This window comes from Semicossyphus pulcher, unplaced genomic scaffold (genome assembly GCF_022749685.1).
Source record: "Semicossyphus pulcher isolate SPU_LCO1_2020_fin unplaced genomic scaffold, fSemPul1.0.p SCAF_5, whole genome shotgun sequence".
Lineage (NCBI taxonomy): Eukaryota > Metazoa > Chordata > Actinopteri > Labriformes > Labridae > Semicossyphus > Semicossyphus pulcher.
This window is the reverse complement of record NW_027211726.1, coordinates 8,094,467-8,238,155: the sequence shown is the minus strand read 5'-3', so window position 1 is coordinate 8,238,155 and position 143,689 is coordinate 8,094,467. Positions and strand designations below refer to the sequence as shown.

General features: G+C 43.3%; 3 protein-coding genes across 4 annotated transcripts; all 3 read left to right on the top strand.

Annotated features, from left to right (window-relative positions):
* The first annotated feature begins 25,843 nt into the window (after window positions 1-25,843).
* Window positions 25,844-42,787, top strand: tmem170b (transmembrane protein 170B). Its single transcript, XM_069682179.1, has 3 exons — window positions 25,844-26,238; window positions 36,300-36,470; window positions 38,482-42,787. The coding sequence occupies exons 1-3, from the start codon at window positions 26,064-26,066 to the stop codon at window positions 38,610-38,612; spliced, it is 477 nt and encodes a 158-aa protein (XP_069538280.1). The 5' UTR covers window positions 25,844-26,063; the 3' UTR covers window positions 38,613-42,787.
* Window positions 42,788-76,036: 33,249 nt separating this feature from the next.
* Window positions 76,037-133,003, top strand: hivep1 (HIVEP zinc finger 1). Of its 2 annotated transcripts, none has more exons than XM_069680999.1 (8): window positions 76,037-76,126; window positions 120,300-120,353; window positions 122,848-128,633; window positions 128,744-128,877; window positions 128,995-129,170; window positions 129,668-129,769; window positions 130,491-131,023; window positions 131,295-133,003. In XM_069680999.1, exons 1-8 carry the CDS (start codon window positions 76,087-76,089, stop codon window positions 132,402-132,404), a joined length of 7,935 nt encoding a protein of 2,644 aa, XP_069537100.1. In that variant the 5' UTR covers window positions 76,037-76,086; the 3' UTR covers window positions 132,405-133,003. The 2 variants fall into 2 exon arrangements, with proteins under 2 accessions (XP_069537100.1, XP_069537099.1); XM_069680998.1 differs by having other exon boundaries at window positions 128,741-128,877.
* Window positions 133,004-135,579: 2,576 nt separating this feature from the next.
* edn1 (endothelin 1) lies at window positions 135,580-138,639 on the top strand. The gene is made up of 5 exons (XM_069681703.1): window positions 135,580-135,790; window positions 136,066-136,216; window positions 136,609-136,758; window positions 137,006-137,110; window positions 137,713-138,639. Exons 1-5 carry the CDS (start codon window positions 135,730-135,732, stop codon window positions 137,849-137,851), a joined length of 606 nt encoding a protein of 201 aa, XP_069537804.1. The 5' UTR covers window positions 135,580-135,729; the 3' UTR covers window positions 137,852-138,639.
* The last annotated feature ends 5,050 nt before the right edge of the window (window positions 138,640-143,689 follow it).

Genomic DNA, 143,689 nt, shown 5'->3' with positions numbered 1-143,689 from the left:
GTTCCTACTGTCGAAAAGCACCCAAAATGACAACAATACGATCACAAATGGCTACAATGAGATGCAAAATGGCAACTTAGAGATGCAAAACAGCTATAAAGTGACACAACATGACCTAAGAGATGTACAATAAAGACAAAGACATCCCAAACAAATACAGTACAGACGCCAAATGACCACAAGGAGATTATAAATCAAACAAGAAGACACACAATGCAACAAGGATACTAGAGGAAAACCAAAGGAGAGACGCTAAACAGCCTAGACAAGATGCAAGACGTGTACCTCAAAGAGAGACTCTCTTATTGCCTTTTTTTTAATCTTGTTCTATTTCAGTCTTTTACTTATTTTTATTCTAGTTCTGTGTTAATTGTTCTGCACCAAAACACCAAATTAAATTCTTTGTATGGCAATAAACCCCTCTGATTCTGAAGAGACACAAAATAATACAACCACAAAGAAAGTGAGTGACAGTTAGATGCAAAACTAATGTGCATCACAGCCACAAAAGATGCTAAATAGAGCAATAAACCACAGAGAGACCAGGAACAGGATACAACCACATAGAGAGGCAATAAGAGAGATGCAAAAGAATAAGAGAGACACAGAACTTTTCAAAGTGACTACAAAGACATGCAAAAAGATACAGATAAAGATAGAAAACAAATGTGAAGAGATGCAAAATGACTGAAACAAGATGCAAAATGTTGAGCAGTGTGACCACAAAAAGAAACAAAACGAGCACCACAGATCCAAAACTACCAAAGCAACAGTGAGAAATAACATGAGCACGAAACAACACAAAAAAAAAGAGAGAGAGACGCCAAATGAATGCATAGAAACGAGCACAACAACACGTTAAACTTCACAACTACTACAAAGTGTTGTTGTTGTTTCGTGTCTCTTTCAGTCTGAGTGTCTTGCTGCTGTGTGAGAGGGGTGGGCAGCCTTTAACATGTGGGAGCGGGTTGTCTAATAATCCGTCCATAATCGTGACACACAAAGATTTCTGGGTCCTTCATTGTGTGTGGATTAAACAGTCTGACCTTTAAACACGTTTACGTGTTGCTCTGCAGGTTTGCATGACTGCCTCTGAGGCGTCTTTGAGACTCGTGCACAGAGTGCGTAGTTAAAGTTTTAGTTCATCCCCGCAGAGCCCCTGACCTTTGACCTTTGCACTCATCACCCATTTCACACTGTTCTCGTCTTCCGGATGGTTCCCCGGGGATCCGTCCACAGACAGACAGATAGCAGAACGTGTTCTCAGAGCCGCTGAGGGAGCGAGAGCTGACAGCGCTGCACCAGGAGAACGTTTTCTTCAGAGGATCGCTGCTGTTAAAGAAAAACCTCCACATTTGTTCTTTTTGTGCCTCAGGAGAGTCGAGTCGATACGTGTGAACGTGCGGCAGACTGAGGGAGAGATACTCGACAGCTAACCTTTGCTGCAGCGTCACTCAGATGTAAAATCTGGCACGGCCGTGTTGATGATGAATGGAGTTTGTTTGCTCCTGAGGTTTTTGTTTTTGCAGCTTTTGCACCCAAATGAGGTTTAAATCTTAGTTCTTATGTTTCCTACTGGGAAGTTCAGCAGGACGGTACAACAGTAGTAAGAGAAACTGATTGATGGACCTGGTTTCTTAAGGCATCAGCTGCTCTTTTGCTACATGAATTGTTTCGTTTTTAATCTTGGTTCTTATCCAAATAGCACAAAATAAATGCTTGAGAAATCAAACTTAATTCCTACAAATCCTCAAACTCACGACACGGTTACCAAGTCGGCCATGTTGCACATTTAATCTTTGGAAGTACCTGCTTCTATAGAAATAGTTGTGGTGAAACACACTTAGTTGCTTTCTATTCAAGAGCTAGTTGAGACACTGATCTGTGCTAAGTATGAGTTTGAACAAGGAGATGATTAGCCTAGCTTAGCATAAAGACTGGTAATTGCTAGTCTTACTCTGTCTAAAAATCTTGCTATAAACAACTTTTAAGCCAACTATTGCACACATATTTTCTGGTTTGTAATTGTTTCTATGATATGATATAACCTCCTTCGTCTTGTGTTGCGAAAAGTATGTTGTTGTGCCTTTACTGGATTGCAGAATGAGAGAGATTATCATGTTATTGTTTCAACAAAAAGAAAGAACCAAATTGCAGAAATAAAGATCCTGCGTCCTATATACCAGTGCGACCAATATACCTGTATAAAATGCAGAGAGAGGTATTTGACTGTGTTACGACGGCGATCTCCGGTTAAGTGGTGACGTCACATCTCCACGTGAAACTGTTTCCGGGTCCAAGCTGCTACAACGTCTCCTGTGTACAACATGCCGCAGTGCTGTTTTCCTCACTGTTTTAAGCGAGGAAAAATAACTTGATTGTTGCTAACACTTTGTCATGATCGCCATTGCAGCTGCCGCCCTTACATCATTCAACGTTACCGTAGGCTGCCAGCTAGCTACTGCACCGGTAGCTAGCAGGATTAATGATGCGTTCCATTTGTACTCAGAAGTTGGAAATTGTGCATTATCCATTGGTATTGCTAACAATGGCTAACCTGGCTAGAGCTATCCGCGCATATAGCTACTGTTTATTAGCCCTTCTGTCTTATTTGTGTCTCACTGACTCAGTCGTACACACAGTACTGTCCAATTCCTATCCGTGGACATGTAGTGGACCTCGTATTTGTTCTGTAGTTGTCTGTATTCCAAGAGAGCAAGCACAACAACTGTTTTACTGGAGGCGTCCAACTTGGTTTTCCGACTTGTTGTACTGGAACACGGTCAACTCGGGTGTGACGTCATTCCCAGTTCTGACCTCCGACTTCCGAGGCGAATAGAATGCACAATAAAAGTTGACATGGCGAAAACAGATGGTAGGCTGTAATTTGTGTGTGTTTTTAAATGAAAATAAATAGATATTGTTGAAATAACTATACACGTTTTTTTAAAGCGATAGAAAACCTTTCTCCCTCTGGGATACCCCCTAAAACAGACTGCATCTTATATTCAAGTGCGACTTATATTCTGGATTTTACAGTAATCAACAGCAACACAAGACAAAACAAAAAGGTTTACTGACGTCGTCCCTCTGAAGCAGGCAAGCACAAAATCCCAACAATGTCCAGAAAAGACAAAACACTAGAGAGAACACTGGGAATAACACAAGTAATCCTCGTCACTGGAAACAAGGTTAGAAGATGAAATATACGAGCACAGAAGCAGGGGAACACAGAGAGTAAATACACTGTGAAGGTGAGGGTAATCAGGCCCAGGTGGGACTAACGAGGCACAGGTGGAAACAATAAGGGCGGGAAACCACACAAAGGCAGGAAGTAGAGCGACACACACAAGAAGGAAGTGTGAATGACAAAATAAAACAGGAAATTTAAACCTAATATTAACATCAAAACGAAACAGATGACACATGAAACATTGTGTTGTGTTGTGATCAGAGGAAGGCAACCGTGACTCCCCATATTTACCTTGTTGAAATGGGATCTTCTGGAGGAATAAGTTTGGCGTTTGCGTGGGATGACTCGGCTCTGATCTCCTCCTTCGTGGCTTGACTTTTTTATCCACCATTGACAAAGAGAGAGAGAGAGCCGACAAGTATGCCAACAATGCAGCTCACGTTACGGCTGTTTATGAAGTTTAATCCAAAAGACTATTTTGTTTGTCGTCTTTGTATTATTTTCTTTCTGCGGAGGACCAAAACCCAAACCAGGACTTAATCTGAGCTGGATGAATTCACTAAACATATCAGGGTTTTTAGAGAGTAGTACATGACTGTAGTAGTCAGGGGTTAAAGTCCCTCATCATATGGTTCTGGTTCTTAAAATAACTTTGCAGACATCATCTTCATCCTCTGCCTCAGCGCTCTCAGACTGACACTTACTCCAGCAGACGTTACATGTGTTCAGTTTATCACTCGATGAGAGGCTCGCCAAAGCTCCACATGGAGATTTACTGAGTCTAGGGTTTGAGTCATCGGGGACTCGACATGGAAACAGGCTGAGAGAAAGCAGCGAGCCCTGTGGGGTCACTGTGGAGGAGGGTCAGGAGATGAAGAGAAAAATGATCATGGAGAGGCTCGTGACTTTTTTCCATTTTTTTTGTGCTCCATCCAACAAAAACCTGAACTGGATCCAGGGCACTTAGATGGGGTTGCATCAGCTATATTTACATCCGTTACTTAGTTTGTTTGCAATGATTATAAAGATGGAGGACTCCCCGGAGCGGGTGCTGCCATCTTGAACATATGGATCTAGAGTCTGCGCAGTAGAGATCAGCTGGCGGAGCCGCGGTATTGACCTCCTGCCCCCTCCACTAACCAAAACACACATTTAACTTTACTGCCATTAGTCCCTTATTCATAAGCTGATGGTGGGAAGAGGAAGCAGAAGAGAGAAGCGTCCGGTTGATTCACACTTTGTTGATTCCGTTGTGGTTTCTTTGGTTTGTGAAACAGAGACGTTGTTGACCATCAAGACCACCCACAGGCTCGCGTCATCACTGTGGCTCTGCGAGGATTAACTCAGAGCTGTTGTGTTGGTGAGAAAGAAACTCAGACAGAGTGACAATACAAAGAGAGAGATGACTGGTGGGAGAGACAGAAACATGTGAGTTCAGGTGTCAGGCTTCTGGATGGCTGTGTATAACTAAACTGCTTTCTTAATAGTAACATTGTGAAGGAAACACTGCATCTAGGTTGCGCGCTGAAGTAAAAAATGCAGGACTTTCACAACCGAGTGTCTTTGATTAGGTTTACAACAAAATATTAAGAATAAACCTCAATGAAGAATGAGAATAGGGCCACGCTGTGAGGCCGATATCTGACTTAATTTGAAAGCTGAGCATGAGAAGATGTATCGATAATGTTAATCCCCGTTGGGACGGCGGAGGCGGGACAGGAAGTCGGTGCAGGAGGAAGCCGTCTCCGTCTGACCCTCTGCGACTGTCTGCGGCTCCACCTGAAAAAGCAAAAAGCAGCCGTCAGCCTGTCCAAACACTGACGGAGGTTCATCTCTGTCATCAGCTGTGTGTGTGTGTGTGTGTGTGTCGCACAAACACTGACGCACATGTTGACTCTGTTAGTTTAAGTGAAAGTCGAGACTGAAGTGACATCTGTGATAAACAACTACAGGAACATCTTTAAATGTAACTCCGTCAAGATCCTTTCTCTGTTTCTCTACAAGCCAGTTTGCAGCACATTTGTTTTGGACTGCTTGACTTACTTTTTAAAGTATGTGCTTTTATTGAGTTTTTTCATTGTAAATATGTTCTAACTGCACTCTCCCTGCTTCTAACCACAATACTTTTGGTCAGGGTTGTTAATTTGTATCATTAAGTGCAAAATCTAAAACAAAACTTATCAATCTGTTACGTTTAAATACAAGATAATTGATTGCAGGTTGAAAGAAAAACATTTAAAATTCTACAAGTGTTCATACCCTTAAATATAATGATGTAGTTTATAAGAAAAGTAGGATTTTTTTATATGCAAATCTTATACTCACAGATTATTGTAAGACACACAAGGAATAGTTCCAGCAGTGCCTACAGGTACCAGGATGCATTCCGCCTGAGCAGCCACAGCCTCGGCCTTGCTCTGCTGCATTTCTTCAGCCTCAAACTCTGGCTCGAGTAAATACGGCTGAATATCTGAGTCAACCAAAGCGCCTTTAAATATACCCTCCCTATAAAATCCTCTGCAATCATATTTTGAAATGCTAATTATGCTAGTCGTAGCGTTTTTTTTGTAGCGAGTTTGCAAAACAAGCAAAGGCTGAGAAGAGAAACTGAAGCTGGAAATAATAATGCAATACCTGCAGGTGTCTTTCACACTACATGCCTGACTTGAAAAGAAGGAGATCAGGTTGAAAATTGGCAAACGTCACTTTAAAATGAGTCACTTCCAGTTTCATTTTTATGTGCAGAAGTTTCTAATATCCACCGCTGACAGCCTGACACACAACAATGTGATTACAGTTTGTTCGTGGTGCTCAGAGAAATAGCGTGGATCATTCCCTGCTTCTCCAGAGGCTACATAACATTGGCTTTGATAATAATGCATATAGGTGGTTCAAGAGTAATGGTAATGCTTTTTATGCACCCTCAGCCAGTGTAGTTCTGAATCATGGGACATTCCCCGAGTAGGTGAAGAAAAAGTCCCTTCGGAGGTGCAACATTTCCTATAGTCAGCGTTGTCCCTGAGCTTGATCAAAAGCAATCTGCTCTCATTAAAGTTATTCATAAGTCTGCTGATGAGGCGTGAAGCGAACGTGATGGAGCTTGTTCACACATTAGCACTTTAATGCTTCGTTGTGTGGGATGATTTACTTTTGTTTTTGTTTTCTTTAATCTTTTTTCTACTATTTTTTTTTTACTATCACAACATTTTTTTTAATCTCAATTCAAAGATTCTTAACAAGATTAAATAAATACAATTTAAAGCCTTTTTCTTCTGGTTCCTTAAATCTCAATTAGTGTGATCAAAATTTTCTAGACTTTTTGGAATATTTTGCTGAATTACAGCATTACAAGAATTCTTTGATTTTGCTCAGATTTATGCCAATTTATTATAAAAATTTGTCGTGAAAAAATGTATCCAAAATGTGGTCCAGTTTCTTATGTTTTAGAGCTCAGTGGATGAAGTTTGTCTTTGTGTGATCCTTTAATTTCATAGAGAGAATCATATCTTTTTATCATTTTTCAAATCAGTAAACTTCCTTCCAGCCTCTTCCAGGTCTTCAATATTTGTGTTTTCAAACTTTAAACCACTAAAATGCCACCATGATTTAATTGGAGATTACAGTGGCATCTGTTCTGGCTTGAGAGGAGTAAGTCTGCAGGAAAAGTCTGCGAGGAATCTGAATTAATCCTCACACCAATCTGTCAGAAAACACTCGTGTGACTCACAGTTAGCAGAGGTTTACTTTGACAAAGGCCGGCTAATGACGAGTTAATGAACCTTCCTCTCCGGGTAAACAGTTAATCTCTGAGAGCAGAAAAAAGTTGAGAGAGAAAGAGAAAAATTGTGATAATAAATAATGAAAAATATGAATAAATAAAAAAGCTCCCTCCTGTTTGTTCTGGATGATGTCATTAATGCAAACTGAATTGTTGCTGAGCAGCCAAGTAGTAATTATTTCTACGATTTGCATTTCAAATTAAATTCCCTGTCGTGGATAACGCAGAGATAATAACATGCAAATGAGTTCATCAGAGTGAGAGAAGAAGAAAAAACATGATGAGGAACAGATAGCAGACATTTCCTTCTTGGCATCCGGATCATTTTGGAGCCTGATGAGTTTATTTTACCACAAAGGGTTTAGACAAAGGAAGAGTTCCAACCGACAGAGTTTTATATCCAGTCTGGGATTAAGTTGGTAAATCATTAAATAAATACACAATTTCATCAGCATTTTACACTGAATTTGTCAAAATATGTCTGTTGGTTGAGATAAGGTCTAAAGCTGAATGTTTAACTTAAAAAGCAAACAGTGATGTTTTACTTCCAAAATGTAAAAAGGCTTTATAATATTCTTCTGTATCATCTATAACGGAGTTAGTTAGTTACCCGAGCTCCCCAACACCTAACCCCCTGCAAACACCTTACTAACATGTTGTTTATTTCTGAATGCTGCTGAGATTGTGTTAGTTTCATTTTTGTTTTTATGCGACTCGGTCGGCTGAGAAACTGAATTGCCCTCTGGGTAGATAAAGTTGTCTGAAACCGAAACCTAACACCCAACCCTGACCCGAAATCCCCCACCCAAAACCCTATCCCCCCCAACCCGAAACCCTAATCCCTTCCCCTGTCTCACCCTACCCCTAAACCCGAAACCCTCACTCCCCGACCCCAAACTCCCTAACCTGAAATCCTTACCCTGCCCCACCCTACCCCCAACCCCTCAAATCCTGACCCCACACCCTAACCTGAAACCCTAACTCCCCGACCCCTAACTCCCTAACACCGCCCCACCCTACCCCTAACCCCTCAAACCCTAACCCCACACCCTAACTCCCCAACCCCTAAACTTAACCCCAAACCCTGACCCCTGAACCCCTAACTCCCTAATCCCAAACCCAAACCCCTCACCCAAAACACAGACCCCAACCCCAAACCCTGCACCCCCACCCTGCCCTACCTCCTAACCCCCCAAACCCTAAACCCCCACCCGACACCCTAACTCCCCTAACCCTAACCCCAACTCCCAATTTGTGAATTAAGCAGCTTGATGGAATTGCAAAAATGAATGTTTGGCTGAGGTGGAAGAGTTGGTGTATTGATTAAAGCCACATGTAACCAGATGCAATTGACACCTACTTTCCAAATAAGTCATGACATATGAAGTATGTGACTTTAATGTCCACTGACAAGAGTGGGGGCAGCTATTGTGGCTGGTTTTAGTATGCTCAAACTACACACACACACACACACATACACAGAACCTTGATGATCTCATGAACACAGCTGGTTACAGATTCAAACAGGAAGTAACTCACTGATAATTAGCTGTAATTGATGAATTACAGGGTGATTTTTATAGCGTTTGCGCGCTCAGGTTAGAAGGTGGATGACGAACAAACAGTCGACCCAGTTTGCTGTAACTCGAGTCACCTGCTCGCTGCAGACTGAAATAGCTCCGGCAGGCGGAGTGGGCCGGATAATGAGGCCTGTTTTTAATAAACAGTGACGGAGGATGTCACTGCAGCCTCCTTTACATGGATAGATGTCCTCTTACAGCGTGTGCTCAGACTCTGACCCAGCAGGAACAGTATGTGCCCTGCAGATCCAAACCTCCTCCTCCTCCGACCTCACCGCCTGCCTCTCGTCACATCACCACCGGGCACCGACTGAACCGGTTTGAGGCTTTGCTGTGTGTTTATCCAATCATATTCCCTCGCCATGACCACAGAGCCGGGCTGCCTTTGGTGTCCAGTTTAATTTTTCCATGGGGCCTCGCTGGTGAAAGCTCTGCGGTTTGGGGTTCAGGAGAGTCACGGAGTTAAGATGTGCTGCCCGGCTGGTGAGCCATGAGGGTGGATCCTGTTCTGATGGGAGATTTATGATGGGAACCCTGTTATTATGGAAATCTGGGTAGATAGTTAGTGTACTGCTGCTGTATTAAACATGCTGTAAAACCTGGTAACTCCAAGAGTCAGGTTCTGTGAGTATTTTCTTGTTGTTTCACTTAATAATTTATTGTTTTTTTGTTCTTTTATTCAGTGGGTTATGATTATGAAGAATGTTTTGGTCAGTGATTTTCATATTTTAACTTTGGGAATAGCTTGTCCAGGAAGTTGGGGGCTTAACATGCAGTTCCTCCAATGGTTTATGCTTCAAAACAAATCTAACTATAATAAATGGAGGAAAAAAGCCAAACATAGCGAACTTTACACAAACTTAACTTGAAGCTGTTTTCTCATCACATGGTCTGCCGTCTTCTCTGCCAACAACAATCCTGCCTCTCATGAAGGGGCAGCCAGAAAACATCAATGTATGAGAAACATTACATAACCTAACAAGCCAGGTACAGTGAGCACTCACAGCAAGACCTGCTAATTAGTGCTAACTTAAAATAATATTCAAAAGCTTGAGCACTGACTTCTGGGACAATAAACCGCACAGCAAGCCGTGTAATTAGTCTGATATTTCTGTGACAAAATCCCCAAAAGGCCCCTATACCGACTCAAACACTCACTCAAAGCAACCACACCCCTAATTATGTTTAACTCTAAGCTTTAATAAAACTAAATAGTAGAGTTATATCAAAATTCAGCCTCCGTACAGTTGTCGCAAATTAAGAAGTTAGCTATAGAGGCCAAAAATGTTCTTTGAACAGGGCTGTGAACGTGTAGTTCTGCTTGGGCATTTTAATATGGGGCTTAATGGGGGTTGGCTCGCTTTTGGACCCAGCCTCAAGTGGACTTCCAAGTTGGCTTCATTTTTGTAGGCCCGGAGGTTTACTGCCGCATTTAACCTTCAAGAAAGGAGGACTTATTGGTTTTTCAGATGGTGTTTGTTGGCAATAGGTCCTTCTTGCTCACCAAAGCATCTTTATCTCCATAACAGTTGACATTTTACCTTTACCTATTAATGGGCCTGTATTTCCGAATCTGGCAAAGAGGACAGTTCTGTAACTGTGCAGGAAGGGATGAGGGTCATAGCTGTTTCCTTGTGGATTGTCTCCCACCAGCTGATGTCTCCATTTCTGTGCACACATACAACCAAATACCTGATGCTCTGCTTTAAAATGAGGCAATCATAAAGCACGAGGACAAACAAGAAGACACACAAACACGCGTGCAGATGAGCTCTCTGAGTCACAGTCTCTCTCTGCGGTAGCGTCTTCTCTCGCCTGGCTGCTGTCCACATCTGCTTTTAAGCGTGGTGACCCTGGGATCAGACCCGCATGCCTTCCCCTTTAGCTCAGCCCAGATCAAGAAAATACTCTGCATTCTGGGGGCTTTCAGATGGGGCAACTCTGCTAAACATATCAAATTTTAAAGTGGGACGCTTTATGCCGAGGAATTTCTCAATTCTCGCACACATATAAACACAATAAAACCATTTTCCAACCCGGTTTTATCCCCTGGTATGCTGCCTCTGGATCAGAAAGCCAGCGTGTTTTTAATACTCTCTAAGGGAGATTGTAAAAGCCCAGCATGCCTTGTCCTTTGTGTGTGATCCCATTATTACTGCGAGTTCAGGTTGAGGTACTCACGGGCACTTTGAAGGTCTGTAAGTGAGAGAGCAGCCACAAGAGACGCAGGTAACGCAGATGGAAGGAGCAGCCAAGCTTGCCAGGCCTCCCTTCCTCCTCATTTGAAGCTCCACCGCTGAACTGTGACCCATCAAGACGCATAATGACCCCCCAGCCTGGCCACCACCACCTGCATACAAATAAAGGGCAAAGTGAGAAGGGGGCATCTGTTGTGCTCGAACCCTTGTTAAATATTTGAAGAGAAAATGACAAAAAGGAGGCCAAGACCGAAAGATCTTTTTTCTCCTGGAGGAAATTATTTCACTGACGGTAGATGTGCGATAGCTGTTCTGCAGCTTCTGATAGCAGATGTTTTGTAAACACTGGATTAAATTGTTTTATCCTCAAGTTTAAAAAAAAGTTAAGCTTCATATCCTCTCGAATATTTCTAAATATAGGCTGTAAAGAGAATCGGAGAAATCTGATGTCTTTGTTTTTACTAGTTTGTATCCGTACCAAAGTGTTCTGAGTCCGTCTCACTAATGCCAAATATATATCTGCAGTGTGTTGCAGTGTGTCGCAGCGTTCCCAGCTTCCACCTGTGTTTTTCTTTGAAATTTGGAAGGGTTGGTGGCACGATAGTACAGTGGTTAACACTGTCGCCTCACAGCAAGAAATTTCCTGGTTTGAATCCCGGTTTCTGCATCAGTTCTTTCCAAAGACATTAAGATCCGTCCAGGGTGTACCCCGCCTCTCGCCCAAATACAGCTGTAATACCCCCTGGAAAAAGCCACTGTCAGTAAAAGGTGGTGTTCTCTGTAATAAATAGAAGCAATAATATTTGAAATTGGCGCCATAGCTGTGGAGGAAGTTGTACAAACAGCTTGTGGTTTCGCCCATTCTACATTACTACAACACCCAGCGTGCATTGCGCCCCTCCCTCTGAAAGGAACGGCCCAGCCAGAGACGCTGGAGTGAAATACTACCGCTTTCCAGTCAAGGACATTGATCACTACAGGCAATGGCTCAGAGCGGTACAGAATCCCAACTACGATGAGAATAAACCAGTGGATCGTCTAAAAAACACTTTGGGACTTCAGTCTAAATTTCAAACCTGACGATTTTGAACGAGACGGGATTCAGTTATAAATGTGGAATGTCTGGGAGGGAAAACAGGAGAGCAGGCAGCGTTTCAAGGCACCTCACAGAACAAATGATTCGATTTTTATAGTATGTGTTCTTTTTTATTCGACTAAACACTGCTGACATCGGAGACGGGCGTCTATTGAGGAAGTGTAGCGTAGCGAGCTCCCTGGCCTCCACCAGATGACGCGTTTTACGTAGTCTGGCGGAGGTTTTTCCAGGGCCCATTGGAGAAGCGGATAGCGTCCTCCAAAGGCACAGAGCCAAATAACATTTTATTTCTACCATAATGGCATAATAGCATAACAGAACTGAGATTGAAAACCGGCGAACTGGCCCTTTAAATTTCATCTGTAAATTTACCCTGGAGAGCTGGCCAAAACAGCTGCACAAAAAGTAACAGACAAAACAACAGATATTAGTATTAAAATAAGGTTATATATATAATTAATACCATTTGAGAAAATGAAAACTAAAACCAGATGTTTGGATTGAAAATAAACCCTGTAGTGGCTCAGAGCTGCTGTTTACACACTGAAGGACTCTGACACACACCACCGTCATCTCATGAACACTCAACAACAACTGTTTGTTAGTTTCCATGTGTTATGAAATACACAGGCTGTTATTTATAGCACCATCGGGTCATTACAGCTAAAAATAGGCTCCTCGAACGTCTGAAACATGAAAATAATCTTTATTAAAGTTTGGGTACGGAAAGTTTTGAGACAGAAAATCCCATGTCAACAACCTGTAATGCATCTTAAGTCATCGTAGTTTGTTGTTTGTGCGTTCTGCGTCTCCATGTTAGCGGGTGTTGTTGGTGATGCCCTGTAATTTTCAGCTGCTACAGACTGGCACAGCTCAGCATCCGATGACATCATCTCCCCAAAGACGCTGCGTGTTTAACCGGCAGCCATACAGCACAAAGACCAGTGTACAAAATGTGTTCTTCTGTCCTGACTGTTTGTGCATGTATATTGGGCAACTCTGGGGTGAACTGTGTTATGCAATGCAGCCTGTATAGCAGCCTTATATGGAGGTGACTCTCTGGTGGTGTTTGTCCAGTTAGGACACGTCTCTCAGGGCTGCTGAAGTGAGGTTTCTGTAACAAAGGATCCTACTGTAGCTGGATGTTAAGCTTTAAATATACATTGAAGTCTCATAAAAAGCAGGTAAAGGTGTAATTTAACCTCAGACGTAGACAACTTACTCTGTAACAGCTCCACAATAGCATCCTTTTATTCGACACTGGTGATCTCAGGTTTCTTCTTCTTTTGTGGGTCGTTTTTAACGTGATTTTCAGATAAAAGGCAGCATGACTAAGCCTTTGTTCTTTAATCTGATGTTATCACACATTTCTTCATCAATTTATCATAAATCACCACCCGACTACACACCTTTCTGCATCTCTCAGCTCTCTTACGTCGTCTTTAATGATTAATAGAAGTTTCCCCGTTCGTGCTCGAGCAAATCCTTCTCTCACCTGGAATGAGACGCTGCACCTGCCCCCACGCTGCCCTTCTGATTAAACTGGCCGAGCATGAAACAAAAGCAGAGCCGAGGTTTGAAAAGGAAATTCAGTCATTCAGAGGGTTATTTACCTGCCAGCACATCTGTTTCGATATGACTTGTAAAGTAAATAGTCGTCCGTTTCGGTGGAATAGATGTTTTCATCCCGAGGAATTTTCTGCTGAAATTCTTTGTAACTTTGGGTTTTTGTTTAACGCAGAGGTAGCTGAAAGTTTATCTCTTGATGCCAGCTGGTCTTTAGCAGATGTAGCTAGCTAACTTAAGCTAATGCTAATGGAAAACTTCGGTGAGTTGGGTGATCAACACCAACGCTTGTACTTTACTTTTGAGAAGGAAATGCAACAATCTGAAAAACAAGCAGGGTTCACCACCTGGCTAAAGCTATTCACCCTACTCCATAACAAACATAATATTACAAGTATAATATTAAGTATAAATCATTTAATAAAACTCGCCATTCTCGAGGAGATTGTTACGCTTTAACTTCTAAGTTTAAGTTCTTAGTTTGGAAGCAAAAGGCCTCATTGGCTGTATTTCCAAGCCAGTATCTTATGTCTGATGCAGGTAGCAGAGATGCAGCAGCAGTAACGTCACCTGGGACGACTCCACATAGCCAATAGTAAGCAGTGTTGTGACTTAATTGGACGTGCTCATATTTTTGGTTACAGTTAACTGAACGAATCAATTTGCAACTCATGAGCGAGTTAGCATAGTTCACTCTGGAGACGCTGAACGACCGCTCACGTGCTGAGAGGTACCAAGAGTTGTCGAGCAATGCAGCTGCAGTTGGGGTTGCGGCACCTGGCATGCGTCCGGCATGGCTAATGCTGCTAGCAATTTAGACAATGCTGCCACCATTACTGCCGAAGCCAGTTCTTATGAACATTTGAGAAAGTTTCTGTACAGATTCAGAGCAGGCAAAATCTCACATCTTTATGCAAATTGTGTCCGCAAGGTCTGAAAAAACAGGCCCGAACGTCACGTCAGAACATCAGCAACGAATTTGTAACGGCACATCGAGTTGAAACAACCGGCCAGTCTTAAAAAACTGCGAGTGAATGATGACTACAGGAAACCATTACTACTACTACTGAAGAAGAGCAGCTCAGTGCAGCTAACAACAAAAACCAGTGAACATGAACTAGTTCATTTTAATCTGTGTGAACTGAACTTTGAGCTAGCTCCTTTTTAAGTGTGAACTTGTGCTACACTGCTAGTTAGCTTGCTAGCAACATATGCTAGCTATAGTTAAAGTAACCTTTTATCTTTTATGTATCCCTTTTTTTTAGTTAACTTCACCCTTTATTCTGAAAGACCCTTTGTATCTGAACATGTGTACCCTTAATTATTGAGGTATATGCAAGCTAACATGTAAGCTAACATCTGGGTTAGAACTTACCTGTTGAATGATTTTCAAAGCACCCAAAATATGTACTGTCAACTGTGTTTGTGTGTTTATTCACATATCTAGTCTCAAATATCACTGCACTGAGGGTAAACAGTTACAATGCCATATATCATTAAGACAGCATGAAGTATATAAGCTAACGTTAATGCTAAACAGTTCTTGATGCTCCTTGCCTCCTGCCTGTGTTTAAAGAGTACTAGTTGTCTCAGCCTCCACAACAACAGTACACAGTAGAATATTTGACAATAATAAAGCCAGTTAAAAGTAATGCTCACTACATCATCGCTGAGCAAACAGTCCAGGTATGTTTTCACTGTGGTTCAGCTGCATTTCACAGGAATAAAGAGAACACATAGTTTGGTCAGTGTGTTAATTGCATCCATGTGTTTTGGGAATGAATGGAGCAGATTATGGGAATAGTGACACAAGAATAGCTCCAGAGGATTCAGGCCTCAACCGATGACATCACAGCTTTAAATAACACAAGTTCTGTTTAGTCTGACTACCGCCGACTTTAAGGATGACTCATTACACGTTTCATGCCCCTAATGAATTCAGAGGAAAACTTACTGTGCGGCTAAGTATAAATATTTGTGTGGAGTCATACATTTTACTCTGACTAGATAAGATACACGCCCACAGCATGCATCACACAGAGTCAGTGCGACAGAGAGCACACATCTTGTTAGAAAAGGCAGACAGGAAGTTGCGTGATGGACTTTTTCTCCCTGTGAGGAGCTCCTCTGAAAGGTTTATCAGGTAAGATAGCATCTCTGAGACTGTAAGAGCGAGAGAAAGAAAGTTACTCACTCTCTGACATCTCTAAATCTGTTACATAAGCAAGATAAACAAAGGCCCGACTTGAGTGCTGAGAGGACTTTTCCGGAAATAAACATTGAATTAAAAAAGATAAAACATAACACATAAGAGTAGTACTTTATCTTCTCAATCCAGGACTAAATCCATCTGTTTATCTGTACATACAATATACAGTATAAGCAAAAACATTGACAGTTTCTACTAGGGATGCACGATATTATCGGCAACTTATCAATATTGGCCGATATTTGCTTAAAAATGAACTATCGGATATCGGCCAACACGCTGATATCCGCCGATATAATTAACCGATAAAATAATGGGCTGCTGCATACTTGATTAAATGCCCGACCTCGGCGCAATGTCCCCGGCGCGAAGAAGACCTGCGCGGCGCAGCGTGATGACGTCACGTGTGTCTACCTGCAGCATGAGAGAGTTAGAAGCCAAAATGTCCGTGGTGTGGAAGTTTTTCAAAGTGTCCGAAATAGATAGCAAAACTGCTATTTGCAATGACTGCTCAGCTTCGGTGATGCGAGGAGGAGCCAAGGCAAAGTCTTTCAACACTACAAACTTGATTAACCATCTCAAGACCCGTCACCCCGACCGCTGTAACAAATGTGATAAGAGTATCACCATTATACTGTACGCTAATTCCAATACAGAAGAGAGTTGATGATCCCTGCAATTAGGTGTGCGGGAAAAAAATATCGGTATCTGTAATCGGCTAAATGAGTTGTAAAATATCGGCATATCGGATATCAGCAAAAAATCCAATATCGTGCATCCCTAGTTTCTACTGTTTGACTATATGTTAGCTCTCTTTTGTTTATTACAGTGATTTAGAAATGGCGGTACTAGTACTGCTAGGGACACTTTGGAGAATTGCAGGGCGTACCTGAGACTCTTTTTATAGTAAATGTAAAAATGTGAGCCATGCATCATTCTTAAAATAATCAGATGTTCAATTAAAAATGTAAATCCAAGTTTGATAAACCACATTTTATAGTTAACATTCCAGGTTATCGCAATCGTAACTGTCGTCGCAATCACGTTTAAGTTTGTTAGTTTGATATTGATTGAAAACAGGCAGAAAGAGAAAATGGATTTCATGGTTGAAATGTGGCAGAATCGCAGCTTTAAACAAGTAGAAAGAAGTGAAGAACAACAAAATCAGAGCCTACAAAATACGGTCAGTATTAGGAAGAATATGTTTTGTTGCTCCCTCTAATCCCCGGGCTTTGTGCTTGTGCTCGGGGACAATTCAGCCAACAGTTTCATAAAACCACAGAAACTTGAGAAGATTTTTTGTTTCGTAAATCATGCTGTATCGTACCTCCTAATATAGCTTTTTTTTTTCTCCCAAAAGTATTTTGCACCGGTCATGAAGGATTGACTGAAAAAACTACCTCAGTGTACAGTTATAAAATGTATTGTTCGGTTGGAGAAGTGATGAAATTCTGAAAATACAGAGAATACTAGTCATCTTGTCTGGAGCTTGTGGACAAAGAGGGGACAGAACAACATGACACTGCTCTCAATGCACCTTTGTTTATCCAGTGTCCACTGAGTCTATCCAGGTGATAAGACTCTGACACATTCTTAGCCGCTGATATGGAAGCCGCTGAGGTATTTATCGTCTAAATCATCCTCATCCTCACTCCTAGACCCATACAATGAAAACATACGGGCTCTTATCTCCGTTTTCGGTCTTTGCTGCTAATTCAGGAGCTTTTTGTCCCAAACCGTAGACGTCTTATCAGCGGGAACCATAAATGCCTCGTGGTCATTTGTTGAGCATTGAGTCCCGACACAGTCCGACGCTTTTCACAGCTTACCTGGACTTTTAAAAGAGCCCAGCCGCCGTATAGTCTGAGTGTAATCTACACAGCAGCTTTACATGGGTCATTGTGTATAATCCTATAAGGATCCGTAAGGCCAGATCCCAGACGATGATAGGCCTGCTGGGACTGGATGGTTTTGGCTGCTCGTCTGACTCAAAACGTGCCGGGAACATTTGTGCTTCTGGAAAGTTTGGTGTTAAGCTTGTCTGCATCACCCACATACCGCTGGCATCCATCCCTTTCCTTCATTCCCTTCTTCTTTCCAGACAAGTTATAGAGACCCTGGGAGGGATGCAGGCCTCTGGGGGAGAGTTAAGTTGGAATAAGTGAAGTTTCAGATTTTGGCTGCTTCTTGTATGAATACACTGACTGCACTGCCTGCCCTCTTACAGGCAGGAGAAGACCAGGCTGCCTTTGTTGTAAACATCTGTGAGTGTACTTTTCTTACTTACCAGTTATCAGTCCCCGACTTTTGTTCAGATCAGTCTGACTCACATGATGTGAACTGTGTGTGTAAGCCTGCCATTGGTCGCCTATTCCAGGTCAAGTTTTACTACTACATGCTACTTGAAGCTACAACAGCCTATAAGCTAACAACCTACACAATAAAAATTGGACCACTTGTAAGGGTTTAGCCGTGTTAATGCCCAAGTGTTCCTCCCAACACTATTTTGCAAGGGCACTGTCCCTCGAAAACTTTTAAAGATGTACAAACAAGCCAGAGCTCCTTTTTCAGACTTTCTATCTGAGATTAGATTTAGACTGAAGTTTAGACCACGCTTCATATTTAACTCTGTCATACCTGTGGAGTAGCTTAGCATAATTTACAGTTAAACACTGGTGGTCTGTGCAGGCCCTCCTACAGCCTCTGCCTGAAATGACTCAGTCAGCTCTGTCCCTTTAAGAACCCCCCTCCCTGCAAGTCTTCTGATTGGCCAGCTCTCCGAAGCCCGCTGAGGCTGCACTTTGTGATGTCACAAAGTGCAGCATGTAGAAAAACACAGCCTGGCGTTCACAGCAGACTGAGCTTAGAAGCCTTGGGGATTACTCCAACATACTTTAACCTACAGATTTGAAACTTCACCCACGTTTAGTCTGGACATTCATTATGGTTCCCAGACGATATATAGCCTACTTTCCCCTACTTTTTCTGTAGTGAAACAATGAGGTTGACATGTTGGTGTTTGGTAAAATATCTCATCGACTTTTAGATGGATAGTCTTGAAATTGTACACGTTCATGTCTCACACAGATTGACATGGAACTGAAATAACTTTAGAGATCCCTTGACTTTGTATCCAGCGCCATTATTGGAACAAATTCAGGAGTACTTTTCTCTGCTGTACTTTATTTTTGTTGTTCGTTAGCAAATAATAGCATGCTGAGATCATGAACAAATATTGTACCTGCTAAATACGATTTTTGTGGCGGCTGTGGCTCAGTGGTTGGAATGTTGGGGGTTCAATCCCTGACTGCTACAGTCACTTGTTGAAGTGTCCTTGGGCAAGACACTGAGCTCCAAATTGCACTTGTTTGAATGGGCACAGATCCTGAGTGGAGATTGGCACTTCGACCTTTGCCAACAGTGTGTGAAAGGGTGAATGTGACCTGTAGTGTAAGGAAAGTTAGGAAAGCTCTATATAAGCATAGTCCACTTACCATTAGCATGGTCTCATTGTTAGCGATACTGACATTAGCATTTAGCTCTGAGCTTTAGGCTACTAGTGCCTTGTTCAGCCTCACAGAGCGTGTTTGGAGTCTCTCAGGCTTATTTAAGGCTAAAACATCTGTTACTTACAACTTAAACCCTTGGTGTTGTTCCTCTATAACAACAAATCATTAAAGTAAGAAGGTATTAATGATGACATGTAAAATGGCACTACTCCAGTTATGATTAAGTCCTTGTTTTGACCAAAACATAAAATGTGTGCCCCGAGGACAAGTTTGTCTCAATGAAAGAGCACATCCTCCCACGTGCAGGAACAAGAAGCGGCTCGTCCTCCCTGCGATGACTCACCCACGCTGCTCCAGCCCTGAGCCGTAGCTAAACGTTTCTAGCTAGTAGTAAAGGTTGTCTTTCTTGGGAATTACACCGCCCGGAGCAATATGGATCTCAGTCTGTGTTTCCCACAGTTCAGCAGCAGCTTCAGTGGTCACTCAACACTTTTTTGATGTAACCCTTCAAAGAGACAAGATCCCTCTAATCACATAAACCCTGAGTTCTACCACTCGCTGCGATAAATTACAGCTAATACGTAGCCGTAAATCATTTGTGTCATTCTGTTGTTTTTTCCCAGGACACAAAGGGAAGTGAAACAAAAAATATCTCCATGGGGGGCATTTTGTTCACAGAAAAAGGGTCCCAAAGCAGCGCCAAATATATGAGATTGGGAGTTTTTATAGGAAGGTAAAGGAGGATTAAATTTGCAGATCAAGACGTGTCGGGGGAGTTTCTGTCAGATGCAGGTGTTGTCGTTGGTTGGGGTCAAGCACCGGGTCGCTCAGGTGCAGCTATTTTCATGTGAAGCCAAAAAGAGAGATCAAACCCTGAGTCGCTCCCTCGGTTTAACTCGTGCCACTTCAAACAGAGTCGTTGTTTAAACTGTGATTGTGAACACCTGCCTGCTGAGAGCCATCAAAGGTGAGCCTCAATAACCCCGCTGCTGAGCCTCTAGGAGCTCCTTGTTCTCGCTACAAAAGGGATCAGAGCGCCTGCCCCCCCGAACTCTGTTTGACTGTAGATTTGTGTACCCGTCCTTCTCCTAACAAAAGAGCTTTAGTGTTTATATTTTACTTTGTTAGGCGTACAGTTGGTGCTGATAGAGGCGGTGTTGTTATGTCTCTTCTCTGTCAGTCAGATCAATCAAAACATCATATAATGCAAGCTTCTGTGGGCTGGCGAGGCAGATCCAAAATGAATGGATCATTTCCCTGAAAACACGTCCATCTATCTTTCAACAGGTTTTTATAGCGGAAGTGTTGAAATCCTCGAGGCGTACTTATTCTGGGGAATTGTGCTGGATGACAGGCTGATGACTTAATATACAGGTGTTACTGTACTCTGCATTCATTTCCTTTGAACATGAGGAAATACTTACAACATTTAATATCTGATTCATAGGAAATATTTTTACTTTTACTTTCATATTTACCATCTAAAGATGCTTTCATAAAGCCTTCCCAGGAAAATAAGGAGGAAAAAATCAAGACTCCTTGTTCTTGGCCAAGCAGTTAGCTTAGCTTAGCATGAAGACTCGGCCAGCTTGGGTCCAATTAAAATCAACAAAATCCTTCGACCAAGCCCTCTAAAGCTCATTAATTAACATGATATATCTCGTTTGTCCAATCCGGACGTTTTAACACTTTGTTTTTAAGTGTAAAATTGACACCTGTTCTCAGGTGGTTACTTACAGGACTAAATATTTGCCAGGTGTGTTACCTTCTTTGCAAATACATATGTATATATATATATATATATTAATATATATAATATTTTCTCCTAAAAGAGATCTGCCAAATCCCGCCCCCTGTGTGCTGTGATTGGCTACATGTTGCCTTAAAGTGAGGTAGAGATCATGGTTTGGGTTGACATATTAAGTCCACATTTGGTTTCACGTGGGACTAAAACAGCAGTCTTGAGGGTGATAGTCCTGTGTTTGACCTATTGTCTTTTCTAGCCAATCAAAGCAAAGGAGGGCGGGACTAAGAAAACTTCTACTGGTTAAAAAAATAACAGCGTTGTTGTAAACCTTTATTTTCCTAAATATTAAAATAAGTACAAAGAGAGCGTTAGAGGCGTTGATAGCTGGACTTTCTCCATCTCCCCTTTTACTATTCCCCAGTTTGGGTTAATGCTAAGCTAACAGATAGTTTGTTGACTACTGTTTACAAACCAAATCGACCCTCGGGGAGTTTTAAGACTATCCAATAAATCAAATCCAAATTACCAAGTGTTCCTTCAAACAAACGCAATCAGGAGTGATTTTTGGATTGTCTTAATATAAACAAACACTCGACACTGTTTATAAGCTACAGAGGAACCACTGACATGAACCCTTGTGTATCTCAACTTTTCTGAGCATTTTGTTGTATTTTAAGATTGTTTTTCTGCATGTGAGCGGATTGTTTGTGTGTTTAAATCTGTTTGTTTTGTATTTTGAATTTAAAAGAGGTTTGACCAAATTTATTTCTTTGAATGGAAAAAAAGGTCACCACAGAGAGACGGGGAGTAGTAAACAGAAAACTGCTGGAAGACGACTGCATGTCTGTGTGGGATAGTAAAGCAGCGGTGCTTTGAGTCACCACACAGCCGGTTGGTTCCTGTTAGTTTGCTGGCTGTGACAGGGACGTTATCCAGAGGAGGGGGCTCTGCTGGTGACTCACCTGAGTCAAGGCCATCGATCTACCTGAGGGGCGCCGAGACAAAACAACACGGTGAGAGGCCGAATGACAGCGAGACCACGGCACCCGCTGATGAATGGGTATCTCACCTTGCAGATTTGGTTACATCAAGGTAAAAATGAACACAATAGGCTCAATATACCTGAGATCAAATAAAAAACCCTTCAGATAATAGGTCCAAAATGCTGCAGGTCCAAGCAGAACCTCGGGCTGAGTCTGTGGGCGAGCACAATGGATCTGTCCGGGGCTCAGTGACGGCTCAGGTTCCCCCCAAAAATCCCCATTCGAGACAAAAACATTTGTCATGGGAAAGCAGACTCACACGGCCTTCATAGATTCAAAAGAAGGGACTGACAGTTCAAAAGTTTGCAATGACAGATGTGGTGAGGTCTCTGCTCGGTGACACGCACGCAGAGATAATGACAGTGAGTCAGGAGTCAGATACCAGAGAATGTGTCATAAAGCTGAAAGAGCTCATACGTTGTAATTTAAATCTCCCTCTAACACACTAACATCTTGTTGTTTTCTTTTGTAGATATCTAAAAATGGACATGATGGCTTGAAAAGTAAACCCAGCTCTGGTGTGGAAAACTACAGGAGAGGAGAGGGGAGAAAAATGGGAGCAGTGCTCCACCTGCTGGCCGACTGCAGGAATCATCCAAAGCTTTTTCAGTCTGTAATAATTCAAAGACATTTTACGTGACATTTTAATCAATTCAGCAAGCATCATTAATTATGTCTTGACCTAGTTCTTGTTGACCTTTATTTTAGCATTCAGTGGATCATTAAATCTACATGACCCAGACTTCATTTAAAATGTTAATAACTTGTTTGTTTTCATGTGCGTCTTCAGTAAACAAAGCTGGACTCTCTTGGGAATAAATAAAAAGCTAATTTAGCTTTCACAGCTTTTTTTCCTGTTCTTATTATCTGACACAAAAATAAAAGAAAGCAAAGTAAATACATGTTTTGTTCTCAGATTCATGCGCGGAGACGGATCAGATCGATTCAAAGATGCAGCAAAGCTGCGAGGGAGTCAAAGGACTCTTTCATCCCACTGCCATGACCATTGATGTGTCTGCTCCTTCATCTCGTCCACCCACGTAGATCCACCTCTGCGTGACCCTGCAGACCTTCAATATCAGTTGACAGGAAGAACCCAAGAAGAACATCTCCCGACTGAAAAACATGGAGAATTCATTTCCCCCGTCTGGTGAGAATTCATTATGTGAATTAAGGAGGTGCAACTGTCAAAAAGAAGACGTTTCTTCTTAAGAGCGTCAAAACAAGACGCTTAGTAATGTTAAATTAGTATTAGTCCACTGGATAATATGGTATGTGTTCTCCATAAACAGGATTACTTTGTGAACATGTAGCGTACTGTAGTTTTTGGGATGGACAAAGATGGACTTTGAGTGATGGAGATTTAATTACAGTGTTTGGGGACATAAAGGTTGAATGGTCTGCACTTTTATAGCACCTTTCCAGTCTCCAATCAATCATGCATCTAATCTCACCAACGCGTCAACAAGAGAGCAATTTGGGTTCAGTATCCCCGACGAAGGACACGCAGAAATTCAGACTGGAAGAGCCAGACATCAGACTGCCGCTCTTCCCTTTAGTGGACAACCCCTTCTATCTCCTCAGCCGAGGCTTCAAGCGCTATTATTCCACTGGTACGACACTCTACTATAAGTAGACCGTACACTGTACATGTAAATCTGATATTTAATATGTAAAGTAGCTAGTGTCTAAGGCTGTAAAATAGTACAGTGGAGTAAAAATAGAGAGTGGCTTGAAAACTAAACACTACTCAAATATAGTACGTTAGGTACCTTACTCAGCTACATATGTACGTAGCTATGTACTAAGATAATAATAAGAACACTAAAATGCTCAATGTTACGTCTTCATTCTATGAAAAGATACTTTTTCACATTTATAGTTACATTTTTGTTTGCAAGGGAAGATGCATGATGTCCATTGCTAGACAGCCTAGCAGGCTTCACTAATTACCACATGGAGACATGCTTTGAAATAACACAATGTGTCTTTTAAAAATACCATTACTGCTTTAAAGTGAACAGGAGCAAAGCTGTGTTTTTTCTTCTTTCTCCACCAAACCCTCAGGGCGGAGGAAGCTGCTGGAGGATGTTGTGATGTTGTGATGAAACAAGATGTCTACAGGGTAAGATGGAAAATAAGGATTTCACCAGTTTGGGAAAAACTTTTTTTGTGGTTTTATGCCAGTGTCTTAACCTGCACACTCACAGGGGAAACATCAAAACATTGAACACTTCACAGTAATCTCCTTACAAGAGTTTGCACAGGATTGTTTTGTGCTTAAAGGATTATACCGCTGGTTTTTGCCCATTTACAACAAATCTGACATAATCACAGTCTCACGATTTGTGTTTAATGCATTTTACTTCCCTGTATTTTCAACCTTTTCTGCAAACTTAAAGTAAGCTTGATGTCAGCTTTATCGGAATATACAACTTGAAGTAGTTTGCAAAAGTCTGCTAAAAGATTTTCATTAAAAAAGCAATAAAGGGAAGATAATGACTGTCTTGTATGTAGAAGTAAAACATTAAAAAGTACAGAATTTGTCATTAAAGACCAATAACCCACTGCTATCTCCCATTGTACTATTAATGTTTCTCTGCATATCTTATTGCCTCTCTGAAAACAATATTAGCTGAGATAATGAGATGTTAGTGTGTGTGAATTCCCGCATGATCCAGCAGCCATTTAAAGCCTGCTCTGTTAACCTTTGCATTAAGAGACGCAAAAGATGTCAAATGTCAGACAATTCCTCACCCTCATACCTCTGAACTGGGACACTTCTTAAAATACTGCACTCCTCAGAGGAATGTACCAGAACATTTAGTGTCTACATAACTCTCAGGTTCCCTCCCTGCATTAACACATCTGACTTTTCTTTGTCTTTTTGGTGCCTAACCGTGTGAGAATAATGTGTCAGACAAGTGTTGAGCTTCACACCATTTAAAATAGCTTTTCATCTGTTCTCAGATTCTGTCGTAATCCTACTGGGGCTGACAGAGCAGTTCAACTGTTTGTCTTGAGGTAGGTGCTCTGCTCTGTGAAAAAAGAGGGCTGCTGTGTATTCAAGTCCATCTCAGCTTAAAAGTCTGGCTTTATTTTAACATTTAGACATAATATACTTAAATATAAACCTTTAGTAAGTCATATTATGTGTTATTTTTTTTCCTAATGCAGCCACAAAGTCTCCAACACACCTTTATTACCTGCTCATATGTGTCCTATCCAATTATTTATTATTATATCAGGCGTTTTGGGTGACGTGGCCTGATCCAATCAGCACCACGGAGAGCTCCTGCATCCATCCTTCGTCATAGGCAACACCCCTGTAGTAGCTGGTACTTAGCGTCATTTGACTGTATTGCTGATTTTTTTTTTATTAAATAAAAAACTAAACGTTAAAACACATCACAACCATATTTGTTAAAGGTTTGTTGAGATATAAATATGTATAGCAAACAGCTGTCATGTTCAGCTGTAATCTGCTGCTTCAAATTCCATAACATTGGAAAAGCACCTGTGCTAATAAGCTAGCAGCTACACATAACGGTTTCAACGGTTCTCGGTCCGTTGCCTAGCAACCATATTGTTTGGCTGCGTATCAGCAGAAAATAAATTGACACACCTTTTACATTAGCTGAAACATTTTAGTTTTAACTAGCCACAAACGAATGTACAACGATACAACAAAGATACTTAATTTATAGCCTATTACCGATCACATCGTTTCATAATTACGTTGCACGTAAAACGCTCCATTTAACTACGCATATTTTCTGCGCACACGCCACTGTTCTCTCTTTTGTTCCCCATTCATGAGGGGACGTCAGTATCCCGGGGATGCGTCAACGTAAACTGTAAACCCCCCCTTCACTAAGCAGGCGACTGGCCCTTTAAGGGTTATGTAGCCGGGCTAGCCGATGTAGGACGAGCCGACCGTGCGTCTGCCTGCCTGCGCTCGCCCTGCCATCCCCATCATGGCCTCCACAGAGCCGCCACCGACGCCACCGAGGATGAACCGACCAGCCAGCGGCCCTTCCCTTCCCGCAGCGGAGACGGACGTCAAGCCGAAGCAGAGGCACCGGTAGAGGCGAGCCGCGCCGGGGAGAGCCGCCTCACATCCCATGCCACCCCGGTCTCCTCCATGCCTTCGTCTAAAGCCAAGTACAGCTATTCGATAAAGAGGGGTGCGAACCCGGGCGGCGGCGGCAGCAGCGGCGGCAGAAACATGACAACGAACAGGGATTATTCTGTTAATCTGTCGGTGCAGCAAGTGCTGAGCCTTTGGGTGCAAGGCACGACGCTGCAGCACTTCACAGGTATGCGGAATGAATGCTGTTTTCATGTTCACACACAAGTCATCACCATCAGCAGCGTGTACTGGAGAGTTGTGTTGCCTGTAACGGTCGCTGCTGGCGTTTTAGCGCGTCCATTTTAAAGCAGAATACATGTGTGATATTTCATCTCACATGCTTACTGAGCAGAACGGGCAGAGCTGGTCCCATGAAAAGGGGGTACCACCTCAGCCCCCCCGCCCCCAGCTGGTGAATTCCGGCTACGATAAAAATGCCACTCCTCTGTCCACGCCTGAGGAGTCAGTGGCTGACTTGAAAATAATCACAACATGCGGCTAATTAATCTTTCTGCTGCGTGAATGCGCCTTGACTGTGTAGTAAAATTAAGTGTATCCTCCTCCTCCTCCACCTCCCTTTGTGTTGCAGTCCAGTGATGAAGGGGCAATTAGAGATCCTGCCCAGAGTTGAGGATGCTGCCTCTGTCTAGGATGGTCTAGACTCCAGTGTTAGTGAGGACGAGTAAAATCAATGCTTTTCTTAATGTAGTTTTGAATGGGATGGGCAGGTGATTACAGCTTTCATGTAGTCTATGGGCACTAATAAGCTGTAAATATGTGGTTGGAGCATTGGGCTGGGCTGATAGCTGAAGTGTCAGTGCTGTCAACAATTATGCACACACACACGAAAAGGAAAAATGCTTGCAAGCTGATTTTCTTGCTGCCTCTTTTATTTTATATGGACATGATTGATTGTTTTGATGATCTCTTTTAGGTCAAAGTGATTATCCACAGCTTTCTTTTCAGGAATAATATGAAGGGGAAGAAAAGAAAGGACAATCTGGGGTTGAAACGCGGTCAGTCATGTCTGCATAAAACAAAAAAAGAACAAGAAAAGCATGTGTGGGCATTTTATCCTTTCCTCTCCAGGCAGGCCAAACTTCCTCAGCAAGAACTTGACGCAACAAAATTGCTGGCACCATCTGTTCCTAACATTTCCCATCATTTTTCTCACTTTAAAGTGAAAGAAAAACCTTACATTATAAGGGAAAAAGGGGGGGATGCACAGGAACAATATGACTGCTCTGGCTTATAAACACAAGATTATAGACATTCTTGAATTCCTCCCTGCAGAGAGAGTGAAGCACAGTCGGATGTCGGGTCACAGCCGAGTTGGCACAGACCCACCCTATGAAACACAGCTGACATCCTGTGATGGGAAACACATCAAGCGAGAACGGAGAGAAAAAGAGGTAGCTAATGATGCTGACTCAGCAGGAAGTCGCAGCGCATGTAGAAGTTTGCGGAAGCAGAGCTGCAGCAGCGAGCAGAAAGCTGCGAGGGGGCCGATGCACGAACTTAAAAGTGAGCAGGGTGCAACGAAGCTGCCACCCGATCCCCCCTCGACCCCTCAGTTCACCAACCAGGTGAAAAACGACCTCCTGAGACGCAAATAAGGTCAGGGGAAGAGTGTGTGAACAACAAGAGCAGAGGACTCCAGAAGCAGATGAAAACTTTTAAGAGACGTCCACCCCTCTGCCCTCTCTGTGAGGCCCCGGGGAGCTGCTTAAACAAATGGACTTCCTGTTTATGATTTGTGTGCTTGCAGCAGTTTCACTTCAGCAAACCATAAAAGGAACATAGTTTGCTTAAGGGTTTGCAGATATGATTGTGCAAGTCGCCATAATAGAACTTTAAAAAGACTACTATTTGCATGCTGTGTATCTATATATATCTATGAAAGTAACATTAAAACAGAACCAGAAACCTGAGCATTTTAGCATCTTTAAGGCCATCGTTTTGTTAATCATTGCTTGTTTTATTTTTCCCATTTCAATCACAGCAGATAGCAAATACTTTAACCTGCACAGCACCAAACGACAGACAAAGTTTTGGGCTAACTTGTGAAAACAGAGCTTTAGTCAGCTAATGGAGTCTCAGGAGTTGGTGGAGACCAAAAAAGAGCTAAAAACAGGGCGAATTTAAGTCTTACCTTCAGTGGACGTAAATAGGACTACTGGATAAATACATACTATTATAGGAGTAGAACTACAGGTTAAATAAGTAGTATATGTGTGTGCTGTATTTGTTAACAGGCAGCTGCTTGCTAACACATTCAACAGAACTTTTTATGCTAGTGCAGACACTTTCTTCAACTGCCTGGTCGGTTTGGTGTCCAACCCTTTTAGAAACAGCTTTATACTAATAACAATAAACGGTAGACAGGGCAGTAAATTACGGAAGCCCTAAGCGGACATAAATCCATACATTACATTTACTCCATTTTGTTTTCTCGAGATCTCGACTTATTTATGTCGTTATCTCAAGATAACAAAGCTGCACCACCGTAACGTCAGATGATCATAACTTGTATCTCCAGAGTTGCAAAAGCACAAAACAAACAGAAACAGGCTTCACTTACCTCATTAGCATAAGAGCATGGCATGGTCTGTAACATCAGTGAGCAGCCTGTTTTCTAGATCTCCAAAAAATTATCATGTTCTCACGAGAAGACAAGTTTTGTTATCTTGAGATAAATAAGTTGAGATCTCGATGAAAACAACCGGGAAAACGGAGTAAATTAAATGTATGGATGCATGTCCGCTTGGGGCTTCCGTACTATATTGCTTTACATGGGAAAAAACTAAATTAGAACATATAAAACGCTTAAACCAGATATAGCATAGAAAAACATTAGTGAAAGGCTTGTTTAAAATGAAGTTTTTTATTCTGCAAACCTCAGATAATGAAGCAGCTCTTATCTTGATCTGGACTGCAGGACTCTCTTTGCTCTGAAAAGGCAGCTCCAGCTTCATTACCCCCGGCCGGCCGTATCCCACCTCTCTGTGTCACCCTATGCTGGGACGAATCCATCATTCTTCCTCCTGATGAATGAACTCAACGCCCCTGCAGAGCTCCCACTGTGGGAGCCTGCAGTCATGCCTCTTAGACTCGTTCTTGTTCTTGCAGCGGCCTGTGTGCTCACGCAAAAAACTCTGACCTCTTATCAAGCGACCAAAAAATCACGGGCCCGGATTTTTCTGTTGACAGGCGAGCGTTAAAGCTGCCGTGCTGACAAAGACCTCGATCTGTAGTTGGGGATTAGCAGACGTTAATGCCCTGATCTGACTGTGTTTTGGCTGCTCGTATCTGAACATGACACAGCACTCGAGCGGAGCGCATCTCTCACCTCATAGGTGTGTGTCTGAGCTGCGACCACCTGCGCTGCTGTCCCCTGAAATTAAATGTTCGACTCAGCCTACGACATCCGAAAAAAACGACCTGCCAAGAGTAATGTCTATCGGCAGGGGTGATAACAAGCCTTGTTTCTTCACCGAAACATTTCAGACCATAAATTCTTTCTCTCCTGTCGTTAATTTAAATCTAAAACACATCAGGTTGAAATTCATCCAAAAGAAATCCCTTCCAGAGAGGCGTTTAAACGTTAGCAGCCAGCCTGCCAGGTGACTGTTACCGATTTCTCCACCACAGACAGATTTTACTGACATTTGGCTCTCAGCGTGTGTCAGCGTCTGACCCCGCCCAGCAGTCTCTGAGCTCAGCAATGGTGGAAGAAAGATTCAGATCATTCAGTAGAAGTACCTGCAGTATATCAGAATGTGATATTACTGCAAGTCAAGCAGTTAAAACTGAATAAATCTGCAGAATATACATAAAGTACTCGTTCTCGGTACTCGATATGTTGTCATATTTACCATTATTTGATTGTTGATAGTGATGTAGTGATAAATGAAGAGCATGTCACTGCTGTAGCGGCTCAAGATGAACCTATTTATACCTGAGTTTAATGACTATCGCAGAGTTTAGTCTTGTGGGTCCTACAAGAACTGACAAGACAGACAGATCACACTGTGACAGGATTCTTGGGGGAGGAAAGGAAATACATTAAATTGCTTTTTTTAAAGAATTTTTATTGGTTTATTGATAAGACGGTGAAGATATGACAGAAAATGTGGGGAAGAGAGAGCGGGGGACGTGCACCAAAGAGCCAAGGTCAGGGTCAAACCAGCAGCGACTGGGTCGAGGACTTTTCTCTTTATGTGTTGTGCCTGCTCTACCGACTGAGCTAAACCAGCGCTCCTATTTATGCTGTTTTTGTGAAATATTTTGCTAATGTGACCTCATACAGTTATCCATCCATCCATCCATTATCTATACCACTTATCCTGCTCAGGGTTGCGGGGGGCTGGAGCCTATCCCAGCTGTCATTGGGCGAAGGGCGGGGTATACCCTGGACTGGTCGCTAGTCAATCACAGGGCTGACACATAGAGACAGACAACCTTTCACACTCACACCCACACCTATGGGCAATTTAGAGTCACCAATTAGCCTTACAAGCATGCATGTCTTTGGACTGTGGGAGGAAGCCGGAGACCCCGGAGGGAACCCACGCATGCACGAGGAGAACATGCAAACTCCGCACAGGAAGGCCCACCGTGCCCAAACCGGGGTTTGAACCGGTGACCTTCTAGCTGTGAGGCAGTTAACAGTTATTATTATAACAGTTATTTAAAAAATAATCATTTGGAATGTACTTTGGTGATACTGCGAATAACTCATACACATCTAAAATATGTCCCACATTTAGGGCTGCACAATAAACAGTCCCTACAGATTTCACTGGCTTGTTTTGGCCTTAAACGCCTGATTTCACACCATATTTTTAAATCGTTGCAATACAAGTTGCAATGTTTTTTCCAACGCTCCATTAAAGCCATTACTTCCAGTCAGTTTCTGTGTCAATACGCCGAATAAAATGTGAAAAAAGTGAATGAAACGAAAGGAAATTAATTCTGCACTGCGCGTGCCTATTTCAATGCTATCCATATGCCCAAAGTAGAATCTACACATTGTTTATCACATTTCAGCTGTACTACTTGTTATTTTGGGTGCCAAGTTGATTTGTCAAATTTGCGGAAGAGTTGCGGCAAATGGCCAAAATTTCAAGAATGTGAAAAGAAAGTTATGGGGACTGAATTTGCATGAATTTGAGCTTCCTGGAGTGACTGAATGAAATGCAAGTTCATCATACTCGCACTGTAAGTGATCGCCATAAACACATCGCAAACGTCTGAATTTATCACAATGGAGAAAAAAAAGTATTTTCTCTAAACACGCCATGCTTTCTCTCTAAGCATGCAATATTTTACCTAATGCATGGAGCGCTGGGTATAACACCATTTAGATACAAACATGAAGGCCAAGCTAACTGTCATCTAACCTCAGATTAATTTCTGTCAATTAAGTGGCAAAAAAAAAAACGCTTTTTGGATTTATTTTGGATTCATGAGGGACATGTTGGAAACACAGGTGTTGTGTAAAACATGCAGGACAGCAGATAGACAGACCCTTAGATTGAAAGCTAATATGCATGTTTGTCCATTTATTGTGCTTCATATCGTTATCACAATATTGAACAATGTAACCGCTTACAATATTACAGTTGCTTTTTTGTTGAATAGTTTTTAGAAAGTAGGAGATTTGACTAATTTAATCTTTAAAAATGTATTTAAATAGCTGTTTGTGTTTTTATGTAAACTCTAACTTTAAAAAGCACACAATAGCTCCAGCTGTCAGACAAATGTAGTGCAGTTAAATGTCAAATGTAAGAAAGTAGAGCAGAGGTTTACCTGTGACATTAAATGGAAACACTCTGGTGCAACATTATACTTAAGTAAATATTCTAATTACGTTCTACACTGGTGCCCTGACGGAGGTGAGGTTTGTGGGACGCGTCCTCCTGTGGCCCGACATGCTCCTGTGCTGAGCGTTGTGTTAATCCGTCCAGGCTTAAGTTGAGCGACAGATGCCCGGTCTGTGTAACTGGGACCTGATGAGGGATCCTGATGAAGCCAGGAGGGACGTCTGGGGGTACTTTACTGTTAGCTAGCATGCTAGCTTCCCTTATTGCTTTATGTTTTTGGGCAGATCACGAACACACAATAATACTCTGACTCAGAAAGGCCTCGGCCAAATCTGCAGTTTCCAAGTTCCTCTTCTCACTCAGATAAAAACAAACTATCTACAGCCCTTTTAAATGAGCTAAATTGATCCCTGTTCTTTGGATGTAACTGCTCGGATTGCGGCTTTACTCCCTTTTCCTCCATTTTGTCAGCAGATTTCTGTTACTCTTAGAACCAACTGGGAAATATCGCTGAATGAAACTCAGATTTTTATGAAAGCGAATGATATCACTTTAAAGGAACATCGGCCACAGTCAAAGCTGGAGTTCTCTGTAATCGATAGAAGCAATGATATTTGAAATTGGCGCCATAGCTGTGTCCTACAACACCCAGTATGCATTGCGCCCCTCCCTCTAAAAGGAACGACCCAAGAAGAGGGCAAATCAGCAAACTGGCCCTTTAAGCATTGCTTAAACGTATCTTCTCTCCTCGTCTCCTGGGAGATAAATTCAAACTACTGGGACATCCTTAATGATGGCCGACTGTGATCGATTTCCAGGTCACACACTGGAGGACGGAATAGCTTGAAAGGGAGGAAGCATTACTGTCAAATGTCTACTGCTACTTCCTCTGTCCTTCACCTTGCCTCCTACATCACACCGTCACAAGCGTCTCCCTCCTCTTGCTCGATGGACGCCGATGGTTGTAGAGAGACATCAGTAGGTGATCCAACACTGTGTCGTGCCCTGTCATGCAGGACAAAGAGCCGCTGTGTTGCTGTCACGTCTCTCTCTCCGCCCGGCTCGACAGCCGATCGCCCGATCGATACGTAGATGTAGGAGCTCATTCGGCTGGGTGGATGGACATGTCAAGTGTCTCCCTCTGGGCTTGAGAACTACTCTTCAGATGTTTACACCACACAGCAATGTAGCATTTCCTGTTTACCTCTTATCATACAAACAAAACAGGCTCTGGCTTGTACACAACATTCCCGTGCTTTGGATCGGTCGTTCCCATCCTCGCTGGATGCCCCCTTCCCTTCACTCGAACTCTTCTCTTCCAGAATAATCTCAGGGCCAGCTGGCTCCTCTGTGCTCCCACGGTGCCAGTGGTTCAGAGCTCGGCCCCTCGCTGCTGAAGAGCGATGAGGCCACAGCTCTTTATGTAGAGCCCAAAGAAAGAGAGAGGAGGAGGAGGAGGAGGATTTTAAAGGGAAATTAAAGACCTATTTTTTTTAGTCTGGCTTTTATTTTGGAGGAATTTTTTGTCTTAGTCATGTTTCTTATAATAGCTTTATCCCTGATGTTTATTTAACTCCTTATTTAGCTTCTTTTAAGTGATTTTCTTTTTTTGATTTTGATGTTTTTCCTTTTTTACTAATGTAATTCTTTAGTCTTACAAAATTTCACCTTTTGTTGTCAGTTTGTTTGTTAACAGGTAATGCTCTGTGGGCTGTTGGAGATAAAGGTTCTACATAAATGACGTTGAGTTAAAGCTGTAATCTCGAAAATCTCAGTTTCGTTCTCTTTGGCGGCACCTATGGTGATAAACGGTAATTGCGGGAGCACACTTCCCAGATATCCATAGAGTGCTGCATGTGTGACGTCCACGGTTGGCTCCGGTTGTAACTCTTGATTTTCCTGGCTGACGGTCACTTTCCTTTTCAGACTGTTTGCTTCATCTGAGCGTCGAGTTTGTTTCTTTTTCTTTGGATTTTCACTTATTGTTGAAGTTGTATCTGTAGTCATCCATCTTTTCTTTGTTTGTTCAGCCATAGTAGATTACTGTTTACTCGCAACACTTGCAGAGACCGGAAAAGCAGCTGCTTAGCTCCGCCTACCCTCTCTGGCAGGCTGGTTCTACTCTATACACTATATGGGCTGCACGGTGGTGCAGTGGTCAGCGCTGTTGCCTCACAGCTGGAAGGTTCCTGGTTTGAGTCCCTGTTCAGATCAAGTGGGCCTTTCTGTGAGGAGTTTGCATGTTCTCCCCGTACATGCGTGGGTTCTCTCCGGGTACTCCGGCTTCCTCCCACAGTCCAAAGACATGCTCGTTAGGTTCATCGGTGACTCTCAAATTGCTCGTAGGTGTGAGCGTAGGCGTGAAAGTTTGTCTGTCTCTGTGTGTCAGCCCTGTGATTGACTGCCGATCAGTCCAGGGTGTTCCCTCAGTGACAGCTGGGATAGGCTCCAGTCCCCGGGGACCTTTAATAGGATAAGCTGGTTAGATAGTGGATGGATGGATTTACTCTGTTTTTCTTGACAATTTAAGGGAAAGAACGAACATAAAGTTTGGTGTGAATGTTGACTTTGTCAGAAATGTTTGAGGATTACACCAAAAGAGAACTTGATGATGAATGAATGATTGTGAGGTGTAAAAGGAAACGTTTCAGACAGCTTATGTACAAGACGTAAACAAAATGACACTATAAACAACATCATAATAAGAAAAAAGAAGTCAATAATCCTGTAAATAGTTTGGGACAGCCACACCATAACCCAGAAGTATATGTCATCTAACCTAGTGCTGAGTGTTTTAACCACTTTTTAATATGATGTATTGATAAGGCAGCAAAATCTGGGCCTTGTTTGGATGCCTGACATGTTTTCTTGTGTTTTGCAGCTCTCACTGCATCATTCAACAATTTTTGTCAGTTTCAGAATCAAACATTTTTCATTTTGCAACTTAAACAAGCGAGCGTTGATCCACCGTCCAGCCAAAGATTCACAGACGCTAACCACAACTCCTGTTCCAGACGACATCTTCCATTTACCGCTTAATGCGAGCTCACAGCGGCTCGCCTCACAGCCTTTTTTATACGTCTCAACCTCAGGTCCATTACCGCGGTCGGCTGCCTCCTTCATGAGGCCTGACTGAGACCGAGGCTGCTGTAGATTGAAATCCTCCCTCACACAGTATCTGTGCACGCCGATCTGTAGCCGCAACGTGCTCAAACACGATCTGTTGTGTGTAAATCTGAACGATGCATCAGGAGATCAGCCGGAGGTCCACGGAGCGGGAAAGCATTTCTAACTGAGCAATGAAATCTATGTGACAAGGACGTTCTATCTGTACCTGTGCAGGAGGAGTGTTTATCTGATTGTTCCCTGTGAAAGTGGAAGTCCTTTGGGATCAATCATCTTCACTGTCTTTGCTTTAAGGGGCGCTGCAGTGATTTACTAAAGCACTCAGCATGAGCGGTCGTGGGAGACAGATTATTGAAATAACAGTGAAATCTGACTTTAAGTCACAGAAAGAGAACGCTCGATTTCCAGTCGTATCCACCTGGAAAAATGTCAAAGCTGGATAATCAGACCGACTCATGGATTTCTCTCTCAGTGCAGTTTATTAATTATTTAATAACTTTGTCAGAATTTTTTCCAGTAATGATTCTGAAAACAAGATGATTGCGATGAACTTCTGGTGCCACATTCAATTCGTTTATTTATTTTATGAATTTAAGACAACTCTTTCCAGCCGTGCGTTTTCGCCCCTCCCATCGCATGTATTCACAAAGATGGCCGACAGCAGAACGCCTTCAGGATAGCATGGGAAAAACAGACGGGCAGTCCAACAGGACGGCGTGCAGATACATTTATTTGTCTTCTCTCACCTGTGTTCTCTGCCTGTGTGACTTGGGATGGAGCTGCCTTCTACCATAACCCTTTATAGTAATCTTTGCCGGCCTCAGCTGATTTTACAGTCCTGCTCTTGTCCACTTTTATATCCAAATTGCCTCCTGAGTCAGTGTGAATGCAACATACATTTTGTGCTTCCTCTCACAGTCCAAAGACATGCTCGTTAGGTTCATTGGTGGCTCTAAATCGCCCGTAGGTGTGAGTGTGAGCGTAAAAGGTTGTCTGTCTCTGTGATTGACAGGCGATCAGTTCAGGGTGTAACCCCGCCTCTCGCCCAATGACAGCTGGGATAGACTCCAGCCCCACTGCCACCCTGAACAGGATAAGCGGCATAGAAAATGGATGGATAGATATATGTCATAATCAAGCAGCCTTAACTGTAGCCTACATTTCCCACAATGCAACTGGTGACTCTTCCTGGTGAATCCACAAACCTCCAGTTTGCAAAGCAGGGTCTGTGTTATTAATCCATCCTCTCTAAGTTAAAGCTGAGTTTACATCTGCCTGTGTTCTGTCTCCCTGTCAGAGATGTGGTACTGGGTGTTCCTGTGGTGTCTCTTCTCCTCGCTCTTCGTCCACGGGGCCGTGGGGCTGCTCATGTTGGTCATGCTGCAGCGCCACAAGCGGGGCCGCCTCATCACCCTGGTGCTGGTCAGCGTGGGTTTCCTGGCCTCGCTGTCCGGAGGCGTCATCACCAGTAAGTCCCGTTACTCCTCTTTTGTTTGTCTTTTTAAATCCTTTTTATAGAGTGACCTCGACAGCGTTCGGCTTCCAGCCGACCAAGGAGAAGGAGACGGGAGGTGACAGGGAGAGAGAGAGGGAGGGAGGGAGTGTGTGTTGACTCCTGTCATACAGAGGAAGACAGGAGCTGACAGAGGGACAGAGAGGGAGGAAGAGTGAGGACTCTTTACCTTCCTTTTCTGTTTATGCACCAGAGAAGCTTCAACTGTTTTCTGGTTCATAGTTATTTTCGCCCGACTCAAAACCTTTATTCTGAAAATCTTAAAATTTAAAGATAACTATTGTTTTATTTTGAAGGTCTGTACACCGAAGACAAACAGCAGTAATAAGTAATGTGAATATGTTGACCATGTAAGACGGTCCGTATTTAAACTCTGTCACAACATTAAACTGAGCCTCTGTATCAGTTTAAATATTTAGAAACTGGTGCCAACATGATGCAACGCTGCAAGGCTGAATTACAAATCGGGCAACTGCCTCGGCGCCTCGGGGGTCCTGAAGAATTAGCTTGTGGTAATTTAATTAAATCTTGTTTATTTATGCTTCATGCGCAACTCAAACACTGTAAATTAAAACTGAAAGAGGCACTTTACTACAGTTACTGTGCAGGGGGAGTCCGACAGAGATATGCATGCTGGGAGTTGTAGGATGCAGCAGTTTGAACTTGAAACAAGAGGGTAAAAGTCTTCTGCTTCACTTTCTAATATGTGTCCGTTAAAAGGCAACAAAACATCTGCATGTTTCCATATAAACACCATTCTTAAAATGATCGCGCCAACACGGGTTAAAAAAATAACATGATTTACACTCATATCCTCCATGAGCTGTTTGTGAAGATAAGTGAGACAAACTACAGTATTTGATACTACATAGCAATAACTCAGAATAACTGCAGCTTTCCGTTCCACAACAAGCCGTATTTTTGCATCATATCTCACCAAATCCATGCTAACAGAGTGAGGACCACTGAGCTGATGGTCTAGAAAAGTTTCAGCCCATTTGCCCTGGGAAAGGAGAGCGGCGATGAGGGTGGGAGTTAACTCCCAGGGCTGCCGCACTGAGCACTGTAGCCTCTTTATATGGGACGCACAAGCTAAACCGGCGCCTCCTGAGTTGCTTTTAATTTGATATATTTTATTGTTCGTTAAAATATTAAAATATAATTTACAGGAGGAAGACATGTTAGATGATTTTTTTGGCTTTTGCCTTTATTGATAGGACAGCTGTAGAGAGCGGGGGATGACATGCACCAAATTATCGGCAGACCGAGAGTCGAACCTGCGATCAGTGCGATGAGGACCGTAGCCTCTGTACACGGGGCTTATTTGATACTGACATTTTTACTTGCGTATATTTCACAGAAACCTGGAAATAACTCTGAATGAAGTCCCATCCCCTTTAAAACCCATGAAATATAATAAAACTTTGGCAAAAAGTGTTTACATCACATTTGATTCCTCATGGGACAGAGACTCTAAAGAAATAAGGTTGTCATGGTTTTTAAATCCAGCTTTATTTCTCTGTTTTCTCTTAGTTTCCAACCAGACTCAGGCCGATCTGTTTTGTTTCTGTGATTAGAGATTCATACAAAGTTCCTCTGTGGCTGCTTGTTACCATTCCGACGGCCCGAACAGCATCGTGATGCTGAGCTTTAACTGCTGTAGGACGCTCAGCGAGTCGACACAGTGTGTGGCTGTGAACTGAGTAACATCCCCACTCCCTGCACGAACGCTCCATCATCTTTTAACAACCAAAAAAAAAACTACTTCTGTGCAGATTTCTTGACTCCCGGCTGAAGCTTCCCTGATGGATGGAAAAGCTGAGGGAGGACGTGTTTGTCCTCATTGTGAGCGGACAATCTGTGTTAATGGTGACAGGCCGTGACAGACAGCTGTGTTTGTGCGCCTGCCCATCTGTTTACTCTCTTTGTGTGTTAACGCTGCTGATGTGTGTTTTCTCCCCCTCAGGCGCGGCGGTGGCGGGGGTGTACCGAGTGGCAGGGAAGGACATGGCACCGCTGGAGGCTCTGGTGTTCGGCGTGGGCCAGACCACCCTCTCCGTCATCATCTCCTTCTCTCGCATCCTGGCCACCCTGTGAGGAAAACAGACGAAGGACAGACGAAGCTGAGACGAGAGCGAGGGAGTCGAGCCAATCAGAGACTTTTCGATGCTCACCGTGGCTGCGTTTGAGGAGAAAGAGGAGGCAGAGATGCTCTGGACATTTTGTGCTGGATGCAGGAGAGAAAGAGAGAGCGCCCCCCGGTGTCTCTGCTCTGTTACTGCCACAATCACACTGGATCTGAGAGGGAACTCGATGCAGGCCGGTTGTCTTCATGCCAGAGAGCAGCACCAGGCGGGGACGGCGCCATCCTCAGCCTCTGAACTTGAAAGCCATCGATGTTTCCACAGTTACATCACTTCTTCGTGCCAACAGCCTTCTCTGGGACGTCCAGATGCCTTTGTGGCCACTGACTCTTGAAGGCTTTCTGTTGCACTTGTTGGGAGGAAGAAAGAGCAGAGTGACGGCCTGTAACGTCGATCTGATGACCTCCTTTGGTGATCAGCTTAAGAACAAAAGTATAGTGTCGAGAGGAGGTGGCGATCAAACAGTGTTCATCAGCAAAAACAGCATTTCAACATCAGCCTCACCTCCAGTTCTCCGAGTACAGATGATTATGATCATTCCTTTCCCGTTAACGGTTCAATACCTGCAAAATCCACCTCGAGAGTGAGATGCAGCTTTGAGTTTTGCACTTTGTAAATGTTGGAGACGCTCTTTGCCGAAGAGGTGTGAAATCACGGAGGAGAAAACCAGCATCAGCGCTTCGTTTGGTGTCGTGTTGAAGTATTGATTCTTTGAGTGCCAATGAGAACTCCGACTGGAGCTGAGGGAATATTCGACACATGGGGAAATATGTGTTTTTGTTAGTTAAGAGTTAGCTAAGAAGACACCACTCTCATGTCTGCAAAGACAATATTAAGCTGTAGCCATGAGAAGGTTAGCTTAGCATAAAGGCTGGAAACAGAGGGAGGCAGCTAGCCTAGCACAAAACCTCTAAAGCTCATATAAAAACATGTTTTATATCTTGTTCAGTCTAAAAACAACTATTTGCAGTTTTTTAGGGGGCTTTGGCCCCGACTGTTTCTTGGCTGTTAGCAGAAACTTTATGGATTCAAGAGCAGAGGTTTCAAGCCAAGATAAAATGAGTGGTAAACAATATTAGGCGAATTAGTTGCACTGTGTAATTAAGTTGGAAGCAGCTGCCGAAACGTTTCTTGGCCCTCTGAATGTAAAATTTAAAAATGCGCAGATAGAGCGGCTGCTTCTGTTCATTCTGTGCTGTTTCTGCAATAAGGGATATTCTTACAGTCAGAGTTTTTAAAGCTTAAATTATCACCTCAACACAAAGCACTTAGCAGCTAGCTTAGAAGTCTGAAGCTACTGTATACTACCAGAGGAGTAAGGGCCTGTGTCCACTAACGCCATTTTTATAATAATAATAAGCCCATTGGGGCTTATTGTTGCTAGGTTACGAAAGTTGTCTTGCGACATTTCCGCTTCCCTTGGTAGAGATCGTTAAGTCTGTTTAAATTTCTCTGTATGCTTCATATTTGCTTTAATTAAGGAAATGTGAAAACAATGGACAGGAGTCGTGTCCTGCGTTAGCAGCAGCTCCAGACAAGGAAATTGTACCCTCGAAAAAACGAAGGGATCATCTTCTCCTCCACCATTGTTGTTGACAAAGTTCATGTCAGAAGTCCCGCCCCTTCTCGATTTTGATTGGGCGGTGAGGGAGAAGTGACATTAACGAGTGCGGCGGTGTTTCAAAAGTTGAACTATTTTCAACTGAGAGCGCTGTGAGCCGTCAGTGGACACAGGCCCTAAATCCTCCTGTAAAGCATCGCCTCTCAAAAACAATGTTGATACAAGGGATTAATATGGATTAATTAATCACAAAGCATGTAATTAATACACAGTTAATTGACTGCCCAAGTTTTAACACTTGTTTATTGTTGTTTATTATGAGTTTTAGAGGTGCTGATGGTCGGATTCCTTTTGGACAGAACCAGGCGAGCTGTTTCCCACTGTTTCGAGTTGGGATGCTAAGCTAAGCTAACTGCCCCCCGACCCCAGCTTTATATTTACCGTACAGACATGAGAGAGTGGCGTCAATCTTCTCACCTAACTCAGCGAGAAAGCTAAAAGCCGTATTACCTAAAACTAAGAAGTATTCCTTTAAAGCAGACGGCCTGATGAAGCCCTGCAGGAGTGCAGACTGGTTCAGTTTGCACCTCGCAGGTTGGATTCAGGTCAAGCGTGAGATCAGGATCAGGGTCATTCAATTCAGGGTTAAAGAAAGATGATGTATCGGTTTTAAAAAGGGTTGCTGCTCGAGAGTCCTGATGCAGATATTCTGTGATAATGTTGGAATCCAGCCGACGACATGAATTCCCCCGCGAGGAAAGCCACCCAGACGGACTGCTGCTCAGGCGGCCATTCTTTTATGGCTCCCTCTTTCTTTGTTTTATTTATTAACCCGTGTTCCTTAAGTTTAACTTTGCGTATTGCACTGAGATTAATCTGCCTTGTTTTAGCACAGCGTGCGATCAAACTGCTCTGGTGTCACACAGGCCAGTATTAACTGTTATAATACATCACTGATTGAGTATACAGAACGTGCTTGAAGCTACTGTATGAACTGAAAACGGTGAAGAGCAGAAAGACACACTGGATTTATTCAACTGAAATTCTCATTACTTTGGTCATAAACGGTGTAAACCCAGAGGAGAGGATTGAAGGTTGTGAAGCCAAAGTAATGCTCATATTCTAGCTTTATTTGATCATCTTTGCCCCATTAAGTTAACATCACAGCGTAGATTTATTAGTGTTGGAAGCGTTTGCACATTGGCTCGGCTTTCAAACGGCCCCCAGACTTCTTCGAAGCACGGCTGAGGTGGATTTGATGAGAAAGAAATTGCTGCCTGTGTGTTTAGGTGTGTGCGCGCCGTGCGGTTGTGCAGCTCTAAAGGTAAACGCTGTGTGTTTGTAGGAGTTATGTAATCGACACAACTCACCTTCAGTACCAGCTCTGCACACACGAGGGTGATATTGCACAGAAAGGAAGGGAGATGATTGTGGATGTTCGAACGGTGAAACAGAGTGTGTACAGAGTGTTTTGATGCACACAGATGTTTTCTATACTAACCCCCCCCTCCCTTAAGTTAACATGTAAAAAATCATCCATCTTTTTATCCTCTGATCGCTCTGCACATCGCCCATTCTACCCGTCTGAATGTTTTAGCTCAATTTCAGGGACCAAACGTGAGTTTCTGCCGATGACTCACGCAGCATTGAAATCTCTGTGAAGCCGTGTGTGGGGCGGTGTCTGCATGTTCGTGCGCGTGCGTGGTTCATAGGAGACGTGATGTGTGAGTGTTGTCGTATTCGTGTGTGTAGTGTAATTTATTTTGTCTCATTAGAGCGGGGGGGTTCTCACATTCTTTAGCGGACCCCTGAAGCGTCAGACAGCGAGGAAGCAGTGAAGACGTCTTACATAATGTGATGGAAACCTTTAATCTGAGGTGTTAGAAGTGACTTCTCTGCCAGTGAAGAAATGGATTGTTTAGTGTACATGCAGAGCTGTATATAGCCACAGTGTACGAGAGGACGAGTGTGCGTCATGATAAACGTGTTACAAACAGCTGATGTGAACAAACTAACCACTGGATTGTGTTTTTGTTTTCACGCCCTGTGCCATGATCCCTCATGATGATGAATATAGTTTTTCCCCGGCCCCGGGCTCCGTGATTCAGCCGCCGTCTAAGTGGCTGATGACCGCGCGCGCATGTGTGTGTGTACTGCAATATCTAAGGAGACACCCAGCGACTAATAACCCCCTCTAGACTTTAAAGAAACACACCATCACTGCAGCTCAATAATCCTGTCTCTTTCACACACTCATAACTGACGCTACCCCCCCCTTCCTCGGTCCTCCGTCGTCCAAATGCCACATCCTCCCCCCGGACACATACTGTGTACCCGCTGCGGCTGCACGAGCAGGGCGGCTCAGATAACGTGTGAATGGACTACATGGACAATCCAACAAGAGACAATGTTGTACAAAAACCCAAAGTGGCACTTGTAGATAATGTACCATATGTTCTTTTTTAATTTTGTACCAGCCAAACCGCTGATATTTATAACTATTGCCTATTTATGTACAAATTGTTCTCCTGTACAGACTCAACAGTCGGTTGAAATAAAAATCTTTTGCAGTATAAACGCTCAGGAGTGACGTTTACATCCTTTACAGCCTGTGGATGAATGCATCAGTCTCTCTGCTCCTTCTTCTTCTGTGTCCTTGTGGTTTAACTTCTCTCTCTGTCCACTTTCAGGCCGCCTCTCCTCCCTCCTGTTGGCAATCACATCGAGGTGAAAGAGCATCGAAATACTTTATAAGCCGAGGAAAGAAAAAGTTCACAATTTAGTCCAGCAGAGACTTTTTTTTTTCTTTTATCAAAGTCCGCTTCCAGCAGAGTAATTTGACTTCTTTAAGATAATTTCTTTAAAGGAGCTGCGGGATATCAGCTCTTTACAGGCGGGGAAATCTGCCGTGTCGTCTGGAGTCAGTCCGGTGTTGAAAAGCAGTCACTGTGTGACCTCAGAATGCTGCAGAGTTTCCATTATTTGTCGGAGATTAAAGTCGACAAGTGTTGATTAGGGAGTCATTTCTCTGCTCAAAGAGATCATAATGATTGTTATATAACTGAGAACATTTACTGAAGAGTTGTTCTTAAAGCTCCTTTCAGTTTGTGTTGATTTTGGCCCCCACTGTGGACAATTGTCCCTCTGATCTCTGTGCTGATCTTTTCCTGTGCATGTGTATCGCTGTGAATCTATTCTGTGGAAAACCTAGAAAAAGGCTGATTTGGCCTCGCCTGACACCTACCCCCCCGGCAGAGGTTACAGGCATCCAAAATAACTTCAAAGATATAATCAGTGCTGTCGCTGATGGCCTTGTTTGCTTTTGTAGCTCATATAGAGGCATCAGTGTTAATTACAGTACGTTTCACAGGTGCTTTAAAGTGATAACCTTGAAGATTTTCATGTAAACAAATGTCTGTTGAGTCACTATCTATCGCTGAATGAGGTAACACGATGGTGATCGAGCCTATGGCCCGCTGATGAAAGCCTTTACATTTGCAGTATTACAGACTGGGTGTCTGTGGTGACTTTAGTGGATAAAATCAGAAGCGGCGCCCAGTTAGTGACGCGTTTTCCATCACCAAGCAGTGGTTGGTCTGCCAGAGAGGGTAGGCGGAGCTAAGCGGCTGCTTTTCCGGTCACCAATGAACCTAACGAGCATGTCTTTGGGCTGCGGGAGGAAGCCGGAGTACCCACACATGCACGGGGAGAACATGCAAACTCAAAACACGCCACACTTCTAGCTGTGAGGCGACAACCACTGCACCACTATGCAGCCCCTAACATTTACTAACGATCCCTAAATAGAAAATAGAAATCACAACCTCATGGGGGCGCGACAGGAAAAGCCTCACCAGGGATTCATCCTCTGCATTGTGAGGTGCACAGAATCTAATGACCATGAGCGAAGGAGAGATAACAAACTAACATGCCTAAAAGTGACATAATATACTCTTAGGATTTAGCTTCGAACCAAAGTATTAAAAGCAAACACTTAAGGATTTTTTGACCTCTTGGCTTCGGCCTTGAAACATCATATAATCCATCCTGATTCCAAACTGGCTGCTTGATTATAATTGTAAATAATAACGACTAATACGTGTTCGGTACTTTGTGCTCAGCCTCTGTGACTGCAATCAGAGGCAGCATCTGGCTGGCACCACAGAGCCCAGTTTGTGATGCATTATTAACCAGCACGTCTCTGCCTCCATTGTCCTCGGGGTCAGAAACGTCATCTCCAGTCGCGGCTCGTCTCCCGGTGGCACCGGGTCGGACCATCAGAGAGGAGGCCACGACGCTGCTGGCACAAATACAAGACAATCAGGCAGTGCGCTTCGAGCCGTACGTGCTCTCTGCAGGAAGCTTTTTTTTAGAGGAGCTAAAGTCGTGTTTTGTCTGCCCGAGGGCGCGAGGAAGCTGGTTGTTTTCATTCGGTGGTATGATACCCAAAAAAAGCTTCCAGTACGTGATGCCTCAGCGCCGTAACGACAGGGGAGGACCTCCTCAAACATTGTGATTGTGACTGAACAAAACATAATTCAGACTCAGACACAATTGCTGATTCTCATATCTGATTTGACATTTTGTTGCTATTTCAGCCGTGTGATGTGCTTTCCTCCCTCGGCTTTAAAGGATTCAACCGCAGGGTTATTTTTCAAGGCTTTCTTTGGATAGCACGTATCTTAACCCCAACACAGCTACTTGTTTATAATGCTGAGAAAAGCAGGAGGACGGAGGCTATGAATAACTGTGAAGGAATTTAATCACGCCTGTAAATTAGAAAGGACAAAGGTCCCGGCTCGTTATCACCTTGTTTTTTGTTATTTTATTCTTTAATGGCGGAGAGCTGAGCCTGTGTCAGTGCTTCTGGTTTCCACTCATCAGCAGCTCGGTGGTTTTATAACCTACAGGAGGCTGAGAGGAGCTGATAAGAGGTCAGCGGCTGCCATGAGGGCAGGAAGTGTTTCATAAGAGGCCGGAGAATGTGGCTTTGGTATTTATGAGTGTTTGGTAAACTGGGAAACATGCATAAACACACTGACACCAGAGACAAGAAGGTTTCTGCTCTTAAGTGACCTAAAATCACATTGAATCACAGCCGTCTGCTAATCTTAAACGTTCTAACTCTTGTAGAGATTTGGGAAACACGGCTAGCAGAACAGTCCTTCTTAAGATTTTTAAATTCAACAGAAATAATTTAAATGCTCATCTTTGGATCAAAACTAATGTAGGTTAAACACAAACAGCCTCATTAAGCCCCCTGGATTAGCATTGTTTGCCACCAGCACTGGAATCTACAGAGGCAGCTAGCCAGCTAAGCTAGCTGTTTCTGTAGCTAACCCTTTTAGCTGCAGTGTTAACAAACATTTCTTACTTATTATCTTAAATCAAATCCCACTGAGTTAGCTGCTGAAGCTAACTGTGTAGAGATGAAAACATGGATAACTGACCCACTACAACTAATGTCTGTGATATCTTTCTGATATCTGATAAATAAATGCTAGTTTGCTAGCAAAAAAGCTAACTAGCTTGATTAGCAAGCTGGTTGTACTGTACATGTATCTGCTTTTAGCTATATATGCTAATCCAGGGATTCCACTTGTGTATTTACTTACTTAGTTACTTTAAAATTTAGGAAACATTCAGGAAAAATAGAAATTATTTAGGAGGCTCTTTAACCGCAGTGAAGTTAGTTTTAAGTAGGATATTCGACATTCACTCGGGAGCCAGCGGCGCTCTCTCACTCGGCTTCCCCCAGTGTTGGTAGAGGGAGGACGGTTAGCTAAGGGACCATCAACAAATTACTGTTAACTGAATACAAAACTAATGTTTTTATAGTACGTCCACGATTTTATTGTATAAAAATTAGGACTAAAAACTACAACTAAATTAGGAACACCACTTATTTTAAATATGTTATTCTTTTATTTTCTATACGTGTTTTTACATAGAGTAAGGGCTCTTTTTTGCCAAAAGCTTCGAGGTCATGTGACCTAATGGCTCAAAATGAATATAAGAAATGAATACTAAATTGGCCGAATGAATTAATTGCTTTTTCTATTAATATTTCTATTGGAAAATTAATGTTCTTTTTTTTCCAATAGCTTTCAAGTCATGTGACCCAGTGTCCTCAAATCAATGTCACATGTTTATACTCACCCGGACAAAGAAGACCTAATTATATTGGATTTTATTGCTTTTTCTATTTTCTATTAATATTAAAAATCAAAGTCATAAAAGCATGCAGTATACGAAACATTAATAAATGTTTATTACTCCGGATGAATCGTAGTTTGCTCGTTGGCTAACCTAGCATCTCACTTGCCTTTGAGTAGATTCCTGTGCACTCGGCACAAAGCACGCTAACAGCTAGCTGACCTCGGAGGACACTTCACTTTCCTTCAGCTAGACTCGGAGGTGGTGTGAGAGAGATTAATGTAATATTTCATCTGTTTGTAAACCTTCAGAGTTGTTGTTGCACTCGATCATTTTGTGCGTTTTATTTATTCATGTGACAGTTTTAAGCCTATAAAGAAAATTCATGTTGGCATCATCAATAGCTCTTTGCTGCTGGACTCTTGAGGTCACAGCTGCCTCGTGCTCAGTTATGTCATTGTGTTTCCATCGGCTTGAGGAAGCCTGTAACACACAAAGGCAAAACGTCCAGAACTTCCTCAGAACTCTGAGTACTATATACTCTACAGCTATTGTTTACTGCTTGTCCTGCGCCACTTTGCATATCCACACATTCAGTCACGGAGTAAAGCGTCCCGACCTCCTCAGAGCCGTCCCTTCGTGCTGACATTCGAGCCACTCGCTGCTATTGTCTCATTGAATCCTCCTCAGGAAATACTCGAGAGCTGAGCGCGAGTGCAGTCAAGGGCTTTGCATACTTGCTTTGAAAAAAAACACCGCTCAAACAATAGCTGGAACACGGCCAGGTCCTTTGACCCGGCGGATCACTTCACGTTATTGACCTTGCCTTTGTGCTTGTCATAATGTACAGTATATAAAGCTCAGACAACACACAAACACTTCACCAGGCCAGTCTCCATCAGAGCAGCGCCGGCCGTCTGGACGAGGCTGTGATGTCTGTCTACGTTTCCGCCACATCGACCTCCTGGACGGGAAAATCCTAAACATGGAACATATTCTCCTGCGGGGTCGACACAATGAAAGCTGAGTCAAAGAATGCCAAAAATGTGCTTCATTTCTGTGTAGTCACTCCAAATATGGGCTTGTTGGAATCATTTCTGGCTTAATAGTGATCCTTTGATGGATGAATCAGAGAGCAATAAAAGCTGGTGGTGGTATATAACGGTGATCAATGCAAATGAGGTCAAAGATAATGGTTCTCTAATGAATCAGAAGTGGCTTAGTCAAATAAAACCACCTCGGTCAGCTGACACCACAAATAGAGTCTCATTCTTTGGTTAACACTGTCCTTAACTCGCTAAACGGCAAGCTAATGATTAGCCTTTAGATAACGTAGCTACACTCCAACTCTGCCCTCTCGTCAATACATGAGCTGTGTCTCAACTCAGGGGCTGCATCCTTCGAATGACTCGTTTTACGAAGAATGCGTCTTTCGTAGTCTGAATTTAGATTTCCTGTTTGCGTCACCAGTCATTCCCGCCCTAACCTTTGCAACACAAAGCCTAGCAATTGGAAGCTAGCTGGCTAACTAGCTAACATAACTAACGTCATGTAACCTGTTATTTTAAAGACAATTAGACGTTTCAAAGCCAACAAGTTTTGTTTTTTTAACATTTGTGTCACTAGATAGGGCTGCACAGGAGTGCCACTGTTAGCGCTGTCGCCTCACAGCTAGAAGGTTCCCCGTTCGAACCCCAGTTCGGACAAAGTGGGAGTTTGCATGTTCTCCCCGTGCATGCGTGGGTTCCCTCCGTGTACTCCGGCTTCCTCCCACAGTCCAAAGACATGCTCGTTAGGTTCATTGGTGACTCTAATTTGCCTGTAGGTCTGAATGTGAGTGTCAAAGGTTGTCTGTCTCCGTGTGTCAGCCCTGTGATTGACTGGTGATCAGTCCAGCATGTACCCCGCCTCTTGCCCAATGACAGCTGGGTTAGGCTCCAGCCCCCCCGTGACCCTGAGCAGGATAAAGGTATAGATAATGGATGGATGGATGGATGGATGGTTGGATCTCTAGCTTAAGTGAGTTGAAGCTAAAAACCTTTGCATTTAAAGTGTATTCCTCGGCCGCGCAAGAGTCCGCCATCTTTTGTGAAATGGTGCGCGATGAATTTCTGGATACGTTGGGCCTTGAAGGACGCACTCGATGGATCCTTCATGGCCCATGAAAAGGCAGACGCTTCTGAAGAAGCCTTCGAAATGGGACAACCTTCGACGCATCGCTTTGACGGCCTTCAAATACGTCCTTCGTAGGATGCAGCCCCTGAATTGGGACACAAAACACCAAGATGGAGACCGCCCCAAGGCTGAAGCTGAGGTTTCAAAACTACAAAATGTCTACAGTAGTCGTAGTTTTCTTATTCTAGGTGATAAATTGGAGTCATTGAGCTGCAGATTTTACTGGATGTCAGAGACAAAGTGACTCAAAGTAATGGTGTTATAGGAAAGTCACTCACAATAACACGATAAAGTCAGTAAGTCACCTCTTCCTGTCGCTGGTAAAAGCTTTCACTCCGTCCTTTCTCTCTTTTGTCCTTTGATATTGAATAAAGATGATGACAAACAGCCTCCATTGTTCTGCAGAGCGTCTCCTCGACACTCCCGGCTTCTCCTCTTTGTCGAGAACAATATGAGACTCCTGCTGGATTCTCCAAAGATTGTTTTCTGAGGGGGGTCCATTGTCTGGAACCAACAGTGGTCGCGTGTGAGGGACAGCGTGAGGGATAGCGTGCAAACGTCAGCGCACACTCCTGGCTATGACTGCGTCTCCGGCACCAGACTGCAGACGCTGAGTAACCAAGGATTCAGGGAAACCTTGAAATCCTGAATGTTGAGTTTTACCCGTTCTAGCAGCATGACTCTTTGTCAGTCCAACACTTTGTTCTACACTGAAATATGTTGGCAACTAAAACATGGTTCATTCAATGTCTTCACAAGATGAAACCCTATAACTCAATATCAGATCAATTTATCCAGTACTTAGTTTGTAATACCAACACTGACATGCATCAGCCTCAGAGGAACCTTGTGTTAAATGTTACTTTGTACGTGCGTGAATCTAAACCACACACAAACAATAAAAGACTGAATTTTTCAGGAATTAAATATGAAATTCACTATTAAAACTATTCACTTGATGTTGCTCAAGTATATTTGTTTTATATATTTAATTTTTTACGTCTTTTTTTTGTACTTGAAACCATTGTAATGCACTATAAAAAACAACCTATAGAATCTACTCAAAAACAATGAGGTAACAATTTGCACTTCATTTGGTGGAGTAGATTTTACTATGTTTTCAGTGGAGAGTACCTAAATTTAACAACTATGATACACTAAAATAAATTAGGTAAATTCTACTCAACATTTCTCAATAGATTACATAAAACTAATTACTTAATAAAAATATGTAATAATAACTTTTGACACCGAGACAAGTTTTCACACGCGCGGGCAATTTAGTGTCACCAATGAAGCTAAGGAGCATGTCTTTGGACTGTGGAAGGAACCCACGCATGCGCGGGGAGAACATGCAAACCACTTAGCACCGGGACTCGAACCAGGAACCGTCTAGTTGTGAGGCGACAGCACTAACCACTGCACCACCGTGCAGCCTTTTGGGAGTTCAAGATGCTCAAATAAAGATGAATTCTAATCAACAGCATGAGCCTGCTCGTGTTAATTTACTGAATAGTGTTCAGGAAAGTCGGCCAGTGTAACCGCTAAGAGAGGGCTACACATTTAAATGTCTTGTCACATACAGACACACCGACTACAAATCGTCTGGTACATCTGACTAATTAATATATAACCACTTTCATTCTTTCTATGATACACATCTTAACTTTAACCCCGATGGCACACCGACACTGGTGAACACCAATTAATCCAACCCTGGCCTGCAGCCCAGAACAAGCGTTTGCACATGCACACTCCGATATCTTTGGGTAGATTTTATCACGTTATTTTGGGTTGCAATTGTTACTGTTGAAAATTAGGTAATGTAGGTTAATATTTCAATATATTTCACTTGCTAACTTATATACTTTCAGTATATTTTACACAATTTGCATGGATTTTATTCACTACCCTCAGAAATCCTTTTTTACAGTGTGTGTGTGTGTGTGTGTGTGTGTGTGTGTGTGTTTGTATACATGTAGTGAATGTTATTCTAGTTTAAAGAGATGCACAGCACATTTGGTTGTACAATGTGCAGTGACAACAAAGACAGTCTAGTCTATTCAAGTTTTGCAGCGTATAAACGGTCAGTTACACACAGCCAGACAGATTTCACAGCAGGTTTGTAAAGATGTTTAAAAACCTGCTTGTTATTCTCCATGCGAGCCACTAGAGCGCAGCATCGCTCCCCTCTCTCCGTGGCTGCAGGCGGTCCAGCTCTGCCTGCATCACCCGCTGGTATCCCCGCAGTGATTCATCCTCCGAGCCGCTGGGACCGACGACAGAGTCAGAGAGCCCATCACTCATTTAGCCGGTCAATATGCGATCCACGCGGCGATCATCCCCTTTAAATGGAGGAATTAGCCTTTTATTCACCTGTGGCACCGAGGGAGGGACGGCCTGCAGCTCGCAGGGACGAGGCTGCTTCATGCAACATGATTCATCCGGAGTGACAGCTGCACACATCACACCTGTGAGCTTTTATCTGCCATGAAAGAACACGGTAACATCCGTTTAGTGTAGACGTTATCGTCAGATAGAACAGCTGACTGACAGGTAATTATCCATCTCTCCGTCCATCTGTGATCTACCTGCTGCTTCTGCTGTGCAGGGTCCCGGGGGGGCTGAGGTCTATCAAAGCTCAAAAATCTGGACAGGTTACAAGTCCATCAAAGCTACTGGAAGCGTATAATTCTCCCATCATGCATTTCTCTGAATGGTAGGAGGAAACTGAGGTTACAAAGTCAAATTGTGTTAAAAGCAAAGTGTAAAATCATTTATAACCTAGTTAAAAGTTTGGTTCACATTTTTATTTGTCTTTCACAAGCCTGTATGTGAGCTAAAGGAGTTATTGATCACTGTAACTGTTCCAACAGTTAGTACTAAGACCCTTTCATGATGTGATTCCAATATTCTGTGTAAAAAGGTTCAGTTGAAGTCAGGTTCAGGGTTCAGACGTCAGTATTGTCTTTGGTATTCTACACATTTTAATAGAAAAAAATCCTGTCTTATGTAACCACTCTGACATGTAGTAACTTTGAAACACTCCCCACTTTATTTGTCTGATACGGCTGAAGCTAGCATGCAATGGAGTGCTGTTAAGAGACGAAACAATATGTAAGCTGCAAGAATCATCCAGGTGTCCCTCATTTTCAATCATTTTGAGACACAGAAAAAGGTTTAACACGAATCAAAAAGTAGCGCGTTACTGCTTGTTTTTCTTTTAAAGGATTGTTTTGTTGCCTTTATTTATAGGACAGATGAGCAGAGACAGGAAACGTGACCGGGAGCCGAACCCGCGACCAGTGTGTGGAGAACTGCAGCCTCCGTACACGGGCGCCCGCTCCACCAAGTGAGCTAAGCAGCGCCCTGGTGACATGTTCTTTGAAATGTTGTGTCTTGACCTTCAGAGCCACAGTACGTAAGGTTTTTATTAATGGAAAAATCAAAGTGTTTATAATGCCAGATAACAGCAAACAACTCTGTTGCAGAATACAGTGACTGTAAAAGGGATCTCCAGTGACGAGTCCGATGACAGAAGGATAGAGTGAGTGGAATCAGCAGATGATCTGCAGATAAAATCACCATCATCTACAGCTAATAGAATGACCTATACTCCTATACTTATTAAATGATTGGCGATGTGAACCAAAGTCTGAAAGTGATTACTTCAAGCTTCTTTAACCAGGGATTCTCTGACCCAAGAGGAACAACAACCCCATCCACACATGAAAATGTACCGACACTGTCCGGGTAGGCTGCATGTGTGATCGCAAACGGCCACATTTTTCACCCGACTTTTTCCTTCCAGTGTCCAAGTAAAATGTCTGCAAGAAGTCGGGGTGAGACGATGTGTGAACGCTCGGGGTGGGAATCACAGGGTAACTCACAATACGATACGATACATTATGATGCAATACGTTACGATGCGATACGATGCGATACGATACGATGCGATGCGATACGATGCGATACAATGCGATGCGTTACGATGCGTTACGATGCGTTACGATGCGATACGATGCGATACGATGCGTTACGATGCGTTACGATGCGATACAGTACGTGGCCCACAACAACGATAATATGGTGATACAGTGATTCTGCAGTATTCGAAATATTTCAAGACAATCATATAATGATACATCAAGATTTCTGATTAACTTAAGAATATAAAATGCCCCTGAAAAGGTGAAGTGCAATTTGGTGTCAGTTTCACAGAATCTGAGATGAAACAATGTTTTCAGTCTGTAAATTAAATTCTGGATTTTTCAGCAGGTCAAAGTCAGGAACTTTCACCACGTGCGAGTGGGCGGGGTGATGATGTTTACATCACGTGTCCGGTGTAAAACCAGAAGAGCAGCACATAACAGGATGATTAAAAACATCCGAGGTCGAAGAAGAAGGATCATTAACACGACGACAACAGCAAAGATTTCTGCAAGTTGGACAGATGAAGAGATTCGAGAGCTTCTGGCTGTGAGGGCCGACGCCCAAATTGTTCGCCAGCAGCAGGGGCCGTCAAGTCTTGCTACATGAGACCACCTCTTCCCATCCGACAGGGAACACCTCCCGCTGTGAGGGACGTGTGTGAAAGGGCGACTCTGACCTCAGAGGACGGCTGTGAACAGTTTCTGTGGGAAACTGATGAGATGTTCTGGAGAACCTGCAGCTGTATCTGTAATACGTCTTATCTGTCTTTTCTTCAGTATTTTGTCTCTCTCCTTTCAGAGGGACAAAAGCGATGTGCTGTCGTGATAAGAGCCTCTCTCAGATGTGATGTGTGTGTCTGAGGCTGACACGTTTCACACACTGCGATGATAAGACGGGGCATGTCTCACAGCTCGGATAGCATCGCGCTGCACACAGCGAGCGTGTCGGAGGCTTTTCAAACACAACACTGAAGGATTTCCACCTCCGTCGCTGCGGCGCTCTGTTACGTAAGCGCTCGCTGCACGGCGGCTGCTGCTCTCTTGATCCAAATGAGTTGTGCTATAAACAAGGCTCGTCCCCATCAATAATGGATTCACAGCGTAAAAACGTTTGTCGCCGCTGCTCTTCAGGACCGCTACGGATAACCTGACATCCTTCCAGAACAGTTATGTAAGAGAGGCAGCGGAGGCAGCAACTTTTCAAGGGGAGGGGGAGGTCAAGACTTTTACTGAAGGCGGCACAAATGTTCAGCAGTAAAAAAAGGCCTGGTTCAGCCTGTTGGAACAATACTATGTGAATCCTTAATAGCTGTTTGTGTGTCTTTAAAGTCATACGAGGCCTCTTTGTGGTTGTTTGTGTGTCTGTCTGTAGCAGGAGTGTAGATAAGAAGTGGACGTAGCCTTCTTTGTGGTCAGTCTGTGCTCGTTCAGCTGGTTTTATCTTTGTGGTCATTTTACCTTCTTTTTAGTCATTCGAGGCCTTTGTACGGTGGTTTTCCTACAGTCTGTGGGCAGCTTACAGGCCATTTTACATCTCCTTGGTTGTTTTGTACTTCTTTCTAGTCATGTGTGGCTTCTCTGTGGTCATTTATCCGTCTATCTTTGGTCATTTTAAATCTCTTCGAGGTCCCTTTACGTCTCATTGGTCCTTCTGAACCTCTATGTGCCATTTTTGTGGTCATTGCGCGTCTCTTTGTCGTGTCTCTTTGGAAGCTCTGGAATTGTCGGCCTGTTAAGTGATTCATCCAACACATTCACAAGCCAACAGTACTTCTTGACTTTTTGAAGGGGCCTGTGCCACCCCCCGGCCCCCTCTCCGGCCCGCCTCTGTGCACCACATGGCTGACTTTGTTAAATGCCACTTACAGGAAGGATGGCATTCTTCAAGATGGAGGGGACAATGGTCGACCCTATCAGGCCTCCTCCAGACCTGCCTGTCCGGCCCTCCGCCTTCCTGCCGGGGCCCGGGCGTCTGACATTTTGATGGAGCACACGGGGTAACAAGCCACCGCTGAGATGTCGCTGCTGATTTGGTCGTCTGCCATCCTGTGACTTTCACTCAGTGAGGGGACTTTTATCCCACCATTACTCTCAGTCCGCTGGCTGGGACGCTGACCTTTCCACCTGTGGTGGTTTGTGGGTAAACGCTGATTAGTGGAGTTGTACTGAGCAGGAATGTGACAGTGACGTGCTGGCAGGTGTGAGCGCAGCCTGCAGGTGGCTGAGCACCGGATGAGACCGTTTCACGCAGGTGTATCATTATGTAATAAAGCATCATGCTGGATTTGTGCTGACTGCAGACGCTTAAAATAGTGACTATGCACCAAATCTGATCAGGTCTCATCAGAGGGAGCGGGGAGGGGACGGAGAGTACTTTACTGTCAGTGCGAAGAGTGGGAAATATGAGACACTCACACTGTCACTAAATTTAAAATGAGGGAATTCAAAGTTTGATCCTCACAGGTATTTACACAAGTCAAAGGGACGGTCGACAAGTGTTTAACAACATGTCTCCTCATTGTAAGAGGTCAGGACGTCTTCACAGCTCTGTGTGCTTTATTAAGTCTCACATAATAAACTTTGATGTAGGATCTGAAGACTGGATTTTAGTACAGGAAGTGTTCAGGTTTCTGTAGTATGTTTGTAGTCCGAGTAATATTGACCAATCACGTATCAGAAGGCTGCGGCGTGTGCAGGAAAAACAGTCCGTGTGGAGAGCACAAGGAGGCGGAACGTAATGCGGCGTAATCACATCACAGCTTCCACCAGCGTTGATTTAGCTTCTTATTAATCTCTATAAACAGACATCTGCATGCTAACAGCTAACAATCCGCTCTAGATCAAAAATTCAACTTGAGACAAATTCCCTTGACGCTGTGCCACGAAAGCCGTTCAGATTGCCCGACTTCCTCGGATGCATCAGAAACGATCGATCCGCCCTCCGTTCAACAACAAGCTTTTTAAAGTAGTTTTCTTCTCCTCTTGAGGACAGACCTGAGAAAGCTTCATTTTGATTTTGACCTTTTTAAGAGCCGTTAATTAAAGTCAATCACAAGACATTCTGTTTCTGTTTTAGGTTCATACCGCTGTATTTAGCCGGAGTGCAGCCTCTGTGTAACTTACTGTTTACAGTGACACTGAGACTCAGCACAAACAGATGAACGGGCGCTCCGCGGGGGATTTAATGAACCAAGAAATTACAGTGTTTATATTTTGCTGACATATCGAGGTGGCAAAATTCGCTTCTCTTTTGATCTGAACACACGCTTGCTTCTCGAGTTACTGGACTGTGAACAGAACAGGAAGTCTTGGCTGGAAGTCGTTTATCGCTAATCACCGTCACTCCCAGAAGCTGTATCCTCGTCAGAGAGACGAAATCGCTCTCCTTCACAAAAATATTCCTTTTCAATGCAACAATAAAATGTTATGTGTTGTGGTGTAGATCGTACCTTATCACATAATGTGCCTCAGTCAGCAGAGGAAGTTTACCTTGTCAGCACGTAGTTATAAATCTATAAATGTCTCCTTCTTTGTGGAGTTTAAAGTAGCAATCTCAAAGATAACCTATATAAAAACTCTGCTCAAATGAGAGGAGACATATTGGCGCCGTGGCAGGTGAAGACACAGAACTCATAAAGTCACATCAGGAGGTCTTAAATCTGCAGCTTTGAGTTCCACTTCTGAAAGTGAAACGATTTGGCTCAGTGAAAGCAGAGTGACTCAAACTGCCAAAAGTGGTTTATTTTAACTCCCCCGTGCTGGACGAGGACCGCTCGCCTTCTATGTTCGAAAGATACCAGCGCATTAAGAAAAACTCTGAGCTGAGGATTTATTTTGGATGTTTTGGATTAGATATTAACAATACTAACGGGATTATTGGACTCCCGAGTGAGAGGCACGTATCAATACTTGGATCTGATCCTGGAGGTGAACAAATACTGTAGAGGAAGCTCCTGAATCAGACGTCAATAAACCACTTTACTCTTAATACTGTTAATAGTAGAAAAAGCTCAGATATCTTCGTTGATTAATTGTCTTAAATTGTTGTTGAAGAAGCTGCAGGAATACTCTGACAACACGGTACAGTTGGGAAGAGTCTAAACATCTTTTCTTCTTCTTCTTGCAGGCGATGGGTGGGTGGGCAGATTGTGGGGTAAAAATAAAGAGCAAAGAGAGTGAGTCACCGTTCCCTCAATCCCAGTCTGGATATAAATACATCCACATAGACACTCGTACGCATACGATTCTCCACGCGTGGCTGACATTACATAAGCCGGAGCGTGGGAGGTGTGATGCGAGGCATGTATAATTCATCAATGTGGGACTCAACTGAGGGGTAGCTCTTATACCCAAGTGAGACCCCGAACGCATCACCCATGTTTTGGGTTGATGCACGATTGTGCGTGGACGAGGCCGAGAGTCAGACCGGAGGGTTCGCTCGGTGAGTCGTTGACAGGCGGCCCGGAGGCTTCGCACGGCGCACAGAGGAGTTATAAAATGTGACAGATGAGATCGTCAGACGAGGAGGAACACGAGGATGGGAGGGAAAACTTCACTTCACATAAACCACAGACAGTTCAGATTGATTTCTAACCTGCAAATACTGATGTAACATGTTATCATTACTGAGGTTTATGTTCACATCCAGCAGGTAGAGCAGCGATGAACCTGGTGTCCAATAGTCACTTTTTGCTCTGTTTTTGGTCTCCACCGACTCTTTAGGCAAGTATCTGCCTCTTTAGCTGATAAATGCTTAAAGATATAATCTTGATATTTTCATTTAAATAAATGTCTGAAGTCTCAATTTGTCGCCGAATGAGGTAACACAACGGTGATTGAGCTGAAGGCCCACTGATGAAAGCCTTTGCAGTATTACAGACCGGGTGTCTGTGAAACTCACAAGCGGCGCCCAGTTAGTGAGTAACTTACTATGGCTGAACAAACAAAGGAAAGATCGATGACTACAGATACAACTTCAAAAATAAGTGAAAAGAAAAAGAAACAAACTCGACTCTCAGATGAAGGCAAACAGTCTGAAAAGGAAAGCGACCGTCAGCGAGGAAAATCAAGAGTTACAACCGGAGCCAACCGTGGACGTCACACATGCAACACTGTCTGGATATCTGGGAAGTGTGCTCATGCAATTACTGTTTATCACCAAAGAGAACGAAACTGAGATCTTCAAGATTACCACTTTAATAATGTTCACCATTTAGCTGCAAGCTTTTTCTCTTTAATATTCTGTGCTGAACAGGAAGTGTAGCGTCATAATTTAGATTATTTTTGCACAAAAAAGGTCAAAAAGTCCCAGATGGAAAACTAAAAACACGTCGCTTAAAGATGCTAAAATGCACCGAGTTGAGAGAAACTGTAGAGTGAAACCATGCCGGCCCCCGACAGTGTCAGTGTCAAGTTTTTTTTAGCAATAATAAATATACTGCAGTACTAACATAACACTTTAAAGAAGAGCTGGAACAAGCTGATGGAGGGTTTATAAGTGCTCCTTCACACAGTAACACACAACAAAGGCACTTTGGCAGAAATATAATCCTTAAAACGAAGCTTTAGGGTGTTAATTTTGTCCATTATTCCATCGATATTAGCCATATGGGGTTGTAGTTATTTTACTTAAATAAAGTAGAAGAAGAAAAATATCTAAAATATAAAATGACACACTAAATTGGGCTTTATTATTGAGTTAAGTATTATAGTGTTGGTTAATTATTACTGATGCAATTAAGAACTGAACGGGGAAAAGGTGTTAAAGTTTGCTGCTCCTGTTTCTTCGATCGAATTACAAAAAGACCTGGATTTATTTAATTTGTCTGGTTTAATTGTTATTTCATGTCTTTAATTGTATTATAGTCACGTCTTCTGTGTTATGTTTTTATGTATGGCTGCTCATTGTTTGTCTGAAGCTGCTGCGGCCCGTCTTGGCCAGGACACTCTTGAAAAACTTATTTTTAATCTCAAGATCTTTTTCCTGGTTAAATAAAACTTTAATAAAGAAATAAAAATGAACATGTAAGCAGCATTTAAATATATGGATTGTTATCAGATAAATGACTCAGAATTACCTCTTTAAATATTATAACTAGATAACTGTTGAATGTTGTCCATGTCTTAAAGTGCTGTTTGTGTTTTGTCCACAGGGGGCGTAAGAGAGCTGAGAACACAGACACAACACTCAGATTCTCCTCTGCCGTTTTTTTTTAACTCGTCTGTCACAGAGAAAAGAAAACACATGGAAGCTCGAGCTGCTGCCAGCAGACGTATCAGGAGAGCAGTAAGGACTGGGAAAGCCCTGAGTTCATTTAGAAACAGCCGGACTGCTTTTAATCCCATGTTTCCACCCACAGCGCTCAGAGCTGAGTGATTGATCCTCCCTGATTATTGTTCATCCACTTATAAAAAGCCTTTGAGAAATATTTGACTTGATATTCAGAAGAAACGTTGTTAGATTAAATAAGAAACACTTAAAATTTCAGGTTGATGAGAAGGCAAACGTGTGAGTTTTGTGTGTGAGGTTTTGTTCAGCTTTGTGTGTGACCCTGACAGTCAGAAATAACCGTCTCTCACACTCTTTCTCTTTCAGGAAACACTTCATATAATCAAGATAGTTTCATTTCCTCTCTAAAGTCAGATAGCAATCTGATGAAAAGGTGAAGAAGCAAACCAACTAGTTTGACTATCTACTCATCCAAAACAAGCAATTCAACAGGCTACAACTAAACTAGACAGATACAGCATTTAAATCACTTGAGGTTTAAGATATCCGAGTCCGAGTTTTTATATTTTATTTCTACTTTTAAAGCTCATCTATATCTTAAATATGGAGCTCGAGGACATGGTTAGCTTATTTTAGCATAAAGACTTAAACAAAAAAGGGTGGAAGAGCTTGTTTCCCTGGGTTTCAAAGGTTTCAGAATACACCCGTTAGAAAAGTTTTTGAATATTTACATGTGTAATCCATGCACAAAAAATTTGCAGTTTTTTTTTGCCAGCCTCAGAACTGCAGGAGGTTAAAGAGCAGCTCCAGTCATGTTTTAAGACGTATAAAATGCTCTGCTTGAAATAATAAATTGCTAAATACGTTTAATTACCTTGTAAAAATCCTCCCAAGACATCTCCTCCTTCTCCCTCATTAAAAATTCCCATATCTGCATAGTCCCCGCCCACTATGCAAATTTACAACCGCCCCCTCCGTCACGAAAACAAAACACGTCTCTGTCATCGTTTAGCGCCAACTTGTTGAAACTTAGCTAGCTTGAAATGAAGTAATTAGTAGTAGTAACGTTAACGTTAGTAGTCAGTAGTGAGTTTGCAAAAATTCTGATGACGGTTACAGCATGTAAGTGGTTGCCATAGGTTGCACATAATGATGTGCATAGCGTCACCCCGTCCATTAACAGGACTGGCTCTTTAGGTTTGTGACATCACAAACCTGCCAATCTGAAAACGTGTTGTTCAGCCTGTCCTTGGTACACTGCAGTTTAAAAGCAGACAGGCCCAGCCATGGAGATGACTGCTGATGTTAAACACTAGCTTTGGCTGCATGCAGGACAATCGGTGTGTGTACAGAGCAAAATGTGTGGAATCTAACCCGCCTGTTGCCTCCCATCGGCTGTAATGACAATTTAGCTCTTTATTAATCTCTACTAACAGAGATCTACATGCAAGTACAGCTAAGACGCAACTCCAACTCCATTCTTGCTTTCCATGTTGCTAGTCGGAGTGAAGACAATGCAGTGCTTGGCTGGAACGCCGCTGGCTTCAACGGAACCAAAAAGTTCCTTTCCTAAAGGGACACCCACCTTAAAAGCAGATCCCAGAGTTAAGATTATAACATAAACTTCAAGCAGTATAATTAAAGCAATATGAGGCAAGACCTGGAGGGCAATTCTCCTCTTCAGTCCTCGGGTGTGGGACAAGTTCAACCCGTACCAGTACCCAGTTGGCCCAAGTAAGAATAAGCATGAAGCTCTAATTCTGGGGTAAAAAATGAACACTGTTGCTTTAAGAGGTCAATAAATTGGATACTGGAGGTTTCCCCAACCCACTGACCTCTGCCTCTCTGCTTCGGCCGCCCTCCATGGCCCATAGCGGGTTATTAAGAGCCGTGTGTAACCCATAAATCAGCTGATGTATGAGGTACCAGGGGACTCGCATCCGGCTCCTCCTCTCCTCTCCAACTAATGCAGCATTTTTCCGAGGAAACCCAGAGTGTCTTTGTTTCCTGCCCTCCTTCTTTTCCAGCGAAGAGCCTAAAAGTAGCAACAGTTCAGCTGACAGGACTTTCCCCCCCCACTTTCTTCTTCTTTCTGGAAATGTTTCCAGGCATTCAGAGAGCAAACAAGTGGAAAGAGCAGATCTGCCATGAAGAGTTTAATTTAAGTCAGTGTGAGAAAAATATAGATGTTAGATATCTCATGAAATATTAAATTCAGATTCACTTTTAAGCACTTAAAAAGTTCTGTGTTACACTGCAGATAAAATAAGCCTCGAACAATTCCGTGCATTCATACGTTTTCTCATGTTTTTTTTGTTTTCACTTTCACTTCAGTTTTCCTCGAAGTCAATCTTTGTTTGCGAAACAGCGAGCTCATGAGTCGGCAGTGTTACACCACCTCACCTTTTATGACTGATGACTGACAAAAGCTTCAAAATGTTTCATGTTTGTCATTCGTATCTCTCTCACTGTCTGTCTCTTCCTGCCTCTCTGATCACTAGCGTTTGCTCTTTTAAGTATTAAACCAACCAGATTTTGGCACGGCTTTAATCAGCCAACCATCCTGCTGCAGTCAGACTTCAAATCCTCTCTGCTGCTGTCAGTTTGTCATATCAGTGTGGATTTTCTGCGTGGACCCTCCTCCACTCCAGTCACCTCCAATCCATTCTTCAGAGCCCGGGTTCACGTCCTGAATCAGTTCCTCTTCTACCACCACCAGTGTCTAGACTCCATCTGCTCCCACAGCCTCCCTGTCACATACATGAAAACGTTAATAGCCAAGCACACTTCTCATCTTTTCTAAACTTGCAGAATAAGTCCGGGGCGCTGGTTTAGCTCAGGTGGTAGAGCAGGCGACGCACTGATCACAGGTTCAACTCACCGTCTGCAGCAGTTTTGGTTTTTACTGCTAAAACTTTTTATATATTCACCATCGCTTCTCATTGAAACAGCCGACTGCTCCTTCATCTGTGAGCACATTTTAGTCCCGTCTCGTCTCCTTAACGAAAACAAAACAAACGTCAGAGTTTTTATGATCAACTATCTGTTTTCAGCTCATCAACGTCTCATTCGTCATAATTTTCGTTAACGAAATTAACTCTGGATGCATGTCCGCTCAGGGCTGCCGTATGGAGTCAGTTACACCAACCCTTCTTTTAGTTCAAATTAACATACACTAAATAAAAATGGGTTTCATCACATGAACTAGTTCTGACTTGAAGCACATTTGTCTGCAAATATCTTTATATATATTATTTATTTAGCAGTTCTCAGAAACATAAGTGTCATTAATCTATAAATAAGTCTGGCTCAAAACAACAAGAAACTAAACAGAATAACTGTGAAAGGAAAAAAAAAAAAGATTAGATAGAAAATGAAAATATAGTATAAAATAAAAAGTAATAATTCTAATAATAATGCTTGTAGGTCTAATAATTCATTTAGATATAGGCCTATATATAAGTACGTGTATACACTTTAAATTTGTTAATTTATACAGCGCAATGCAAATATATTTAAACAATAAACTGTCACTTTTTGCCGTACATAGCTAACTTTAATGTTGCAACCTAAAAGTCCCTCATATTTTTTATTAGTATGGACTTGAAACAAATGCATCGTAGACTAACAGGTGCTCAGTGAAACCCTGTCCAGGTAGTTAAAAACACAATATTTCATTGCCGTCTTCAACAGGAGCCAACACGACACATATTTATAGCTCCAGTAATCTAACTGAAGACAGATATTTGTCTTCTTCGCTGCCCTGAAATGGAATTATTGAATTTCCCCGTCTTCTCCTCTCTACATGTTGTATTTACTGTTATATAAGCAGACACTCAAAGCATTTTCCCCTTATTAGCACAGCCCGGCCTTCCCAACAGCAGGGATTTTTCCCTCTGTGGCAGCGTCACTGGAAATGTTGACACAACACCAGGCTTTTCCCAAAAACACTCGGCCTCTTCAGGACTTCGGTCTGGCCTCTTTCAACCCACATCCTGCTCATCGACGCTGTGGAGGTGTCGTCACAGCTCCAGCAGCTCGGTGTCATACCCCGGCCTGCAGGTGTGTGTCTGCAGCTGAATGGAAACTCTGCAGGACTGGACTGTGTTAGAGGCACTGGCACAAAGTCGTTTGGCAGTGACTCAAAGAAGGGGCAACTAAATCCCAGAAAAGAAGAAGGATGTTGGCGTCTCTTTAAAGAGTGGCTTAAAAAACTTTTTTCCTCTGGACGAAATGCAGGTCACATGGGATCAGTGAAAGAAGAAGAAGAAGTGGAATTTATTTTTCCTAAAAGCTCATTTTGCCGAGCATGGAGAGCTGGAGCGGGGCGCGCAAACGGGGTTTACCTCAGCTACACTTTTCCGAGAAGCGCCGTGTTTAAAGCTGGCGTTGGGTGAAGTGATTTTCCCACCAGGGATTACAGTAGGGCGTAAAATCTTTTCACTTAACGACATCTTTCCACTTCTGCTCCACTGATTAAACATCAAATCCTCACACTGAAAGTCGGCCTTTAACGTGGCTTTTTGCTTGAGTGGATTCAGCTTTAAAAGAGAAGATTTACACAAACAGAAAATACGTCTAAATGTCGTTTTCCTTTCTACATAAATGTGTGTAATCGTCTTGTGTGCTTCGTGTGTGGAGGTGAATCAAAGGCAGATGAAGGTCTCTTTCCTGCCATCACGTATTCACAGCACAGCTCGGCACAGACATGATGGATGACATGGGAATACTGTCAAATCATCCTCTAAGGACCAACAATTGCATCTGCGCACAACACACACACATACTACACACTGTCCGCCCTTCACTGCTTCTTTTTTTATTATCTTAAAGCGTCTCTGGATCTGTGCCCGGCTGCACGCTTCAGGAGTGTTTTTAAGATCCCTGCGTGCCGGGGAAGTCCGTAAAACCTCGACAGTTCACGGTTTAATTTCTTTATAAGTATGTAAGAAATTCTTTATGCACAGAAACATGCGATCTATACTTGAATACATTATACACACATGCCTTTTCCACAGTATGTCTGATTTTGATCTCATGTTGCCTGCTGAGAAAAATTCGCTGATTGGAAACACTAGTGGAGTCTGCAGCCATGCTAGCAGCTCTGTGAAGATGAACTTAGCCTTAAATGCTAACGGATAGATGCTAACACGCTGATGTTTAACAGGATTGACGACATCCATGTTTATTTGTTGAAGCTAAACAAAGTACAACTGTAGTTTTTCAGGTATTTATCTTAACATTTTAGCCGACTGATGGTGCTGACATGACATCCAAAAATGGAACGGTAAGAGCACCTTGTGCACACTTGGTTTAAGGGGCTCCTTGGTTAGGGAAACATTAAAATATTACAATTAAAATGCCGTTATTACGTCATGATAATGGAGACCTTAAGAACAAACTCTGACTCAAACATGGTAAATCATTTTCGACATTTCACTTCAAACCACAGACGTCAACCTCGTGGTGGCAGCACAGGAAACTGAAGGGGGTTCATCCTCTGGGGACGGTGAATGTTTGTACAGAAGTTCATGTCAATCAATCGAGTTGATGTTGAGAAAATTAACCTATATAAGAAAAGTTTGACCTGCTGGTTACGAAAGATTCAAAGTAAAGGGGTCACCAAAGTTCATAGGATACATCCCTTTAACATGCCGCTCAAGTTGAAGGTGTGATTATTACGCCTTGTCTTTTATGTAAAACGCATGAATGGTGGTGCCGGAATCAGAGGTAACAACAGAGGCGAAACGGCGTCAGTGTTTTGCTTCTGCTACGCCATAACGCTGTGTAAAAACACACTGGGGCAGCTTTACGTTGCTTAGTTGAATGCAAAATGGCAAAGGCGGCGTAACGGTGCAGCTTCGTTATGGCGCAGTGGCAGAAATGCAATGTAAAATGGGCTGTTAAGACAGAGGGTAGTTAAACACCGCCATAACGGAAATAATTTGTACCTCTCTATTGCGTTCGTACTGGTGAAGGTGCCTTCTTGTCACTTTCGTCTGTGAGCACATGCCAGTAAAATCCCTAGAAGGTGCTGGGATGCACTCCCATCACAAAAGTACGTTTTTTTGTAAGCATCGGAACAAAACAACTGTGTGATTAAAAGGACAAAAGTGGATACAAGCAATACGATGTGAGGCATCAGAAAGGGCCGTGGGAAAACCTGTGATTCCTGACTAATTATTCCAGACAAACTGCAGGAGTTGAAGCTAAAATGTGTAAGACCTTGCTTTGATTATCTTGCCTGGTGATTCGATGAAATAGCTGTGGTCATGAAAAACAGGGTGAGGAAAGATGGACACGGAGAGGTTGTCAATACACCTTTCCCTCTCTGGTAGACGTACAGTACTATAATAAACTGTTGACACACTAATAGCTTGAGTTTTTTTTAGCTAGCTAGTTAGCCTGCTAGTACTTAGCTAAATATAGTAGCGCCATTTTTGCTCCTCTCATGGGCATGGTTTACAGAGAACAGTGCGTTACTTTTTACAGATGTGGATTTCTACCCTTTTAGAGATTTCTTTATATGAGCAGCAATAATAACATGACAGGTTAACCATAATATGAAAGTTTTACGGAGAATTGCACATGTGTTACTGTATATTTATTCTTTAAGTTGCTGTCTAAGAAACTGAGGGTGGATAAGATAACTCAAGAGGAGGGAGAAAGGTCTCTTAATTGATCATTCTGCAGACAGATATAGCAGCGGGGAAGGCCCAGAGCTTCTATTTCTGCCTCCTGGTTCGATGGACTGTCAGATGGCGTGTGAATGGCGCTTTGAGACGGCGTGGAGAGCTGAGAGGGCACTCATCACTGTACCCTTCAACACAAAGAGACAGCTCTCATGCGGGGATGCCGGGTGTTGTTATTGTACGGCTCACGGAGGCAGGAGAGCCTCCCTGACCTTGAATTCGACTCGTGGAGCTGATTGCTCTCACCGAGTAATGAAACCTGACTCACACTGCTGCCATTCAGCCCCCGACAACACCAACATTGTACCTGTGCGACCTGGGTCTGAGTCACAGACCGTATGAAAAGATATACGACATGTTTTGGCCTCACCCAAAAGTAAGGCCAAAACATCTCTACTGCCCCTGCTGACTGGCTGCAGTATAGCTCATAAAGCCCGCCTCCTCCATGTTAACAGATGGGACACGAGTCAAACTATAAAATCAAAATACATGTCAAATAAATCTTTCTCAAACATGGTTTCTGTCATTATAGTTAGGTGTTATCATGCTGATTTATGTCCAAGTGTTTATTTTTAGTTTTAATTAGTTATTTGATGCTGTAAAAATGGTGATTGACAGCTCTGTTGACAAATACAACTCCTGCAGCCGATCTGTTCCTGATTAGCAGAGTAGAGGAGGGATGGCGAGAGGAGACGTAACTAAAACAATCACTACATGCAAGTTTACATACCTGTGAATGTTAACCTCAGACCAACACAAGAAGCTGTTCTGTTGTTAAATATGCCGACGTGCGTTAAATGTGAGTTTTGGTTAGCAGAGGGGGCGGGACATTGTTACCCCGGCTCCACCAGCTGATCTCTACTCAGGATCCAACTGTGGAAGACGGCAGCGCCCACTTAGGGGAATATTTTGGCTTTTTTTCCAAAGAGACACGATGGACACGCGTCGTCCATCTTTATATACAGTCATCAGTCTGTGTGCACATTATGTTTTGTTGCATAATTCTTTGATGGACAGCCATAAATTACACGATTGTTTTATCGCAGGTAGTAAAACGTGATGAATGCTTAATTTGTGCATCAAACAACACCGCAGACGACCATCACGCTGAGATGTCTCCCCTCCCGCTGACTGTTAAACATCTCGCAGGAACAACAGTACCGGCCTCCAGAGAGCAGCCATCTTGTTAATAGTGAGTAAATCAACCAGTCATGTGGCTGGAGAGTGTCCTGCTGCCTGAGCAGGGTGTGTGTGTGTGTGTTAATGTGTTTATGTGTGTGTGTGTCCATGGGTAGTTAGGTGGGGGGAGGGTGGAGTCTTGATGTTGCCACGGCAACAGCCTCAGTTATGTAACATCATATGGTGCGTTGTAAACAAAGCATGAAGCAATGTCTGCTCTCCGGCCTTTTATCAGTGAATATATGGAGACGGGCGTTTCAGGGAATTTCAAAATAAAACTGCAGCCTTTCCCTTTGAACACTTGTTGCATTGATTATAAAAAAACACTTTATTTATGGATACAAATTAAACTGAGCAGACATTATAGCCGCATAAGTCACCTTTTACAGCCGTGCATGCGACCCCTAATTGAAAGTCCTGAGTTACAGTTTGTTAGGGAGGCGAGCAGCTGTTTGCACCCTGCTTCCTGATCCTGTAACGGTGTTTAAATGGAAACCTGCTCCCTGTGATGTGTGTAGAAGGTAGAGCTTATCTCCACGGGACACCTTGGGTGCCACAACCATTGTACTGTATTTATATAGGGTGTTTATGGCCAGTTCTTTGAATATCTGCAGCAATAGGAAGTGTACGGAAAAGCAAAGGGATGAAAGGACCCTACCCTATAAACACTTCAGCAGCATCAATCTTTATCCAAACGCTTCACTGTGAGCCAACAGAAATAGGACACTCAGGCATTCCCTTGTGAATACTGTCTTTCTTTGCAAGGTCGCGCAGAGTAAATATCTATTTTTGATACAAAGAGAAACAAAGATAGAAAAGCAGCACAAGAACCCCCATGAACGCGTCGGTTAGTGAAGGACACACAGAGCGGTGCCTTCCCTTCACAGAAGAGGCCATTGTTCAGGAGGACAGTTCTGCTGGGCAGCTGTGCTTATTTTCTGTAACCACTCCAGGATATTAATAGCCCCCGTGACCATTCATAACACTGCTGTGGGGCAGTTAAGGAAGTCCCCTTTTTAATGTGAGTGTCATTATGTATCCCTACGTCGACACAGATCTAAGTGACACGGCAGAGTCTGGGAATGTCGGGGAATCTTCACAGGGTGGTTTTTATTAAAGAGAATTCATCGTTGAGACGACAGGAGTTTTGGTTGGTTTGTACCTGATTCTCCCCACCAGACGAAGAGGAGAAATCTGGACTAGGACCTTGGTTGGTACCGTTGTTGTCTGGTAACTTGAAAGCTTAAAAGATGCAGAATTAAATCTCCTGAACAGCTTGCAGATTGTCGAGGTGGCCGGAATTAAAATTTTAATGTTTGATATTGTTTGATAACAGACGTCACTACTTTCCTGGGAGAGAGCAAGCAACGGTAACCTCTTTTAAACTGCCTGTTCAAGACTGTTACGGGCAAAAGTTACAGAGAAGGAACTACTGGGCCGGTAGCGCGGGAGTAACAGAGGCAAAACTGTGTGTGAGCGTAAAGTTTCCGCTGTTTGTTTACACGTGATGCCTATTTTTCTTTCACACACTGGGACAGCAATATTACGTTATTGTGTGGTCCAGTGTAAAAGTATCAAGCCAGCGTAACGGTGGAGCGTCTTTACGGCCCTGTTGCAGAATCTCTGTGTGAAAAGGGCCAGAGTAACCCTTGAGGCTAACGTTAGCTAGCTTACTACCGCTGAGAGATACTTTAAAAAATTCCCACAACAATTTCTCTCAGAGTTGTTAAACATTCTGTTTTTATCTGTGTGAAAAGCGTCTCCATTTTTTCTACATCTGCTGCATTGAGCGACAAAGTGGCCTCATGCAAAAAAAATACATGAAAAAGAAAATGGATCTACCAAGAAGACCTTTGAGACACCTGGTAAGAGCTGAGCCAAACTTTTTTTTTTACACCAAATCCTCCTGATCTGGTAAAATATAATAATACGATTGTGTAGTTCTGGTTTAAATTCTTGCAGCAGCTTTTGTTTGAGGGCTTTTGGTTCGAGCACGTGGCAAGCCTTAAAAAAACAGTTACAGTTGTTAAATCTGGAGGAACAAAGGCGAGGATTAGAGTCGCCACATCAAGCATAAACAAAAAAAAGTAAGCTTTGTAGTGCAGGTGCGGAAAGCAGTTGATGTGCAGGTCCGAGTAAGCGAGTAGTGTAACTTACAGACACTTGCCTGTGACACTTTGGGAGATACCAAGAGAAAGACTCCCACTCAATCAAACTGATTGAAGTTTTGACTGAGTTGACTGTTCGCAGGAACTCTTAACGAGGCAAGACGCCGACCTGTGAAGATTCAGAATTTTCCACAGGTTGAGGCTGTGAGCGTGGGACTCTAATGCAAGCTGTTTATAAAGAGTTTGGAGAATGAGCTATATTTAAATCACCTGCCCAAGTGTAAATAATAGATTAAACTGTGTTTATCTGTTTTAATATAAGCTGCCAATGTTAGCATGCTGAGCTAACGAACACAATGCTAACCTTTTTTTTTTCAAAGTCTTGAGCTAACTAAATTATTTGGGGTTATGTTTGTTATATTAACATTAAAATAAGTGTTATATAAATGCTACATCCAACCTGCCTATTTCGGTTTTAGGATGTTCACAATTCCCAAACGTCAAATGTACGTTAGCTAGCGTTATGTTTGCTAAACCGTTTGGCCTCATCCTGACATGTTTTCCTTTTGTAAAGGTAATGTTTCATAACACAGTTATTTAAGCATTAATATAACCTGTGTCTTTTTTGTCCAAAATATAAAGTTTTTCTCACGAAACCAAAAATATGTGAAAAAGTAATTGATTAAACTGTGTGTTTAACTGCTTTAACATAATCTACAAACATTAGCATGCTGGGCTAACTAGCATGTTATTGGCTAACTTACGGGTTATGTGGGTGTTAATGCTGTTTACATTAACATACCTTTTCAGGGCGGCTACATTCAACCAGTTCATTTGAGTGTGAGAAGTTCACAGTCCAAACATACATTAGCTAACGTTACATTTGCCAAACTGGTTAATCATCCTCCTCCCGTTCCTTTCTCGTCTGACGCAGCATCGAACCATTCAAGGGTTTTACGGTAGAAATGTGTAGATTAAATACTATGCTGTAGTAGCATGGCTTTCTCTCTACACCATAATACAAGAACAATAGTACCCCTTTATTTCCATCTACTTTAGGATTATGAGCTAGTGAGGTAGCTTTCTGTAAGGAGAATTTAGCTTCTTTTAAAACTGTATTACACATGTAGCATTCATCTGCCTACATGAAATCCGTATAAATGCTTTTTTATGTACAAATTAATCAGCCTGAAACTTTAAAAAATCAGCTGGATACAGAATTTCCAACTCAGTCATGGAGTTTAATCTTTAGCATAAATATATGCTAGGTAGCTTCAACTGAACAAAATGGCCTGTTGTTGGCAAGAAGGCGAATTCTGCCCGTTTACTTCTTTGTGACACAAAAGACCAATACAACAAAAAGTAGTTAATTTTTCAAACTCATTGTTGTAATTGCAGACTGCACGAAAGCTACATTTCTCCAAACATAGAAACTCTGCGAGACAAATAGGCCTACAGCATTTCTGCTGGACCATTAAGACAGAAATGGATCTCGTCCAGCTCCATCCAGGAATAAATCCTGATTTTACTGGCTCGCATTGACTTTGGCTGAGACTGACAGCAGAGGGCTCAATTAATAAACAATTGTTGTACTCTTGGCATTGCATTAGCTCAAACCAAACAAGCTGTCTTCTCAGGAAAAATGTGGTTATGTAAAACGGTTTTTACAACACACACTCACTTCCTCCCCCTTGCTTGCTCTTATCCAGCACAGAAAGACTAAGAAGATTTCAATTGTAATGTGGGTGCACAGACAGAAAAATACAGTTTGGTTGATATTAATTGTCAAGCAGCCAAACTCTTAACGTGCCTCTCGTCATCACGGCCCCTCCGACACGAAATAAACCCCCCCAAACAGGCAGAAACGCTGCATCAATGTTCACTTCGCTGGCTGTGAAAAGAAAACACCTCGTTCCTATTCTCGCAGCAAAAAAAGTTCCACTATTCAAATGTGCCATTTTAAGTTGTTGCAGTTGAAACAGGTGAGTCATAAAGCTCGGCTGAGCCAGGAGTCCCACTCTGCAGTCTGCAGGAAGCCTGTGATATGAAAGTGGGCGGCTGTCACACAATCACTTATTAATGGGTAGATTTGCCTCACTGCAGCAAAGTTTCTCTGGGTGACAGCGTGTTTCTCTGAGACAGTTTGTGCAGCTCCTGCAGCTACTTCGTGTGACAAACTGAGAAACTGTTCAGGCTGCAGTTTAGTTTAGCAATCTGGGTCACATCCTCTTCTATTAAACATTTAATTCAATATAAATCAGCCTATTTGTCCTTTATAAAGCCCGTCAATTCTGTGCATATTGTACCTTGATGCGTTACACATCAACATTGTAAAGCGTCACAGCACACACACACACACACACACACACACACACACATTTCTTTCCAGTTGCTGGGTGGAACTTTCGATTTATTTACGCATTTATCTGAGAGCTATTCCTGGGTGCGAGGCAAAAAATAGCATGACCTTTCTCCTTCTGTGATGTGTCATAGCTGGACCACCTAACACTTAGGTGGCCACGGTTGTGCAGAGAACAGACACAGGATAAAAATAATTTATTGACTCTACACACACCAGTGCACCCAGGCCAACCTGAGGAAATAGATATTTGAAAAAATAAAATTACTACCAACTTATATTGGCTGTTGTAAAGCAAACTACTACTTGTTTTACAGACCTTTCTTTGACTGTTAAGGCTGTATGAACATCATGAGGTGATTTTTTCCTGGTATTGTCACACACTTGTCGGAAGAAAGGTAGTAAGAGGTTACATTTCCCTCCATGCGGGTGAGATTTCTTCACCAGCCTTAAGACAACAGCCTTGATTGCTCAATTCTGTGGAAAATATGAGTAGGCTACATGCAGCGGAAAACAAACGTGTAAAAGTAGGTGTGAAATCCCAAAAGGTAACTTTCAAACCTGTGAATGTTGTGTAGTTCTCTCTGCGTAAGCAAAGATATGAAATAGCCCAAAAGTCATATAGCCTAAAATATAGTAAAGTACAAACTATAATGGCCTGTTTGCCTCTGCATTTGATATGGGCCTATCTAGGTAGTAGCAGAAACTGAAATAGTCAAGTAAAGCACAAAAATGTAATTGAGTACAGTGAAGTGAACTTACTAAGTATTACTCATGAAAGGCTAAGGGTGATGTAAGGCTAAGGCTAATTGGGCAACATTAGCTGACGTGTTGTGTTGTAGTTTTCATGGTTGGTAATCCTGTGCTTTTGACTTTTGCGACCCTAAACTCACCCATTTCCTCTGTAAAGTAAACATATTTTTTATTTAAGGCTAATGCCAATAAGCTTTTTGTTAACTGTTAGGTAACAGTTTACAAATAAAAGGCAGATTTAGCCTCTTTAATCAACCAAATTTGTATCTATAAAGTGCTGGATAGTAATACAAGGTATCTCAGGGCAAAAAACGAGCCGGTCTAGACTGTACTTTTTGTTATATTATTTAGAGAGACCCAACATTAATACACCATGAGCAAGCACGTAGCCTCCTAGCCTCTGCAGGGCTGGTCTGACACCTGTTTGACTGACAGGATAACACAATGTAAACAAACCTGCTTTGCTAACTGGGCCAAGGACAGATCACGTAACGTTGGCAGTGAGACTGAATAACATGTGTAACACTTTCGGCATCTAACACTAGCACTTTTAAGCTTTCAAGCTGTTCACAATGTACCTGTTAGCTAGCTTAGCTCACTGCTTGCTAGCTTACAAAACAACATTAGCTAGCATACTTTATTTAAAATTAAATTATTTGTGTGCTAGCTTCTTCAACAAGCCATTGGGACAGTAATGTTGATGTACTGTTTGTTTCGTTTGAGGTCACTTTTTCTTTCTTTTTTGGTCCTGAGAGAAACAATACTGCTCTGATTGTCCTTCTGAAAAGTAATTATTTGCACTGGTGCTAAATTATTAAATAAATGAACAAAAGTACTATACTTAAGTTCAGTTTTGAGGTACTTGTGCTACTCTATGCTACATTTCTACTCCACTGAAACCCAAAAGAACATATTGTACTTTGTACTCAACTGTTGCTTAACAGATTCAGATGACTAATACTAAATATAAATAAGCCAATCTCTTTTTATTATACTAGGGAAAAGATAAAACTTTATTGATCCCTTGGTGAAATTCACAAGCTATCTGTCAGTAGCACCTTTAGCTACAATATTAATGTATTAATGCATCAATAATTATCCAATTGTCCAATAGTATAATATACATTTAGCTGAAAATGGCCATTTTACATAATTATGTTTAATTTTTATACTTTAAGTATATTTTAATTAAAATTGTTATGTACATTTATTTGAGTCAGATTTTAAATGCAAACTTGTCTGAATATTTCATAGGCCTACTAGTTGTATTAGTGCTTCTCTCACTGTAGTTATTTGAGTAGTTGCACCATTGTAGGCCACGGTTAAACCGTGTACGTATGTTTTTTGTTTTTAATTTATCCCCATAAGCGCCCGTCCTGGTGCAGAGAGACGCACTGCTGTGTCCCTGCTGCGGGTTTGTGCAGGGAAAGCCCGGTCGGTAGTGGCGGAGGGGCACAACGTGACCTGACAACAAGGAACCTCCGGGAAAACCGTCAGTCCTAAACTATGTGCGCGAGAGAGGGAGGGTGGGGGTCCGTCAGGGGGTGATGACAAACGACAAGCTCTGCTGCTCCGTAATACTCGACTAGAAAATAATTTTAATACAATCTTACCGCGATACAGAGGATAAGGAGGTGAAGCTTAACGAACACAGAGAGACGCAGGAGTGAAATTCTGGTTGCAGAGTCGATAGCGAGCAGTCATCGGCGCTGTGGCCCGTCGGGAGCCCCCCGCTGCTCGGAGAAGACACCCTATGGCTGGGAGGCGGAGACGGGACCCCCGTTGACGTCAGTGGGCCTGTCTGTTTCCTGCAATAGAAAGTGAGAGAGAAGGTGAAGGGAGAAAACACAGAGCTGTACCCCCCTCCTCTTTACACTAAAAGGTGCGCTACAACCCTTGCACCTGTGAGTATTAATAAATTCAGTTTGGGGTGCGCTTGATTTGTTTTTCTGCGTGTTTTTCAAGCTAAAACCGGGACCGGAGCGGGTTTCTGTCACTGTGATATAGGACGCTGTCGGCAGCGGCTGCCTGAGAGGGTCGGACATGCTTCTATCGCTGCCCTACGAGTGTGTGTCCGGTTTAAGCCTGTCCTGAACTTTGAAGGCTCTTTCATAGTTAAATCAGGTGGGCTGCGCATTGTTTCTGGCGCAATTTCCTGTGTGGACTTCTGCAGCAAACCCTCTCCTTCTGGGGAGGCAACTTGAGCTCCCCGGTGCACCTCTGCGCCGAGCTCTTTGTTGCTGTTTTTGCACCGCAGGTAAGCCAGAACCCCTCTCTGCCTTCATTGTGTTCATGTGTTCACTGTCACCGCTTATGTTGGGATTAATTTGCATGTATGAGTGACGGTCGTGTTGGATAAGGGGAAGTGTCCCAGTCGAGTGCTATTGCAGAGACAGTGAGGGGTTTTCCCTGGCTCCTCCCTCTCTCACAGGGCGTTCACGTGTTGCAACAGGCTCAAAAAAAATGCGCTATTCCCACGCATTGTTTTTGCTGACTTCATTGCATGCAGTTAAATCCAAACGATTTCTCTCCTTGTGGTGTGTTTGTCATGATTTCACCGGTTGAATTTGGCGCTCATGTCCCCTGCAACGTTAAGAGAAGAATTCCTGCAGCATCTCTCTTTATTTATCATTTCAGATATTTAACTTATTAATTAGCGATGTCACACTCTCAGACGCCGTCAATGCGTGATTTTGCGTGCACAATGCGCCGCTGCTGCCTTGCTTTTACATAATGCCTCCGGTGGATCCTCAGGTGTGAACGAAATCATCACTCATTAGACACCTGCAAGTGCATGCCAGCCTGCCAGGGTTAGCGCATAGCGTTACGGCGCATATTTGGCTTAAGACACCGGTGTGTATCTTTGTTTTTTCTCGGGTCAGTATCAGGGTGTTTCCTCACATATGTATCCACACTCACACACACACAAGCAGACAGGCTGGCAGACGGACTGACAAACACGCCAGAGGAAATGTGCACGTCTCTCTCCTCCGCCTCTTATGCGCCGTCGAACCTGCACCGAGACCAGATTGTGCATCACTGAGGGAGCCAGGTGAGGTGAGCGGCTCTCTTTTTTTTTTAATCATCAAACCCGACCTGGATGTGTTTTTACTCATACGACCCGGTGCAACGCGAGCCTACACCGAAATGCACCGTGAGATGATGTCATTGCTCTAGCGCCACATGTACCAACTGTATGGAGGGGGGGAGAAAAATCACCATCCAGTTGTAGTAAGTGTTATGTAATATTGGTGAAGGGGGAGACAAAGGCTGATTCCTGAAGGACTGCTGCTGCTCTCTGCACCGTGCATTGCTCTGGCTGGGGTAGAGGTGTTGTGGGGACATTGTGGGGATGATGCAAGGGCAAGAAAGATAAAAAAAATAGGAGTAAATGAGATATTTAATCCTGATTTTGTGATTTTTCTTGCCTGTGCAGAGATGAGCTGCTTCTCTGCGCTTGTTTATGCACCTCATACAGCTCTGTGGGTTTGACATCTTGCTAACATTTAACTTCAACACCCACCTCACAACGCATCATTTGCATGAGACGCATATTTAGCTTGTGATCTTTTGTTTTATTAAAGGGCATCGAAAGCGATCAGAGAGCAAGCGTTTCCCCTGTGGAGGTGGGTTTAGTGTCGTTCTGTTTTGACTCAATCTAAGTTCAACAGGGAGATTTCTCTGATAGTAACCTCTGTGTGGCCGCCCAGCTGCCCCGAGCGTTCATCGCCGCCTCACACAGGACCTGATTGTTTGCATCGTTCGTCATCCTCGCTGACACTCGTCAAAGTGAAGAGGGGGTGCCCTGTATCAGCCTCCGATATGTCAATCAGACGTTTCCCATAAACGGCAGCGGATCCTCCACCTCTCTGTCCTTTGTTCCAGATCAGAGTGGCAGATAGCAGCTGCTGCAGAGGTTATATTGATACGGGAGGGGGGAACATATTCACACCTCCTCTCCTCCCACTGACAGCAGGCAGCAGTCCGAGCCGCACTGCACATTATTACAGAGAAGAGGAGAAATGAAAAGCCGGCCGGGGCACCTGTTTGAGGAATAAACTCAATCAGCGACTCCGTCCTGGACTCTCAGACAGCTGCAGAGTGAGAGCGGAGGACTCCAGCCAGGCCGGCATACTGATCTGTTTCACTCCATGTTCAGACTCTATACGTGAACATCTATGTCTTTATGTGTGTTTTCTGTAGATGTACAAAGACTGCAGCCCAGGAGTCGACTCTAAATCCCGAATTCCCCAAGATGCACCTGTGAACTGAGGGCGGAAAAGATGCCGCGCACCAAGCAGAACAACCCCAAAAATCTGAAAGGTGAGTCCTCAACGTTTGCTTCCTGTGTCTCTCGGCCCCAGCTGGTGGATTTGTTGATTCAAGTCTAAAGAGGAACTGCTCAGTTATCTCTTCCGACCACAGGGTTATTATCTCACTTCATGTTGTTGGTGTAAGGTGTGTGTTTTGGCTTAAAGTAGAGGCATTATTTCCGTCCTGTGTCCTCGTCTGGTGAGAGCAGGTTGTCTTCTGTCTCTGTCAGAGTGGTGGACATCACCTTGGAGTTGGCTTGGCCCTACCAGAGTAGTTTGCTTTTTAACCCCACATCCTTCTTCTGCTCTGGGAAAGCTGATGTATCTCTTTAGTGGACGGAGAAAAATCCTACTTCCTCCAGTAAAAACATCTAGTAGATTTACTGCAAAATGCATCATCACTGAGGCTGCAGCCACATTATATATTTTCGGTGTAAACACATAACTTTTACAGCGAACATCTACACTACTCAGGTGCCAACGCTGTTTTTTGTTTGTAGTGTTTTCTGCAACCAAGTCCCAAACCGCAGAGTCAGCAATCTACTTCCTGTTTATGTCCATGAGCGGTCATGTGAGAAACAGGCACGTTAAGGGACCTTTTACACAATCACTGCACTCCTGAACTTGTCTGGACATCACCCAGAGGGGCTGCACGTGAGAGCCCTGCTCAGCCCTCCTGGTAGAAAACACATGGATAGTCGGATTTGGCCTGATGAGTTAACGGAGCAGGAATCTGACGTGGGCGTGTTGACGATGTTGTTGCACAGAGTGGAGCTGCTTCATGCTCCTTTCTGCTTTGATGTGTATTTCTTTCCACTCTTTAATGGATATTACAATACGACTAATTAAAGAACTGATATCAAACACAAAGCAGTCACTGTTACAGACGAGTCTGCAAGTCAAGAAACGCTAAAGCTCCTGTGAGGAGTTTGGAGTTGATTTTTATTTAATCAAATCAGACAATCAGCGAGAAGGTTGATCATTTCTGTATAGTTGTTTTTATGTCTGTAAGCGCTGCCACCGAGTCCGTCAGAAGAGTCGATAAACGGCACCAAAACTGCCTTTGTTTACATTTTCCACAACAAAGATTCACAGTGTGTGATAAGTTTGATGTTCAGGGCTCACCAAGAGCGACACAACATGAAAGTTTCTCACGTTTATTTTAAATTGAAAGAAGAAAACTGACAATGAAATCTGAAAAATAATGTGTTAAAGTGTCACCACACCCCACCTGACTTATTTTAATTTCACATAAATATTTGTGTTGGATGAACAAAATAAGATTTGGTGTATTGGCGTCCCTAAATTGGCCGCAGTCAAATCTGGCAACAAAGAAGCTGCTTGTTTTGAGCCGTGTTATGTTACATAAATATATTGTCACAATGCAACTTACAGCACATCTTACAGTATCTTCTCATTTCACGACAGGATGCTGCTTTTCTCTCGAGTCTTTGATGTAAACGAACCATTTCTGTCTTTTATGTTTCTTCACACATGCGTCCATTAACACGCAGCAGAATGAGTAGCTGCAGTGTTTGATCTCTCATCAGTGGCTATCCTATTGTTTGTGTCGCATCTAATGGAACCAATATGGTAAATGAAGATGTTTTTATTCCAGCATGTTTTGGTGTGTGTGGGTGCGTCGCCATGACGGAGAAAAACAGGCCCTTGTGTGGAGTGAATCTATAAGAACACTTTGACTTAAAGAGAGATATAACAAATACATGCTGACACAGAATGTTAACACTGCAGCATCTTCCCATGCTAACACAAAACACCAATTGGCTTACAGGATTTCGTGTTATGTTGAGAGCTGACAGATTCACGTGTCAACAGACGTTTGCAGTTCACAGATCTGTGATTTTGCAGCGTTACATGCCGAGTGTGAAAATGTGCATCACTGCAGTCGATCCACACGGCAGATCTCATGTGTGTGAGCAGCCACGGTCCCTCTGTTTATTTATCATACAAACACTTCCTGTGCTCTTTTTTTTATTGAGCTTGCTTGGCCAAACAACATAAATAATTAAGTTTGAGAACAGTACATTTCACCGCCCAACAGAGGACGATAGAAGCGGCGGCCAAATGATACTTGGTTCTATTTTTAATGGCGACTGGTCCCTTGTTTCTCTCCGTGCAGACGGCAGAGCTGCAGCTGCAGCACTGACGGGGGATTTTTCTGTACGGGGGAGAAAATATCTGGACTGGAAACAGTTTAAGTGACAGTAATTTGATTGGGAAGGAAAATCCTTTCGTTCAGGGGCAGGTCTATTTCTTTTTAAAAAGGGGAACACATTTGTAGGAACAAGTAGAGCTCAGTCCAGGTTCTCTGCTATAATAAACACCAAGTAAAAAAAGTAACCTTGTCTACTTAGTTTAATAAATTACTGCCAGATATAAAACTTTAAAATTTAAATATCACTTAATAGCTGCTATTTATAACTCAAACCACCCTTTACTGATAGATTATGAGACAAAGATCCCCGAGAGAGAGAGAGACACGTTAGGCCCCGAACTCCTTCTACACAGGAGCCACAAAATAAGTATCACGTTTGTTGACGTTCTTTTTGTGGTTGTTTTGTGTTTCTTTTTGTTAGTTTGTGTCTCTTTGCTTGTTTTGTGTCTCTTTGCGGTTGTTTGTTTTTCTTTGTGGTTGTTTTTTTTTTACGTCTTTGGTAGTTTTGCGTCACTTTGTGGTAACTTTGTGCCTCTTAGTTGTAGCTTTGTGTCTCTTTGGGGCTGTTTTTTTATCTCTGTGGTTGTTTTGTGTCTCTTTTTTGGTTGTTTTATGTCTCTTTGGTAGTTTTGCGTCACTTTGTGGTAACTTTGTGCCTCTTTGTTTTTGTATTGCTTCTCTTTGCGGCTGTTTTTCTGTCTCTGTGGTTGCTTTGTGTCTCTTTTTGTTTTATGTCTCTTTGTGGTCGTTCTGTGTTTCTTTGTTTGTTTTGGTTCCTTTGTGGCTTTCTTTGGGTATCTCGGTGGTAGTTTTGCTTTGTTTTTGTAGATTTGTGTCTTTGGTTGTTTTGGGTCTGTTTTAGGGAGTTTTGCGACTTGTTTTGGTTATTTTGCATCTCTTTTCCATTCTGTGTCTCTTTGTGGTTCTTGTCCGTCTATTTGTGGTAATTTTAACACTCTCATTTATTCTGTAAAAGCGGCACAGTGTCGTCGAGGTGTTGAACTGAACTCCATGTAACTTGCCGTATCTTGTTCTGGTGAAATCTCTCAGCGTGTTCTGGGGAGTACTCCCTTCACTTCCTCATCATCTGATAACTTGTTGAGACATTTGTTTGGCTTCTTGTTTTTGCCTTCTGACCCAGTTCATCACCTCCCCTCCCGGGTCTGCTCTGAAGGCTTTCCCTTCATCAGACAGGAAGTGATAATTGCATGGCGTGCTATCACATGCTCGAACTCTGCTGTGGGGAATCTTCCAGGGAACTCGAGGAAAAAAACTGCCTCAAACTGCCCTGAAGCCATGACATTATGATGCTTAAAAAGACCTCGGCTTGAAGCTAAATGAGCCTTAAACACAGTGTTTTCTTTGCTTCATAATGTAGCAGTAATTAATCTGAGCACAGATGCAAAGCTGGTGTTTAATTCAGTATTCTCATATTTGGGTATGAAAGAAGCAACACTGAATGTTTTCCTTCCCAGACGTCAGAAATGTGACTTTAGGTGTTTTTTAATTGTTTTCTCGACGCCGCTGACCTGACTTCACTTCTGACGTCTGTCAGGTGAATTTAAGCCGCTCTCGCCCGCCTGTGTGGGAGTGTGGAGGAGGGCACGAGTTCAAGCTTGCTGTCAGTAAATCAACCGTCTGTGCTTTGGACAAAACTCTTATGAGCCGTGACACGACGTTATCTTCACTTGTTTTCAGACTGAATGTTTTATGACCTCTTGTGCGTTTATTCAAACCATATCGCCCTCAAAAAAAACCTCAGTGTGAACTTTATATAATGAAGAAATCAAACACTGTTTGTCAGTAGTTATAATCTAATAATGTCCAATAAAACATCCCGGCAGTAAATCTTCCCTTTAAGAAGCTTGTAATGATCGGTTTCTGTTGGCATTTGGCACGCTGTTGTAAATCCTTCGTCGTAAAATAAAAGTAAAACAAACTATATAAGTTTTTATTAGTTTGCTGAGTTCTAAGTTAAACCTCCGGCTCGTTTAGGGTTGTTTTTGTGTTTTACCGCATTATATAAAGTCAGGAGATATTTGAAACATTTGTAGCTGTATATAAATCATTATTCCCTCTTAATTTGAAGGAAAATCCAGCGTATAATCACACGGCTTCTCCTGTCCTGTCATACCGATTAGCATAAAGGCTTCTGCTGTTAGGCATTAAAAATGAAGCAATCACATGAGAGGAAGTGATGATTCACAACATCACGACCTCGAGTGTGATATCGCTTTTATACAACAGTTACGCAAGCGACAAGTAGTAGTAAACAGTACTAATCAACAACATCTCAACTAGCTCCACAACTTAACTGAAACTGGACTGTTGTTGCTAAGCAACCCAAACATTCTGCACTCTGTGTCTACAGGTTACCACAGATCAGCTGTTTTTATCATGGTCATTTATCTGTTTGTTTTAATGTATCATCAACCAGTGAAGTAAGAGTCTGCTGTGTGAGTCAGAGGAACCAGCTTGATTAATGTAGACATACACAGCCGTGCTTTTTTCTGCTCTGTGCGCCTCGCGTTTTTGAAGAAACGCTCCGAGCGCCTCGAGTTGAAAAAACTTCAACTCAAAGCAGAAAAGCGCCCGACGTCATGGCCGTTTTTTCTCATTGTCCAATCGGATGAAAGGAGAGGCGAGCCTTCTGTCAGTTTACAATGTAACGGTTAGGTTAATGACAGCTAATGATTCGGTGGTTGCCTTAACAACAGTAGGGGAAAAAAAGCCGCCCCCAGCTGCTAAAACGCGCTCTGTCTGATCGGGTGTTTACTTCCACAAAAAAGGCAGTGCGGTGCGCCTCGTGTTTTACAGCTGATCGGGCCCTATATCAGCACTCATGGAATGCCTCTTGTCCAATCAGATTACTTGCACCCACACCACACACACACACACACACACAATGTATATACTGTATGTTATCCATGACACAAATTATATATCACAACATTTGCAATAACATAACATCAGTGACTGTCTGTAGTCATTAATACCTGCAAGATATGAGATTTGATCTGCTTTATATACGTGTAAACAGTTTGTTTGTTTGTTTTTTCCTCTTCTGTTTTCCAGCCCCCCCCCTTTTAAAAAAAAAAGTAATTTAAATCTTTATTCATGTTCTCTATTGATGTCATTAGTATTCCTAATTTTTGTACCCATGTGTCATAAAGGGGGGGAGTTTAAGACTGGAGGGGCAAAAAGTAAGACATGCACAGGTGTTGGATTTGCTGTGATATTTAATTTAACCTCCATTTTTTAACAATTAAACATTCGATCAAAACGTAATTAATTAATAAACCTCTCTGCCGTGGTGCAAGGTGAACTGAAATGTCTACCTGCCACAGCCAACATTTCCCCTGCATTTAGCAGGTGGCAGGTGCTCATTTCATTTCCTGCCTGGAAACTGGAAAATTATGTGCACAGAAATTTGAATCACAATAATTAATCTCAAACGCCTGAAACTGTTAACTTAGTGTGAAAGATGAGAAATCCTTTTTGTCTGTCTCAGCGGATATCGCGGTACACGAGCTGTCAATATGTGTGTGCGCTGGAAAAACACACCTGATGGTTGCACACGGTCCTGTCTCTTTAAATCTGGGGGGAAAAACAAAAACACAATTAGCAACAGGTAGCGCTGTGCATTGATCAGCAGGGTCTGCCAGCTGCAGCAAGGAAACAGAGCTAAACCACGACAGGGATGGGGGAATTACTCCCACTTTGTAGTCTAACCTATCCTATTGTTTAGATGTTGGAGCTGGTTCCCTGGCAGTGCATGGCCAGTCATTTGGGGGCGGAGCTTCTGAAAGAGCACTGAAAGATAGCGGGTGTATTTGTTCGCTTGTTTACTTACAAGCATAAACAAACTTTCTCCAGAATCACTTCCACCAGCCTCCCAAGTTTTGTTCTAATTAATTTTTGAGCGACAAATTTGGAGAGCTGTCTTTGCTTTGTTTTGATTTGAACCAGCATAAAGCCTCACACACAGTAAACACGGTAGCAGACGTGTTTTGAAGCTCGGTTATTAACTGTTCCCTTTTTTTCTTCTCTCGAAAGAAAACCCTGCTCACAGGTGCTCAGTGAATCATTAACCCTCGAGGGACAGGCCAGACTCATTCATGAAAGCTGACAGATTAACAAAATAAAGGTGAACGGCTGCAACGGGAGCGATCAAAGGTTTCACTCATATTTTTAGCAGTGCTTTGCAGCAGATGCTCAGATTTCTAACCCAGCCTCGGCCTGCGAGCGTATACTTCACGATCCTGGCTGTGACGCAGTTTGTGGGCAACAATATAGGAAGTTAGGAACTCCTGCCCCCCCCTCCTCGGAGTCTTTGTTTACTTTTCAAACAGCTGGTCTCTTAGCAGCTCAGGAGGGAAACCAGAGATTCCCCTTCCGACAGACGCACTCGCTCTCTGTGGACATCAGCAGAAATACACAAAACAGTCACTGCTGCCAAGCAAAGTGTGAAATTACGAAGTGTTTTTGTACAGAACAAACTGTAAAACCAAACAGAAAGTTAGTTTACTGAAACTGTGTGGCTGCAACTTCTAGATTTGTTCCTTTCGTTTCTGACAAATTTGCGGAACAACTTCTTGAAGTACTTTGTTTTCGTGCCCCTTTCTCCTCTGCTGCACTTTAATATTGTGCTCTATGTCAAGTGTCTAACAGCCTTTACTTACTTTATACTTTACATTTTTTTTAATGAAAGTGCATTTGAAATAATGATTGGATCGGCTGAAGATTGATCAGCAACTCTCTTGATAGTTGTGCAAAAAAAAGGCAAATATTTGATGTCTGCAGCTGCACAAATTGAGACAAATTAAGGGTTTTATTTTGTATGAGTTTCATAATTTTGTTGGATGAGAGAGTACAAGCTCAGCTCAACAAACTCTCTGCAGATACAGCTCTGGAAAACATTAAGAGAGCACTCCAAACGTTCCTTAAATCAGCTTCTCTCTCTTCACGTCACGGCCGGCCCAGTCCAGATCTGAACCATTAAAACCTCCTGAATGTGATCAAGAGGAAGACGGATGCTCACAAGCCATTAAACAAAGAGCGGCCTAACGTCACCTAACAGCAATGTGAAAGTCCTCCAAGATGCTGAAAGTTGTGATTAAAACCCTGATCGATCTGTGAACTCCTCCTGAGTTAAAACATTAGCATTCTGTTGTTTAGACTTGTTTTCTTTGCTTTATTCGAGCTCTGAAAAACATCTGTTTAGCATCTTTTGCTTTTCTTAACCAGCCGTCATTTTCAGCAAATAAAAGGCCTCAATGAGAATTTGGAAGTAGGGAGACATGTTGTTTACAATGAAACAAAAGTGAATTTCACACAAACACAAACCTGTAAACAGCAGAACCAGAGAAAAACATATTTTTGAAGTGGTCTCTTGTAACTGAAAGCTGTCGGTGAAAGATTTAGTGCTCTGGTTCGTTGGAGGATAATTTAACATCTTATTCTGCCCTATAAAATACACAGAATCTATAATTCTAATTATGAATGTGTCAGCTTTAAGGTTGTGCAATTTTAGCTTTATTATCGACATGTTCGGTTAAAATAAACAGGGTTATATGTTATTTAATACAGTCTGACAAAACAGCGTTTAAATACAGTGACGTATTACAGAACAATATCAATATGCTCATGTGTGCAGACGTGCGTGTACACTTGTGGATACAGGTACATATGTATCTGTGTCTGTGTATACAGTCTAAGCAGCTTCGTTATTAGTTTGGGGGCGGGTCGTTGTTTGTTATTTTATATTTGTCAAAATATAGATTACAAAGCCACCGGCCACTTCATTAGGTACACCTGTACAATCTAATGCAGTTCAACAGCACTTTCATGAAGTTTAGTTTTTGTTGAGAGTCTGAAGTGTGTAAATTCAGTGATGTGTATCACTGAGGCCGTAGTTACAGGTGCTGTTGCACTGAACTAAATTATATTGACAAATTTTTTGCCCCTCCCTTTTTACATACATGAGTGGGCCAGAGTATTAGGAACACCTCTGACTGTAACGCAGCTCAGTACAGCCCCACCACCAGTTATGACCTTGACTCTGAACACATCATTGATTAACACCTCTGTGACAGCTTAGACAAAAGCCTGCACGTTACAGGCAACATCAAAGCAAACCTTAGCTGAGCTGGTGCGTTGGATAAAAGCATGAATTAGCCTTTTCTTTATAAAATGTTCTCTAAAGTTTTGCAGCATTTAAAAGAAAACTTGAGTTGAACAATTACAACAAATGTTTTTTTTTTTACGCCACATTTCTGCTTTCAGTTCCATTGAGGTCACTGATGTGCAGCTCTCTGTGGGCTGTGAGGCTTTCTGTAGTTCGCTGCAACGGAAAACTGTGACCTGAATTTAAACCCACTCATTTAGAAACACTTAGAGTTTATTAACCTTTCTGCTCTGAGCTGTGAGCCGCGTCCTGTCGGTGTCTTCCTCCACACAGCGCCCTCAGTGGTGACGTGCTGCTCGTCATCCGTCTGTGTGGCGTCTCCTCTCCCGGCCGCCGTTCAGTGCCCCTGAAAGTGCCCAGACTTGTTAGCAGTGCCCGTGTTTATAGAACTGACTCTGCATTCCTCCAGTCTTATAAAAAAGGCTCCTCGCACCAGAGCCCGACAGGTCTGGTTCCCCGCTTTAACGCAGAACACGCTGCGTGATAAATCGCCAACAACTGCAGTGAAAAGAGGCTGCGTTTAACAAGGTGGAAAATGTTTGCCCCGTAAAGACGAAGCAGGCAGACGGAGGAGTTTCCCATCTCCCCGACGTGCTCCTCTGTGCTGACAGTGATGTGTAAGCACAGAAATAAAGCTTGTGCATTTTATTACATTAACCCTGCTGCATTATTAATCTTTATAAGTGTAATTATGTGGATTTATTGTTGTTATTAAAGCAGGTGCTGAATTTTCCTCACCAGCCAAATTTGAAGGCGGTTCAGGTTTCCCTCCGGCAGTTGCTTTTTTCACCGCTTCAGTAATTTGCAACAAACTGGCAGATTTCTGTTAATGATCGACCGCTCCTCCGACCTCAGCGCTCACTGTGGTTAAACATCCAGGGTCAGAATAACCTCAAGCTGCACTGACACAGAGCCGGCACGCCGATCTGACACAGAGCTGATGTTTGTGGCATTAAAGGCTTTTTCAGGCTCTAGTTTTGTGGAGCTTCTTTTAGCCTCAGAGTGAAGGTCAGAGTTCGTGATGTCTCTGGCCTTGTCTTTGCCCTGCATTCAAGTTCCATCTTAAATCCCTTTAAATCCTGCTGTCATGCCAGGGTCAGGGTCCTCTGTGACCCACATCACTGCTTCAGACAACTTTTGCTTTGCAGAAAATAATTTAAAACATGAGCACAATTTAAAGTCATTACAAACTGAGATTGGACATCATTCTCGCTAAGAAATTAAGAGTTTCTTTAGGCATAATTTAAGCATTTAAATGACCAAAGAATGACCTTGGTGCTCTATTACCCAGAATGCTTCCTTCAATGTTTAATTTAAAGAAATATTTAATTGTATTCATCCAGTGAACTCATAGATTATACACCAGAGAGTGAGAAGGGAAGTCGGTGAACTGTTCAGGCTAGCTAACGTTACATGCAGCTATTAAATTAAATTAAATGACTTAACATGAATAAACATGAAATAAAACTTTGATACATGACCTCGTCCAGAAACATTAGCTCTCAGCAGTAGAGGTTGCTTAACAAGAAAGACAACAACTCCCATGATCCCTTGCTACTTGACATCATCATCAATTTACATATTTTTTAAACTTAGGGACCCCTGAGATCAGAAAATACACAGGGTGCATTTTAAAAAGAGAAGAAGTTCTCTTTTTCTTTACCTTCGGCTCCTTTATCCTTTATCAGTAGTTACTACCTTTCAATCTCCACTAGCAACACTTGTAGTTAGAACACCTAAACCGTTGGTTTAAACTGTCCTACTTGGAAAAACCGTATGATACGTGAGAGAGGGAGTAAGTAAGTCGGCAAACTGTTTTCGTTATGTTTGTTAGTTGTTGCTAAAGCGGCAACAAAATAATATAACATAACCCATAATCCCACAGTAATTCAAAAACTTATACAAAAAATAAGTTTTTAATATTTTTTCTTTAGAGACAACGTCCGCTAAATCTTTGTTCCTCTTCAAGGGCTAAATAGCTTCCACTTTCCGAGCCTAACTTAGTTAGCTTTGCTTGTTAGCTTCTGTGTCTCCTGTCAAACACTCACACAGATGGCTGACATTGTCCTCGAGGGTTACACCAGGCGATGTGTGGCATCTGTTTTTCTGTTACTAAGGCAACCTGCTGCTATCTTATTGGAATTAAAAAAACTAAACTAAACCGGTTCCTTTATGGCTAACCAGCTGTAAGCTAGTTAGCAACCAAGTGTAAGCTAGTTAGCATAGCCTTTTTTAGCTTTCTAGCAACAACATAGCCGGTTTAAACTTTGCGCTAACAGATACGTTTAAATGATTTTATGCTTTTATTTATGCACACATTTTGCACATCCTCGCTGTCACTGCAGTTTAGACGTTAGGAAAAAAGTGATTGGACTTTGAATGTGCAGTATGTTTTTGTGCATGACTGTTGTTGCTTATGTAAAGGCCTGTGAGGTGCAGAGAAAGAGTTAAACGTCCTGGCCGGGCTGAATGGATTTTTACATGTTGTGTCATGCTCAGGCAGCCAAACCAGTGTTTCCGTCCAGTCCCTTCAAATTACAGTGTGCGAACGCAGCGAGATTCACACAAAGGGAACTTCTCTCCCAGAGGCGGGAATAAAGCGAGGTTTTCGCAACAGTAACTACAACACGGCAGGCTGAAACTAGTTCAGGGATGTCTGTTTAACTGGGTGGTAACCTCAGAGCAGCTTTCACTTTGACAGAGCTGGGACAGGGAGGCAGGAATGTTAATGACCTTACAATATTCTCAGTGAATGAAACTGAATATGTGCTCAATTTGCCATCCTGCTATGTGGGCTAATGTCTATTCCTTGTTTCTGGTGGTGGAAAAACTTAAGTCCTTTTCTCACTATGAGCTGACTGTAATGGAAGAAACATCAACTCAAAGTGCAAAATACACAATTAAAGATGCAGAGATGTGATTATTAGACAGCTGTGTCCTTCTCCATTTTGTCTGAACTCGTAATTACGAGGTGTATCTCACAAATTGAGTGTTTTTCATCACCTCTGGCCGTGTGCTAAGTGTTGGGCGGTCGCTCCGTGACAAATCTGCCCTCGGGGGCGAAAACACGGGAGGAGAGGCGAGGAGCCTCCCCAACACCTGCTAACATCTGCTTCTGAGGAAACACATCTGTGAGTCAGCTCGTGTGAGGATTCAGGTGGAGGCTTGTTTGTGTAATTATTTAATCATGATTTCTTTTTGTTGCGTTTGAGCTGAAGTTACAAATTGGCCGCCGGTTGGAAATCTACCCTGCATGCCCTCTTAAAGCCCAGCTCCAGTTGTGTTTTAAGACATATAAAACGCTCCGCTTTAAATAATATATTTAGTCTGATTAGTTTTTTCTGCAAAATACGTTTAATTACCTTGTAAAAATCCTCCCAAGGCATCTCCTCCCTCTCCCTCATTCCTGAATGTGCTATCCCACGATGCAAATTGGAACCGGTTCTGGAACGTTCAGCTTCTCCTTTTGTAGAATTAAACAAAACTCGTCTCTGCCCTCGTTTTGTGGCTAGCTTGAAATGTAGTAATCAGTAACGTTAACGTTAATAGTCAGTAGTGAGTTATCAAAAATTCTGATGCTCGCACATCGCTGAAGTGGTTGCCATAGGTTACACATAATGATATGCATAGCGTCACCCCGTCCATTAACAGGATTGGCTCCTTAGGTTTGTGACATCACAAACCTACCAATCTGAAAACGTGTTGTTCAGCCTGTCCTTGGTACACTGCAGTTTAAAGCAGACAGGCCCAGCCATGGAGACAACTGCTGATGTTGTCCCTGATATGTCTTGTAGCACATGAAGAACACCACATGGAGATGTTTACTAGGTTAAACACTTGATCGCTGGAGGGGGGCTTTAAATAAGAAAATATGATTTATTAAGTATAAACTTTTTATTTGACTAGAAACAGCCAGCATCTGTTTACCTTTAAAATACACAATAAAACCACCAATAAGAGACAAACCATTTTTATGGTAACAAAACAGAACTCACAAAACAAAACAGACTTTAATACAATAAAACAAGAAGCAAAAGATTGACATGAATCAACTCTCTTAAAAGACTGGATTTATTTATTTTCTTGGTGATTAAAAAAAATGTCCAAAACTTTAACTTTCACTTTCGACGACGACACTTCTTCTGTTGGAGTCCCTCTGCAGCTCGTATTACTCCCACCTCCCTCACACTGTTACTGCTGCAGACTCTCACTCTGAATGTCTGTCAAACTCGGCCGTTTATCAGACGCTGATGACTAATACGAGAGCTAACACCACCCGCGTGCTTGTGCAGAAAAGGTCGTCCGTGTGTGTGTGTGTGTGTGTGTGTGTTTGAAGTGTGTGTTTGCGTGTGTAGTTGTGCAGCCTGTCATCTTGTGCTCGAGCGTCGCTGTGTGGAGGCTGAGGTGCATTTTCTTGTGATGAAAACCTTCGATAATAATGAAGGTATCTTTTATTAACAGCCTTTTTTTTTACTTGTTACTGCTCCGACGTAGGACCGTCCGACCCCCTGCGGACACACGACCCGACTGTTTACAGCCTTGTGTCTGCGTCCCGGGCTTCATCTTGTGCCTGTTACCCAATCAGTCAAATTATTGGGCTTAAACTTTTCAAACTGAAGCGTTGGTGAAGGCCTCAGGCAGGCCGAGCTAAATTGGAGCTAACGAACGGTGACCTTCGTGTCCACACACACGCACGCACATGCACCTTTCCCCTCCACAGGTGAGCTCCTGCGGCCCGTGGAGCCACTTCCTGGAAACTTTGGTTTGAGCAGCATCGATGTTGGCAACTCAGAAAGGTGAGCAGGACTTGATGAGGGGAAAAACACAGGGGCGGAGGCCGGGCAGGATTTGCCTCTGCTGGCGTCAGCACAGAGACCCAGAATAGTGGAAGAAATTCTCCCTGCGGTGGCGAAAGCGGGACCAACGCCGGGGCTGGATGTCAAATTATTCGGAGACCTGCTCATGACACATTCAGGGGGTGGAGAGCTGCTTCTGTACGCTCTGAGGATGTATGTCATCTGCAGAGAAATGCCCCAACAAAACCTGCCTCTGTTCGGCTCCCCGGGGGCCGCTTTAAGATTGTGAGGAAAATGTGACGCCAGTGAAAAAAAAAAAAAATCAACAAGAAAATGCTTCGGAAAATCTGCCCGAATCAAAAAAAAGGAGCCAACCGGAAAGCCTTAAAAGGGTTGTTGTGTGGGGGCGCTCTGTGTGTGTGTGCAGCTGCGTGTGTGTGTGTGTGTGTATGCAGAGCTGGCATTGCTTAATGGTTTGCACACGCACATCCCAATGTAGGAGTTGCCAGGGAAACTGAGCAGCATGAGTCTCGGTCTGCAGGTGCTGTTTCTTGTGTCGTACTGCTGGAAGCTCCTACGAGAGGAGAGAGGAGAGAGAGGAGGGCAGAGAGGCATCATGGGGGAGACGAGCTTAAAGAACTGGTGAAAGAAGAGCTCATACAGATACACAACCGATCGTACTGTGCATCTGACGGCGGTTAGACGTGTCAGTCTGATGCTAACACTTTATAACACTTCGAAGACACAAGTCTGAACTGTGCGCCGTTATATTCACATGAAGCAGAGAGAGTGCACATCATGTTCGGCCCTCTAACATTACTTTATGTCTCCCTCAAGAAAAACTGAGAGCCAATTAGATTTGTTTACATATGAAATCATTCTCATATGAACTTAATATCTTTCGGTTTAGGACTTTGACTGATATTTAAGCGCGCCACTTTCAGCTCTGGGAGGTTTTGTTTGGCAGCATGTGTCAGGGATAAAACCAGACTTCTCTCCTCCTGTCATGTGGTTTGTGTATCTTTAATATTGATAGAATAAGCAGCAGAATTTGCTCTCGTAAATTAAAGAAATCAGTGCTAAAACGTGTCAGTGGTTTGGGAGGAAGTAGACAAACAGATGGTGGAGTTTATATTCCAGTCAGGTGCCTTTAAAAGAAGAAGAGTAATGTTATTAAAGCGCTTTAGTGAGACTCTCAAACGGTGCGAAACAACGGGAAACACGAGACTGAAATGTTTCATGTTTACGTTTTGAGGGAGGGGACGGCCTCCTCTTCGCTCCACAGAGATCTGATGTGTTTGTGTCTTCAGTGGAAACTTAACATCCATCATCTATACCGCTTATCCTGTTCAGGGTCGCAGGGGGGCTGGAGCCGATCCCAGCTGTCATTGGGCGAGAGGCGGGGTTACACCCTGGACTGATCGGCAGCCAATCACAGGGCTGACACATATACCCCTTTCCCACCTCAATTAGCATGTTGACGCAGGTTTTTCAGACCCGGGGAAGACCCACTTATAAATGCAGATTGTCTTTTTTCCCATTGCCAGTGGAGTATACTCCTGTCGGCGTCTCTTCTGCTGCGTCTGACGTCAAACTCGGTGCCGACCAATTTGGGACGATGTTCAAGCGACGGATGGAATTTGTAGCTGAGATGACAAGGAGTCGCAGAAGTTACAGACGGAGCATAGCATCGCGCCGGAAAGGGGGCGGAGATTAGCGTGTCAACCCGGGTCTGAATGCCGATTGTAGCCTTTCCCATTAAGCAAAAAAGCCGGCTGTTAGTGGTTTTTTGACCAGTCGGAAAGCGGCTATAGAGACAGACAACGCTCACTCTCACACCTACGGGCAATTTAGAGTCACCAATGAACCTAACGAGCATGTCTTTAGACTGTGGGAGGAAGCCGGAGTACCCGGAGGGAACCCACGCATGCACGGGGAGAACATGCAACCTCCACACAGAAAGGCCCACTACGGCTGAACCGAGACACACGATGTCAAAGATGCTCTGCTCGTTATGTTTCCCATTTCACGTCCTAAAAGTTCAAGTTGGAATTGGCCTGAAGCTCAGGGTTTCTCAGGTATCACTCACGCTCCTGCTGTCAGAGAAGATTAAAGGGGAAAAAGAATCACTCCAAAAAGTAGAAAACAAAAGTCATGTCAGTCCGACCCCGTGACCCTGAGGGGAACAGGGAAGTGAAGAGTTTTGACTGAGCAAACTGGTGCGTAACGATCGCTGAATGTGTGGATGTCAGCTCAGATCTGGAGGGTCTCGTTCTCTTCCTGTCCTGTGAGAGACGAGAGACGATCCTCGCTGGCTCGCCGTGAACCCCTCCCTCCCTACTCGTCATCCCTTTCCAGTCAGCATCCGTCTGCTCCGATCATGCATCGATTCATAAGCATCACGTCCTTTAAATCTGCTCATGAATACAGTTTGCTGCAGTGATGTAATAGAGCATAATTAATTCTATATCAGCGTCTTCTGGGACTTTAACCCTGATAAAATGTGTATATATTATCATTAAGCTTCAGTGTTTCAGCCTTCAGGAGACCTTGACCCTGAAGTCGTCCGCTGCCGCTGCCGGGGGGACCAGATGTTGAGGAGGAGGAGGAGGAGGAGGAGGAGGAGGTTAGCTGTGCGGTTTCCTTAAGGTCAGGCAGTACGTGGGCTGTATTTATCAACACTGACACTTGCTGTTCCTCTGCTGCTGCGTGGGACGTCTGCCATCATCACAGCAGCACGGCGGCCAATCAGAGCACAGCTGCGAGTCACGTGGACCAGGCAGAGGGGGGGGGACGAACTGTGTTTGAGGCCTAGTGGGAACAGGGGATGCTTGATTTGCTTTACAGGCGACAAAAGCGAGACACAGAAGACGTGTCACTTCGCCGTCTTAAAAACGATCCTCGGCTCCATTAGAGATGATCCCCGATCTTCTGCCGTTGTTGTTGTCGTCCTCCTGAACGCTCGGGGATCTGCGGCGAGCGAAGATGCTCAGAGGGGAAATTTTAAGGAAGCAGCACAACAAGCAAATTGAAGCGATTAGAGAAGATTGCAGAAAGTGTTTAGTTGTGTTCAGCGAGGCGTTTTCTGCCCTGTGTTTATTGACGCAGCTCTAATGCTGCTGAAACATCTTCTCTGCCTTTGATTAAAAACAAGATTTGTGTTTGTAGGAGAACTTTAAGGACGCTTTTTGGACAGGACGACTCTAACCGTCTCCCCCTGCCTACAGTCTTCATAATGATCAGCTACTTCTCGTGCTAATGCTGTGAAGAGTTTAGTTTCTAAATCAGAAGGACTCTTACAGCAGCATTTACAAATGCCTAAACTAACACGAGCAATCACCTCCAAGTTCTCGTTCTGATGTTTCCAAGTTTTCATTTCGAACGCCAGACAAATAATGAAAAATGGATTTGCGGTTAAACCTTGGAAGCTGAAAATCCAAAGAAATAATTGGGAAAAGCAGAGCCTCAGAAAGCCGCCAGTCACACAGAGAATATGTTTTATCGCTTGTTCAAATCTCTCCGGGATTTCTGCTTATTTGATTAACAGAAATCAGCCAACAGCTGCGCGAAGCCAGCGGACGTCATGAAGAGTTTTTAGTGATTTAGTCAATCAGACTCTGAAGGCACAGGGCCCGATGTCCTTCTTTATTAAGGTTTTCCTGCTGAGTATTTGTCAGAGGGTACTTGGTATAATATTTCAAAAGGGGGTAGGCCTACATAAGTTATAAAAGTTTGCTAACCTCTGGGCTTCTGTGCGGCATCTTAGCGTGTCATTTTTGACCAAAATCCAAACTTAAATCTTATTGATGCATTTTCAATTGACTTTTTATTGATCAGTTGTTTTGTCCGTAAAATGTCAGAAAATACACAAAAAAGTTTTTAAATCTTAAATTTATGTTCTAAAACTGAAAAACAGCATTATTATTTTCTAGGCCCTTTTTGTCTTTATTTATACGACAGCTGAAGAGAGACAGGAAACGTGGGGAGGAGCGAGTGTGGGATGACGTGCAGCAAAGGGCCGAGGCCGGGAGTCGAGCCTGGAGGACTGTAGCCTCTGTAAGGTCCGCCTGCTCTACTAACTGAGCTAAAGCAGCCCCAAGTCATCACGTTTAAGATGCTAAAACGAGTCAATGTTTGACTTTTGTTCAAAAATCCACTTCTCAGCATTTCATCTTTATCTTTGATATATGATGCACATGTTTGACATTTTTCTTACTTCTATTTTATGCCATTTCTCTGTCAGAGCAACTGTAACGCCCGAATCGCCGCGGGGATTAATCAAGTATTTCTGATTCTGATGATTCTGATTAATGAATGACTTACCCAGTCATCGATTATCAGTGAAATTATTGATTAATTGTATGTTGATTGACACTTTTAAGTTGTTTTTTTTTTAACATCGTCACTTTTTCATTGAACAAAATAAACTAAAATGTTGTAAACAAGCAGTCAAACATGAACTTTCGCTGAATGAAATCTGGCCTCAGATTTGAGAAATGTTTGATTAAATACCCGACAGTCATGTCAAAGAATAGAAAAAAAAGATGATGCAACAGAGTCTGTGAAACATCCTGCCTCACTTTTTACCTGCACTCATTTACATGTTAACTTTGGTCCCTTTCACACATTCACGCATGACAATTTCCGCTGCACAAGTTCGAAGCAGCTTATTCATCTGGTCGCATACACTGAGTTCCTTGCCGTTTCCCGCAACTGGCGAACAATTTTAAAGCTCCCGGATGTCTTCAGCTCTCCAGTTTGCAGCCGTCTTTGTTGCTGTTTTCGTTTTGTAAATGATGCTTCTTCTTCAACCTGGGATGTTTTTAATCAGGCCGTTATCTCCCACTCTTTTGGTCTCACTCGGGTCACATGATATAAACACCATCACCCCGTCCACCCACTCGCGGTTCACACATCCGCTCACCCCGACTTCTTGCAGACATTTAACTAAGAGGCTGGCGGGAAAAGTCTGCATAAAGTCGGGGTGAAAATTCATCTGTGAGTGTTCACACATGCAGCCCATCCGGACGATGTCGTGCAGCACATGTGTGAAAGGGGCTTTACAGTCTGGAGACACACATCAGTCAGTTAGCAGAAAGCAGGATGCTGAATAATGGAGCGCTATAACTCTGTGGGCGTTTAACAGGAATCAGAGGACCTTTCACATGTATGCAAACAACTTTCCTCTGAAGGCCTCTTAAAAAAACGACAGCAGCTCCGCCTTTCATCTGTTCATTCATAAAACGCTCTTTGTTTCCCTCTCTGCTCGTGTCGGCCTGGAAACATGTTGTTGTGTTTGTGTGTTGTGTAAGGTATCGACTGCAGCGAGGATGCAGAGGAGGAGTGGGAGGAAGAGTTTGCCCTGAAGTGTCTGTCAGTGTCAGGAGGGAGGGGTGAGGAAAGGGGGGAGGGAGGGTGTTTGTCCTTCTCTGCCCGATTCAGCGGACTCCAGCGGGTCGATGGTGATGATTGAAAGCCCCCAAACAGAGTGTGAGTCATCGGGGAGGGTGAGCGGGGTCAGAGGGGTCAGGTCAATACTTAAAGACGTACACACAGACATACGGACAATACTGTACACACACACACACACACACACGTATATATAGAGCGAGGTCAGGAGGCTGTCAGCTGATGGAGGCTGCAGTGACAGCTGGCTGACAGGTGAGAAAGGTTGATGCATCGTACAGACAAACCTGCGCCTCAGAAATGGTGTTTATTATGAACGAGTCAGAATGTCATTTGGAACAAGAAGAAGGTTTATAGGTAAAATGATGCAGAATACATTTAATGCTTATTATTACAACAAAGAAATGTTATTTAACAAATCTGGCAGGTCGCAGAAATGTTCAGTTAAATCGAAGTGTTTGGTTATCTGTTTTTAGTCCATTTGTAGTCTGTTTGTGGTTCATTTGTAGTCTCTTCGTAGTCTGTAGTTCGTTAGTAGTTTGTTTGTAGTCTGTTTGTAGTCCCTTTGTAGTCTGTTCATAGTCTGTAGTTCGTTTGTAGCCTGTTTGTAGTCTGTAGTCTATTTGTAGTCCGTTCGTAGTCTGTTCGTAGTCTGTTTGTAGTTTGTAGTCTGTTTGTAGTTCGTTTGTAGTTTGTAGCCTGTTTGTAGTCTGTTTGTAGTTCGTTTGTAGTCTATTTGTAGTCTGTTTGTAGTTTGTAGTCTGTTTGTAGTTCGTTTGTGGTTTGTAGTCTGTTTGTAGTCTGTTTTGTAGTTTGTCAGTTTATAGTCAGTTTGTAGTCAGTTTGTAGTCCGTGGTAGTGTTGACAAATCGCGTATCTGTAGGCTTTGGTGGATGCAGGAAAAACTCTTCACATGCAGAGCAAAAGATGTTTTATCCTGTGACCGGTGCGAAACCAGAAGAGCGACACACAACAGGATGATTAAAAACATCCGAGGTTGAAGAAGAAGGATCATTTACAAGACGACAAAGCAAAGATGTCTGCAAGTTGGAGAGAGGAAGAGATTCGGGAGCTTCTGGCTGTGAGGGCCGACGCCGAAATTGTTCGCCAGTTGCGTTGATTGCAGTGTGCTTATTAAGTCATGCTCTGCTTCATGAGACCCCGCCTTCCGACACAAACATCTCCAGCTGTGTGAGACGTGTGTGAAAGGGCAACTCTGGGAAACTTACTGGAAATTTACTGGAAAATTGTATGTGTGAAAAGGGCTTCAAGGTTCTCCCACTGACTCTTCAAGGATTCAGATTTTCTACCTTCTCCGCCCCCTCCTCTTATTGGTTTATCCATTTAATTGCAGTTCACCTTCATTGGTTCATCTGTTGCCCACACTCCTTTAAACAAATAGCAAAGTTTCAGATGTGATGTCATTCATCTGAAAAAAGAGGCGCCTAAAGCGGACACTGGGAAACCCCACCCGGCCCTCCCTCCTCCGCTAATTTATGCTAAATGATTCTTTTTACGAATGTAGAACAATGCAGCTGTCACGTTGATGAAAGGTGGTTTATATTACTCTCTTCAGAACGCCTTAGTTAAGGGTGGGATAAAGTGAATGAGGATGATGTGGGATTAAAACGGCAAAGGGGACGAATGTAAAGAGGGTTAATAGTGAAGCAGTGAAAATATGTGTGAGGAGGAGGAGGAAGGGGCTCCTGCCTGCTGGCAAAGCTTCATCCTCTTGCGTAACGTGGGCCGTCTCCTCCTTTTGCCGCTGTTGCCATGGGGAGAGATTGGGGGGGGGGGTGTTTCTGAGCTCCTGATGGGAGAGACTCGGGGGATTCTGAGCAGCGACTTCCCTCCTAACGAGCCCAGCTGCAGGAGGAACGTGCTTTTAAAATCCTCCGGTCGTATTTTTAGACCTCGCGTTCTGGTTGGTTTGTGTAAAAGCTCTACGCAAAGGCTGCCGGCCACCCCCAAACTCACAACAAGCTGCTGCTGCTGCCGTGAGAGACTGTGTGTGTGTGTGTGAACCTGCAGGGCGTCCGTGTGTGACTCAGTCTCGGGTTCAGGTGTTCCTTGTAAAATGAAAATCAGGCTTTTTTTTTTCTAAGCGAGATTTTGTTTTGCGTGTGAACAGCGTGACTAACAGTGAGTCTCAGCGGTGTGTGCAGGTGTTTCTGCAGCCCTGTCTGTGTGTGTCTGATAGCGTGCATGTGTGTGTGTGTGTGTGTGTGTGTTTTCATCACGAACATTCAAGTAAACGATAAGAAGCAACATTTTGGGAAATGCATTTTGTTTTCGTCTGAGAGTTAGAAGATAAGATCAAAACAACTCTCAGCATCTGTCCTTTACATGTAGAGCTACAGGCAGGAGGCAATTAGCTTAGCTTGGCTTAGCTTAGCATAACGTCTCGAATCAAGGTGCTAGCCTGGCTCAGGCCAAAGTAAAAAAATCCCTCTAGAAGCATGTTTAAAGCTCGATATCTAACAAGTTTCTTCTGTAAAGTTAGGAGTCTTAAAGGGGCAGTGTCTTTTTTAAAGGATATTCTCATATTTTCATTGGTTTCACATGTTTGTGTTGTTTATTGTTCACAGTGAAAAAGTGAAAACTGCATAATTCTGTGTTTCCAGAATCACATGTTTAAAAAGGTCGCCTTGGAGAACAGCTGCAGGTTTCTTCGTAGAACCTTGCTTACGTTGAAATCGACCAATCGTCATTCACCGTCATTCACCTCAGGCTGCCTTCCTGCACTCGCTTGTTGTCAAGTCGTTGTCAAGATTTCAGCTTAACATTCTTATACCTCCTGGTGAGTCTGGCTAGTAAATATAAGGCAGAATAGCCGATTCTAGAGCAGCCATGTTTTCTATAACTTTGGAGTGGCAGAGTTGCCGCTCCCCCACGTGGGGGCGGGGCTACACGGTCACTCCAAACACTGTCCAAGGTCTGACATTTGAATGGCAAAACGGCTTGTTTGTTTGAGGAGGAAGGAGAGGCTACAAAAAATAATGAAATTAAAATATGTAAACACATTTTAAAACGAAACAAACTTTACCAACGTGATTCAAAAACACTTTAGAATAATACAACATATATTGCATAGTTAAAATATGTCCCCTTTAAAAGTGCTAATTTGTAGTTTTTGTTGTCACAGTGAGTCAAACTACATCCTGACTCCAGCTGCATGTTCTCCATGTTGTCCACCTTCCCTTCTCACAAACCTTTTCTAATTCTCTTGCAGTTAAATCATTTTATTAATGGAAACATTGACTGTTTGCAGCTTTACACTGTTTGTAACTTAACTTACGGCATGTAATAGGACTGCACAGGTGCACTGAATAAAGTAGACGCTGAGCTGAACGATTATTTGATTGACAGGTTAATTGCAAAGTAATTTTTCAAGCTCTGTGTTCACACACATCTCTCAGTGGCTCCAAACATGAGCTCCTTCATTAGCGTCGGCCTGCGTCGTGGATGTCCCCGGCGCTGCTCGCCTGCTCGCCCTGCACACACAGGATCAATGAACAGAACGGATAGACGGGTATTTATAGCCTGCGTGGGGGCGTGGGAGGTTGTGCGCCACAAGTGGGTTAGCTGCTAATCTGATGTTGACAGTGTGTATGTGAGCAGAGGAATTAGAGCCCGCTGTTTTTAGAGCCTCCGTCCTGCTTTGTTGTTATGTTTTTTTATAAAACTAGAGAGCTGTGCTGCTCGGCTCGGGGAAGTCAGCGCTCAGGCTGCAGGCAGGGAGGGCTTTCCCTGATTTAGAGCTTGGATTTGAAAAAAAAATGAAGACGAGGAGGGAGGAGAAGTGAGAGGAGGAGGAGGAGAGGGGGGGAGGAACACAAAGGCAGGCAGGGAGGAGGAAGAAGCGTGGTTGCTACACTGACACAGAGGAGGAAGCAGGCAGAAGTGAGAAGTGAAAGCTGCGCTCACAAACACAGCTGTGTGTGAGAGTGTGAGGACAGACAGACGCGCGTCTCTCTGCTCTGCGTCGGCATTTCTTTTCTTTCTGGGAGGCAGAGAGGCTCAGGAATGTCGGCGGTTATTGGTCGGGGAAGTGTCTGTCTGTCTGGGTCGGGAATGTCAGGTGTTCCCCCGTGAGGGAGTCTGACTCCGGGAGGGAGAAATCAGCCGGCAGCGACTCTGTGAGAAAAGTGTCGACTTTTCTTTGGTGCACTTCTGGCTGCTCACAGGTACAGTGCTGCGCTGCGAGAGCTCCTCTTTGTGCTCTTCAGTTTGTGTTTCATTCCTCGCTGCGGGTTTTTGTTTCACTGTCGGCTCAGATTTATTATCCACTACTGTCTTCATCTTCCTCGTTTCTCTGATGGCATTACATCATTTTAATTTCTCTTGAACGTTGCCTAAGTTTGGAACCGTTCCCCTGCCTACATCTCTTCTGCTCTTCTCGTGTGATGGGAACTTGACTCTGCTGTGATGGGAACATTCGTTTTAATGGATCAAGATGTACAAATATTCACATTTTCAGGGTTATTTCTTGGTAATTATGGTCAAACTATCAGTCATAGTCTCCTAGAGCTCAAATTGACATCTATAAATAGCTGTTTGACCAACCAAAACCCACAAAACAACAAATGATCTTCTTATAAAAGGGAATATTAAAGAGTAACATGTACATGTAATCAGTTTACTATGGTGTAAGATGAGCAGGCGCAGAAATAAACCATGAAATATTTGGCATTCATGTCTGAGCTAAATCAGCTCCCGCTTTCAGCTGCACGATTTTCACACTTTGAATCTTAATTTCAAAAGTTTCCGAACATTTTCTCACCATTAAAATCTGATTATTTCGCTCCTCGTCAGCCACCGTTTTTTCCCACTGCCCGTCATCTTTCTATGATTTGCAACTTTTCTCAGTCATGCGGTGAACTTCTCCAGCGGCTCGCTGACACCCCCGCAGCGTTCACCAGCGCTCCTCTGCAGCGCCGCGCCGCTCGCCCTCGTCCAGGCGGCAGCAGCTGACGGCCAACATGAGCAGCAGGACGGGATAAGCCTGTGGACTGCAGCCGGGGATGAGCTGTGCTGCTGTTATGCAACAGCTCACTCGCTCCAGAGATAGAGCAGCTGAACTTACGACACTTCTTCTTCATCCACACTCTGTGAGATCATCAGACCCCCCCCCCACCCCCCGGCTGGGTTAGCCTCGTGTAAGAATAGAGGAACTTGTTATAAAGCAGAAACAGGCAGAGGTCAGTGCTGCTGCCTGTCTGTGCTCCTCTGCAGACATCCTTCTGCTAATTGCTCTTCGTTCTTCTTCTCTGCTGTAATTGAATCGCGCTCTTTTAAAAGCATCATCTAATTAGCCCGCTCGGAAACATCCACCTCAGCAGCGGCCTCGGTTAATCCTCCGGTGTTTCCAGATTTCCTCTTCGGCGCTTTAAATCACCGAGGGCTTTTCCATTCACCTGTTTTTTGGGCTGCGTGCAAATTCGGCCCCAAAAATGTGACTTGAAAAACCGCGAGTTTTTACTGTTGGCTGAGGCGACGAAAGTTCATGAATCTGTAAAAACAAAAGTGCAAGAAAGAAGGCAAATTACACGATACACAGAAATCATGGGACTTGAAAATCAACGGAGCATGCAGAAACGAAAATGAAACGACTGTAACGGTCCTCAAATTAACTTTCATCTTTCCATCTTTCACTCATGAGTTTTTTTAAATTACATCATCTTGTTGTGCCATCTTTCTCTGCAAAGGTTTAATGGCACCCAACTGGAAAATTAGCGCCACCAACTGTTTGTCTTCATGAACAAAACTCAACATATTTACATAACAGTGGTGGATGGAAACAGGCTTTACTTTAATTTTCCTTTGCCAATTTCCGGGAAGTAAAATTTGTGCAACATTTGGTTGACCATTCGACTGCTATCTTTAAGAAAAGGATATTATTTGTAGAGCTGCAACAATTAGTTGATCTGTCAATATGAAAACAGATGCAGATCATATTAAAGCTGTCATTTCTGAATGATTCATGGCTGGTCACAGAAAGCTTTGAGCTTCTTAAATGTGAGAATTTGCTGCTTTTGTTTGTCTAAGGTTCAAGAGAAGTGACCGTCTTTTGGTTTTAGACAGTCGGTCAAACAAAACTTGACATTTAAAGATGTTAAAACAGGTGTTTTTTTACTGTCTTCTGATGTTTTTATGGCTGCACAATTAATGGCTGACAAACAAAGTCAGTAGTTTCAGCACTAATAGGGTCTGTGCACAGATAGATGGGTGAACATGTGAGCGGAGACGTTTGGTTTTATAAGACGCAGGCATGTTGTTGGTTACTGCGTCCTCGTGCTGTTTTAAAACTCTGATGTGATAGAAAAGAAGGAGCGGGGAGTGGGCAGACGAGGAGGGAGAAAATGGGGGAGTTGAGAGGGTGATGATGATGGAAAGAGGCAGAAAGAGGGAGGAGGAAGAGGAAGGCAAGGTGGGGGAATCGAGGAATGAGAAATGAGAAGAGGAGGAACATAAAAAGACAGTGAGGGAACGCCATGTTGCTTGTGCTCAGTGCGGTTATGTAACGTTACCTCCTGCCTACTGCTGATGGCAGAGAGAAGCACAGAGAAAGCAGTGAATGGCATGCAGGTGGGTGGCAACAACAACATCACAGAGGAAGAGGCAGCGGCAGTATCCATTAGAGCCATATAAAAAGTCAAAACTGCTTCTAACAGCATGTAACTCCCAGAATTTAACATGGTATACATGATCGGTTCACCAGAAAATCATTGTTTTGACAATCTATCAAGTTTTTAAAGCAAAATAGCGAAACATGTGATAAGCAAAGTCTGCCTATGTTTCAACTGTTTTGGTTGGTTTTCCACCGGTTAAATCCCTCTAATGGTTAACTTGGATAACGCTTCATTGGCTGACATACACATGGATGACTGCTGCGGACTTAGTCGAGACATGTCCCTCTGTGTTTACATGTAGTACCAGCCATGTATATGGTAGCGTGAATGTGCTAAATGAGCTATAAGAGCAGATGGTTGTCTGGCAGCATCCACCGAGAGAGACACCAGAGAGAGAGGCTCAGAGCAGCTGCATCAGAGCGCTGTGGGAGACTGTGGAGCCAGCCGCTGGTCCCTCGGGGCGAGCTGACTGCACACTGTAACATCAGACTGTAATAACACACAGTAACATCATACTGTAACAACACACTGTAACATCAGACGGTAATAACACACTGTAACAACACACAGTAACATCATACTGTAACAACACACTGTAACATCAGACAGTAATAACACACTGTAACATCAGACAGTAATAACACACTGTAACAACACACAGTAACATCATACTGTAACAACACACTGTAACATCAGACAGTAATAACACACTGTAACATCATACTGTAACAACACACTGTCACATCAGACAGTAATAACACACTGTAACAGCACATTGTAGTAACACACTGTAACAGCACATTGTAAATATACACTGTAATAGCACACTAACACACTGTAACAGCACACTGTAACAGCACATTGTAACAACACACTTTAACAGCACACTAACACACTGTAACATCATACTGTAGCATCACACTGTTGCAACACACTGTAATAGCACACTGTAACAACACACTAACAGCACTCTATAACAACACACTATAACAGCACACTGTAACATTACATTGTAACAACACACTGTAACAGCACTCTATAACAACACACTATAACAGCACACTGTAACAGCACACTAACACAATGCAACAACACACTGTAGCAACACACTGTAACAACATACTGCAACAACACACTATAACAACTCACTGTAACAGCAAACCGTAACACTACAATGTAACAACACATTGTAACAACACACTGTAACAGCAAACTTTAACACTACACTGTAACAACACAGTTACAGTACACTGTAACAGCACACTGTAACAGCACACTGTAACAACACACTGTAACAGCACACTGCAACAGTACAATACAACAGCACACTGTAACAACAAACTAACAACACACAGTAATAACACTTACAGCACACTGTATAGCACAAAATAATGAAAGTTACTTCTATTGATGAACTTGGTGAACTGGTTACAGCCTCAAAGAAGAATTGTGAACTCATGACATGAAAAAAGCATGTTTTAATTAGAATGATTTCCTGCTGGCTACATGTCTCACATGTTTCCAATGCACAAAAGCACTTCACATACACACATACAGTGATCACAACAGCTCTCAGTAACATCTCAGCTCCTCCCCTGGGGGGTGACAGAGGGAGGCAGCGAATAGAGGAGTTTATGATGGTTAAGATTTGAGTCTGTTTTGCGGTCTGAACAGCAGGAAGGAGGAGGGAGGAGGCAGAGAACAGGTGAGAGGCAGCACGAATACAGAAGCTGAGCCTCAGCGGGATCCTGATGCTGTTTGGTAACGTGATCAATGACCTTGTGTACATCTTAGATCCTTATTTCCTGTACAGGCTCACGGCCTTTTGTTACACCCACTGCCTCCCACTGTACTCATTCTCATAAGCTCCAGATCTAATTAAGAGTCGTCTCTTTTCCTAGAAGGCTCGCAGGATTTAATAGTGTTTCCTCCCGTAGCGAGGCTGTCCCTGTGATTAGAGACGGAGACACCAGAGCAACATCTGCCACCAGGAAGGAACTTATTGGACAGAAGTGTGTTGGGTTCCTCTGGTTTCATCACTGCCTCTGAGTTTTAATCTGTTGCTGCTGAGGGCTGTTCAGGCTTCTCTGGAATTGATGACAATTTCACGATAAATGGCCCTGAGTAGTTGGAATTTAGCGGAGGGGGAAGCGGTAACTTGACCCTTTACTGGTGTAAAAGTAGGAATACTTTGAAGTAAAGTCATAACCCTACTTAAGTGAATGGACATAAAGATTATCAGTGACACGTACTAAAGTTGAAGTACTTGTTCTCTTATAAAAATGTGCCCTGGGACTGATGTATTATTACATCTGCCAAGGAGGTTTCTGTGCTGTTTGTCTGTTGGTCAGAAGGATTACAGAAAAACTACTCGCCTGATTTCCATGAAACTTGGTGGAAGAGTGCAGCAAGGACCAAGGAAGAGTCCTGTTAACTTTGGGCCAGATTGGACTCACAATCAGGCTGCAGTAGCATGTTAGACAATCTCAACAAGAAAGTAAAGTTTGATCATTTTTTCCTTAGTTTTGTAATATATACTGACATTAAGTGGTTGCGTTTGAAGACTTAACTGTTGCCCTCGGCTGTGGAACAAGTTTTAAATGATTTATCTCAAATCTGAGCGGTCGTGACGTGATTAATGAGAGGAAAAAACTGAGTTTAAATTTGTATCTCTTAAATTATTTTTTTTTTCAAGTATTGAATAAGTAATAGATACTTACACAAAAAGAAAAGTGAGAATTTTGGAGGGTAAATGTCTCCATGGTGGATCTGAAAACCACTCTGAGACATCTGAAATGTCGACACTATTATCTATAAGCGTATGTGTTTTTTCTTTACACAACCTGAACTTGAAAAGAATAAAAGCTGAAGTCGCCGTCAGACAAATGTAGTTGAGTAGCTTAGAAAGGCACAAACTATAATAGAGACTGTAATATTGCAGTTTGACGGTTTTGTTCCATTTTGGCAAAAAAGCAGCGCCTGAATGTTTCCTTTGCGTACGACTGCATGCATTAAAGTTTTAACAAATGAGGCTGAGATAAAAAGTTTTTGTCTGCAGTTTTCTGAATATAAATATAATGAAAGTTAAATGGAGCTTCTTTATTTGTCGGCCCTCCACTCGTGGATCGGTTACAGTTTGGTATTCAGAGTATGAAGGGGTCAGCGTGGGCGTCTGCTTGTACGCAGAGAGGACTGGCAACAAAACCAGTTCACTTCATGACTATTGTCTGCCTGAATGACCGAGGATGAGTGTGTGTGTGTGTGTGTGTGTGTGTGTGTGTGTGTTTCCCCTGATTATGTGTGTTTGCAGACATCTTTAACCTAATGGACACCCGACACACACACACACACACAGACACGCACAGGGCCGGGTATTAGAGGTTACTAGCTGGATTACTTCATTCAGGCTCTGTTGCATTATCACCGGCTCAGCTGTCATTAACTCAGATGTTCCCACAGGGATGAGACAGCGCGTCCTGCGTGGCCCTGACACACACCAGGCCGTGTTTGCAGGGACGTCCCCTTTATGTCATTTTTAAGAACAGTAGAGATTCTGAGCCACCTCAGTGAGTCAGTGCTTATTTTTGCTGTAACACGCCAACACCAGCTTCATGCTGTTGCTCTGGTCGGCCTAATTACAGAGCGCGGTGTTGACGCTGGAGTTTGGAGTATTTGTCTTCTGGACTTTTTGCAGTGACGCTGCAGAAAGTGCTCGGTCGCGCTGTTTGTTGGATAAATATTCATCTGACTTTCTGAACCTCTTCTGCGGCCCAACTGTAAAACCCAAAGAATTCCCCGTAATGACTGAAGCAAGAATAAAGCGGAGGGAGCTTCCTCTTTGTTCCGGGCAAGTGAATCGTTCAACAAGCGAGCGTCACTCAGGGAGACGCTTCTGTCATTTAACACCCGGCGAGTCGTGTTTATGTAACGCAGCAGGCCGAGCGCTCGTCATTGTCAGCCTGTCTGCCCCGAGCGGGTGAATCCCCTCCTTTAAATATCGACCCAGGCCCTTTTTAAAAGCTCTCTCTCACACACTCACACACATACGGTGACTTTCAGTCTGTTTCTGACTCTAACCCTGCAGCTTTATCTCAGCCTGTTACCGTCAGCTGACAAGAGCTTCGACTCGGTGGCACAATTTAATGCTGACTTTAAGAATTCTCACGGCCACTTCCAGGCCCTTGGTTTCGCGCCCACACGCAGCCTTGAGTGTTTCTTTCTTTTGTGAGTTAAAAAGAAAACCAAAGTTGCTGCTGGGTGTCTCCTTGGGTTTACTCAGCGCAGATAAAGAACAGCAGTGTGATGTTGTTTTTAAGATACAGGAAGAAAACTTTACATGTGTAGGACATTTCCAGAGCTTAATATAAAGTCAAATTCAGCTTTATTATTATCCAAAGAAGGAAGTCAGAGGCCTGACGAAAACAAGAGAGGAAAGAAATGAGTTCCCCTTTAGCCTAAATATGTTTTACTAATTGTTATTTGGATATTTAAGCTTCAGTTTTTGCCACTGAGGGCTTTAAGGGAGGCAAACTCCTCTTTCAGCCTACATGACCCTCAGGCTTTACATGTGCGACGCACGTTTATCACGTTTCCAGAAGCAGGGACTATTTCTTCATCATTTTAGCTACTATATTGTATAACCGAATCAAGGATGTTAGTCAGTGAGATAAAGCTACCTGCAGCTGCGCTCTCAGCCCCCTTAAGCCCCGCCAGAGAGCATCCAAAAAATACAGATTTTATCAGTTTGTTTTTGCGAGGAGGAGATCTCTGCGGATAATTCGGCTTCCCATTAAAAACCTTGTGAATGAAGAACACTGAAGGGTCATTCTGAGACTCATTTACAGCCGGGGGTGCTGATCATCGGCGGATAAAGTGGAAGCTTTATCAGCTGATGCTTTGAGTTATTTTATGGGTCAGCCCTGCTGCTTTGATTTCATCTGCTTAAGGTTGAAAGTTTGACGGCCATTTGTAGTGCGGGACGCAAATTACCAAGGCGACTCAAATTGTTTTGATTATCAGTGAATCCTGTAATTTTATTGCTTATTTGCCAAATATGGAATCTCGAAGCTGCGTATTTTGTCTGAGCTTTGATCCAAAACCTCAAAATATTAATCTGGCTATTAATTATGACAAAAACTCAGCAAAATGTAACTTTTAAAGTAATAATCTGGAAGATTTTCATGTAAATAAATGTCTGTTAAGTCACTATCTAACGCTAAATGAGGTAACACAATGGTGATTGAGCCTATGGCCCACTGATGAAAGCCTTTGCATTTGCAGTATTACAGACTGGGTGTCTGTGGCGACTTTGGTGGAAATTAATCACAAGTGTCGCCCAGTTAGTGACGCGTTTTCCATCAGCCAGCAGTGGTTGGTCTGCCAGAGAGGGTAGGCGGAGCTAAGCGGCTGCTTTTCCGTTCTGTTGTGAGTAAACAGTAATCTACTTTGGCTGAACAAACAAAGAAAAGATGGATGACTACAGATGCAACTTCAAAAATAAGTGAAAATCCAAAGAAAAAGAAACAAACTCGACGCTCAGATGAAGGCAAACAGTCACACATGCAACACTGTCTGGATATCTGGGAAGTGTGCTCCTGCAATTACCGTTTATCGCCAAAGAAAACGAAACAGATCTTAGAGATTTTAACTGTCCTCAAAACAAACACGGGAATGTTAAATTGATCATCCAAACTGTGGCCGGATCATTTTTGTCAGTTGACACATTTTTGCAGCTCGAAAACTTGCACAATATGATGTGGAAACTTTCTATTTGCGAATTCATAGAAAGAGTTTTTCCAGTGATAAGAGGATGTACAGTAATTTTAAGATATATAAACAAGCTAAAGGAAGTTTTTATTGAAAAACCTAAATTATTATTCAAAGCAGATGTTTTTTTATGTCTTCAAACTTGTGTGCCAGTCTCTCTAACACTTTGCCTTAAGGTTTATAAAATGTAAATATTTCAGTCTCAACGATAAACTATTTCATTAAAGAGCTAAAGTAAACAGTTAAAGCTAAGCGAACGTGTCTGACGGGACTCTGTCAGAAGTTTAGGTCGTATAAAACACACTAAAGCAAAGTGAAACCAAACACTTGTTATGGTGCAACCTGCTTGTTGAAAAGGAACAGAGAGAGGAGCTGGAGGTAAAAAGATTAGCTCTTCCCCCCGTAAACACCTCCTGACCCGGTGAGCGAGCTGTTGGGCAATCAGCGGTTGGCAGGGCACATTAAATTCCTCTCCCTCCCGACACAAACACAGGGAGGGAGGGAGAGCGGGAGAAGGATCCCCTGGAGGGTGCCAAAGCCGGTTTAAGTGACGTCACTTGGCCGGCTCTGTCAGGGCAGGCCTCCCCCCCTCCTCCTCCCCCCTCTCCGTCTCACTTCCTGGGCCTTACAGGAATTCCCCTCCTCGTCACATTATTCTGAGGAAACTGCTGGCCCCGCCCCGCTGCACAGCCACAGCTGACAGAGCGGAAACGCACACTTGTGACTGCTCGTGTTGACACAGGAGTGTGTGTGCACTTGTTGTTCTTTCTCCGCTCGCCTTTTGTTCGCGGACAAAAGGAGCTTCGGAGTGTTTGCGGCATGAAACATCGGCTGGGTCCCGGGTAAGAAGTGAACATTTTGTCCTGTTGTGAAACACTTGGAACAAGTTCTCTCAGATATCCTGCGTTAGGTGGAGCTGTAAAGCGTCTGAGTGAGACTTGAGTGTGTCAGTGGTGAGATTGAGGTCAGTGTGTGTGCAGCTGCAGTCTTGTGTTTTTGACTTCTACTTAAAGAAGCAGAGCGACATCTCTGCTTTCATCCAACTGAACACGACAGCTCTCGTCAAAGTGAACGACTCTGACAGGAAGCAGTCAGTGAGCTGTCGCTCAAACGTGTCGCCACAGTAACCAACAACAAGTGGGCAGAGGGACAGTCCGGCCTGAGGGAGCCGGCGTGTTGTGAATGTAGTTGTATTTCTTCTTTTGTTATTGCTGTTTTTAAATCCAGATCCCTCAGCTGAGGAAAGCTCTGCTTTCAGTTTTAATGTGACGAGCCCTGAGGGACGCCCGGCTGCTCCATGCTAACACACTGAAGTAAAAATCCTGGCTTTAATTTGTGACAAGGTTTGACTTTTTTATTACTCTTATTTATTACTACCACGAAGATTGCAGCTGGCAAACTTGATTTTCTGTCGGATCTGTTGAACGTTGAGCTTTGAGCTTTAAACATCGTGCATAGTTTTTTAAACACGGCTGCAGCTAACAGCTTTCTTCATTATTGTCTGATCTGTTTTGTCTAATCATTGTTTAGTACAGAAAATGTCAGGCTCAAGGCGACTGCTCTTAAATGAGCTTTTCTGTCGGGCAGTTGTTGGCGTTGTCGCCTCACAGCAGGAAGGTTCCTTGCCCGGACCTAGCGGGCCTTTCTGTGTGGGGTCTGCGTGTTCTCCCCGTGCATGCGTGGGCTCCCTCCGGGTACTCTAGCTTCCTCCCACAGTCCAGAAAAAGTTGCTCTGAAATTGCTTGTAGGTGTGAATGTGGGCAGAAAAAGTTGCCCATCTTTGTGTGTCAGCTCTGTGATTGACAGGTGATCAGTCCCGCCTCTCGCCCAATCATAGCTGGGATAGGCTCAACCCCCCCCGTGACCCTGAACAGGATAAGAGGTAGAGATTACAAATAGATGGAGTTTTTCTTTCATGCTGTTCGGTAAATACATGTAACAAGTGCCATTAAGCACTTAGCTTAGCATAAGTGCGACAGAATCAGCCTACCAGCACCTTTAAAGCAAAACATGTCCTGTCTCTGTAATGCACAAAAAAAACAAAGTGTAACATTTGAAAGTGTGATTACTTGTTGATTTAAAACTTTGCTGAAAGCTCCGGAGCAGCTACTGAATAGTTAACTTTGCGGTTTAACAACTTTGATGACTAATATTCTAATAGTCATTTAGCGTCATATAAACAAAGATAAGAAACATGTTAGAGGCTGAAACAAGAGGGGGTTTGTTACTTGAAAGATTCAAACACTGAAATTAAAATAAGAGTAGATTTGTGATTATGAAACTAATAGATCAAACTCCCGCTTCCCACGTCTGACTGTGTGTTTGCAGAGTTTGTTTTCGAACGAGTGAAACGTGCTTCCTGTCGGCCGGCAGTGCAGCAGTTCGTTCTGTGTCATGGCTCCCTCGCCTGATGGGAACTCGACACGCTGACTGGATGCAGTTTGACGTGCAGCTTGTTTTACTTCCACTTTTACCTCCGCAGGGAGATGAGCGTGCGTTTGTGCACGGTTGAGGGCTCGCTGCTGATTTTTACAGTGACTGATTAACGTCTCCTCTGAAACGTTCAGGCTCGGGCTGTGACGGGAGGAGGTGTTCAGAGTTCAGCGTGTCGGAGCTGTAATGACTTTGATGATAACGAACATTTACGACACTTCAACTTTATTATTTTCTTTTTCATCACTCACCACTGTATTTCTCTGACTGTTACAGTTCCAGGTTTTATTTTATAGATTAAGATTTTACCTGCGAAACACAAAAAGAACTTTTAAAATATGATGCATTGGAAAAGATGGAACGACCTCCTACTAGATAATAATAGAGTTCAAACAAGACGTCTAATAACTATGTTGAGCTGTTGATCATCTGAAAATTAATCTGCAACTCTTTGGGAACTAGTCATCCTTCTTTCCTGTTTTTAGTTTCTCAAATGTTACAAAAAAACAACTGTATTTGAATGCAACAGTAAAATCCTGCTGGCACATAAATGCATCAGAAATGATAATGTATTAATAACATTATATAACAGCATTACCAGTCCATTTTATTGCCTAAACTTCTTTTACTTCTCATACTTGTAGCACTCCTTCCTGACTATACCTGCACACTTTTACTTGACTGAGATTTAGATGCTTTTATTGAGTCGTTTTTGTCAGAGTGGTGCTTTATTTGAATGCTTCCACGTCTTCTCTGTTTTATATCATAGTGACCTGAATTCATTTGTTTTACACTTTCAGTCAGAGAAAACATTCACAAAGACGTTGCTTTGGATTCTGGGAAATTGAGTGTGTTTTCAATGCAGACTAAATCAGTGTTTTGTAACTTGTTTTGCTTGTGACACCTCGTTGCTTGAAGGTGACCTCTTATAATCTGCTATAAACAGTTTGTCGAGCAACAGCGACGAGTTTAACCTCAGAGAGGACTCGCTGCTGTAGAGGTGTTACCGGTGTTACACACTGGAACATCACATAACAACTACACACCTAAGTCACCGCGTCCCCACCGTCATTTTGCTCCTTTAAAATTTAAATCAAATTCAGTTCAGTTTGTTTTTAGGTATCAGAACAAACCTGAGCATCTTATTAATAGTCAAAGTGCGTTACACAGTTAAAAACAGAGCGTTCAAAACATTTAAAATAATTGTGACATTAAGCAAAAATAATAAGTTAAGAAAAAACTAAATGTATCAAGACATAAGATCGGGTCCGGTCAGAACACTGTGAGCTACACCTTTATTCTGAAAGAGCCCGCTCCCTGAAGCAGCAGGAGTCCGATTATGTGTGACCAGAGGAGAGATGACCTACAAGTAAAAGCAAAATTGTGCCTTTAGGATCAAAGAAATGCTCGACAAATATTTACTCCGGTAAAATGTTCGGTGTAATTTGTAACCACATGAGAGCATGTTTACCCCCGAGTGATTTCTGTCCCCGTTTGTGTCTGAATGAATCTTTAAAAGGCTGAAGCTCAAATGAACCAGTTGAATTTAGTGTCGTTTATGCTGCTTTAATATCCTGTTAATGATCTCGAGACCCCTCAGACTGAATCTGTGGCACCAAAGTTTGGAATTAAAGGGTTAAAAATGAGCCAATTCATAGGAACAAAACGGCTAAATCTGAAAGAAATCCGTCTTTAGAGGCGTCACACCTTCCTTTATTTGCAGCTGTGAGGGGAAGACGTTATTATTTAGTGTTTGCTGGCTCTGCTCGCCTGTTGTGTGTTTGCAGTCTGGCTCCGTTTCATCTATTTTGGTGCAGGAAGATTCCTGGTTTTGGGGGGGGGTAAATGTGTGCGTGGTCTGAAAAAGATACAAGAGGTAATATTCACATCCATCTCCCCACCTGCACCATTAAACCCCCTACACACGCACTAACACACGCACTCGTCTACCCACCCAGTGGATTTCTCGTTATATCAATTTTTCACAAGGGTGCCCACGCAGTCCCAATAATCAGTGGCCTCCAGTCTGCTGCTTCTTCCACCTACAGCTTCCTGCGGGGGCAGCAGCAGTACTGTACAGAAACCGCACCAAACCACTGTCTTTGTCTGTGTGTGTGTGTGTGTGTGTGTGTGTGTGCAGGAGGATCAATATTTCAGTGGTCGACTTGGCATTTGCACTCGTCACGAATGATTACGAGGACGGAGGAATAACTTTGCCTCTTAACGCGTCCTTTAATTACTGTCACTGATGTTACAGAAAGTGTTTGTTCTCTTCTTACATTATTTAAAGCGGCTGCCCCACAGCTCCAGTTAAAGCTCCTTTTTTTTAACTCATACCTTCCCGTTCAACACGCTGCCTCACAAAAACAACCCCCCCTTCCGCCCCCAGTGGAGGTAAACAGCCCCGAACGCTGCCTCCGTCTCTCCCTCCATCCGATGTTTAGCAGTCAGCAGCGGATCTCCTGCTGCAGAGAGATGCTCCAGCGCTCCAGAGTGATTTTAGGAACACCAGACCTGCTACCTCACTCCTTGTTGTTCTTTGTCTGTGTGAGGGCTGAGGACCATTTATGATTCAAGCGTGGATATGATACCTTTTTGTTTGTGTACCTGCAGGTTATATAATCAGTATCAGACTTACAATCATGTTTTTATATACATTAAATATTGGCTGATCACAGCTGCAGCTGTTGCCTCAAAGCGAGAAGGTTCCTAAGCTCGAGTCCTGGCTCAGACGAACAGGGCCTTTCTGTGTGGAGTTTGCATGTTCTCCCCGTGCATGCGTGGGCTCTCTCCGGGTACTCCGGCCTCCCCCACACAGGCCAAAGACATGCTCGTTAGCTTCATTGGTGACTCTAAAATTGCCCGTAGGTTTGAATGTGAGCGTGAAAGGTTGTCAGTCTCCAAGTGTCAGCGACCCCGAGACCCTGAACAGGATGTACTTCACAGTTTTTAAAGTCAGTGCTGCAGACTTAACGCTGCTTTTGGGTGCTTGGTCAGACAACGGAGAGACATTTAAGCACCTGGGACTTAAAGAAACTGTAATTATCATAAACATTTCTCATTATATTGAAACAAATATCATTAAAAATTATAACTTTTAGTTGCAGCCCTCAAAAAGATCCTGTCGCAAGTTGCAAGAATTCAAAGTGACGCCTTTGAATGTGCCGTTTTATTTTCGACATACTGTTCCAATCTCAACTTATATAAACGGTGTTTTCACAAGCAAGTTCTTGCAGTCAGGGGAAGCTTTACTGGGTCAGTGGCCTGTGTAACAGTTAAGGCACTCAAATACTGAAACTATGTCGAACTAGAAAAAGAGGAATGCTAGGTGCTCACGTTTGTCAAACTCCAGGTGAATGCCAGGTGCTCTTGAAGGCTAAAAAGTGAACCGTGGAAGGAGGGAAGCCGCTGGGCTTTCTTCAGGCACACTCGCACCGAGACAAGGATTTAGTTTATAACGTCTTTATTGAATCAGGACACCTCTCGTAAAAAACATCAATATTAATAGGCGAGTGTGCCTGAAGAAAGCCCGGTGGCTTCCCTCCTGCGACTGACATTATGTCACCTGTGAGGATTTTTATTATGCGGGCTTCATACAACCCTACTGACAAGTGAAACTATGTTCAGTTGCTGTTTGCTGACTCTTGTAGTCGAGAAATATTCTGACTGAATTAAGCACTTTTAAGGAGACACCATGTCTGCACTTTTACAGCCCCCCCCCGTCTCCATGTTTCATCCTCCCGTCATTCTCTTTATCTCTGTTCCTCTGTGGAGATTAGATCTGATGGAGCGACTCACTCCAGCTCACAGTCAGACTAATACGAGGAAGTAGAGGCAGAAGAGAGTTGTTATCGCTCCTTCCTCCGGGCCAGCTGATGATGATGGACTGCAGGGTAATGGGACACTCTCGGTATGTCGGGGCGGGGGTGGGGGTGGGGGTGGGGATTCCTCTGCTCTGCATCATCGTCTGTCCACGGTTACGCCGCTGCACTTCCTGTAACTCTCGCCCCCCTTTGTGAGTCTCGGCTCTGCTTTCAGACCGGTTCATCTCCCCGGAGGCCGTCGGGAGTCTCTTTGCTCGGGTGTGTCCGTGAAGATAAAGAGTGTGTCAGATGCTGACAGTAGCCCTTATGGTCGCTTATTGCTGGGCTCAGCTGCTGAGGGAGGCGGAAACGCTGCGTCTCCTCCGCAGGCCGCGGGAGGAGAGATCTGATCGACAGACTTCTCTTAAAGGTGACGAGGAGTTCTGCTCATTCATGTCCCAGCTGTTTGTGGCTATCATGGGAGGAGACGTCTTTGTTTAGAAATAGTTATCGTATGAAGAATTTTTTGATTTGATTTAAAAGACAAAGAAAAGGGAAAACAAAACGAAGGCTTTATCGATTAGTTTGGTCTTCAAAAAGAAGAAATAAATGTCCAGGAGCGCCCAGATTTCAGCGTGCTGTTTCGAGATTTTGTCTGAAAAACAATCCAAAACTCACTTAGGTTTAATTTACTGTCATAAGGAAGGACAGCAGCCAGGACTCAGTCTGAGAGACTGGAACCAGCAGGTGTTTGGTGACATAATCACCAGAAACTAAATCTGCAACCACTGATGTGTTTGATTGTTGCCAACCAGTCATTTCAGCTTTAAGTCATTTTTAGTCCTAAATGCTGCTTTCATGATGTTCAGTGTCCTTGTTTGTGACGGTGGCTTAAAGTTATTTTTGTTATTTATCAATCTGCCAAATACCTCGTCAATCACTGAAGGTTTTGGTGGGGAAATATCTTCCTATCACGAGAAGCTTATTGACAGCCTCAAATTAAGACAAAACAGATTCTGTTATAAGACAAACTAAACCAACATCATTTTGCTTTAAAAACTGCTGAATGTGGGGTAAATACTCGTGATAATGATTCCCCCCTTTAGACACAAGTCCAGATGTTTTGATGGTTCTATGCTCAGATGTTCCCGAGCTGTGAGGGATGTTAAGAGTGATTTTACTTCCCCCCCCGAGCTGTTCGGAAGAACCATGTGACCGCACTGATTTCAAGTCGTAAATATTGAATATGTTTAATGTTTACGACTGGAGACCAGCGAGTTTCAGACCCTCTCTGCGACTTGTTTTCTAAAAAGCAACTAGCGACAAATTTAGGGACTTTGTCAGACCAGTGAAATATATTGTTGTAATTCATTCCCATGTTTGCAGCACTGCGCAGGGAGTCAGGGTTGGTGTGGGGCTGGCCAAATGAATACGTGATGACGTATATGTACATGCAAATTAGCGTATGGTGTCATTTGGAGATTGTGCTACTTTCATTGGAAAACAGTTGGCAACACTGCTGGAGACGGAGGCACAACAACCGCAGCCATGGCGGCAAACGTGAAGCATAAAGTAACATGTACAGCTCATGTTCTTGCCTCCATGTCTCCACCGCTTCATCCAGTTTTTTCTTTGTAAAACTTTCAGTAAAAAAGTCCAAAAACTATCATCGCCTGTGGTCTGCCATGTTTGTTTACTCTGAAGTCTTGTTTGACGCTGAGAGATTTGGCAAAGTTTCCAGTGTTGACGGCCAGACTCTGTTTGTTGGTGAATGAATGTGTTGGTGTGTGTTGTGCTGGTTTGGTCATATCGTTGCTCTCCACGCACCACAGGAACACTATCATTACTTGTCGTCACGTGTGCGGCCAGCCTTAATGTATCCATCAACATATCAGAATTGTTGCAGATGAATTCCATTGTAATTAACTAACCGGTTACCGAACAAGTCGCTTCAGCTTTTCATTGAAGCAGGGCTGCAACAAACTTATCGACTCGCTTATCAGCCTGCTGCTTTGTACAAAGTCACAAAGCTTAAAAAATGCCCTAAAATGTGCTTATTTTCAGCTCACTTCCACATCAGATCAAGCAAAGAATCCAGTCCTCACAAATGAGACCCTGAACGAGGGAATTTGCTCTTTTTCAGCCTGAAAATGACTCAAACAGTTGATTTCTCCACGTTCGGCTTCACTCTGCTCGTCGTGTCTGTTTTTTGTTTACTGAAAAATGTCCTTGTTAGTCATTGTTCTAAGAATGCATCAGCCAGTGCGAGGGTGTGTTTGATGTGAGTGTGTGTGTTTGCACGCAGCCGGGTGTGTACAGCAGGCTGGTGGAGGTGCTCGAGTTACATAATCTCCATCTCCCTCCCGCACAGTGACAGGGAAGAAGGGGGCAGCTGCCGACTCCCATCTCGTCATCTTCAGCCTGCTGAGGCATCTCTCCTCTCCTCGTCTCCTCTTTCCTCTCTAAACAACAGCGTTGGTTTGTTTGCTTCGCTGCGCGGTCCACATCCAGCTGGCAGCGCACCCAGACAACCAACCTGCTATCGTCCAAACATCAAACCCAAAGCTCCCGGCTGCTCCTCGCTTCACATTTCGAACTGTTTCATCAACCAGATCCATCACGGCCGAACGAGAACAAACAGGCAAATGAGCTCATCCCCCAACACTTCCTCTGCTGTTTGTCCAAGCACATTAAACATGGCGTATTCCTGGCGTTGTTCAGGCATGTTGCTGGTGTACTGTTGTGCACACTCATGACACCTCAACCCTCACAGATGCTGTTTAAGCAAAACAGCTCGTCCTCTCCCCCCTCGGACATGCATCCTTCATGCTAGCAGGGACGGTTAGAGCCAAGCCGTCAGAGCGTGGTGCATATGGACTGCATGAAAAGCTGCCACGGTGCCGTTTGACGGCCGCACGTTCAGCATGTTGAGGCCCAGCAGGGCAGGCTGTCGAGCAAAATATGAATATGTCTCAAGCTGGCAGTGACAGAGGAGGGTGCGTGGAGCCTGGTGGGTGTTAGCGAGCCAAAGGGAAGTGGGTGCTCTCAGGGGGAATCTACAGCAAGGCAGGTTGGGGTTGTGTTCAGGGTTCACTTTTTAAAATCTGATTATTTAGAATAAATTTTTAAGCGATTTCCACAGCAGAACAAACGCACATTGAAACGGGTTAAAGCTCATATGAGGAGCTTTGATTCCGGGTCGATCTTGGCGACCCCTGTGGTTAAAGAGGTACCCCTTGTCTCTTTGCTGATCTTGTCCTGTACATGCGTACGTTGTGTTCTGTAGCAGAAACAATCCTCCTGCTTTCTTTAACAGTCAGCTTGTTGTGGTGTCCCCTTGTCTGACACGGACCAGCTGGCAGCGCTAACAGGCCATATAAATAACAATATGGAAATCTTATCGCTGATGGTGTAGTTTGACTTTGTTGGTTTTAAAGAGGCATCAGTGTTAATTTCAGTCTGTTTGGTAGCAGGTTAAAAACTCCACACAGGAGCTTTAAGCGCGTGTAACCACAGCAGCGGCCGGTGGCAGCCGTGGGGCAGAGACATCATCAGTCTGTGATCCAGCTGGAGCTGAGGATGTAGCTGCATTCAATATGTGTTGCGATTCTTTGAACACCAACGTAGTGTTCATGCTTTAAGATTACATAATAGACTCAACTGCATTGTCCTGACTTTGAAATATTGTAGGGGCATTTTTATTTGCATCAAAATCGTTCTGTCTTAAGCGAACCATTCTTGTCTTTACATCTAAAGCCAATAATGCTAACAGAACACAGTCATAGGTAGATTTGCAAATACTTTGGACATCTGAATGTAAGCAAAAAAGAGGCCATAAAATGTGTTTCATACTCTTAAATTCCTAAAATCAAATGTGATGCTTTTCTCAGGATACACAGGATCCCTGATTATTATTAAGTTAGTTTATTAGACCCTTCCTCTTCTTCTCTCCAGCTTATCATCATGTTTCTATCTGCGGGCACGTCTTCTATGATAATTCTCCGTCTCCTCCTCTTATTAAAGCAGAGATGGGCTTCCCCTCCCGCTGAGAATCCCCCCCGCTTATAACCGGCGGCCTGTAAATTCACATCAGGTGGGGGGGATTCAGATGCTGCACGTTTTCCTGTGTGGTGACGTCACTCTGTTCCCTCTAGGCAGAAATAATCACATTTCCCACTGATCCTCGACAGAGCAGGGAGAGGAGTGGGCTGGAAGATGCACAGAGGGGAGGGGGGGTTATTCGTATTAGAGATTGGAGGTTGTCATGACAGTAAGCGGCGAGGAGAGTCATCCCTCGCCCACAAACTCCCGGCCCCTCCCTGCGTGCTCCTCGCCGATCCTTAAGATATCACGTTGTGTGGATCAAAGATCACGAGTCGGACACCTCGAGATCTGGATCTTGTTTGTCAGGAGGAGAGTTATTAAAGAGAAGATAACCAAACAGTCACACTGAACAGCTGGACATCTTTTGTGATTTGAGTAAGAGGCCACATCAGCAGAGAGGCCTGACTCATATTCTGCTAAATTATTAAAGACTACCGATACTTCCGATGCTTTTTGCTTACCGTAAAGCCTGCTTAAGCACACAGAGCCCCTCAGGAGAGCGGTTCAAAACGCTCTGGGTAATTTCTCTTGTCATTTATTGGTTGGAAGGAGCTTTAACTCTGGCAGGAGGACTTACAGTGTGACTTGTCTTACAGTACAGAATTATTCAGTAGGAGTTTGAGCTCTCAACGAATTATGTAATTTCCCCTGTTTGGTTTAAGACCACACTTGTAAACGGTGCAAGTTGTGTTTGCTTCCCCTCAAATTTCTGCGGTCGTGTTCCATTATGTGTTCTGGCTCTCGGCGCTTGTGTGCATTCCTTTTGTTGTTTTCCCGCGGTTACAGGACAATTACACAGATTTCAGATGAAATAATGCAGCCGTCGCCCGGACCACCTCGGCAACCCCGGCAGCTGTAATGAGGGAAATATGAAGGGGCTTATAATCATTCCCTGCTGTCTTAATAACTCGGGCACAGAGGACGGAATCTTTTCCTGCCTCGTCCTTTTCCACTCATTTGGGCTCCTGTTCTTTTCCGTGCTCCGGCGCTTTCCTTCATCACGGGTGTCGTTCAGCATGAGGGGTCTTGTTTGTGGCTTGTTATGTAAGAAGTGCAATCTGATCTATAGCGGCTTACGCTACCATACACAACCACTAATAAGATTTTTGTCGGGCAGTAATCACTTATGCCTCGGTTTTCCAGTGCGGTCTAATACAAGACATATGCAGCAGGCTGTGCACACAATGAAGCACATGCTCACTGAATCTACCTCTGAATCTTCTGACCGCTAAAGTAAGCATTTATTATCTCAAATTGGTGCAACAACAGAGGTTTACTCGAGGAAGCAGCAAGATCGAGCTGTGGTCACCGTGAGGGAGGCTTCGGCATCCTCTGTTCTCGGAGAAACACCGCGCCGGTGCCAGGAGAACACATCCTACCTGATTCTTTTGTAGGAGGGCGAGGGCGTTCACATGCTCATATATATGTAAATAGACCAGACACACATACACACACACACCTCTCCGTCTACCTTTCTGTCAAAGACACGCACACAAACAAACACGCTCCTCATGAGCCTCAGTTGCTGTGTTTCTGCTGGCAGGGTGCCTTTGTTTTGCTTCACGGCAGCACAGGGGTGGGGACGCATTATGTAATCTGTGGCGTGTGCCGGGGATATACACAGAGAGGAGAGAGAGAGATGGGGAAGGGTGTGCCTACAGTAACACACACACACACACACACACACATATGATGACATAATCTACTGACCTCTTCTCTGGCCTGCCCGCGTCCGCCCCCTCCTCCGGTTATTCCCGGCATCGCACTGTGATTTTGGGAACCGCAGAAGAACATCCTCTTTCACCCTCCATTAACGTTTGTGCAATCTAGGACTAAACTGTAACCGCTGGTCCTCGAGGACTCTTATTGCACTTTAATGTCATGTTCAGGGCAAAGGAGGCTCACAGGGGCGGTTTTTCCGTCAAGTTTCCGCGCTCATGTGGGGCAGAAACACGCTGCAGCGGTACATTTGCTCCCCTGTTTTCTGCTAATGTCACACGCGGAAGACTCATTGTTTCAGCTTTCTATAAAGAAGCGCATAAGTTAAAAATCAACACATCCTGAGATGCTGTTTACTGCTGCCAGAAGAAACAGATTAGTTAAGTTTACAGTAAATAAAAGTGTTCTGCAGAGAGCTCAGCAGAATCTGTTTGAGGAGAGAAAAAGTCTAAAAGCTGCTCAAGGTTACAAGAAAAACAAACTGAGTCAACTTACTGTTAATATGTTGTTTTTACACTTTTTTTTTTTTTACCCTCTTTTTTTCCGCTGTGTATAAAACATTCCCGGCACACTGAGCCAGCGTACATAATTAATATTGATTACAGTAACCGTGCATACAGCGTCACCTCCCACACATACATATGCCTCAGACAGTAACAGGTTCCTCACCTGCGTGATTGTGGGTGATGATTGTGACGTATAAACGACCCCGACTGGAATTAATTTGTCCCCCCCGAGGGGTGCGAACGCTATTTGAATATGCAAATTGATCTGTGGGTTGGAGCTCACTCTGTGGTAATGAGAATGAGCCCACCGTATTGACTTGTTTGCAAACTTTAACCTGTGTAGACCTCCATTCACACACTGTTATGTCTTTAAGTGGGTGTGCGTTCACGGTTGTGTTATTGTGTGCGCACTCAGGCTTGCCCCCCTTACGTGATTACAGTAGTTTCCATAATGGAATAGCGCGCTCTCTCACAGCTATGGAAGAATATCTGTTTTTCATTTGAAAGACCTTCATCCTGCTGCAGCCGTGTGGGAAGCATCCCCAGAATCATTAGTTACATTCTGCACTGGCTTCACTGTGGACCGAGAGTCCGTGTGTGCTTCTGTGCTCCGCCGCGCTCCCTGCTGACGGTGGTTTCTGTTTTTGTCTTGCAGATAAAATCGAAGAAGCACAAAAAGAGCTGAAAGACCCCAAAGGCTCACAGAAAGGTAAGAGATATTTTACAGAGGCTTGAATGAAATAGAAAATACTAAGATGAATACTTTTGTGGTACTAAATGAATAAAATTAGGATTTTAACCTGAAATTAAATGCAAATAAAAATGTAGTTCGCTAGTCTGGGATGGAAAGTGTTTTTTGTTTGTGGTGCAAACAATATTTTTCGTTTTATCAATTATTTAGTTGTGATTTAACTCAACTCAAATTGAACTCTATGTCCCTTAAGAAAGCATATATTTGCATGTCAGTTACGTAGACAACTAAACGTTACAATCACAGATCCAGTTGCTGTGTAACATTTTTTGCAGGAGCCGTTACATGCACAAACTATGTATCAGTTTTATTTGCCTTTTACATTGCTGAATTAATATTTCACGATTTGGCACAAACAAAATATTTTTCTCCCTAAATGTCCTCTTTTGTTTTTGCAGTCTCTTATGTTATATATTTACGTGTTGAATATAAAGACTGTACATTGCAATGACGCTGCAGTAACGCCATTATCACACTCCTACAACAGATTCTTTTGTTCAGAGGGTTGTTATGTAACGACACTCAAACAGAAAAGCCAGTTTGGTTGAGCCGAAGCAGCTTCACGGTCTCTGTTTAACCTGAGCTTACTCATCACTGCAGCATTGTCCTTTTAAAAAACACCCAGCTTACTTGCAGGACATGCAAGCTTTGATTGAATCATCCACTGTGCTTGCGGTTGGGTGTAGACGCTAAATAGAAAGAGTACACTTAAGAATATCTCAATCTCTCTCACAGTACAGCAGGTACTTATCCTGCCGTGCCGGCCAGTCAGAGGTTAATCCCTTTGAGAAGTTAAATCTTTCACTAGCCCGTTTCACACTTTATCATTAAAGCATCTTTTTATTTTAAATAAAAATCTAATCAAACCCACAATAATTAAAGAATTAGTGATAGTGTGATTACTAAGAGGGAAGAAAATATTATCATGCATCGCTATAATATCCGTCATCTGCTCGTTAAATGATTTTTATTTTTACCCACACAAGTTTCGCAGCTTTTTGTAACATGGAAATTACATCTGAAGACAAACAGGGCTGTTGTTGTTTAGAAGGAGTAAAGGAAGTAAAAGCTTCGGTGAAGTCATGGAATCTCTCTGGCACACTTATTTAAGTCGCGGGCAGGAAGAACTAATCCTTGTCCACGTCTTTCCACTGCAGTTTATACAAAAATGTTTTTTTAGACGTATTTAGAATGAGTTATAAATACATTTCAGGGTTTGCTCTGAGAGCGTGTTACATTGGTTGTGTGTTGCAATCAATGTTCATCGGTTGTTTGTGCGATGAATGGGTGAACTTATATAAAGACAAGGCGTTCCTAAATCTAATTATGCCCGAGTCCTTGAAGGAACCCTGACCTCATCTTGGGAAATACCTGCATAAGCCAGGAAACTGTGACAGGGCACAGTAACCTTATGCAACGTCTTTAAAAACACTGAATCACTGTAACAGGGCCAGTTCAACAAATATGGGACACCATGGTATGGGTGCGCCCTTTAAAACAGTTTGCTCTGTAAATGGAATGCAGTTCCTCTCCACTGACTTGTGCGTTTAAACATTTTTTTAAGCCCAGCCTTCATGTGTCGATACTGAAAACAAGGGAGAAATAATTGTTAGCTTATGTAATAAAGTGTGGGCCTCCTATGGTATTAGTCACACAGCAAATAAATAGAAGTAGGGTGACGTGTCTCAATAATAGAATGTATCCACATCCAGTTTCAGATAAGAGTGAGAAAAACCTCACAGAAAAGGCGTCCAGCTGTAGGGAAATGTGTCAGAAGTGTAATGTGGAAGTGTGTCTTTATCTTGAAGAAACACCACTTTATTACTAAATTCTGAAATTATATAACAACAATGAATGTTATCAATTATGTAATTGTTTTGCACTATAATTAAAACTACACTACAAGTGTTAATCATAATTCAACTTCTGGCTTTAAGAATGGAATGCTTTGTTATAGAACCACACAAACAATCAGACACGAATATAGTTTGAGTTGAGTTTGCACAGCCTATATGGCATGATTTGAAAATTTTACATAATTCAGCTTTAAAATAGTTTACATTAAATTAGAATGTACTGCATACATACTATACATTAAACTGTATAACTTTTCTTTGGTCTAAACAAAAGAAGTAGTCGATTCATCATTTTGTCCTCAAAAGGTCATAATCCAGCTGTGACAAGTATAGTTATTGTAGACAGTTTATGCTAATCGATGGATGCTAAATGTTTAAGATATAATCCCTCTATTTTTTAAAGGAAGGTTTTTATGCCATTCAGGAATCTTCAAAATTTAAGCCCAAGAAGTTAAATTTATATTTCCAGATTTGACTTTTGAGCCTGCTCTGCCCGTATGGTAGAGGGTTTAAAAAGTGAAAAAAAAAAAGTATTATGTCATCAGCATATTTACCATGTTATACCAACTTTGTCTTTTGTATGTCTTTCTCCACAGGGACATCTGAAAGTAGCCGAAGAAATGCAGATAACATAAAAGGCCTGAAGAGGAAAAAAGTTGTTGCAGAGAATAGGCTGGAGAAAATCCCAAAATCTCCAGTGAAGAAGCCCCTACAGTTGAAAACATCTGAAACTGCACCCCACACAGCACCATCCAGGGAAACTACACCTTCCCTCTGCTCCTTTTCCAGCAGTCCATGCCGCAATCCTTCAACATCGCCAAGTGGGAAAGGAGACCCAAAGTATGCCCAACCAGTTGCAGCATCCCCTCACAAGGGGTCATCTTCCACTGACACTGAAAGGCTGAAGCAGGAAGAAAGATCTTCTAGATCACCATCACTTGATCCCACTGATGGTGGGGAGGGCTCATTGACTACTGCTACAGAGTCTCAGCCTAAAGACTGCAAGAGTCCTAGCTTGGAGGGAGATCCTTACCACAGCAGCGCTCCGCTTGATGTGCTACTTAAGGCCATGGAGCCTGACTTTAGTACGCTGGCTGAGAGAACAAACCCCTTGCATGGCATTGGAAAACCAGCCTCCACCCTTAATCCTCAATGTAGTGGTGAATTAACAACAATGCCAGCTGTTAATGTTGGTCTCCGCACCCAACCTCCCCATATGCAGACTTATTATATTGACAAACAAGGCAACTTTATTGGCATTGCTGCACCACTACAAGGAAATGTGCAGACATCCACACAGGGTACCCCCATGCAGTCCTCCCAGCTTGCTCCACCACCTTTTATGCCTGTTGCATCAAATGCTGAAAAGCCTAGCTTGCACATGAGCTTTAATTCTGGACCATCCACCATTACTCATGCACCTGTTCCTTCAGGCTCCAATGCTTTGCCGCAAAGCCAACCACCAGTTGTGCACACATGCCAGTCCCTCTCAGCTAGTGTTCCCAGCACCATTCAGGTCCCAGTTACACCAGGCAGCAACCAAGTTCAGATGACCACGGTTATGAACTTTGGCACTGAACAGGTTTACAAGGACCAGAAGCCTAAGAAACCAGGAAAGTACGTTTGTGAATACTGCAACCGGGCATGCGCAAAACCCAGCGTGCTTCTCAAACACATAAGGTCTCACACAGGAGAGAGACCGTACCCCTGCGTTACTTGCGGCTTTTCTTTCAAAACAAAGAGCAACTTGTACAAGCACAAGAAATCACATGCTCATGCTATTAAACTGGGACTCATTGCCCGATCTGAATCTGGAGGTGGATCGCTATCTCAAGAATCTGACAAAGCCCTTGGTACACATTCAGAGGCAGAGGAGAGCGGGGACAGTGATGAGGAAGGTAGCACTGCAGATTTGGACCCTGACTCATCACAGAGTAGTGTGGCAGCTTTGTCTGAAAATAGTTTACAGAGTGTAGGTACAGCCCAGGCAAGCCATGGGGAGGCTGACTCATCGGCTGTGTTTGAGTCACACAAACTCGCCACTGGTCAGAGGTCTCATGAGCCCAAAGTGACAGCCGCACTACCAAAAGTTGTTGTATACCCAGTTAATGTCTCCCCTATGAGGGCAGATAGCCCGAGAGTTACAGGTGCTGCACCTGAACAAGCTGCCGCTCAACGTCAAAGAGAGTTCCAGACTGCCAACCTGAGATCAAGCATCACAGTCCTGTCATCTCTTAAAGAGGTGGACGGTACAAATGCCTCACTAGATACTGTGAGTGAGGATGAAGACCCACACTGCAAGTCTCCAATGTTAGGCGGCCATGCTCAGCTTCAGAGGCAACAAGCAACAGACTTTTCTCAACAGCAACAGATGAAGTGTCTACTAAGTCCCCGCAGTTTGGGAAGTACAGATTCTGGCTACTTCTCACGCTCTGAAAGTGCTGACCAAGCAATGAGTCCACCCAGTCCATTTGTTAAGATAACTCCACCAGTAGATATTGACAGTGTCAAGAATAATCTTCCCAGTATTACTCCTGTTGTTGGCACAGTAATGCATGTAGTAGCTGAGCAAAAGGCAAGGGCCATAGAGGGGCAGATGCGTCCACCATTAGAAGCCAAAGCACTCTCTCTGGAAGAACGAATTTCAAAGTTGATATCCGATAACGAGGCAGTTGTTGACAACAAGCAGCTGGACAGTGTAAAGCCAAGGAGGACTTCTCTCTCAAGGAGAGGTAGCATAGACTCCCCCAAATCATACATATTTAAAGACTCTTTTCAGTTTGATCTTAAACCAATGGGAAGAAGGTCAAGTTCCAGCTCAGACATCCCTAAGTCCCCATTCACTCCCACAGATAAATCAAAGCCAGTATTTCTTCTCTCTGTACCTTCTCAATACCCACCAATGGATTGTTTGCCAATAACAAGGAGTAACTCGATGCCTACTACACCAGGACACTCTGCTCTTCCCCTTAATGTTCCTCCTCTCCCCCACCCTTTGCGAATTTGTCAGTCATTTGATGAAAAAATTAGTCCGTTGAATGATGATGTATTTTCATCAGCCCCCTCTACCCCAAATCCAGCAATACATTCTCGTACCTTAGTCAGACAAGCAGCAGTGGAGGACTCTTCCACAAGTGAGGGACATGGCCTTCATACCTTTCGCTCCATGGATGAGGGCTATCATGGTCAAAACAGTTCCACAGAGCTGATGCAGAGAAGCAGATCTTTCGAACACAGTCAGGACAGAAACAGAAAGCCTCAGCAGAACAAAGGCACAATGTATGAGTGTGAAACGTGCCGTAACCGGTACAGAAAGTTGGAGAATTTTGAAACTCATAAGAAATTCTATTGCTCTGAGCTTCATGGTCCAAAAAATAAGCCAGTCAATGTAAAAGAAACTGATCAAGATGTTTTTCACGTCAACATACTGCAGCCCATAGTCCCTAGATCAATTGGTGGCTCCGGAATACTTGATCAACAGACATCAATTAGGAAGAGAAGGATAATGAAAAGTGTTGGGGATGAGGATGATCAATCTCCTACTGACACCATTCCACCTTGTTCTGTTAGTTTTGAGCTACCATCTGCTCTGGCAAGTCAGACTTTTTCTCAGCAAAATGTAATAGTGGACATACAGCCTAAAAACAACCAGTCAAAGCTACCTCAGATTCAACTCGTAGCAAGAGGTATCAATACTTCAGATTCCAGGTTGTCACCAATACGAGAGACCCAGATCAGCACCTCTAATAAGGGAGAACTACAAAGGCAAGGCAGTGGTACTTCAGTCATTAGACATACCAACTCTCTCAGCAGACCCAATTCATTTGAGACGGAATCGATCGACAGGGCCTCTCCTGTTGACGGCATGGAGAAGGATCTCTTAAACAAGCTCAAAACAGATGCAAAAGCAAATGTCCAAGCTGACAGCTACCATGAAAAAATAGCCAAACCTAAGAGTTCTGACCATGAAAAACAACAGCAGGAGCAATGCTCGGATGGGACAGTAGCAGCAGTTGGTGAACACTCTACTCCTGTGCATCATTCTCGTCTAGTTCGTCAAAATAACATACAAGTCCCTGAGATTCTGGTCACAGAGGAACCCGACAGAGAGCATGAAACACAGACTATTGAGCCAGCAGATAAGCCTGCAGATCAGTTCAGCTGGCCTCAAAGAAGTGAGAGTTTGTCCAAGTTACCAGCAGAGAAACTTCCACCTAAAAAGAAAAGAATTCGTCTGGCTCAGATGGACCAATCCTCAGGTGAATCTAGTTTTGAGTCCAGCCTCTCACGAAGCCTCAGCAGGGACAGTAGTCTTTCTCGTTGTTCCAGTGTCTCAGCCTCTTTTGACAGAGAAGAGCCGTCTAGGTCAGAGAGTCCTTCCAGAGGGGAGTGTGTTAGCAAAGTTCAAGAGCCTCAAGGTTTGCCGACAGTCTATAACACCCTTGGTGTGCCTGGAATGATGAGGCGTGCTGCATCTGAACAAATTACTTGTACTCAACCATCTGTGGAGATTTCATGTGACTACCGTAGCAAGTCCTTTGACTGTGGCAATGTATCTCCCAGCAGATCTCAGTCACCTGTTGGCCAGACAAAAAGTGGACAAATCTCCCAAGCTCCCCAGGTGCCACTTATTGAAAGAAGACGAGGCCCATTAGTTCGCCAAATGTCTTTAAAGATAGGCCCAGAGAGTCAGCAACCTGTTCGTAAGGCTGTCATACCTATAGATAAACCTGCCATTGCAAATGTTAGCTCTTTTACTCAGAATAGATCCCAGCAGATTCACATTGCCAATAGGCAGACCATGGCTCAGCCTTTCATCCTACATACTAGCGAACAACCTTTGCAAAAGAACGAGCATGTTGTGCAAAGCATTAATTTAGGTAGCCCAACTCAGCAGCCTCAAGTCCATGGCCTTCCACACCCTTGGCATCAAACTTCAAGGGTTCAAATATGCCAAAAGGTCCAAAAACCGCTAAGTCAGATCTTAGTTTGCCGCCAGAATGTCCAAAACAAACCAGCTGACTCTGAAGAAAGTTTTGTGCCCAAATACCAACTGACATCCCCCTCTCTGAGAGCAAGCCAAACATTTTCATTTGCCAACACACAGGCAACTCAGATTGCCTTGCCAGTTTTGACAATACCTATTGCCAATCCAGTTTTGAGCATATCAAAGTCTTCAGATGTACTGAAGAATGTATATGTCGCTCAACCAAATCAACAGGCCACTGAGATTAAGACACAGACTGTTGTTCTGCCAGGTGAACAGCAAAGAGACATATTTGATCAGACCCAAGCAGGTGCTGTACCTTTGCCACAGATCCTTATAACTCATGAGCAGATGCACCCTGCTCCCCCTGTGTCCAAAAAAAATAACCTCTCATCCACTCACAGTGTCGAAAGTGATACTCAAGCTTTACCTGCTGTAAAGAAGGATAGGAGTCAAACAGTTAGCACTCATGTCTATTCAGGAGAACAAGCACCTTCTCTTGGGTCTTTACATTGCACACAGAAACTGGCATCAGTAACTCTATGTCCACAGCACGAACCCACAGCCTCAAGTAAACGAATGCTGTCACCTGCTAACAGCCTGGACATCTACATGGAAAAGCACCAAAAACGGGCTAAGGATGAGCATGGTGTGGCCTGTTTAACTGATGGGAGGTCAGTAAATTATCTTAATAGCAAGATGTCGGAGGTTACCCGACAGCGGAAGCTAACCCTTGTTCGGCAAGTTTGCACAACTGAGCCAGTGGACAGTCCCATTGAAACTGAGGCCCCACCTCTGCCGCAGGTTAAAACACATGGAGAGAAAGAGTCAGAGGCTACTGATGAGGTTAAGCCGATGTCACCTGACAGTACTGGGCTGGAAAAAAACACAAGCACTGTTATTCATGAGGAGGCAGGACCTGCCCGAAAAACCACACCTGGTAGCCAGGTGACCTCCATGCCAGCTAACAATACTCTGAAGCCTCAAGAAAAAGTTGAAGAACAGAGATGGTCTCCGGCTAAATCTCCTATTAGACCCTCTAGTTTCCATGGTGGCCAGGTGAAACTGACCACATCTGTGTCTGTGGTTAACACAAAGGACAGTCATCGCCTTTCTTTCCCCAGCCTAAAGACTGCCACCACTTTTACATGGTGTTTCTTAATGAAGAGGAAACCTCTTCATGTTCCACAGACTGACCTGAAGACTTCAGCATATGCTGTCTGGACAGTTAGCCCCAACAACCCCAACCCACTTGGACTGCCCACCAAAGTGGTCATGTCTCTGTTTGACTCAAAGCAGAGCTCCAAGAAAATGCACTACACCTCGGCCATCAAAACCAGCGAGAAATCGGATATCTTGTCTTACTCAGGCAAGCTAAAAGACGTCATGCCGAGGGTAAGAACTGATATTTACTTTTGAACTTTTCTGATAATGCTACCTTGTTTCCTGAATCTGATCAAAAAGTAAGCACATCCTAATTTGTCAACCACTTCTTCTTTCAGCAGGTGCCAATAACCCAGAAGTCTGTTTCCGTTGAAAGTAGAAATAAATTGCCACCAGAAACTCAGGCCAGCAGCGAGTCAGAAAAGGACTTGGCGTCTAAAACAGAACCGAGACGGGTCAAAATATTCGATGGCGGGTATGATTCAAAATGACTGATACATTTATTAATTCATATGTGATATTATAAACTGAGTTTCTTTTTATTGGTTTTAATTTCCCTTCCTATCTTATGCGTCCCTTCTTGTTCTTTCAGATACAAATCTAACGAGGAGTACGTTTACGTGCGTGGACGTGGACGCGGTAAATACATCTGTGAGGAATGTGGGATCCGCTGCAAGAAGCCCAGCATGCTGCGCAAACACATCCGCACACACTCTGATGTCCGTCCATACCACTGTGTCCACTGTAACTTCTCCTTCAAGACAAAAGGTTAGAGCTCAGTAGTTGATCAGCGATCACAGCTGCAAATCTCAAACAGCTTTTCCTTTACTTGTGTTCGTAGGATGAAGTTTTTATAAATGCCATATTTAATAAACCGCACTCATACACCACAAATCAAAAAAATTATAGCAAACACTGATTTTGCAGTTGTACAAAAAATGTACATTGAGACTAAATACTTCAAATGGCCTAATTCTGTTGCAGTTCACTTCTTTTACGAGCTGTGAAATTAAAGATGTTGTTTCACCATCTCTTATACCAAGACAGTATGATTCACCATCCTTTATCGAACTCGCCTACCCACGCCACGCTGCAGAACAGTACTTGGTGTCAGAGCAACCCACGTTCATTTAAAAATGTCTTTATCAGTTACTCACCCTTTACATACAGCTTGCCCAAAGACCGCATTCTCTTACATAAACTCCTTCTGTGCTATTGTTCAAGCTCCACCCACCCGTAAGACCTTGTTGCCTCTCTTCTTGCAGGGAATCTGACCAAGCACATGAAATCCAAGGCGCACAGTAAGAAATGCATGGAGATGGGAGTTCCTGAGGGTCTCATTGAGGATCAGGATGCAGAGGATTCAGGTACAGTGCTTCCTTGTGCAGCCTTAACCAGGAGGAAATTATAGAAGAATTATAGTGGGCTCAAAAGCCGTAGATTATAAAACTGAACATTTTCTCTGTGAATTCATGGGTTCATTTACAGTATATTCTTACAAATGCAATAGTGACTTAACACAGTTAAGATGTGTTTACCCAATTTGCTTTGGTTTCAAACAAGATTACAAATCTTTAAATAGTTCTGTTAATGGCCTGAGATATAAAACACTGATTGTCCCTGCTTGTGCTCCGTTGCTATGTCGATCAATAGCCTTGCCACAGTCTAATTAGAAATTCTAAATGCGGCTTCTTCCTCTGTTAACTCAAAGCGCATGTGGGCGGCATGCACAGTGTTTGGAAAGAGGAAATTGCTGTGTCTAATTTTAGAAAAAAAAAAAGGAGAGAGAAGCTGCCTGAAAGCATTCTATGGTCCCAGTCTGTAAGAGCATATTTGTTTTTCCTCCTCTGCCTGTGATAGAGCTCAGGGGTGTGTGGTGGTCTACGCTGTGAAGCTATGCAGCAGCAGCAAAAACGTCACCGAATTGCGGTGGATTCTCCCACTGTATGATAACAGAGGCTGTTTAATGAATGAGAGTTATTCAGTACTACCAAAGGGACAATCTATTTTCATACCAGATCTGATGACTCATATGTTGTGGGGGTTACCAGGAATAGACTTCCCTCTTACGTTTTCTCTCATCCGCAGGAGACCGTAGTCAGGTGAGCAGTGCTGACCGCCAAGATTCAGATGGCGATGACTCCGACGGCCCTGATGATGAGGAGAACGATGACAATGAGGAGGAAGAGGACGACAGCCAGGCAGAGTCTGGCCTGTCTACAAACCCTTCCGTCTCTGCCAGCCCGCAGCATATCCCTTGCAAAGAGGCTGAGGTCCCTCCGAGCGCCCTCCTAGCCCAGATGTCAATCAGCTCCGTCTCCCTGTCTCTCTCGCAGCCTCGAGCTCCTGTATCCCACACATTAGACTCAGAGTCTGTCCCCATGATGAGCCCCGTGTCCCTGAGCAAGCAGATATCCATCTCTGGGTCTTGTTACAGCCAAATGCCCCTCCCTTACTCTCCTCCACCTGTTGCCGCCACATCAGACTCCTACACCTCAGACACAGAGTCAGTGCACATGATGAGCCCAGTGTCACCATGCAGGCAGATGTCCATCGACTACCCAGACTTTGAGGTCCCCCCTAGCCCCCCAGTGCCAGGCAAGAGCGCCAAGCTAGGCCAGGTGAGACCCATGTATTCTCATTGTGTTGCCATTCACCCCTCCCTGCCTTCTTTCCTAGCCATACCCTAACTTAGAATCCTGCATGCGAGGCACATCCACAAAGCTCCTGTGAATGTTTTACAAAAAGGTGAATGCATCTTTTTAATTCTGATTAGGCTTTGTGGATTGATCCAAAACCCGTTTCACCTTAACCTTCTTAAATCTTCAAGGCTTGTGCCATAATTAAGTCAAGAAATGAGGCTGAATAGTCATTTTTTCTCTCTTTTCACAGGAGACCTCCTCTGCTCCTCCTGCTCTGGCAACCACTGAATCGGGTCTACCGGTGGACCGGGGCACTCAGACCTCCTCCTATGCTCAAGGTCCAATTCACTTTCCCCCACAGGGTCTATCCCAAACACCAGGAGCTCACACACAGACCCACCTGTTCAGTCACCTGCCCTTGCACTCCCAGCAGCCTTCTCGCTCCTCATACAGCATGGTCCCAGTTGGGGGGATCCAGCTGGTGCCCGCTGGCCTGGCAGCTTACTCCACCTTTGTACCAATACAGGCTGGCCCTGTCCAGCTCACAATCCCAGCAGTGAGCGTCATTCACAGAAACACAAGCCCGTTACCAGTGCCAAACACTCCACCCCAACCAGAAGGCTTGCAAACCCAGCCGCTTGTGGTCCAAGAACCAATCAACAGTGTTGTACCCTGCTTCCCCCTCGGGCAGGTCACTGGTCTGCAGGCTCAAACAATACAGCCGGTTGGTCTGGAGACACTTAACCTCATGGGGTTGACCAACACAGGGCTGGCATCCACCCAGCTGCTGCCCCAGCAAGGGCTCACCCTCAATGCCACCCTTGGGCTTCAGGTTCTAGCTGCAAATCCCACCTCCCAAAGCAGCACAGGCCCCCAGACACACGTCCCAGGTCTGCAGATACTTAACATCGCCCTACCTGCCATCATTCCTTCTCTCAGCCCCCTCTCCACCCTGAGTCCTCTCCCAGGGGCGTCAGAGAGGCAAGGCAGTCCCGCAGCTCCCGGAGCACAGCCATCTCAAAGTGAACGGGGGCCTGGTTCTTTACAAAGCTGCACGTCTGCCTCACCGACTGCTCCTTCGAAGGTCAGCAGCTCTCCAGAACTGACCTCAGGAAACTTTGTTTGCAGTGGAACAGAGCTCAGACGGACTGCTGAGGCGGGAGTAAGGGACAAATCACCACTGCGGCATCCATCACCAGCTCCTGAGAGTCGAAGAGACGGTGCTAAGGAGTTACCAGTTGTGGCGGCCAGTGATCCTGCACATCCAAGACCACCGCCAATGACCAGCTGGCAGAAAGCAAACGATGACTATAATGAGGTATCCAGTGACGATGAAGACAGACTGGTCATTGCGACCTGAAACCCCAAGTGGAAAGCTCTTCTTCTTCTCTTTTTGTAATTCTTGTCACTTTGTAAGACTGAAAACACTTTTCAGGGGTTTGTTTCTTTGCAAATCACCTTTCAAAGCACAGATGCTGACATTCATATTGTATGTGCAATCATATGATTATTATAATGATGACCAATCATTTTATTTTTACTTTTATTGTCAGCTCCAGACAATTTTTTTTTTTGTACATGTTGTATAGACAATTGTGCCTTTATGGAGTTTCTTGTTTAGGAACCTGTACATAATTCCTTATAAATTCAGTAGTTGCTTGTGTTTATTTCCAAAAAAAAGAAGTAAAAAGAGGCATAACGATGGAGGTATCAATTTTATTTTGGAGGATTTGTCATTCGTAAATTTATGGAATTATAAATGTTGTACTGGTATATGTACATTTCTATGGATTATGGGGCAATGTTTCTGTGTACAGATGTTGTGTTGAACTATTTATTATAATCCATCTAGTGCCCATTATGATTCATAAGTCCATAGGTATGTGCATTATGGTAGCTTTACATTGCTGTATCAATATTCTTAACTGTATCAGTAAAAATTTGTTTACAAACATTAAAGTGGTGTCGACGTTGTTTGTCAGTTAAATACTACAAATTCTCTTTGGATTACAGGCGACGGATGTACAAGAGCTATTAATGTTATATGTTGGACTGTGATGTAAAAATCTATTCTGTTGGCTTGTCCTCAAGTGTGTTAAGCATCTTTTTGATAAACCATTTTATTTGGTATACATTTGCATGGGTATTGGTAACTGGTATATCATTTGAGTAACTAATGATTAATGTTACAGACACTTTTGTCTGAGAGTTAATGATCTCCTGCATCCATATCCGATGGCTATGCCTACCAGGAGCAATTTGGGGTTCAGTGTCTTGCCCAGGGATCGAACCCCCAACCTTCCAATTGCGAGACTCTGCCACTGAGCCACAGCCGCCCCTAATGTGTGATATATTAAAAATCGCACAAACATTCTACTCAAGGTTACAAGGTCTGAACCTTCAGCCGTCCCAGACGTGCTCTGTGGAGCCAAAACAGATCTCCGTCATTATATTTGGTCGATCTGGCTCAGCCTCGCTGTTGTGCTCTCTAACCTTTCTGCGGAGCTCTACAGAGGGAATAATTGATGACAAAATGATGTAAGAATGTCATGGTGCGTACAGCAAATAAATGCGACCTTAACATCCCACTTACTATAAATGGTATCAGTCTGTACAACAAAGATCATTAAGATAGTAATAGTTTAAACCAAATGAATGGCATTTAATGGGTGCTGATGATATTTTACACCTACTACACAAGAAGCGTGGTAAATAGCTCTCATGGGACCAGGACTAAATATAGCAATCTAGCCTCAATAAGGGAAACTTCTCGCTTATCTCAAGAGGCTTTACAGTGATAACCTTCTTATTCCACCTCATTCAGAGGGTGACTCATCCATCTACAGTACAGACCCCCCCCCCCCCTTCCCACAGGGCTGGATGGAACCTGCGGGGGAAGCTATAGCAAAGCAAACAGAGACCCCTAGAGGTCGTTACCTGCTAGTGCTTAAGGAAACAAAACAGACTGATGAAGAGAAGTGAACCACAATAATCAGCAAATGGAACAGTGTCAGAACAAATCCTACACAACACAGCTTCAAAGCAGCTGCATGGTTCAGCTCGCTTAATTTTGGGTGTATAAGTTTCAAGCTTCGTCTACTCTTACTCTCATGGTTGTTTCCGGACTGAAGGACAAATGCGCTCCTACTGCCATTAGTACAAGCTGTTCCCCTGGCCAGTGGAAACTCTCGACACCAGCCTCTGATTAGGGGCCTCAGAGCCACAGCAAGACGGGATTCTTTAACCGAGACTTTTCCACTTTGAGCATGTGTGTGCACACCAACGCACACACACAAACAAGGTCCATTTTCCACCGCTGCCCAGAGCAAAGTGTCTCTGAATATGTAGGGAAGTTAAGTACTGCTCGGTTTCCACAGTTTTCTGCAACTGGAGGAGGAAAAGCATTAGATTAACAGCCCGTTTCTACTCTCACCAATAATGTAATCATAATGTCAGCAGTCATTATTGATTAAAACATTGAGCAGCTGTTTCATGGTATACCATGTTATAAAAATTGACAGCTATCACACATGTACATTTGCATATGTACAGTATTAAATTAAACGTATTAGTGTAAATAAACTAATATACTGACTCTTTAAGGACAGAATATTGTGTGAAGTTAAAACAGAAAGTTTGTGATGCTTTCAGGGTCTGATGCTAATTATAATATAAATACTGTAAACTGTGACATGTGTTGACTAGCAGGACTTTAGATAACACTTTACCTCAGACTAAAATATACACACACCTTTGTTTTATGCTGTATGAATTCATATTATTAACATCAATTAAATATTTATTCTCAACCATAATCCTGCTCAAAAAGGACTATAGATAAAAAAAAATGCACTGGTTATGTAATATTGCGCAATGTGTCCAATGTAAATTTTAACCCTATAATAATCATACTTAGGTTTAGGGAATGGAAGCATTCAACTGTCTTTTTTTAAATTATTATTTCAACTTAAATCTCCAGTTCAGATCATGAAAAGGGCAAAATTCCCTCCAATCAGGCAGGAAACATGTGTCTTCTTTGTCCGAGAGTTTCAAACTTATATCTGCAACAAGATTGCTGCTTTAGAGTACCTCATTTGAATCACTCTCATTGTTGTAATTGAGAGGTATTTCACTTCTACTACAGTAATATTCAAACTTAAAGTATCTAATTATCTAGTTTTTACACTTATACTATAATACAGTAGTTCTGTATGCAATGCTAAACATATAAACGGGATATGAATCCTGTAGCTTGACTGCCACCTGCCGTCACAGAAGTGCATCTGCAGCTCATCCAGTGTGGTACAAGGTCGCATTCAATCACTCGTTCACGTACTGAATCAAAAGCAAGGCATCTCAAAGTCCTCAACTTGGCCTGCACGGCGCCTTATCAGCGTCCAATACTAACAAACAACACAGCCTGGGTACGAGCCAAAGGACAAAACTGTACAGCTCTGCGGGAGGAGGAGGGGTGGTGGAAGCTCCTGTATAAAGTCAAAGGGCTGCACATGTGGGGCCACACTGACAGAGAGACTCCAGACTGACGCTCCTGCGCTCCTGAATCTCGGAGGAGGATCACACTTTGAAACACTTTGCGAAGGAGTCACACACTGCAGGATTAATTTTCCACCTTTGGAGGATTATTCATTTTCTTTAGTATTACTTTTTGTTAGAAGAGCCTGGAAATGGATTTACACATTTTGGTTTCCGTGTTATCAGTGATGTACTCCTGGATGTTGAGCACAGGTAACTTGCGCTTTTCCCCAACAGAGAAACAATTTATTTGAGCTGATTACTCTGTGATTGAACACTTATTCAAGCAACGCAATATAAGTAGAATCTAATTACTTTACTTTTACTACAGTTTAAAATTATATTGCTATCTCTGCATGTATCTGCAAGTATCTGAGAAAAAAAATGCTGCATCTTTACTGACAACACGACAAACGTTTGCTTTATTTATGCTCCTGCTGGGTTGAAAGTTTCTATGCACTTGTTAATAACGATGATTTTCATTACAGTGCTATCGGCGCCAGCTGGAGAGACACCCACTGCCTCCGCCGTCTCCCAGGAGCGCCATGTGCGGAACAAACGCTGCTCCTGCGCCACTTTCCTGGACAAGGAGTGCGTCTACTTTTGCCACCTGGACATCATATGGGTCAACACACCTGAGTAAGTCACAATTAGCCTCATATCTGTGTTTCAACAGTAACATGATGCCCTCCAGTAGTTATAGTAGTCTATAGAATGAGACACCTATTTTGGGCAAAAAACGACCAAATTAACCAGCCATTTAAAACATTGTAATGACGAACAACGACTATTTGACGAACCATTAGCACGCACGTTAAGCTAGCAAGTTTTCCGTTAACTTCCTTTGTGTAAGCGTAACTTAAAATAAAGTCCAGTTTATTTGACCAGTTTCGGATAAATTTAACTTTAAGTGACACAAGCTAACTTACACTCTTTTGGACGTCATACACGACGTTTTAAACTGTAAGTGAACTTTATTTGACCGTTAATTTCAGTTGTTGATTTCGAATTGTGTCACTGTTCCATTGCAGGCGCGTGGTCTCCTATGGACTGGGCAACGCTCCCAGGACGAGGCGCGCGGTCGCGGACTCCATGGCAACCAGCAGCGGACCCCGCTGCCAGTGTACGCGGGAAAACGACACAACATGCAGAAACTTCTGCCGGCTGGAAAACCACCTCAGGTGTGTAATTTGGATTTTAACACCGCTTTAAAAACATCTCATGTACAAGCAATAACAACAATGTCGATCATATTTACTGTCAGTGATACTTGAAACGCCTTAGTCTATTATTTTTGTGGTTGTTTCCATTACATGTGAGAACAAGCTTCGTCCTTTTTAATGCCCCTGAATGTGTCGAAACTTCGGGATGAATAATTGAAATGTGAACTCGCTCTCATCGTGTTTTTCTGTGCGCCTTCGCTCACAGGTATGGGACATCGCCAGAAACGGTGATCCGCTCCGCCGAGGGCGATGGTTGCGCTGGGACGCAGTGCAAACACAAGCTGGCAACCGACACTGGCAGGATTAAGAGGTAAGACAAGAACTCTGAATACCACAAAGTGTATTTGCAAAATAAATGCACATGCCAATTATATCTGCACGCAACGCAGAGGTCTTTTGTAGGGCAAAACATCCCAGAGTACATATTTCTCATGAGTTAAACTGGGTGAGCCTGAGAGGTAAACAGCCAGCACGTGTTTGAAGGGAAAGAATTTGGAGATTAACCCTCAAGCAAGGAATTCCCTGTTAATTATGATGACTGAGCACCATTATAATTCCATAAAAGTGGAAGATAAGACTGTATGGAATGTACCTTCAGTGTGCTGCATCACTTTCCACCACTTATCTGTGAGAGTTATTTTGGTAATAGAGCTACATTTGCTCACTTGTACCATCATGTTTCATACTTTAAACCTTAACAAAGTTTGTGGCGCCAAATGTCTGACACATTAATAACTGGAAACACAAACTTCTCCTTGAGCCTCTCGACAAATGTGTGACACTTGGCGTACTTAGCAGCTTGAATGTGAGAGACTGACAGCTTGAAATCCACCCAGATATAGGTTTACTTTTTACATAACTTGGAAGATTGGTGGTTCGGATGTCTAATTTCTTTTCCGTCTTTGTCTACAGGATGAAGAAGAGCAACAAGAAACGGGTGTCGCCTCTGGCAATCAGGGCTGCCTTGAAAACCCGCCTGCTGCTGGAGAAGTGGAGGCTGAGACAGCATCACAGGGCGAGAGCATGGGAGGGCGAGAGCGCGGCCTCCTAAAGAAGACGGAAAACCTCCGCACCATGTCATACAGAGAGGGGGAAGGAACAACGGGCCTTCCTCTAAAGCCATCTGTGGAGGACACTGGAGAGCCCCTATACGGCCGGCAAACGTACTCCATATCGGCTCTGCTGCTGCGGCGTCATGAGCAGAGAGCGTTTACAACTCAGCTTGGCTGTACTTCATGAGAAGAACGAGGTCAAAGACAATACAGGAGTTCAGGTGAAAGGAGATAAGCTGAACTGAGGACTTGGCCCCTCGTCTGGCAAATCAAGGACATCCATTGATCCTGAAGCTGTCGGGGTTGGACTCAGCTTGGACTCCAACAAATAGCATTTCAAAAATCTTGACTTTAATGGAAGGATTCGATTTGAATCCCTCCGTTCAGTGCCGTGTGTGGATGAATGCAGTCCCACTTCTTATATTTAAAAAAGCCATTATGTTACAGCCTGTTAAGCCTAAAAAAGAAGGGATCATGTGCCTTGTGACAGTTTATCACTGACTGAAACTATTTACTGGATTTTACACAACAGGTCGTCTCCTGTACATCAAGACACAGGTCAATGTAGCTTTGCAGTACAGTCGCTGCTGGGAGTCTTCCATGTGGATCACAGATTTATCTGCATGTATGATAATTTAAGTTGTCACTTGTATGTTGCTACTATGTGATCTATTTATTTATTCCTTTTGTAATTTGACGGCCATATTGGTCACGTGTTCGGTTTGTCATTTCTATGAAATGTTTTGTGACCAAGGTGCCAAAGTTTGGCCAAATTTAAATAAATTTATTCACACTTATTTAAACAGTACTTTTCAATGCTTCATCCTTAACCTTTGAACGTCTGTGCTGTTTTCTATACGCAATGGGATGAACTCAAACTGATTTGTTTACAGGAGAGAAGAACTGACAGGCCACAACATTAAAAACTCTGTGAAGTTCAAGTGGAACAGAAATAGTCTGGCTTCAGTGTCTGACAGTTTTAAGTCTGTATTTAAACTAAAAAAAGCAGAAGTGAAAAGAAAACGTGTGAGACACACGGGGGATAAAAGGAGAGACAGCCTCAGATGTGATAACAAGAAAGTGTTGATGTGGAAGACAACGAGGCAAAGAGCAATAAATACCCGGCTAACTGTTCCCTTTCATCTGCGCGCCAAACCAAAGAATACTCTGCAATTTCTACGTGGATTTCAGGTTTCTCTCAGCAGCTCTCATTTCAAACACACAACCGCCACCTTGTGTTTTCGCCGCTCTGTAATGACAACTTAAAATAGTTTGAGATATCCGCCACCTTCCAGTCGGAGCTTCTCAGTCGTTATCTGACGAGTAACTTGGCTTAAATTCAACAAAAACCTGAGTTACAGTAACGTAACTCACTTCTCACCTCTGATGGTTATTGCAGATAAGGGTAATTATTTACACCTTTAACTACCATTTATCACCCTCCTTCAACAGCCCTGCATCTGTTTGCCAACCTAAATGACACTAGAACTCCTGACACCTCCGTGGATATCTCGGGCTTCATCTTGGCTCGTACAACAAAAGTCATTTCAGTCAATCACTCAGCTAGCTCATTTCACAAGTGAGGAAACGCAAACCTTGCCAGATTTAATAGAAGTTCATTTTTTTAGGTCATCAAATCAGATTATAAATAGAATTCAGCCCCGGATGTAGAGTGTCCTCATTAGAGGAGGATGTGATCATTCTATCATTTTTCTATCATTTCAGTAATGTATATTTCCAAACATGCATCAACCAGAAAGCAAAACCACTTCTCCTAACGAATCCTTTAATAGGCCTCGGACAAGAAAGCAGCAGAACTGTTCTTACAAAGTTATTTCGATCATCACAGTCACTTTTTCGAACCGTGCACAGCAGAGAGTCAAGCAGCGCGAATGTGTTGCATCAATCTGTCAGATTTGTCCCCACATTATCTCCGGCGCACTTAGGATGAATGTCATACAAATTGTTCTTGGGCTCAGTTCAAACGTTGGTGCGCCCGAAACTCGTCCCATCACTCATCAAACTGGCAGCGACGAACAATCCAATGCAAATAGTTTGAAAGTCTTATCTTTCCAGCCCATTTAGCAAACAAATCTACGCTGGATTCTGAGCCCCGGGCGTATTGAAAGAGACGCTGCTGTGTCCTCCTGCGTGCGGACTCCAATCATAATAATACTGATGTCATATTTCCAGCCAGGCCTACTTTTTTGTTTGCAAAACAATTTAAAGAGTTTGTCCCGCTGCAGGAGACAGTCAGGGCTGCAGATGTAATCTGAAGACAATGGAGGGAAAGTTTAGATGACACGCGAGAAATGCATTCAGCTGGTTTTAATCACACCACACAGGTACAGCCTGCTGCCAAACCAACCTCCTGTTATTAGAATAGATGTGCTGATATTGTGCTCTCATGGGATTGTAGAGGAAATGTTATTAGGACCACGAGAAAGCAGCATAATGTTTGATACAGCAAGTTATTTGTGCACAACATGTTACATAACCCGGGAACTGTGCAATAAGGACGCTTTCCCATTTAAAAGTGGCTCCATTACAACTTTTCTGCTCATGTACTTCTCAGGTTTATGCAAATGATGCACAACATGTTTTAGATCAGTTGTCAGTGCCGGAAGAAGCACTCAGGTTCTTCACTAAAGTTAAAGCGAATGCCCAACAAATATACTCAAGTAGTACCTAACGAGTAAAAATCATCTCCCGCCGACAACACTAAAATAGAAATACTTTAAAATAGTTCCCCACTGACATTATTGTACCATACCATATCACTGCAGCCCTTTTAACACACTGACTGCATACCTTCTTATCAGATTGCCTTTATCAAAATGACTGCTGCATGCTCGCTTCTGTGACTCGGCTATTTCAGGCTTATCTCCAACACAATCACATGCCCTCTACGTCACCAGCCAGCTGCAGCTTTATTGAGCTGTCAGGTCTGCAGGAGCTTTTCCACAAGGAGATGTGTCCCTGTACCTGCACACTTTAGAGGTTAACATGCATGCGGACGGGCCCCGGGAGCCAACACAATGGCACTTACCCTCCAAACTATGCGGCTCTACGAATGGAACTCCCCTGAGACATTAGCTTTTGGCATAACTCATTAGTCTATTGAATAGAGCCAGCGCTAACATAATACCCCATTACACAGCGAGGAATCTCCTCGACTCGACAGGAATTCTCGAGCTCAGGAGCCGAACAATAGGACTGTTTGCGAGGAACGTCTGGGCGGGGCCGACTGGCCTCGACTTCTGACGTCTGACTAACGCCAGACGCTACCTCCACACGCCCTGTTTTCCAACTAACACTCCCAGCTTTGCCAAAGCGTCTCACGAAACCCTGAAACCAGAGGGGATTAAGTTCTGTGGCTGGCTGAGTCAGACCCAAAAATGTGGCTAAAAAAGGTCACCAGGAGTCAGCCGCAACCTGTCCAGAAAGTTCACTTGTTGGGGGAAGAAGTTCCCCGTTTAGTACCTTTTTTGCAAGAGAAAGTCAGACTAGCAATTTGTCCTCTGTGGTTGAATTTGATGTGTCATCACATCTTGGCGAGCAGGGATGACACACTTCTCAGAGAGCTTATTATTGGAAGCTGTGCAGGTCTCTCTCAGCACTCTGTCTGCCTGTAATCCCGCTCTCAGTCCCGCCCAACCCAGCGGCTGCCTCCAACAAATGCTGAGAGCATTACAGGAATATCCCTGAGATATTTAAAAAATGCTTTGCTGACAGACATGAATGTGAGGATGAGTCCTGTCTGCAGTTACGCTCTCGCTCTTCCCTGGATTTATTGAACTTTTCTGAAGTTTGGAATCAAAAAGAGTGGGGGGCCCTGACATCCGTTGCTTGCATGCACATTTGGAGGGAATGTTCAGAATGCAAAGAATTATACAACAAGCTTCAGGAACCAGTCACAGTTTGACTCCAAAATTAGCTCAGGGATGATGAAAAACATGCACGCAAAAGATTCTAGCTATAAACACGTTACATAACAAATACATCAGCAATCAGATGATAAATAATTCACTGCAAAATTTGCATTTATTTTGCACCTACAGTATTTGCATGTTTCTTTCAAGTGGCTAACAGGTGTTAGACATAAAGCATGGAGAAGTTCACCCTGTCCAACATTCATCAATGTCTGACGAGAAAAAGCCTGAGGCTGTGCTATCCAAAAGTACAGTTTAACCCCAGTGAAAGCTTTAAAACAACAGAATTAGGTTCAGAGACATATTTTCTGTCTTCTGTCTGACACTGTAGCAGTGTAGCTTTAGGGTCCGTCAGTGTACCACTTTGGTGCTGAAACATCTTAACTTCAGGTTGGATCAGAGGTTGACTCTGTGGGTTCAGAGTGAAGTACATTGACAACTTTTCGATAGATTTTTACACACTTAGATTTCCCCAATAGACAAATCCTAATAAGTTTAGTGACCCTCAACAGATTGGCACAAACTTGGGTGACATTCATGGTTTTGACGACAATTTTTCCAAATGACTTTGGTGAGCAAACAACCATTTGATGGAGTACCATGAAATTTGGTCCAGATGTCATTACCCCCTTGAATTGTTCCACATTTGATGATGTGACTTTTCATTTAGTTCCATTATTAGCTGAAAAATGCAATTATTCTTAATGAATGAATTATTATTTAATACAGTATTTCTCAACTGGTCTCGCCTCAGGACCCACCACCACCTCCTTAGTGACCAATTGCGACCCACATTTTTTAGCCAGGCAAATTTATTTAATTAAAATCTGTGCAGTTTGCATAAGAACATAAAGGCAACTACTGTGGGGCTCAACACGTTTCAAGAATGTAAATGTAACTGTAACTGGGATTAACCAATCAGTGGATACATGGAGTGTGAATAAACTAAACTTCAACCGCATGCATGTCATAGGAAACCAGTTACTGTATATATAGAACCCATGTCCTTCAAAATAAAAGCGCAGCATAGACTTTCTGCAACAACTTTTTTTTTTTTTTTTCAAGCACACTTCCGCAACCCATTGAAAACAGCTCAGCGACCCACTTTTGGGTCCTGACCCACCAGTTGAGAACCACTGATTTAATATATAATTTTCTTAACGAAATGTTCCCTTTATTTGACAGGAAAGCGTAAGACAGGAAATCCAAGAAGAAAGAGAGAAGACCAACTTAGTACGGACCAAAGACCACTGTGATAAGGCTGCTTGGAAGGCCCCCAAATGCATATTAAACTCAAAGTTCAATAACTATTTCCAAGATGCTTTACCATCGGGGCGCAGACCAAAACACCACTGGACACTACAACCAATCAGAAGAAGAGAACAAAACGACTTTGCAGGCGGCTGCAGGGCTGGCTAGCTAGTCCAGATTTCCAATTCATATGTCTTCTAGTTGTGATTAAGTAGTCAACACTTACCATTCACAAAATTGATAGCACGCTAAAGTTGTAAACATGTGAAACACTTGGCTACATCTGCTAAACCTTAGCATGCTAGCACTGACATTGTGAGCATGTTGATGTTAGCATTTACCTCAAAGCACCTCTGTGCCCCAGTTAGAGCCTCGCAGAGCTGCTGGCATGGCTGTTAACTTAATGTGTTTCTCTGAGGCTTAATTGACACCAACTATAACTGTATAAAGGTTCACTCATTCCAATCATAACGTGCCACGTTTCTTTTTCACTGCTAAGCTTGTCAACATAAGTGTTGATAACACTGTACTGACAAAACACTGTAAATAGACAGATGTCAATCAGAGTTTCCAAAGATAATCTCAAAGAAAATACATTAAAAAAACACTCACTCGCAGTAACATGCATGATAACACGTGTTACTAAGAGCGTCT

Bases quoted from the DNA above. Each gene is read 5' to 3' on its own strand.
- tmem170b (XM_069682179.1), top strand. From the start codon at position 26,064: ATGCCTTCGTCTAAAGCCAAGTACAGCTATTCGATAAAGAGGGGTGCG. The intron at 26,239-36,299 runs GTATGCGGAATG...TCTCCCTGTCAG, and splicing joins GACGCTGCAGCACTTCACAG to AGATGTGGTACTGGGTGTTC. The intron at 36,471-38,481 runs GTAAGTCCCGTT...TCTCCCCCTCAG, and splicing joins GTCCGGAGGCGTCATCACCA to GCGCGGCGGTGGCGGGGGTG.
- hivep1 (XM_069680998.1), top strand. From the start codon at position 76,087: ATGCCGCGCACCAAGCAGAACAACCCCAAAAATCTGAAAG. The intron at 120,354-122,847 runs GTAAGAGATATT...CTTTCTCCACAG, and splicing joins CCCCAAAGGCTCACAGAAAG to GGACATCTGAAAGTAGCCGA. The intron at 131,024-131,294 runs GTGAGACCCATG...CTCTTTTCACAG, and splicing joins AGAGCGCCAAGCTAGGCCAG to GAGACCTCCTCTGCTCCTCC.
- edn1 (XM_069681703.1), top strand. From the start codon at position 135,730: ATGGATTTACACATTTTGGTTTCCGTGTTATCAGTGATGTACTCCTGG. The intron at 136,217-136,608 runs GTAAGTCACAAT...GTTCCATTGCAG, and splicing joins ATATGGGTCAACACACCTGA to GCGCGTGGTCTCCTATGGAC. The intron at 137,111-137,712 runs GTAAGACAAGAA...CTTTGTCTACAG, and splicing joins GACACTGGCAGGATTAAGAG to GATGAAGAAGAGCAACAAGA.